At 48.9% G+C, this 127,148-nt stretch overlaps 2 protein-coding genes across 3 annotated transcripts; one reads left to right on the forward strand and one right to left on the reverse strand.

Moving 5' to 3' along the window:
* Nucleotides 1–2,687: 2,687 nt before the first annotated feature.
* mxd3 (MAX dimerization protein 3) lies at nucleotides 2,688–105,437 on the forward strand. The gene is made up of 6 exons (XM_014213391.2): nucleotides 2,688–2,916; nucleotides 8,411–8,516; nucleotides 93,853–93,882; nucleotides 96,320–96,434; nucleotides 98,880–99,126; nucleotides 99,993–105,437. Exons 1-6 carry the CDS (start codon nucleotides 2,847–2,849, stop codon nucleotides 100,109–100,111), a joined length of 687 nt encoding a protein of 228 aa, XP_014068866.1. The 5' UTR covers nucleotides 2,688–2,846; the 3' UTR covers nucleotides 100,112–105,437.
* An 88-nt stretch (nucleotides 105,438–105,525) lies between these two features.
* Nucleotides 105,526–111,818, reverse strand: prelid1a (PRELI domain containing 1a). Of its 2 annotated transcripts, XM_014213388.2 has the most exons (7): nucleotides 111,661–111,818; nucleotides 111,040–111,184; nucleotides 110,057–110,282; nucleotides 109,733–109,846; nucleotides 108,949–109,027; nucleotides 108,710–108,856; nucleotides 105,526–108,606 (listed from the first exon to the last, which is right to left on the reverse strand). In XM_014213388.2, exons 2-7 carry the CDS (start codon nucleotides 111,129–111,131, stop codon nucleotides 108,482–108,484), a joined length of 783 nt encoding a protein of 260 aa, XP_014068863.1. In that variant the 5' UTR covers nucleotides 111,132–111,184; nucleotides 111,661–111,818; the 3' UTR covers nucleotides 105,526–108,481. The 2 variants fall into 2 exon arrangements, with proteins under 2 accessions (XP_014068863.1, XP_014068865.1); XM_014213390.2 differs by lacking the exon at nucleotides 108,710–108,856.
* Nucleotides 111,819–127,148: the final 15,330 nt, after the last annotated feature.

Genomic DNA, 127,148 nt, shown 5'->3' on the forward strand with positions numbered 1-127,148 from the left:
CCTGGGCCCTATGTTCCCTGGGCCCTATGTTTCCTGGGCCCTATGTTCCCTGGGCCCTATGTTCCCTGGGCCTTATGTTCCCTGGGCCCTATGTTCCCTGGGAACATAGGGCTGAGGGAACATAGGTTAAGGGAACATAGGGCCCAGGGAACATAGAGCTGAGGGAACATAGGGTGGAGGGAAGATATTGCTGAGGGAACAGGGCTAAGGGAAGATAGGGCTGAGGGGAATATTTCAAGTTCCTTGGTGTCCACATCACCAACGAACTATCATGGTCCAAACATACCAAGACTGTCGTGAAGAGGGCACTTCAAAACCTTTTCCCACTCAGGAGACTGAAAAAATTTGGCATGGGTCCTCAGATCCTCAAAATGTTCTACAGCTGCACCATCGAGAGCATCCTGACCGGTTTCATCACCGCCTGGTATGGCAACTCCTCAGCATCCGACCATAAGGCGCTACAGAGGGTAGTTTGTACAGCCCAGTACATCACTGGGGCCAAGCTTCCTGCCATCCAGGACCTATATACTAGGCGGTGTCAGAGAAAGGCCCAAACAATTGTCAAAGACTCTAGTTACCCAAGTCATAGACTGTTCTCTCTGCTTCTGCACGGTAAGCGGTACCTGAGCGCCAAGTCTTGGACCAAAAGGCTCCTTAACTTCCCTGGGCTAGCGTCCCACTCTAGTCAACAGCCAGTGGAATCGTGTGGCGCGAAATAGAAATACCTCAAAAATGCTATAACTTCAATTTCTCAAACATATTACTATTTTACACCATTTTAAAGACAAGACTCTCGTTAATCTAACCACATTGTCCGATTTCAAAAAGGCTTTACAGCGAAAGCAAAACATTAGATTATGTCAGGAGAGTACCCTGCCAAAAATAATCACACAGCCATTTTCAAAGCAAGCATATATGTCACAAAAACCAAAACCACAGCTAAATGCAGCACTAACCTTTGATGATCTTCATCAGATGACACTCCTAGGACATTGTGTTATACAATACATGCATGTTTTGTTCAATCAAGTTCATATTTATATCAAAAAACAGCTTTTTACATTAGCATGTGTTGTTCAGAACTAGCATACCCACTGAAAACTTCCAGTGAATTTACTAAATTACTCATGATAAACGTTGACAAAATAGATAACAATTATTTTAAGAATTATAGATACAGAACTCCTTTATGCAATCGCGGTGTCAGATTTTAAAATAGCTTTTCGGCGAAAGCACATTTTGCAATATTCTGAGTACATAGCTCGACCATCACGGCTAGCTATTTTGACACCCACCAAGTTTGGGACTCACTAAACTCAGAATTACTATTAGAAAAATTGTATTACCTTTGCTGTTCTTCGTTAGAATGCACTCCCAGGACTTCTACTTCAACAACAAATGTTGTTTTGGTTCCAAATAATCCATAGTTATATTCAAATAGCTCAGTTTTGTTCGTGCGTTCAGGTCACTATCCGAAGGGTGACGCGCGAGCGCATTTCGTGACAAAAAAAATCAAAATATTCCATTACCGTACTTAGAAGCATGTCAAACGCTGTTTAAAATCAATTTTTATGCTATTTTTCTCGTAAAATAGCGATAATATTCCAACCGGGCAACGTTGTAGTCATTCAAAGGCTGAAAGAAAAAAATTGAGAATTCTCGTGAACCACATCTCAGTCTCACTGTCCCCAGGCTGACCACTCACAAACTCTCCTGCTGTTTTCTATCCAAATCTACTAATTATATGCATATTCTCGTTTCTGGGCAAGAGTACTAACCAGTTTAAATCGGTACGTTTTTTATCCAGCCGTGCAAATACTGCCCCCTAGCCCCAACATCGCTGTTTATTATCTATGTGTAGTCTCTTTACCAACTACCTTGACTAACCTGTACCCCCAGCACGTTGACTCTGTACCAGTATATATGTATATAGCCTCATTATTGTTATGTCATTCTCTTGTGTTACTTTTTGATTTGATTTTTTTTTAACTTTACCTTATTAAGTTAAGTAAATATTTTCTTAACTCTATTTCTTGAACTGCATTGTTGGTTAAGGGCTCGTATATACGAACATAGGGCTGAGGGAACATAAGCTGAGGGAACATAGGGTGGACCTAAAGGTTTTGCATTTGCAGAACATTTTGTAGCAAGCTATTGAATTCAGTATACAATGAAATACTTTGTATCGTCTTTGAAATAATGCACAGTTCTGTGTGTCCTTCGGACGGACCATGGAAGCCAGATAAGGGTTCCCCAACTGAAACGAGTTGAAGATCCCTGCCCAAGACTATTGTGGAATGATTATAAATATACAGACACAATTCTCTTATAACACCAAATCAGAAGAAGACAAAACGACTGACGGCATAAGACCTTCTCACTTTAAGTTGTTTTCAGTTTCAATAGCCATACATACTGGTAGGTACGTCTCATTATATATATATATATATATATATATATATATATATATATATATATAAAATAAAAATAAAACATTCAAACGGTCTTTTTTTTAGATGTCAATACAACATGTTTCGGATTTAAAAAATATATAATCGTTTAATTAAGGTCATATTTGGAGAAAATTAGTTGATCTGTTGTTCTGTTCTATTAATTCAAAGGCTGTTGATAATTCAAAGGTAAAATCGCGCGTTGTCTGGACCGAGGCGGCTGGAAAACAAGGGAGCGGTAGTCTGGGAGGTGGCGGACTGACGTCAATCACTTCGCCAAAGAAAGTGATTCCTCACCGAAGTGCAGAACGCGAAGCACATACTATAGTATAGCAGCACTCTGTCGTTGAGATACATTTTGATTGGTATATTTACCTATATTTCAACTATTTTACAATGGACGCGAACACTTGCAACATTCAAGTTCTTCTGCAAGCTGCTGAATTCTTGGAGAGAAGAGAACGAGGTAATTTCTGTTCTGTCTGTCAACTTCACTTGTCAACCAGCTGGGGTACAATAACGAAATGTACACAAATAGCGATTATCTATTGATTAACTGCGAGTATCTGACATACATTGTGCATGTTACGGTTAAGATCGTTACTATTCAGTAATAAGTCGATGCAATAAGCAGTTAAGGGAGTTTAGGTTTTATTCCTTGCTTCATATCTGACTCTGTGACCTAGATACGGGACTCATCATTGTACACAAAGGCGCCAAGTCTGGAGCGGTTTGAAAATAAAACCCTTAGCAGCGATAGAATTTATGAAGGACAATGAATGAACTAATAAAGAATTTGTAATTCCAGCTGTTGTTCTTTTGTAGCCAACTGGCACGAATAACCAAAATAGCCCTGTGATGTACTGTGATAAAATGACGTGATCGCGCCAAAAATCGGAAAAAGAAAAACGCAAGCATCATCTGTGTCTGACATTTGGATGGAAGAATAGAACAGACTAAACCCGGCTTTCTTTCTTCTGAACAATACTCAGCCGCCTAAAATTCATCTTTGTGTTTTGCAATCACAGCTATTTCCTGACTTTCTCTGTTTATTGAGTGTTGTTCAATATCCCATGTAGCAGTTAAATTCTGGGGACTTGCCGGTATATTTGTCATCTGAAACATCCTATAATTTGCAGTTCCTTCAGAAAGTATTCAATACCCCTTGACTTATTCCACATTTTGTTGTGTTACAGCCTTGAATTGTAAATGGGTAAAAACAATTATTTCACCCATCTACCCACAATAACCCATAATGAAAAAGTCAAAACATGTATAAATGTTAGCAAATTTATTGAAAATGAAATACAGAAACATGTAATTTACATAAGCATTCACACCACTGAGTCGATACTCTTGAGAATAACCTTTGGCAGCGATTACAGCTGTGAATCTTTCTGGCTAAGTCGCTAAAACAGACTGAATTACACCGGGACATTCCAGGGTCTCTATTGGCAGCATGTGCCTGCACAATTTTCTTTATGGACCTAATAATAAAGACGTAATTTAACTGTAAAAATGAATGACCTATTAATGTGGCATGAACACAACCAGTCATGATATTTTCATCTGATAGTCAAACAAATCACTTCCCAAAGCAGGCTACCTGTGCACTCCAAAATAAAGAGTTCACTGCATACACACTCGCACCATTTGATGAGTGGAAACAGACATCTGTTTACAAAACACCACAGTGTGACTAATGATATATACATTAATATATTGCCATTGATTAGGCCTACATTAATTGATTGCCATTGATTAGTCCTACATTAATTGATTACCATTGATTAGGCCTACATTAATATATTACCATTGATTAGGCCTACATTAATATATTGCCATTGATTAAGCCTACATTAATTGATTGCCATTGATTAGGCCTACATTAATTGATGCGTCACGCTGACAAATTGACCTTTTTTTTGTAGCCTGAAAAGTAGGGACACCTGAAATGGGGCTGAACCTGTCGAGAGGAAAAAAGGAACGGTCACCCTAACTCACATGGTACATTTACTATGAACTTCCAACAGGCCTAGTGGCAAACAGTGATGTAGTGGTAAAACAAATAGGTGGGTCATTCTGATTGCTGGTTGCAGTGAAAAAAAGCAACACTCCCTCTATTGCCAATGCATTTATCTGGAAAAGGTGGGGAAACTGTGTTTACATGGGCCTACCCTCCACTAGGACTACAGTACTGCTGGTAGTCTACCCTCCACTAGGACTACAGTACTGCTGGTAGTCTACCCTCCACTAGGACTACAGTACTGCTGGTAGTCTACCCTCCACTAGGACTACAGTACTGCTGGTAGTCTACCCTCCACTAGGACTACAGTACTGCTGGTACTCTAGTTTATTATTGGTGTCTAGCTGTAGACTAGTTGTCTAATGATATTGGTGTCTAGCTGTAGGCTAGTTGTCTAGTGATATTGGTGTCTAGTGATATTGGTGTCTAGCTGTAGACTAGTTGTCTAGTGATATTGGTGTCCAGCTGTAGGCTAGTTGTCTAGTGATATTGGTGTCTAGTGATATTGGTGTCTAGCTGTAGACTAGTTGTCTAGTGATATTGGTGTCCAGCTGTAAGCTAGTTGTCTAGTGATATTGGTGTCTAGCTGTAGACTAGTTGTCTAGTGATATTAGTGTCTAGCTGTAGACTAGTTGTCTAGTGATATTGGTGTCTAGCTGTAGACTAGGTGTCTAGTGATATTGGTGTCTAGTGATATTGGTGCTTAGTGTCTAGTGATATTGGTGTCTAGCTGTAGACTAGTTGTCTAGTGATATTGGTGTCTAGTGATATTGGTGTCCAGCTGTAGGCTAGTTGTCTAGTGATATTGGTGTCTAGCTGTAGACTAGTTGTCTAGTGATATTGGTGTCTAGTGATATTGGTGCTTAGTGTCTAGTGATATTGGTGTCTAGCTGTAGGCTAGTTGTCTAGTGATATTGGTGTCTTGTGATATTGGTGTCTAGCTGATGGCTAGTTGTCTAGTGATATTGGTGTCTAGTGATATTGGTGTCTAGCTGATGGCTAGTTGTCTAGTGATATTGGTATCTAGTGATATTGGTGCTTAGTGTCTGGTGATATTGGTGTCTTGCTGATGGCTAGTTGTCTAGTGATATTGGTATCTAGTGATATTGGTGCATAGTGTCTAGTGATATTGGTGTCTAGCTGTAGGCTAGTTGTCTAGTGATATTGGTGTCTAGTGATATTGGTGTCTTGCTTATGGCTAGTTGTCTAGTGATATTGGTGTCTTGTGATATTGGTGTCTAGCTGATGGCTAGTTGTCTAGTGATATTGGTGTCTAGTGATATTGGTGTCTAGCTGATGGCTAGTTGTCTAGTGATATTGGTGTCTAGCTGTAGTCTAGTTGTCTAGTGATATTGGTGTCTAGCTGTAGGCTAGTTGTCTAGTGATATTGGTGTCTAGCTGATGGCTAGTTGTCTAGTGATATTGGTGTCTAGCTGATGGCTAGTTGTCTAGTGATATTGGTGTCTAGCTGTAGGCTAGTTGTCTAGTGATATTGGTGTCTAGCTGTAGTCTAGTTGTCTAGTGATATTGGTGTCTAGCTGTAGGCTAGTTGTCTAGTGATATTGGTGTCTAGCTGTAGGCTAGTTGTCTAGTGATATTGGTGTCTAGTGATATTGGTGTCTAGCTGTAGGCTAGTTGTCTATTGATATTGGTGTCTAGCTTTAGGCTAGTTGGCTAGTGATATTAATGTCTAGTGATATTGGTGTCTAGTGATATTGGTGTCTAGCTGTAGACTAGTTGTCTAGTGATATTGGTGTCTAGCTGTAGACTAGTTGTCTAGTGATATTGGTGTCTAGCTGTAGGTTAGTTGTCTTGTGATATTGGTGTCTAGCTGTAGGTTAGTTGTCTTGTGATATTGGTGTCTAGCTGTAGGTTAGTTGTCTTGTGATATTGGTGTCTAGCTTTAGGCTAGTTGGCTAGTGATATTGGTGTCTAGTGATATTGGTGTCTAGCTGTAGACTAGTTGTCTAGTGATATTGGTGTCTAGCTGTCTAGTGATATTGGTGTCTAGCTGTAGGCTAGTTGTCTAGTGATATTGGTGTCTAGCTGTTGGCTAGTTGTCTAGTGATATTGGTCTCTATCTGTAGGCTAGTTGTCTAGTGATATTGGTCTCTATCTGTAGGCTAGTTGTCTAGTGATATTGGTGTCTGGTGATGTTGGTGTCTAGTGATGTTGGTGTTTAGCTGTAGGCTAGTTGTCTAGTGATATTGTTGACCATCAGCTGATCCAGGAAATAAAACAAATACTGATAGAAAATAAAAAAGTGAAATAAGTGAACTACTTCTTGTGTCCACGGATTTCACGGAGAACACCAGTACCCACGGTGCACCTGTAAAAACAATGAGCGCTCTAAACAGCTGACTGACAAAAGCAGACAGTGATACATCAATGTATAAATCTAATGCATTGGAATAAAGGCTTTTACTTTTTTTTTTTTATCAAGGACGCATGGCAAACAAATGGAGAAAATGAGGAAGTACACAGGGATATCTATGCTTTTATAGGAGCTCAGCTTAGGCCGAAACTTCAACACTACTGAGTGCAGTACCATTCGTCAACAAGGAGATGGTTTGTGCAGCCACATAGAAATACATGGTTTAAACCAAGACACAGAGGTGTTACTTTCATTTGGAAGCTTTTATTTTCATATTTACCACTGCATTTTAAATAATAGGAGAATGGTTAAATATCATTATTTAGAGACCATCCCCAAAGTTCAGGCCTGGCTCCCCCGTCATTTGCACCCTGCTCTAAGAGCTTTCGACACCTCGATTGAGCAACATTTGCCCATTTTATTATTTTTCTAAATTCTTCAAGCTCTGTCAAGTTGGTTGTTGATCATTGCTAGACAGCCATTTTCAGGTCTTGTCGTAGATTTTCTAGTAGGTTCAAGTCAAAACTGTAACTCGGCCACTCAGGAACATTCACAGTCTTCGGTGTAGATTTAGCCTTGTGTTGTAGGTTATTGTCCTGCTGAAAGGTGTCTGATGGAAAGCAGACCGAAGCAGGTTTTCCTCTAGGATTCTGCCTGTGTTTTGCTCCATTCCATTTACTTTTGATACTTAAGTATATTTAAAAACAAATACTTTAAGACTTCTGCTCGAGTAGTATTTTACTAGGTGACTTTACCTTTTTTGGGGATGTATTGATACACCATCCAAAGTGTAATGAATAACTTAACCATGCTCAAAGCCAAAGGGTCTGTGTTTTTAATATATTTTTACCCATCTACCAATAGGTGCCCTTCTTTGCAAGGCATTGGAAAACCTCCCTGGTCTTTGTGGTTGAATCTGTGTTTGAAATTCACTGCTCAACTGAGGGACCTTACAGATAATGTGTGGGGTACAGAGATGAGGTAGTTATTCAAAAATCATGTTAAACACTATTATTGCACACAGAGTGAGTCCATGCAACTTATTATGTGACTTGTTAAGCACATTTGTACTCCTGAACTTGTTTAGGCTTGCCATAAAAAAATAGGCTGAATACTTATTGACTAAAGACATTTCAGATTTTCATTTTTATTTTTTTTGTAAACATTTCTAAAAACATAAATCCACTTTGACATTATGGTGTATTGTGTGTAGGCCAGTGACACAAACATCTACATTTAAACCTTTTTAAATTCAGCCTGTAACACAACACGATGTGCAAAAGTCTAGGGTGTGAATTATTTCTGAAGGCTCTGTGAGTGTCAATTAAAACTAGTCCTTTCGTTCTTTTCTGTCCAGAGGCAGAACCTCGCTATGCATCAGTCAAACGCCTAAAGTTGAACTTTGTGTTTACAATCACATTGATTTGTTAATTTTGCCTGTCATTGATTTCCCAAGGCAATAGTCTATGAAAACGTAGGTTTAGTTGCAACCCAAAGGAAGGACTTTATGTCACGACGTCCCATTGAAACGATTCTCTCTCCTCTCCTCTCTCTCTACAGAGGCAGAGCATGGCTATGCATCAGTGTTGCCCTTCTACAGTCCAGGGGACTCTAATAAGAAGAGTAAGCAGAAGAACAAGAAGCTGCAGGCTGCCGGTAGTAACAGGTGATTATATAACTCTGAACCTACTAGTCTGTCTGACAGCTAGCTAGGGACGGGATTTTGGCTTTCTGAACCTACTAGTCTGTTTGTCTGACAGCTAGCTAGGGACGGGGTGTGGCTCTCTGAACATACTAGTCTGTCTGACAGCTAGCTAGGGACGGGATGTGGCTCTCTGAACCTACTAGTCTGTCTGACAGCGAGCTAGGGACGGGGTGTGGCTCTCTGAACCTACTAGTCTGTCTGATAGCTAGCTAGGGACGGGGTGTGGCTCTCTGAACCTACTAGTCTGTCTGACAGCTAGCTAGGGACGGGGTGTTGCTATCTGAACCTACTAGTCTGTCTGACAGCTAGCTAGGGACTGGGTGTGGCTCTCTGAACCTACTAGTCTGTTTGTCTGACAGCTAGCTAGGGACGGGGTGTGACTCTCTGAACCTACTAGTCTGTCTGACAGCTAGCTAGGGACTGGGTGTGGCTCTCTGAACCTACTAGTTTGTCTGACAGCTAGCTATGGACGGGGTGTGGATCTCTGAACCTACTAGTCTGTTTGTCTGACAGCTAGCTAGGGTCGGGATGTTGCTCTCTGAACCTACTAGTCTGTCTGACAGCTAGTTGGGGATGGGGTGTGGGTCTCTGAACCTACTAGTCTGTCTGACAGCAAGCTAGGGACGGGGTGTGACTCTCTGAACCTACTAGTCTGTCTGACAGCTAGCTAGGGACGGGATGTGGCTCTCTGAACCTACTAGTCTCTCTGACAGCTAGCTAGGGATGGGATGTGGCTCTCTGAACCTACTAGTCTGTCTGACAGCTAGCTAGGGACGGGGTGGGGCTCTCTGAACCTACTAGTCTGTCTGACAGCTAGCTAGGGACGGGGTGTAGCTCTCTGAACCTACTAGTCTGTCTGACAGCTAGCTAGGGACGGGGTGTGGCTCTCTGAACCTACTAGTCTGTTTGTCTGACAGCTAGCTAGGGACGGGGTGTGGCTCTCTGAACCTACTAGTCTTTCTGACAGCTAGCTAGGGACGGGGTGTGGCTCTCTGAACCTACTAGTCTGTCTGACAGCTAGCTAGAGACTGGGTGTGGCTCTGAACCTACTAGTCTGTCTGATAGCTAGCTAGGGACGGGGTGTGGCTCTCTGAACCTACTAGTCTGTTTGTCTGACAGCTAGCTAGGGACAGGGTGTGGCTCTCTGAACCTACTAGTCTATCTGACAGCTAGCTAGGGACGGGGTGTGGCTCTCTGAACCTACTAGTCTGTCTGACAGCTAGTTAGGGACGGGATGTGGCTCTCTGAACCTAACTAGTCTGTCTGATAGCTAGCTAGGGACGGGGTGTAGCTCTCTGAAACTACTAGTCTGTCTGACAGCTAGCTAGGGACGGGGTGAGGCTCTCTGAACCTGCTAGTTTTTCTGACAGCTAGCTAGGGACGGGGTGTTGATCTCTGAACCTACTAGTCTGTTTGTCTGACAGCTAGCTAGGGACGGGATGTTGCTCTCTGAACCTACTAGTCTATCTGACAGCTAGCTAGGGACGGGGTGTGGCTCTCTGAACCTACTAGTCTGTTTGTCTGACAGCTAGCTAGGGACGGGGTGTGGATCTCTGAACCTACTAGTCTGTCTGACAGCTAGCTAGGGATGGGGTGTGGCTTTCTGAAAGTAGTCTGTTTGTCTGACAGCTAGCTAGGGATGGGGTGTGGCTTTCTGAAACTAGTCTGTTTGTCTGACCGCTAGCTAGGGACTGGGTGTGGCTCTCTGAACCTACTAGTCTGTCTGACCGCTAGCTAGGGACGGGATGTGGCTCTCTGAACCTACTAGTCTGTCTGACAGCTAGTTGGGGACGGGGTGTGGCTCTCTGAACATACTAGTCTGTCTGACATCTAGCTAGGGACAGGGTGTGGCTCTCTGAACCTACTAGTCTGTCTGACAGCTAGCTAGGGACGGGGTGTGTCTCTCTGAACTTACTAGTCTGTCTGATAGCTAGCTAGGGACGGGGTGTGGCTCTCTTAACCTACTAGTCTGTCTGACAGCTAGCTAGGGACGGGGTGTTGCTCTCTGAACCTACTAGTTTGTCTGACAGCTAGCTAGGGACGGGATGTGGCTCTCTGAACCTACTAGTCTGTCTGACAGCTAGCTAGGGATGGGATGTGGCTCTCTGAACCTACTAGTCTGTCTGACAGCTAGCTAGGGACGGGGTGTGGCTCTCTGAACCTACTAGTCTGTTGTTTGACAGCTAGCTAGGGACGGGGTGTTGCTCTCTGAACCTACTAGTTTGTCTGACAGCTAGCTAGGGACGGGATGTGGCTCTCTGAACCTACTAGTCTGTCTGACAGCTAGCTAGGGATGGGATGTGGCTCTCTGAACCTACTAGTCTGTCTGACAGCTAGCTAGGGGTGGGATGTGGCTCTCTGAACCTACTAGTCTGTCTGACAGCTAGCTAGGGACGGGGTGTGGCTCTCTGAACCTACTAGTCTGTCTGACAGCTAGCTAGGGACGGGGTGTGGCTCTCTGAACCTACTAGTCTGTTGTTTGACAGCTAGCTAGGGACGGGGTGTGGCTCTCTGAACCTACTAGTCTGTCTGACAGCTAGCTAGGGACGGGGTGTGGCTCTCTGAACCTACTAGTCTGTCTGACAGCTAGCTAGGGATGGGATGTGGCTCTCTGAACCTACTAGTCTGTCTGACAGCTAGCTGGGGACGGGGTGTGGCTCTCTGAACCTACTAGTCTGTCTGACAGCTAGGTAGGGACTGGGTGTGGTTCTCTGAACCTACTAGTCTCTAGGTCTGACAGCTAGCTTGGGACGGGGTGTGGCTCTCTGAACCTACTAGTCTCTAGGTCTGACAGCTAGCTAAGGACGGGGTGTGGCTCTCTGAACCTACTAGTCTGTCTGACAGCTAGCTAGGGACGGGGTGTGGCTCTCTGATCCTACTAGTCTGTTTGTCTGACAGCTAGCTAGGGACAGGGTGTGGCTCTCTGAACCTACTAGTCTGTTTGTCTGACAGCTTGCAATGGACGGGGTGTGACTCTCTGAACCTACTAGTCTTTCTGACAGCTAGCTAGGGACGGGGTGTGGCTCTCTGAACCTACTAGTCTGTCTGACAGCTAGCAAGGGACGGGATGTGGCTCTCTGAACCTACTAGTCTGTCTGACAGCTAGCTAGGGACTGGCTGTGGCCCTCTGAACCTACTAGTTTGTCTGACAGCTAGCTAGGGACGGGGTGTGGATCTCTGAACCTACTAGTCTGTTTGTCTGACAGCTAGCTAGGGACGGGACGTTGCTCTCTGAACCTACTAGTCTGTTTGTCTGACATCTAGCTAGGGACGGGGTGAGGCTCTCTGAACCTACTAGTCTGTCTGACAGCTAGCTAGGGATGGGATGAGGTTCTCTGAACCTACTAGTCTGTCTGACAGCTAGCTAGGGACTGGGGGTGGCTCTCTGAACATGCTAGTTTGTCTGACAGCTAGCTAGGTACGGGATGTGGATCTCTGAACCTACTAGTCTGTTTGTCTGACAGCTAGCTAGGGACGGGATGTTGCTCTCTGAACCTACTAGTCTGTCTGACAGCTAGCTAGGGACGGGGTGTGGCTCTCTGAACCTACTAGTCTGTTTGTCTGACAGCTAGCTAGGGAGGGGGTGTGGATCTCTGAACCTACTAGTCTGTCTGACAGCTAGCTAGGGAAGGGGTGTGGCTCTCTGAAACTAGTCTATTTGTCTGACAGCTAGCTAGGGACGGGGTGTTGCTCTCTGAACCTATTAGTCTGTCTGACCGCTAGCTAGGGAGGGGGTGTGGATCTCTGAACCTACTAGTCTGTCTGACAGCTAGCTAGGGAAGGGGTGTGGCTCTCTGAAACTAGTCTATTTGTCTGACAGCTAGCTAGGGACGGGGTGTTGCTCTCTGAACCTACTAGTCTGTCTGACAGCTAGCTAGGGACGGGGTGTGGCTCTCTGAACATACTAGTCTGTCTGACAGCTAGCTAGCGACGGGGTGTGGATCTCTGAACCTACTAGTCTGTTGTCTGACAGCTAGCTAGGTGTGGCTCTCTGAACATACTAGTCTGTCTGACATCTAGCTAGGGACAGGGTGTGGCTCTCTGAACCTACTAGTCTGTCTGATAGCTAGCTAGGGACGGGGTGTGGCTCTCTTAACCTACTAGTCTGTCTGACAGCTAGCTAGGGACTGGGTGTGGCTCTCTGAACCTACTAGTCTGTTGTTTGACAGCTAGCTAGGGACGGGGTGTGGCTCTCTGAACCTACTAGTCTGTCTGACAGCTAGCTAGGGACGGGGTGTGACTCTCTGAACCTACTTATCTGTCTGACAGCTAGCTAGGGACGGGGTGTGGCTCTCTGAACCTACTAGTCTGTTTGTCTGATAGCTAGCTAGGGACGGGATGTTGCTCTCTGAACCTACTAGTCTGTCTGACAGCTAGCTAGGGACTGGGTGTGGCTCTCTGAACCTACTAGTCTGTCTGATAGCTAGCTAGGGATGGGGTGTGGCTCTCTGAACCTACTAGTCTCTCTGACAGCTAGCTAGGGACGGGATGTGGCTCTCTGAACCTAACTAGTCTGTCTGATAGCTAGCTCGGGACGGGGTGTTGCTCTCTGAACCTACTAGTCTGTCTGACAGCTAGCTAGGGATGGGGTGTTGCTATCTGAACCTACTAGTCTGTCTGACAGCTAGCTAGGGACGGGGTGTGTCTCTCTGAACTTACTAGTCTGTCTGACAGCTAGCTAGGGATGGGGTGTAGCTCTCTGAACCTACTAGTCTGTTGTGTGACAGCTAGCTAGGGACGGGGTGTGGCTCTCTGAACCTACTAGTCTGTTTGACAGCTAGCTAGGGACGGGGTGTGGCTCTCTGAACCTACTAGTCTGTCTGACAGGTCGCTTGGGACGGGGTGTGGCTCTCTGAACCTACTAGTCTGTCTGACAGCTAGCTAGGGACGGGGTGTGGCTCTGTGAACCTATTAGTCTGTTTGTCTGACAGCTAGCTAGGGATGGGGTGTGACTCTCTGAACCTACTAGTCTGTCTGACAGCTAGCTAGGGACGGGGTGTGGCTCTCTGATCCTACTAGTCTGTTTGTCTGACAGCTAGCTAGGGACGGGGTGTGGATCTCTTAACCTACTAGTCTGTCTGACAGCTAGTTGGGGACGGGGTGTGGCTCTCTGAACCTACTAGTCTGTCTGACAGCTAGCTAGGGACGGGGTGTAGCTCTCTGAAACTACTAGTCTGTCTGACAGCTAGCTAGGGACGGGGTGTGGCTCTCTGAACCTACTAGTCTGTCTGACAGCTCGCTTGGGACGGGGTGTAGCCCTCTGAACCTACTAGTCTGTCTGACAGCTAGCTAGGGACTGGGTGTGGCTCTCTGAACCTACTAGTCTCTCTGACAGCTAGCTAGGGACGGGATGTGGCTCTCTGAACCTACTAGTCTCTCTGACAGCTAGCTAGGGACGGGATGTGGCTCTCTGAACCTAACTAGTCTGTCTGATAGCTAGCTCGGGACAGGGTGTGGCTCTGAACCTACTAGTCTGTCTGACAGCTAGCTAGGGATGGGGTGTTGCTATCTGAACCTACTAGTCTGTCTGACAGCTAGCTAGGGACGGGGTGTGTCTCTCTGAACTTACTCGTCTGTCTGATAGCTAGCTAGGGACGGGGTGTGGCTCTCTTAACCTACTAGTCTGTCTGACAGCTAGCTAGGGATGGGGTGTAGCTCTCTGAACCTACTAGTCTGTTGTGTGACAGCTAGCTAGGGACGGGGTGTCTCTCTGAACCTACTAGTCTGTTTGACAGCTAGCTAGGGACGGGGTGTGGCTCTCTGAACCTACTAGTCTGTCTGACAGGTCGCTTGGGACGGGGTGTGGCTCTCTGAACCTACTAGTCTGTCTGACAGCTAGCTAGGGACGGGGTGTGGCTCTGTGAACCTATTAGTCTGTTTGTCTGACAGCTAGCTAGGGATGGGGTGTGACTCTCTGAACCTACTAGTCTGTCTGACAGCTAGCTAGGGACGGGGTGTGGCTCTCTGATCCTACTAGTCTGTTTGTCTGACAGCTAGCTAGGGACGGGGTGTGGATCTCTTAACCTACTAGTCTGTCTGACAGCTAGTTGGGGACGGGGTGTGGCTCTCTGAACCTACTAGTCTGTCTGACAGCTAGCTAGGGACGGGGTGTAGCTCTCTGAAACTACTAGTCTGTCTGACAGCTAGCTAGGGACGGGGTGTGGCTCTCTGAACCTACTAGTCTGTCTGACAGCTCGCTTGGGACGGGGTGTAGCCCTCTGAACCTACTAGTCTGTCTGACAGCTAGCTAGGGACTGGGTGTGGCTCTCTGAACCTACTAGTCTGTCTGATAGCTAGCTAGGGATGGGGTGTGGCTCTCTGAACCTACTAGTCTCTCTGACAGCTAGCTAGGGACGGGATGTGGCTCTCTGAACCTAACTAGTCTGTCTGATAGCTAGCTCGGGACAGGGTGTGGCTCTGAACCTACTAGTCTGTCTGACAGCTAGCTAGGGATGGGGTGTTGCTATCTGAACCTACTAGTCTGTCTGACAGCTAGCTAGGGACGGGGTGTGTCTCTCTGAACTTACTCGTCTGTCTGATAGCTAGCTAGGGACGGGGTGTGGCTCTCTTAACCTACTAGTCTGTCTGACAGCTAGCTAGGGATGGGGTGTAGCTCTCTGAACCTACTAGTCTGTTGTGTGACAGCTAGCTAGGGACGGGGTGTCTCTCTGAACCTACTAGTCTGTTTGACAGCTAGCTAGGGACGGGGTGTGGCTCTCTGAACCTACTAGTCTGTCTGACAGGTCGCTTGGGACGGGGTGTGGCTCTCTGAACCTACTAGTCTGTCTGACAGCTAGCTAGGGACGGGGTGTGGCTCTGTGAACCTATTAGTCTGTTTGTCTGACAGCTAGCTAGGGATGGGGTGTGACTCTCTGAACCTACTAGTCTGTCTGACAGCTAGCTAGGGACAGGGTGTGGCTCTCTGAACCTACTAGTCTGTCTGATAGCTAGCTAGGGACGGGGTGTGGCTCTCTTAACCTACTAGTCTGTCTGATAGCTAGCTAGGGACAGGGTGTGGCTCTCTGAACCTACTAGTCTGTCTGACAGCTAGCTAGGGATGGGATTCTGGCTCTCTGAACCTACTAGTCTGTTTGTCTGACAGCTAGCTAGGGACAGGGTGTGGCTCTCTGAACCTACTAGTCTATCTGACAGCTAGCTAGGGATGGGATGTGGCTCTCTGAACCTACTAGTCTGTCTGACAGCTAGCTAGGGACGGGGTGTGGCTCTCTGAACCTACTAGTCTGTCTGACAGCTAGTTAGGGACGGGATGTGGCTCTCTGAACCTAACTAGTCTGTCTGATAGCTAGCTAGGGACGGGGTGTAGCTCTCTGAAACTACTAGTCTGTCTGACAGCTAGCTAGGGACGGGGTGAGGCTCTCTGAACCTGCTAGTTTTTCTGACAGCTAGCTAGGGACGGGGTGTTGATCTCTGAACCTACTAGTCTGTTTGTCTGACAGCTAGCTAGGGACGGGATGTTGCTCTCTGAACCTACTAGTCTATCTGACAGCTAGCTAGGGACGGGGTGTGGCTCTCTGAACCTACTAGTCTGTTTGTCTGACAGCTAGCTAGGGACGGGGTGTGGATCTCTGAACCTACTAGTCTGTCTGACAGCTAGCTAGGGATGGGGTGTGGCTTTCTGAAAGTAGTCTGTTTGTCTGACAGCTAGCTAGGGATGGGGTGTGGCTTTCTGAAACTAGTCTGTTTGTCTGACCGCTAGCTAGGGACTGGGTGTGGCTCTCTGAACCTACTAGTCTGTCTGACCGCTAGCTAGGGACGGGATGTGGCTCTCTGAACCTACTAGTCTGTCTGACAGCTAGTTGGGGACGGGGTGTGGCTCTCTGAACATACTAGTCTGTCTGACATCTAGCTAGGGACAGGGTGTGGCTCTCTGAACCTACTAGTCTGTCTGACAGCTAGCTAGGGACGGGGTGTGTCTCTCTGAACTTACTAGTCTGTCTGATAGCTAGCTAGGGACGGGGTGTGGCTCTCTTAACCTACTAGTCTGTCTGACAGCTAGCTAGGGACTGGGTGTGGCTCTCTGAACCTACTAGTCTGTTGTTTGACAGCTAGCTAGGGACGGGGTGTTGCTCTCTGAACCTACTAGTCTGTCTGACAGCTAGCTAGGGTCGGGGTGTGACTCTCTGAACCTACTAGTTTGTCTGACAGCTAGCTAGGGACGGGATGTGGCTCTCTGAACCTACTAGTCTGTCTGACAGCTAGCTAGGGATGGGATGTGGCTCTCTGAACCTACTAGTCTGTCTGACAGCTAGCTAGGGACGGGGTGTGGCTCTCTGAACCTACTAGTCTGTCTGACAGCTAGCTAGGGACGGGGTGTGGCTCTCTGAACCTACTAGTCTGTTGTTTGACAGCTAGCTAGGGACGGGGTGTGGCTCTCTGAACCTACTAGTCTGTCTGACAGCTAGCTAGGGACGGGATGTGCTATCTCAACCTACTAGTCTCTCTGACAGCTAGCTAGGGATGGTATGTGGCTCTCTGAACCTACTAGTCTGTCTGACAGCTAGCTAGGGATGGGATGTGGCTCTCTGAACCTACTAGTCTTTCTGACAGCTAGCTAGGGACGGGGTGTGGCTCTCTGAACCTACTAGTCTGTCTGACAGCTAGCTAGGGATGGGATGTGGCTCTCTGAACCTACTAGTCTGTCTGACAGCTAGCTGGGGACGGGGTGTGGCTCTCTGAACCTACTAGTCTGTCTGACAGCTAGGTAGGGACTGGGTGTGGTTCTCTGAACCTACTAGTCTCTAGGTCTGACAGCTAGCTTGGGACGGGGTGTGGCTCTCTGAACCTACTAGTCTGTCTGACAGCTAGCTAGGGATGGGGTGTTGCTATCTGAACCTACTAGTCTGTCTGACAGCTAGCTAGGGACGGGGTGTGTCTCTCTGAACTTACTAGTCTGTCTGACAGCTAGCTAGGGATGGGGTGTAGCTCTCTGAACCTACTAGTCTGTTGTGTGACAGCTAGCTAGGGACGGGGTGTGGCTCTCTGAACCTACTAGTCTGTTTGACAGCTAGCTAGGGATGGGGTGTGGCTCTCTGAACCTACTAGTCTGTCTGACAGGTCGCTTGGGACGGGGTGTGGCTCTCTGAACCTACTAGTCTGTCTGACAGCTAGCTAGGGACGGGGTGTGGCTCTGTGAACCTATTAGTCTGTTTGTCTGACAGCTAGCTAGGGATGGGGTGTGACTCTCTGAACCTACTAGTCTGTCTGACAGCTAGCTAGGGACGGGGTGTGGCTCTCTGATCCTACTAGTCTGTTTGTCTGACAGCTAGCTAGGGACGGGGTGTGGATCTCTTAACCTACTAGTCTGTCTGACAGCTAGTTGGGGACGGGGTGTGGCTCTCTGAACCTACTAGTCTGTCTGACAGCTAGCTAGGGACGGGGTGTAGCTCTCTGAAACTACTAGTCTGTCTGACAGCTAGCTAGGGACGGGGTGTGGCTCTCTGAACCTACTAGTCTGTCTGACAGCTCGCTTGGGACGGGGTGTAGCCCTCTGAACCTACTAGTCTGTCTGACAGCTAGCTAGGGACTGGGTGTGGCTCTCTGAACCTACTAGTCTCTCTGACAGCTAGCTAGGGACGGGATGTGGCTCTCTGAACCTACTAGTCTCTCTGACAGCTAGCTAGGGACGGGATGTGGCTCTCTGAACCTAACTAGTCTGTCTGATAGCTAGCTCGGGACAGGGTGTGGCTCTGAACCTACTAGTCTGTCTGACAGCTAGCTAGGGATGGGGTGTTGCTATCTGAACCTACTAGTCTGTCTGACAGCTAGCTAGGGACGGGGTGTGTCTCTCTGAACTTACTCGTCTGTCTGATAGCTAGCTAGGGACGGGGTGTGGCTCTCTTAACCTACTAGTCTGTCTGACAGCTAGCTAGGGATGGGGTGTAGCTCTCTGAACCTACTAGTCTGTTGTGTGACAGCTAGCTAGGGACGGGGTGTCTCTCTGAACCTACTAGTCTGTTTGACAGCTAGCTAGGGACGGGGTGTGGCTCTCTGAACCTACTAGTCTGTCTGACAGGTCGCTTGGGACGGGGTGTGGCTCTCTGAACCTACTAGTCTGTCTGACAGCTAGCTAGGGACGGGGTGTGGCTCTGTGAACCTATTAGTCTGTTTGTCTGACAGCTAGCTAGGGATGGGGTGTGACTCTCTGAACCTACTAGTCTGTCTGACAGCTAGCTAGGGACGGGGTGTGGCTCTCTGATCCTACTAGTCTGTTTGTCTGACAGCTAGCTAGGGACGGGGTGTGGATCTCTTAACCTACTAGTCTGTCTGACAGCTAGTTGGGGACGGGGTGTGGCTCTCTGAACCTACTAGTCTGTCTGACAGCTAGCTAGGGACGGGGTGTAGCTCTCTGAAACTACTAGTCTGTCTGACAGCTAGCTAGGGACGGGGTGTGGCTCTCTGAACCTACTAGTCTGTCTGACAGCTCGCTTGGGACGGGGTGTAGCCCTCTGAACCTACTAGTCTGTCTGACAGCTAGCTAGGGACTGGGTGTGGCTCTCTGAACCTACTAGTCTGTCTGATAGCTAGCTAGGGATGGGGTGTGGCTCTCTGAACCTACTAGTCTCTCTGACAGCTAGCTAGGGACGGGATGTGGCTCTCTGAACCTAACTAGTCTGTCTGATAGCTAGCTCGGGACAGGGTGTGGCTCTGAACCTACTAGTCTGTCTGACAGCTAGCTAGGGATGGGGTGTTGCTATCTGAACCTACTAGTCTGTCTGACAGCTAGCTAGGGACGGGGTGTGTCTCTCTGAACTTACTCGTCTGTCTGATAGCTAGCTAGGGACGGGGTGTGGCTCTCTTAACCTACTAGTCTGTCTGACAGCTAGCTAGGGATGGGGTGTAGCTCTCTGAACCTACTAGTCTGTTGTGTGACAGCTAGCTAGGGACGGGGTGTCTCTCTGAACCTACTAGTCTGTTTGACAGCTAGCTAGGGACGGGGTGTGGCTCTCTGAACCTACTAGTCTGTCTGACAGGTCGCTTGGGACGGGGTGTGGCTCTCTGAACCTACTAGTCTGTCTGACAGCTAGCTAGGGACGGGGTGTGGCTCTGTGAACCTATTAGTCTGTTTGTCTGACAGCTAGCTAGGGATGGGGTGTGACTCTCTGAACCTACTAGTCTGTCTGACAGCTAGCTAGGGACAGGGTGTGGCTCTCTGAACCTACTAGTCTGTCTGATAGCTAGCTAGGGACGGGGTGTGGCTCTCTTAACCTACTAGTCTGTCTGACAGCTAGCTAGGGACGGGATGTGGCTCTCTGAACCTACTAGTCTGTCTGATAGCTAGCTAGGGACAGGGTGTGGCTCTCTGAACCTACTAGTCTGTCTGACAGCTAGCTAGGGATGGGATTCTGGCTCTCTGAACCTACTAGTCTGTTTGTCTGACAGCTAGCTAGGGACAGGGTGTGGCTCTCTGAACCTACTAGTCTATCTGACAGCTAGCTAGGGATGGGATGTGGCTCTCTGAACCTACTAGTCTGTCTGACAGCTAGCTAGGGACGGGGTGTGGCTCTCTGAACCTACTAGTCTGTCTGACAGCTAGTTAGGGACGGGATGTGGCTCTCTGAACCTAACTAGTCTGTCTGATAGCTAGCTAGGGACGGGGTGTAGCTCTCTGAAACTACTAGTCTGTCTGACAGCTAGCTAGGGACGGGGTGAGGCTCTCTGAACCTGCTAGTTTTTCTGACAGCTAGCTAGGGACGGGGTGTTGATCTCTGAACCTACTAGTCTGTTTGTCTGACAGCTAGCTAGGGACGGGATGTTGCTCTCTGAACCTACTAGTCTATCTGACAGCTAGCTAGGGACGGGGTGTGGCTCTCTGAACCTACTAGTCTGTTTGTCTGACAGCTAGCTAGGGACGGGGTGTGGATCTCTGAACCTACTAGTCTGTCTGACAGCTAGCTAGGGATGGGGTGTGGCTTTCTGAAAGTAGTCTGTTTGTCTGACAGCTAGCTAGGGATGGGGTGTGGCTTTCTGAAACTAGTCTGTTTGTCTGACCGCTAGCTAGGGACTGGGTGTGGCTCTCTGAACCTACTAGTCTGTCTGACCGCTAGCTAGGGACGGGATGTGGCTCTCTGAACCTACTAGTCTGTCTGACAGCTAGTTGGGGACGGGGTGTGGCTCTCTGAACATACTAGTCTGTCTGACATCTAGCTAGGGACAGGGTGTGGCTCTCTGAACCTACTAGTCTGTCTGACAGCTAGCTAGGGACGGGGTGTGTCTCTCTGAACTTACTAGTCTGTCTGATAGCTAGCTAGGGACGGGGTGTGGCTCTCTTAACCTACTAGTCTGTCTGACAGCTAGCTAGGGACTGGGTGTGGCTCTCTGAACCTACTAGTCTGTTGTTTGACAGCTAGCTAGGGACGGGGTGTTGCTCTCTGAACCTACTAGTCTGTCTGACAGCTAGCTAGGGTCGGGGTGTGACTCTCTGAACCTACTAGTTTGTCTGACAGCTAGCTAGGGACGGGATGTGGCTCTCTGAACCTACTAGTCTGTCTGACAGCTAGCTAGGGATGGGATGTGGCTCTCTGAACCTACTAGTCTGTCTGACAGCTAGCTAGGGACGGGGTGTGGCTCTCTGAACCTACTAGTCTGTCTGACAGCTAGCTAGGGACGGGGTGTGGCTCTCTGAACCTACTAGTCTGTTGTTTGACAGCTAGCTAGGGACGGGGTGTGGCTCTCTGAACCTACTAGTCTGTCTGACAGCTAGCTAGGGACGGGATGTGCTATCTCAACCTACTAGTCTCTCTGACAGCTAGCTAGGGATGGTATGTGGCTCTCTGAACCTACTAGTCTGTCTGACAGCTAGCTAGGGATGGGATGTGGCTCTCTGAACCTACTAGTCTTTCTGACAGCTAGCTAGGGACGGGGTGTGGCTCTCTGAACCTACTAGTCTGTCTGACAGCTAGCTAGGGATGGGATGTGGCTCTCTGAACCTACTAGTCTGTCTGACAGCTAGCTGGGGACGGGGTGTGGCTCTCTGAACCTACTAGTCTGTCTGACAGCTAGGTAGGGACTGGGTGTGGTTCTCTGAACCTACTAGTCTCTAGGTCTGACAGCTAGCTTGGGACGGGGTGTGGCTCTCTGAACCTACTAGTCTCTAGGTCTGACAGCTAGCTAAGGACGGGGTGTGGCTCTCTGAACCTACTAGTCTTTCTGACATTTTTACATTTTTTTTTTTTTTTTACTCTGTCTCCCCGCCGTAGGCAAGCAGCTAGGTAGGGACTGGGTGTGGTTCTCTGAACCTACTAGTCTCTAGGTCTGACAGCTAGCTTGGGACGGGGTGTGGCTCTCTGAACCTACTAGTCTGTCTGACAGCTAGCTAGGGACGGGGTGTGGCTCTCTGAACCTACTAGTCTGTCTGACAGCTAGCAAGGGACGGGATGTGGCTCTCTGAACCTACTAGTCTGTCTGACAGTTAGCTAGGGACTGGGTGTGGCCCTCTGAACCTACTAGTTTGTCTGACAGCTAGCTAGGGACGGGGTGTGGATCTCTGAACCTACTAGTCTGTTTGTCTGACAGCTAGCTAGGGACGGGACGTTGCTCTCTGAACCTACTAGTCTGTTTGTCTGACATCTAGCTAGGGACGGGGTGAGGCTCTCTGAACCTACTAGTCTGTCTGACAGCTAGCTAGGGATGGGATGAGGTTCTCTGAACCTACTAGTCTGTCTGACAGCTAGCTAGGGACTGGGGTGGCTCTCTGAACATGCTAGTTTGTCTGACAGCTAGCTAGGGACGGGGTGTGGATCTCTGAACCTACTAGTCTGTTTGTCTGACAGCTAGCTAGGGACGGGATGTTGCTCTCTGAACCTACTAGTCTGTCTGACAGCTAGCTAGGGACGGGGTGTGGCTCTCTGAACCTACTAGTCTGTTTGTCTGACAGCTAGCTAGGGAGGGGTGTGGATCTCTGAACCTACTAGTCTGTCTGACAGCTAGCTAGGGAAGGGGTGTGGCTCTCTGAAACTAGTCTATTTGTCTGACAGCTAGCTAGGGACGGGGTGTTGCTCTCTGAACCTATTAGTCTGTCTGACCGCTAGCTAGGGACGGGGTGTTGCTCTCTGAACCTACTAGTCTGTCTGACAGCTAGCTAGGGACGGGGTGTGTCTCTCTGAACTTACTAGTCTGTCTGACAGCTAGCTAGGGATGGGGTGTAGCTCTCTGAACCTACTAGTCTGTTGTGTGACAGCTAGCTAGGGACGGGGTGTGGCTCTCTGAACCTACTAGTCTGTTTGACAGCTAGCTAGGGACGGGGTGTGGCTCTCTGAACCTACTAGTCTGTCTGACAGGTCGCTTGGGACGGGGTGTGGCTCTCTGAACCTACTAGTCTGTCTGACAGCTAGCTAGGGACGGGGTGTGGCTCTGTGAACCTATTAGTCTGTTTGTCTGACAGCTAGCTAGGGATGGGGTGTGACTCTCTGAACCTACTAGTCTGTCTGACAGCTAGCTAGGGACGGGGTGTGGCTCTCTGATCCTACTAGTCTGTTTGTCTGACAGCTAGCTAGGGACGGGGTGTGGATCTCTTAACCTACTAGTCTGTCTGACAGCTAGTTGGGGACGGGGTGTGGCTCTCTGAACCTACTAGTCTGTCTGACAGCTAGCTAGGGACGGGGTGTAGCTCTCTGAAACTACTAGTCTGTCTGACAGCTAGCTAGGGACGGGGTGTGGCTCTCTGAACCTACTAGTCTGTCTGACAGCTCGCTTGGGACGGGGTGTAGCCCTCTGAACCTACTAGTCTGTCTGACAGCTAGCTAGGGACTGGGTGTGGCTCTCTGAACCTACTAGTCTGTCTGATAGCTAGCTAGGGATGGGGTGTGGCTCTCTGAACCTACTAGTCTCTCTGACAGCTAGCTAGGGACGGGATGTGGCTCTCTGAACCTAACTAGTCTGTCTGATAGCTAGCTCGGGACGGGGTGTGGCTCTGAATCTACTAGTCTGTCTGACAGCTAGCTAGGGATGGGGTGTTGCTATCTGAACCTACTAGTCTGTCTGACAGCTAGCTAGGGACGGGGTGTGTCTCTCTGAACTTACTCGTCTGTCTGATAGCTAGCTAGGGACGGGGTGTGGCTCTCTTAACCTACTAGTCTGTCTGACAGCTAGCTAGGGATGGGGTGTAGCTCTCTGAACCTACTAGTCTGTTGTGTGACAGCTAGCTAGGGACGGGGTGTCTCTCTGAACCTACTAGTCTGTTTGACAGCTAGCTAGGGACGGGGTGTGGCTCTCTGAACCTACTAGTCTGTCTGACAGGTCGCTTGGGACGGGGTGTGGCTCTCTGAACCTACTAGTCTGTCTGACAGCTAGCTAGGGACGGGGTGTGGCTCTGTGAACCTATTAGTCTGTTTGTCTGACAGCTAGCTAGGGATGGGGTGTGACTCTCTGAACCTACTAGTCTGTCTGACAGCTAGCTAGGGACAGGGTGTGGCTCTCTGAACCTACTAGTCTGTCTGATAGCTAGCTAGGGACGGGGTGTGGCTCTCTTAACCTACTAGTCTGTCTGACAGCTAGCTAGGGACGGGGTGTGGTTCTCTGAACCTACTAGTCTGTCTGATAGCTAGCTAGGGACGGGGTGTGGCTCTCTTAACCTACTAGTCTGTCTGACAGCTAGCTAGGGACGGGATGTGGCTCTCTGAACCTACTAGTCTGTCTGATAGCTAGCTAGGGACAGGGTATGGCTCTCTGAACCTACTAGTCTGTTTGTCTGACAGCTAGCTAGGGACAGGGTGTGGCTCTCTGAACCTACTAGTCTATCTGACAGCTAGCTAGGGACTGAGTGTGGCTCTCTGAACCTACTAGTCTGTCTGACAGCTAGCTAGGGATGGGATGTGGCTCTCTGAACCTACTAGTCTGTCTGACAGCTAGCTAGGGACGGGGTGTGGCTCTCTGAACCTACTAGTCTGTCTGACAGCTAGCTAGGGATGGGGTGTGACTCTCTGAACCTACTAGTCTGTCTGACAGCTAGCTAGGGACAGGGTGTGGCTCTCTGAACCTACTAGTCTGTCTGATAGCTAGCTAGGGACGGGATGTTGCTCTCTGAACCTACTAGTCTATCTGACAGCTAGCTAGGGACGGGTGTGGCTCTCTGAACCTACTAGTCTGTTTGTCTGACAGCTAGCTAGGGACGGGGTGTGGATCTCTGAACCTACTAGTCTGTCTGACAGCTAGCTAGGGATGGGGTGTGGCTTTCTGAAAGTAGTCTGTTTGTCTGACAGCTAGCTAGGGATGGGGTGTGGCTTTCTGAAACTAGTCTGTTTGTCTGACCGCTAGCTAGGGACTGGGTGTGGCTCTCTGAACCTACTAGTCTGTCTGACCGCTAGCTAGGGACGGGATGTGGCTCTCTGAACCTACTAGTCTGTCTGACAGCTAGTTGGGGACGGGGTGTGGCTCTCTGAACATACTAGTCTGTCTGACATCTAGCTAGGGACAGGGTGTGGCTCTCTGAACCTACTAGTCTGTCTGACAGCTAGCTAGGGACGGGGTGTGTCTCTCTGAACTTACTAGTCTGTCTGATAGCTAGCTAGGGACGGGGTGTGGCTCTCTTAACCTACTAGTCTGTCTGACAGCTAGCTAGGGACTGGGTGTGGCTCTCTGAACCTACTAGTCTGTTGTTTGACAGCTAGCTAGGGACGGGGTGTTGCTCTCTGAACCTACTAGTCTGTCTGACAGCTAGCTAGGGTCGGGGTGTGGCTCTCTGAACCTACTAGTTTGTCTGACAGCTAGCTAGGGACGGGATGTGGCTCTCTGAACCTACTAGTCTGTCTGACAGCTAGCTAGGGATGGGATGTGGCTCTCTGAACCTACTAGTCTGTCTGACAGCTAGCTAGGGACGGGGTGTGGCTCTCTGAACCTACTAGTCTGTCTGACAGCTAGCTAGGGACGGGGTGTGGCTCTCTGAACCTACTAGTCTGTTGTTTGACAGCTAGCTAGGGACGGGGTGTGGCTCTCTGAACCTACTAGTCTGTCTGACAGCTAGCTAGGGACGGGATGTGCTATCTCAACCTACTAGTCTCTCTGACAGCTAGCTAGGGATGGTATGTGGCTCTCTGAACCTACTAGTCTGTCTGACAGCTAGCTAGGGATGGGATGTGGCTCTCTGAACCTACTAGTCTTTCTGACAGCTAGCTAGGGACGGGGTGTGGCTCTCTGAACCTACTAGTCTTTCTGACAGCTAGCTAGGGATGGGATGTGGCTCTCTGAACCTACTAGTCTTTCTGACAGCTAGCTGGGGACGGGGTGTGGCTCTCTGAACCTACTAGTCTGTCTGACAGCTAGGTAGGGACTGGGTGTGGTTCTCTGAACCTACTAGTCTCTAGGTCTGACAGCTAGCTTGGGACGGGGTGTGGCTCTCTGAACCTACTAGTCTCTAGGTCTGACAGCTAGCTAAGGACGGGGTGTGGCTCTCTGAACCTACTAGTCTTTCTGACAGCTAGCTAGGGACGGGGTGTGGCTCTCTGAACCTACTAGTCTGTCTGACAGCTAGCTAGGGACGGGGTGTGGCTCTCTGAACCTACTAGTCTGTCTGACAGCTAGCAAGGGACGGGATGTGGCTCTCTGAACCTACTAGTCTGTCTGACAGCTAGCTAGGGACTGGGTGTGGCCCTCTGAACCTACTAGTTTGTCTGACAGCTAGCTAGGGACGGGGTGTGGATCTCTGAACCTACTAGTCTGTTTGTCTGACAGCTAGCTAGGGACGGGACGTTGCTCTCTGAACCTACTAGTCTGTTTGTCTGACATCTAGCTAGGGACGGGGTGAGGCTCTCTGAACCTACTAGTCTGTCTGACAGCTAGCTAGGGATGGGATGAGGTTCTCTGAACCTACTAGTCTGTCTGACAGCTAGCTAGGGACTGGGGGTGGCTCTCTGAACATGCTAGTTTGTCTGACAGCTAGCTAGGTACGGGATGTGGATCTCTGAACCTACTAGTCTGTTTGTCTGACAGCTAGCTAGGGACGGGATGTTGCTCTCTGAACCTACTAGTCTGTCTGACAGCTAGCTAGGGACGGGGTGTGGCTCTCTGAACCTACTAGTCTGTTTGTCTGACAGCTAGCTAGGGGGGGGGGTGTGGATCTCTGAACCTACTAGTCTGTCTGACAGCTAGCTAGGGAAGGGGTGTGGCTCTCTGAAACTAGTCTATTTGTCTGACAGCTAGCTAGGGACGGGGTGTTGCTCTCTGAACCTATTAGTCTGTCTGACCGCTAGCTAGGGACGGGGTGTTGCTCTCTGAACCTACTAGTCTGTCTGACAGCTAGCTAGGGACGGGGTGTGTCTCTCTGAACTTACTAGTCTGTCTGACAGCTAGCTAGCGACGGGGTGTGGCTCTCTGAACCTACTAGTCTGTTGTCTGACAGCTAGCTAGGTGTGGCTCTCTGAACCTACTAGTCTGTCTGACAGCTAGCTAGGGACAGGGTGTGGCTCTCTGAACCTACTAGTCTGTCTGATAGCTAGCTAGGGACGGGGTGTGGCTCTCTTAACCTACTAGTCTGTCTGACAGCTAGCTAGGGACTGGGTGTGGCTCTCTGAACCTACTAGTCTGTTTGCTTTGACAGCTAGCTAGGGACGGGGTGTGACTCTCTGAACCTACTAGTCTGTCTGACAGCTAGCTAGGGACGGGGTGTGACTCTCTGATCCTACTAATCTGTTCTGACAGCTAGCTAGGGACGGGGTGTGGCTCTCTTGAACCTACTAGTCTGTTTGTCTGACAGCTAGCTAGGGACGGGGTGTTGCTCTCTGAACCTACTAGTCTGTCTGACAGCTAGCTAGGGACTGGGTGTGGCTCTCTGAACCTACTAGTCTGTCTGACAGCTAGCTAGGGACGGGGTGTGGCTCTCTGAACCTACTAGTCTGTCTGACAGCTAGCTCGGGACGGGGTGTTGCTCTCTGAACCTACTAGTCTGTCTGACAGCTAGCTAGGGACGGGGTGTTGCTCTCTGAACCTACTAGTCTGTCTGACAGCTAGCTAGGGACGGGGTGTGTCTCTCTGAACCTACTCGTCTGTCTGATAGCTAGCTAGGGATGGGGTGTTGCTATCTGAACCTACTAGTCTGTCTGACAGCTAGCTAGGGACGGGGTGTGTCTCTCTGAACTTACTCGTCTGTCTGATAGCTAGCTAGGGACGGGTGTGGCTCTCTTAACCTACTAGTCTGTCTGACAGCTAGCTAGGGATGGGGTGTAGCTCTCTGAACCTACTAGTCTGTTGTGTGACAGCTAGCTAGGGACGGGTGTGGCTCTCTGAACCTACTAGTCTGTTTGACAGCTAGCTAGGGACGGGGTGTGGCTCTCTGAACCTACTAGTCTGTCTGACAGGTCGCTTGGGACGGGGTGTGGCTCTCTGAACCTACTAGTCTGTCTGACAGCTAGCTAGGGACGGGGTGTGGCTCTGTGAACCTATTAGTCTGTTTGTCTGACAGCTAGCTAGGGATGGGGTGTGACTCTCTGAACCTACTAGTCTGTCTGACAGCTAGCTAGGGACGGGGTGTGGCTCTCTGATCCTACTAGTCTGTTTGTCTGACAGCTAGCTAGGGACGGGGTGTGGCTCTCTTAACCTACTAGTCTGTCTGACAGCTAGCTGGGGACGGGGTGTGGCTCTCTGAACCTACTAGTCTGTCTGACAGCTAGCTAGGGACGGGGTGTGGCTCTCTTAACCTACTAGTCTGTCTGACAGCTAGCTAGGGACGGGATGTGGCTCTCTGAACCTACTAGTCTGTCTGATAGCTAGCTAGGGACAGGGTATGGCTCTCTGAACCTACTAGTCTGTTTGTCTGACAGCTAGCTAGGGACAGGGTGTGGCTCTCTGAACCTACTAGTCTATCTGACAGCTAGCTAGGGACTGAGTGTGGCTCTCTGAACCTACTAGTCTGTCTGACAGCTAGCTAGGGATGGGATGTGGCTCTCTGAACCTACTAGTCTGTCTGACAGCTAGCTAGGGACGGGGTGTGGCTCTCTGAACCTACTAGTCTGTCTGACAGCTAGCTAGGGATGGGGTGTGACTCTCTGAACCTACTAGTCTGTCTGATAGCTAGCTAGGGACGGGGTGTGGCTCTCTGAACCTACTAGTCTGTCTGACAGCTAGCTAGGGACGGGGTGTGGTTCTCTGAACCTACTAGTCTGTCTGATAGCTAGCTAGGGACGGGGTGTAGCTCTCTGAAACTACTAGTCTGTCTGACAGCTAGCTAGGGACGGGGTGAGGCTCTCTGAACCTGCTAGTTTTCTGACAGCTAGCTAGGGACGGGGTGTTGATCTCTGAACCTACTAGTCTGTTTGTCTGACAGCTAGCTAGGGACGGGGTGTAGCTCTCTGAACCTACTAGTCTGTCTGACAGCTAGCTAGGGACGGGGTGTGGCTCTCTGAACCTACTAGTCTGTCTGACAGCTCGCTTGGGACGGGGTGTGGATCTCTGAACCTACTAGTCTGTCTGACAGCTAGCTAGGGATGGGGTGTGGCTTTCTGAAAGTAGTCTGTTTGTCTGACAGCTAGCTAGGGATGGGGTGTGGCTTTCTGAAACTAGTCTGTTTGTCTGACCGCTAGCTAGGGACTGGGTGTGGCTCTCTGAACCTACTAGTCTGTCTGACCGCTAGCTAGGGACGGGATGTGGCTCTCTGAACCTACTAGTCTGTCTGACAGCTAGTTGGGGACGGGGTGTGGCTCTCTGAACATACTAGTCTGTCTGACATCTAGCTAGGGACAGGGTGTGGCTCTCTGAACCTACTAGTCTGTCTGACAGCTAGCTAGGGACGGGGTGTGTCTCTCTGAACTTACTAGTCTGTCTGATAGCTAGCTAGGGACGGGGTGTGGCTCTCTTAACCTACTAGTCTGTCTGACAGCTAGCTAGGGACTGGGTGTGGCTCTCTGAACCTACTAGTCTGTTGTTTGACAGCTAGCTAGGGACGGGGTGTTGCTCTCTGAACCTACTAGTCTGTCTGACAGCTAGCTAGGGTCGGGGTGTGGCTCTCTGAACCTACTAGTTTTTCTGACAGCTAGCTAGGGACGGGATGTGGCTCTCTGAACCTACTAGTCTGTCTGACAGCTAGCTAGGGATGGGATGTGGCTCTCTGAACCTACTAGTCTGTCTGACAGCTAGCTAGGGGTGGGATGTGGCTCTCTGAACCTACTAGTCTGTCTGACAGCTAGCTAGGGACGGGGTGTGGCTCTCTGAACCTACTAGTCTGTCTGACAGCTAGCTAGGGACGGGGTGTGGCTCTCTGAACCTACTAGTCTGTTGTTTGACAGCTAGCTAGGGACGGGGTGTGGCTCTCTGAACCTACTAGTCTGTCTGACAGCTAGCTAGGGACGGGATGTGCTATCTCAACCTACTAGTCTCTCTGACAGCTAGCTAGGGATGGTATGTGGCTCTCTGAACCTACTAGTCTGTCTGACAGCTAGCTAGGGATGGGATGTGGCTCTCTGAACCTACTAGTCTTTCTGACAGCTAGCTAGGGACGGGGTGTGGCTCTCTGAACCTACTAGTCTTTCTGACAGCTAGCTAGGGATGGGATGTGGCTCTCTGAACCTACTAGTCTTTCTGACAGCTAGCTGGGGACGGGGTGTGGCTCTCTGAACCTACTAGTCTGTCTGACAGCTAGGTAGGGACTGGGTGTGGTTCTCTGAACCTACTAGTCTCTAGGTCTGACAGCTAGCTTGGGACGGGGTGTGGCTCTCTGAACCTACTAGTCTCTAGGTCTGACAGCTAGCTAAGGACGGGGTGTGGCTCTCTGAACCTACTAGTCTTTCTGACAGCTAGCTAGGGACGGGGTGTGGCTCTCTGAACCTACTAGTCTGTCTGACAGCTAGCTAGGGACGGGGTGTGGCTCTCTGAACCTACTAGTCTGTCTGACAGCTAGCAAGGGACGGGATGTGGCTCTCTGAACCTACTAGTCTGTCTGACAGCTAGCTAGGGACTGGGTGTGGCCCTCTGAACCTACTAGTTTGTCTGACAGCTAGCTAGGGACGGGGTGTGGATCTCTGAACCTACTAGTCTGTTTGTCTGACAGCTAGCTAGGGACGGGACGTTGCTCTCTGAACCTACTAGTCTGTTTGTCTGACATCTAGCTAGGGACGGGGTGAGGCTCTCTGAACCTACTAGTCTGTCTGACAGCTAGCTAGGGATGGGATGAGGTTCTCTGAACCTACTAGTCTGTCTGACAGCTAGCTAGGGACTGGGGGTGGCTCTCTGAACATGCTAGTTTGTCTGACAGCTAGCTAGGTACGGGATGTGGATCTCTGAACCTACTAGTCTGTTTGTCTGACAGCTAGCTAGGGACGGGATGTTGCTCTCTGAACCTACTAGTCTGTCTGACAGCTAGCTAGGGACGGGGTGTGGCTCTCTGAACCTACTAGTCTGTTTGTCTGACAGCTAGCTAGGGAGGGGGTGTGGATCTCTGAACCTACTAGTCTGTCTGACAGCTAGCTAGGGAAGGGGTGTGGCTCTCTGAAACTAGTCTATTTGTCTGACAGCTAGCTAGGGACGGGGTGTTGCTCTCTTAACCTATTAGTCTGTCTGACCGCTAGCTAGGGACGGGGTGTTGCTCTCTGAACCTACTAGTCTGTCTGACAGCTAGCTAGGGACGGGGTGTGGCTCTCTGAACATACTAGTCTGTCTGACAGCTAGCTAGCGACGGGGTGTGGATCTCTGAACCTACTAGTCTGTTGTCTGACAGCTAGCTAGGTGTGGCTCTCTGAACATACTAGTCTGTCTGACATCTAGCTAGGGACAGGGTGTGGCTCTCTGAACCTACTAGTCTGTCTGATAGCTAGCTAGGGACGGGGTGTGGCTCTCTTAACCTACTAGTCTGTCTGACAGCTAGCTAGGGACTGGGTGTGGCTCTCTGAACCTACTAGTCTGTTGTTTGACAGCTAGCTAGGGACGGGGTGTGGCTCTCTGAACCTACTAGTCTGTCTGACAGCTAGCTAGGGACGGGGTGTGACTCTCTGAACCTACTAATCTGTCTGACAGCTAGCTAGGGACGGGGTGTGGCTCTCTGAACCTACTAGTCTGTTTGTCTGATAGCTAGCTAGGGACGGGATGTTGCTCTCTGAACCTACTAGTCTGTCTGACAGCTAGCTAGGGACTGGGTGTGGCTCTCTGAACCTACTAGTCTGTCTGATAGCTAGCTAGGGATGGGGTGTGGCTCTCTGAACCTACTAGTCTGTCTGATAGCTAGCTCGGGACGGGGTGTTGCTCTCTGAACCTACTAGTCTGTCTGACAGCTAGCTAGGGATGGGGTGTTGCTATCTGAACCTACTAGTCTGTCTGACAGCTAGCTAGGGACGGGGTGTGTCTCTCTGAACTTACTCGTCTGTCTGATAGCTAGCTAGGGACGGGTGTGGCTCTCTTAACCTACTAGTCTGTCTGACAGCTAGCTAGGGATGGGGTGTAGCTCTCTGAACCTACTAGTCTGTTGTGTGACAGCTAGCTAGGGACGGGGTGTGGCTCTCTGAACCTACTAGTCTGTTTGACAGCTAGCTAGGGACGGGGTGTGGCTCTCTGAACCTACTAGTCTGTCTGACAGGTCGCTTGGGACGGGGTGTGGCTCTCTGAACCTACTAGTCTGTCTGACAGCTAGCTAGGGACGGGGTGTGGCTCTGTGAACCTATTAGTCTGTTTGTCTGACAGCTAGCTAGGGATGGGGTGTGACTCTCTGAACCTACTAGTCTGTCTGACAGCTAGCTAGGGACGGGGTGTGGCTCTCTGATCCTACTAGTCTGTTTGTCTGACAGCTAGCTAGGGACGGGGTGTGGATCTCTTAACCTACTAGTCTGTCTGACAGCTAGTTGGGGACGGGGTGTGGCTCTCTGAACCTACTAGTCTGTCTGACAGCTAGCTAGGGACGGGGTGTAGCTCTCTGAAACTACTAGTCTGTCTGACAGCTAGCTAGGGACGGGGTGTGGCTCTCTGAACCTACTAGTCTGTCTGACAGCTCGCTTGGGACGGGGTGTAGCCCTCTGAACCTACTAGTCTGTCTGATAGCTAGCTAGGGATGGGGTGTGGCTCTCTGAACCTACTAGTCTCTCTGACAGCTAGCTAGGGACGGGATGTTGCTCTCTGAACCTAACTAGTCTGTCTGATAGCTAGCTCGGGACGGGGTGTGGCTCTGAACCTACTAGTCTGTCTGACAGCTAGCTAGGGATGGGGTGTTGCTATCTGAACCTACTAGTCTGTCTGACAGCTAGCTAGGGACGGGGTGTGTCTCTCTGAACTTACTCGTCTGTCTGATAGCTAGCTAGGGACGGGGTGTGGCTCTCTTAACCTACTAGTCTGTCTGACAGCTAGCTAGGGACGGGGTGTGGCTCTCTGAACCTACTAGTCTGTTGTGTGACAGCTAGCTAGGGACGGGGTGTCTCTCTGAACCTACTAGTCTGTTTGACAGCTAGCTAGGGACGGGGTGTGGCTCTCTGAACCTACTAGTCTGTCTGACAGGTCGCTTGGGACGGGGTGTGGCTCTCTGAACCTACTAGTCTGTCTGACAGCTAGCTAGGGACGGGGTGTGGCTCTGTGAACCTATTAGTCTGTTTGTCTGACAGCTAGCTAGGGATGGGGTGTGACTCTCTGAACCTACTAGTCTGTCTGACAGCTAGCTAGGGACGGGGTGTGGCTCTCTGATCCTACTAGTCTGTTTGTCTGACAGCTAGCTAGGGACGGGGTGTGGATCTCTTAACCTACTAGTCTGTCTGACAGCTAGTTGGGGACGGGGTGTGGCTCTCTGAACCTACTAGTCTGTCTGACAGCTAGCTAGGGACGGGGTGTAGCTCTCTGAAACTACTAGTCTGTCTGACAGCTAGCTAGGGACGGGGTGTGGCTCTCTGAACCTACTAGTCTGTCTGACAGCTCGCTTGGGACGGGGTGTGGCCCTCTGAACCTACTAGTCTGTCTGACAGCTAGCTAGGGACAGGGTGTGGCTCTCTGAACCTACTAGTTTGTCTGACAGCTAGCTAGGGACGGGGTGTAGATCTCTGAACCTACTAGTCTGTTTGTCTGACCGCTAGCTAGGGACGGGATGTTGCTCTCTGAACCTACTAGTCTGTCTGACAACTAGCTACGGACGGGGTGTGGATCTCTGAACCTACTAGTTTGTCTGACAGCTAGCTAGGGACGGGGTGTGGCTCTGTGAACCTATTAGTCTGTTTGTCTGACAGCTAGCTAGGGACGGGGTGTGGCTCTCTGAACCTACTAGTCTGTCTGACAGCTAGGTAGGGACGGGATGTGACTGTCTGAACCTACTAGTCTGTTTGTCTGACAACTAGCTAGGGACGGGATGTTGCTCTCTGAACCTACTAGTCTGTCTGACAGCTAGCTAGGGACTGGGTGTGGCTCTCTGAACCTACTAGTCTGTCTGATAGCTAGCTAGGGATGGGGTGTGGCTCTCTGAACCTACTAGTCTGTCTGACAGCTAGCTAGGGACGGGATGTGGCTCTCTGAACCTAACTAGTCTGTCTGATAGCTAGCTAGGGACGGGGTGTGGCTCTCTGAACCTACTAGTCTGTCTGACAGCTAGCTAGGGATGGGGTGTTGCTATCTGAACCTACTAGGCTGTCTGACAGCTAGCTAGGGACGGGGTGTGTCTCTCTGAACTTACTCGTCTGTCTGATAGCTTGCTAGGGACGGGGTATGGCTCTCTTAACCTGCTAGTCTGTCTGACAGCTAGCTAGGGACGGGGTGTAGCTCTCTGAACCTACTAGTCTGTTGTTTGACAGCTAGCTAGGGACGGGGAGTGGCTCTCTGAACCTACTAGTCTGTTTGACAGCTAGCTAGGGACGGCGTGTGGCTCTCTGAACCTACTAGTCTGTCTGACAGCTAGCTAGGGACGGGGTGTGGCTCTCTGATCCTACCAGTCTGTTTGTCTGACAGCTAGCTATGGACGGGGTGTGGATCTCTTAACCTACTAGTCTGTCTGACAGCTAGTTGGGGACGGGGTGTGGCTCTCTGAACCTACTAGTCTGTCTGACAGCTAGCTAGGGACGGGGTGTAGCTCTCTGAAACTACTAGTCTGTCTGACAGCTAGCTAGGGACGGGGTGTGGCTCTCTGAACCTACTAGTCTGTCTGACAGCTCGCTTGGGACGGGGTGTGGCTCTCTGAACCTACTAGTCTGTCTGACAGCTAGCTAGGGACAGGGTGTGGCTCTCTGAACCTACTAGTTTGTCTGACAGCTAGCTAGGGACGGGGTGTGGATCTATAAACCTACTAGTCTGTTTGTCTGACCGCTAGCTAGGGACGGGATGTTGCTCTCTGAACCTACTAGTCTGTCTGACAACTAGCTACGGACGGGGTGTGGATCTCTGAACCTACTAGTTTGTCTGACAGCTAGCTAGGGACGGGGTGTGGCTCTGTGAACCTATTAGTCTGTTTGTCTGACAGCTAGCTAGGGACGGGGTTTGGCTCTCTGAACCTACTAGTCTGTCTGACAGCTAGGTAGGGACGGGATGTTGCTCTCTGAACCTACTAGTCTGTTTGTCTGACAGCTAGCTAGGGACGGGATGTGGCTCTCTGAACCTAACTAGTCTGTCTGATAGCTAGCTAGGGACGGGGTGTGGCTCTCTGAACCTACTAGTCTCTAGGTCTGACAGCTAGCTAGGGACGGGGTGTAGCTCTCTGAACCTACTAGTCTGTCTGACAGCTAGCTAGGGACGGGGTGTGTCTCTCTGAACTTACTCGTCTCTCTGATAGCTAGCTAGGGACGGGGTGTGGCTCTCTTAACCTGCTAGTCTGTCTGACAGCTAGCTAGGGACGGGGTGTGGCTCTCTGAACCTACTAGTCTGTCTGATAGCTAGCTAGGGATGGGGTGTGGCTCTCTGAACCTACTAGTCTGTCTGACAGCTAGCTAGGGACGGGATGTGGCTCTCTGAACCTAACTAGTCTGTCTGATAGCTAGCTAGGGACGGGGTGTGGCTCTCTGAACCTACTAGTCTCTAGGTCTGACAGCTAGCTAGGGACGGGGTGTGGCTCTCTGAACCTACTAGTCTGTCTGACAGCTAGCTAGGGACGGGGTGTGTCTCTCTGAACTTACTCGTCTCTCTGATAGCTAGCTAGGGACGGGGTGTGGCTCTCTTAACCTGCTAGTCTGTCTGACAGCTAGCTAGGGACGGGGTGTAGCTCTCTGAACCTACTAATCTGTTGTTTGACAGCTAGCTAGGGACGGGGTGTGGCTCTCTGAACCTACTAGTCTGTTTGACAGCTAGCTAGGGACGGGGTGTGGCTCTCTGAACCTACTAGTCTTACTGACAGCTAGCTAGGGACGGGGTGTGGCTCTCTGAACCTACTAGTTTGTCTGACAGCTAGCTAGGGACGGGGTGTGGATCTCTGAACCTACTAGTCTGTTTGTCTGACCGCTAGCTAGGGACGGGATGTTGCTCTCTGAACCTACTAGTCTGTCTGACAACTAGCTACGGACGGGGTGTGGATCTCTGAACCTACTAGTTTGTCTGACAGCTAGCTAGGGACGGGGTGTGGCTCTGTGAACCTATTAGTCTGTTTGTCTGACAGCTAGCTAGGGACGGGGTGTGGATCTCTGAACCTACTAGTCTGTTTGTCTGTCAGCTAGCTACGGACGGGGTGTGACTCACTGAACCTACTAGTCTGTCTGACAGCTAGCTAGGGATGGGATGTGGCTCTCTGAACCTACTAGTCTGTCTGACAGCTAGCTGGGGACGGGTGTGGCTCTCTGAACCTACTAGTCTGTCTGACAGCTAGGTAGGGACTGGGTGTGGTTCTCTGAACCTACTAGTCTGTCTGACAGCTAGCTAGGGACGGGGTGTGGCTCTGTGAACCTACTAGTCTGTTTGTCTGACAGCTAGCTAGGGCCGGGGTGTGGCTCTCTGAACCTACTAGTCTGTCTGACAGCTAGCTAGGGATGGGGTGTGGCTCTCTGATCCTACTAGTCTGTTTGTCTGACAGCTAGCTAGGGACAGGGTGTGGCTCTCTGAACCTACTAGTTTGTCTGACAGCTAGCTAGAGACGGGGTGTGGATCTCTGAACCTACTAGTCTGTTTGTCTGACCGCTAGCTAGGGACGGGATGTTGCTCTCTGAACCTACTAGTCTGTCTGACAACTAGCTACGGACGGGGTGTGGATCTCTGAACCTACTAGTTTGTCTGACAGCTAGCTAGGGACGGGGTATGGCTCTGTGAACCTATTAGTCTGTTTGTCTGACAGCTAGCTAGGAACGGGATGTGGCTCTCTGAACCTACTAGTCTGTCTGACAGCTCGCTTGGGTCGGGTGTGTCTCTCTGAACCTACTAGTCTGTCTGACAGCTAGCTAGGGACGGGGTGTGGATCTCTGAACCTACTAGTCTGTTTGTCTGACAGCTAGCTAGGAACGGGATGTGGCTCTCTGAACCTACTAGTCTGTTTGTCTGACAGCTAGCTAGGGTCGGGGTGTGGATCTCTGAACCTACTAGTCTGTTTGTCTGTCAGCTAGATAGATAGGGAAGGGGTGTGACTCTGAACCTACTAGTCTGTCTGACAGCTAGCTAGGGATGGGATGTGGCTCTCTGAACCTACTAGTCTGTCTGACAGCTAGCTGGGGATGGGTGTGGCTCTCTGAACCTACTAGTCTGTCTGACAGCTAGTTGGGGACGGGGTGTAGCTCTCTGAACCTACTAGTCTGTCTGACAGCTAGCGAGGGACGGGGTGTGGCTCTCTGAACCTACTAGTCTGTCTGACAGCTTGCGTCTTACATCTAGACGTTCCGCTAGCGGAACACCTGCTCCAATATCCAATGATAGGCGTGGTGCGAATTACAAATTCCTCAAAAATACAAAAACTTCAATTTTTCAAACATATGACTATTTCACAGCATTTTAAAGACAAGACTCTTCTTTATCTAACCACACTGTTTCTGATTTCAAAAAGGCTTTACAGCGAAAGCAAAACATTAGATTATGTCAGCAGAGTACCAAGCCAGAAATAATCAGACACCCATTTTTCAAGCTAGCATATAATGTCACAAAAACCCAGAAGACAGCTAAATGCAGCACTAACCTTTGATGATCTTCATCAGATGACACACCTAGGACATTATGTTATACAATACATGCATGTTTTGTTCAATCAAGTTCATATTTATATCAAAAAACAGCTTTTTACATTAGCATGTGACGTTCAGAACTAGCATACTTCCGGGGAATTTGCTAACAATTTACTAAATTACTCACGATAAACGTTCACAAAAAGCATAACAATTATTTTAAGAATTCTAGATACAGAACTCCTCTATGCACTCGATATGTCCGATTTTAAAATAGCTTTTTGGTGAAAGCACATTTTGCAATATTCTAAGTACATAGCCCAGCCATCACGGGCTAGCTATTTAGACACCCGGCAAGTTTAGCACTCACCAATAACAGATTTACTATTATAAAAGTTTGATTACCTTTTGTTGTCTTCGTCAGAATGCACTCCCAGGACTGCTACTTCAATAACAAATGTTGGTTTGGTCCAAAATAATCCATCGTTATATCCGAATAGCGGCGTTTTGTTCGCGCGTCCCAGACACTATCCGAAATGGTAAATCAGGGTCGCTCGCATGGCGCAATTCGTGACAAAAAAAATCTAAATATTCCATTACCGTACTTCGAAGCATGTCAACCGTTGTTTAAAATCCATTTTTATGCCATTTTTCTCATAAAAAAAGCGATAATATTCCGACCGGGAAGGTCCATTTAGCTAAACAGAGGAAACAAAACAAAGCTTTCGGTCGACGTGGGCACGAGCCTGAGTCTCACAGTACTGTAACCAGCCACTACCCAAACGCGCTACTTTTTTCAGCCAGAGCCTGCAAAGCCACGATTCAGCATTTTGCCGCCTTCTGAGAGCCTATGGCAGCCGTAGGAAGTGTCACGGGACAGCTAAGATCCTCACTCTTCAATAAACAGAGACAAGAAGAACGACACCTTGTCAGACAGGCCACTTCCTGCATGAAATCTCCCCAGGTTTTTGCCTGCCATATGAGTTCTGTTATACTCACAGACACCATTCAAACAGTTTTAGAAACTTTAGGGTGTTTTCTATCCAAAGCCAATAATTATATGCATATTCTAGTTACTGGGCAGGAGTAGTAACCAGATTAAATCAGGTACGTTTTTTATCCAGCCGTGAAAATACTGCCCCCTAGCCATAACAGGCTAGCTAGCGACGGGGTGTGGATCTCTGAACCTACTAGTCTGTTGTCTGACAGCTCGCTTGGGACGGGGTGTGGCTCTCTGAACCTACTAGTCTGTCTGACAGCTAGCTAGGGATGGGGTGTGGCTCTCTGAACCTACTAGTCTGTCTGACAGCTAGGTAGGGACGGGATGTGGCTCTCTGAACCTACTAGTCTGTTTGTCTGACAACTAGCTAGGGACGGGATGTTGCTCTCTGAACCTACTAGTCTGTCTGACAGCTAGCTAGGGACTGGGTGTGGCTCTCCGAACCTACTAGTCTGTCTGATAGCTAGCTAGGGATGGGGTGTGGCTCTCTGAACCTACTAGTCTGTCTGACAGCTAGCTAGGGACGGGATGTGGCTCTCTGAACCTAACTAGTCTGTCTGATAGCTAGCTAGGGACGGGGTGTGGCTCTCTGAACCTACTAGTCTCTAGGTCTGACAGCTAGCTAGGGACGGGGTGTGGCTCTCTGAACCTACTAGTCTGTCTGACAGCTAGCTAGGGACGGGGTGTGTCTCTCTGAACTTACTCGTCTGTCTGATAGCTAGCTAGGGACGGGGTGTGGCTCTCTTAACCTGCTAGTCTGTCTGACAGCTAGCTAGGGACGGGGTGTAGCTCTCTGAACCTACTAATCTGTTGTTTGACAGCTAGCTAGGGACGGGATGTGGCTCTCTGAACCTACTAGTCTGTCTGACAGCTAGCTAGGGACGGGGTGTGGCTCTCTGAACCTACTAGTCTGTCTGACAGCTAGCTAGGGACGGGGTGTGGCTCTCTGAACCTACTAGTCTGTTTGTCTGACAGCTAGCTAGGGACAGGGTGTGGCTCTCTGAACCTACTAGTTTGTCTGACAGCTAGCTAGGGACGGGGTGTTGATCTCTGAACCTACTAGTCTGTTTGTCTGACCGCTAGCTAGGGACGGGATGTTGCTCTCTGAACCTACTAGTCTGTCTGACAACTAGCTACGGACGGGGTGTGGATCTCTGAACCTACTAGTTTGTCTGACAGCTAGCTAGGGACGGGGTGTGGCTCTGTGAACCTATTAGTCTGTTTGTCTGACAGCTAGCTAGGAACGGGATGTGGCTCTCTGAACCTACTAGTCTGTTTGTCTGACAGCTAGCTAGGGACGGGGTGTGGATCTCTGAACCTACTAGTCTGTTTGTCTGTCAGCTAGCTAGGGACGGGGTGTGACTCTCTGAACCTACTAGTCTGTCTGACAGATAGCTAGGGATGGGATGTGGCTCTCTGAACCTACTAGTCTGTCTGACAGCTAGCTGGGGACGGGTGTGGCTCTCTGAACCTACTAGTCTGTCTGACAGCTAGGTAGGGACTGGGTGTGGTTCTCTGAACCTACTAGTCTGTCTGACAGCTAGCTAGGGACGGGGTGTGGCTCTGTGAACCTACTAGTTTGTCTGACAGCTAGCTAGGGCCGGGGTGTGGCTCTCTGAACCTACTAGTCTGTCTGACAGCTAGCTAGGGACGGGGTGTGGCTCTCTGAACCTACTAGTCTGTCTGACAGCTAGCTAGGGACGGGGTGTGGCTCTCTGAACCTACTAGTCTGTTTGTCTGACAGCTAGCTAGGGACGGGGTGTGCCTCTCTGAACCTACTAGTCTGTCTGACAGGTAGCTAGGGACTGAGTGTGGCTCTCTGAACCTAACTAGTCTGTCTGACAGCTAGCTTGGGATGGGGTGTGGCTCTCTGAAACTACTAGTCTGTCTGACTGCTAGTTGGGGACGGGGTGTAGCTCTCTGAACGTACTAGTCTGTCTGACAGCTAGCTAGGGACGTGGTGTGGCTCTCTGAACCTACTATTCTGTTTGTCTGACAGCTAGCTAGGGACGTGGTGTGGCTCTCTGAACCTACTAGTCTGTCTGACAGCTAAGTAGGGACGGGGTGTGGCTCTCTGAACCTACTAGTCTGTTTGTCTGACAGCTAGCTAGGGACGGGATGTGGCTCTCTGAACCTACTAGTCTGCCTGACAGCTAGTTGGGGACGGGGTGTGGCTCTCTGAACCTACTAGTCTGTCTGACAGCTAGCTAGGGACGGGGTGTGGCTCTCTGAACTTACTAATCTGTCTGATAGATAGCTAGGGACGGGGTGTAGCTCTCTGAACCTACTAGTCTGTTGTTTGACAGCTAGCTAGGGACGTGGTGTGGCTCTCTGAACCTACTAGTCTGTCTGACAGCTAGCTAGGGACGGGGTATGGCTCTCTGAACCTACTAGTATTTTTGTCTGACAGCTAGCTAGGGACGGGGTGTGGCTCTCTGAACCTACTAGTCTGTCTGACAGCTAGCTAGGGACGGGGTGTGGCTCTCTGAACCTACTAGTCTGTCTGACAGCTAGCTATGGACGGGGTGTGGCTCTCTGAACCTACTAGTCTGTTTGTCTGACAGCTAGCTAGGGACGGGGTGTGGCTCTCTGAACCTACTAGTCTGTCTGACAGGTAGCTAGGGACTGAGTGTGGCTCTCTGAACCTAACTAGTCTGTCTGACAGCTAGCTAGGGATGGGGTGTGACTCTCTGAAACTACTAGTCTGTCTGACTGCTAGTTGGGGACGGGGTGTAGCTCTCTGAACCTACTAGTCTGTCTGACAGCTAGCTAGGGACGGGGTGTGGCTCTCTTAACCTACTAGTCTGTCTGACATCTAGCTAGGGACAGGGTGTGGCTCTCTGAACCTACTAGTCTGTCTGACAGCTAGCTAGGGACGGGGTGTGTCTCTCTGAACTTACTAGTCTGTCTGATAGCTAGCTAGGGACGGGGTGTGGCTCTCTTAACCTACTAGTCTGTCTGACAGCTAGCTAGGGACGGGGTGTGACTCTCTGAACCTACTAGTCTGTTGTTTGACAGCTAGCTAGGGACGGGGTGTGGCTCTCTTAACCTACTAGTCTGTTTGTCTGACAGCTAGCTAGGGACGGGGTGTGGATCTCTGAACCTACTAGTCTGTCTGACAGCTAGCTAGGGATGGGGTGTGGCTCTCTGAAACTAGTCGGTTTGTCTGACAGCTAGCTAGGGACGGGGTGTGGCTCTCTGAACCTACTTGTCTGTCTGACCGCTAGCTAGGGATGGGATGTGGCTCTCTGAACCTACTAGTCTGTCTGATAGCTAGCTAGGGATGGGGTGTGGCTCTCTGAACATACTAGTCTGTCTGACAGCTAGCTAGGGACGGGATGTGGCTCTCTGAACCTAACTAGTCTGTCTGATAGCTAGCTAGGGACGGGGTGTGGCACTCTGAACCTACTAGTCTCTAGGTCTGACAGCTAGCTAGGTACGGGGTGTGGCTCTCTGAACCTACTAGTCTGTCTGACAGCTAGCTAGGGACGGGGTGTGTCTCTCTGAACTTACTCGTCTGTCTGATAGCTAGCTAGGGACGGGGTGGGCTCTCTTAACCTGCTAGTCTGTCTGACAGCTAGCTAGGGACGGGGTGTGGCTCTCTGAACCTACTAATCTGTTGTTTGACAGCTAGCTAGGGACGGGGTGTGGCTCTCTGAACCTACTAGTCTGTTTGACAGCTAGCTAGGGACGGGGTGTGGCTCTCTGAACCTACTAGTCTGTCTGACAGCTAGCTAGGGACGGGGTGTGGCTCTCTGAACCTACTAGTCTGTCTGACAGCTAGCTAGGGACGGGGTGTGGCTCTCTGATCCTACTAGTCTGTTTGTCTGACAGCTAGCTAGGGACAGGGTGTGGCTCTCTGAACCTACTAGTTTGTCTGCCAGCTAGCTAGGGACGGGGTGTGGATCTCTGAACCTACTAGTCTGTTTGTCTGACCGCTAGCTAGGGACGGGATGTTGCTCTCTGAACCTACTAGTCTGTTTGTCTGTCAGCTAGCTAGGGACAGGGTGTGACTCTCTGAACCTACTAGTCTGTCTGACAGCTAGCTAGGGACTGGGTGTGGCTCTCTGAACCTACTAGTCTGTCTGATAGCTAGCTAGGGACGGGGTGTCGCTCTCTGAACCTACTAGTCTGTCTGACAGCTAGCTAGGGACGGGGTGTAGCTCTCTGAAACTACTAGTCTGTCTGACAGCTAGCTATGGACGGGGTGTGGCTCTCTGAACCTACTAGTCTGTCTGACAGGTAGCTTGGGACGGGGTGTGGCTCTGTGAACCTATTAGTCTGTTGTTTGACAGCTAGCTAGGGACGGGGTGTGGCTCTCTGAACCTACTAGTCTGTTTGACAGCTAGCTAGGGACGGGGTGTGGCTCTCTGAACCTACTTGTCTGTCTGACCGCTAGCTAGGGATGGGATGTGGCTCTCTGAACCTACTATTCTGTCTGATAGCTAGCTAGGGATGGGGTGTGGCTCTCTGAACCTACTAGTCTGTCTGACAGCTAGCTAGGGACGGGGTGTGGCTCTCTGAACCTACTTGTCTGTCTGACCGCTAGCTAGGGATGGGATGTGGCTCTCTGAACCTACTAGTCTGTCTGATAGCTAGCTAGGGATGGGGTGTGGCTCTCTGAACCTACTAGTCTGTCTGACAGCTAGCTAGGGATGGGGTGTCGCTCTCTGAACCTACTAGTCTGTCTGACAGCTAGCTAGGGACGGGGTGTAGCTCTCTGAAACTACTAGTCTGTCTGACAGCTAGCTATGGACGGGGTGTGGCTCTCTGAACCTACTAGTCTGTCTGACAGGTAGCTTGGGACGGGGTGTGGCTCTGTGAACCTATTAGTCTGTTGTTTGACAGCTAGCTAGGGACGGGGTGTGGCTCTCTGAACCTACTAGTCTGTTTGACAGCTAGCTAGGGACGGGGTGTGGCTCTCTGAACCTACTTGTCTGTCTGACCGCTAGCTAGGGATGGGATGTGGCTCTCTGAACCTACTAGTCTGTCTGATAGCTAGCTAGGGATGGGGTGTGGCTCTCTGAACCTACTAGTCTGTCTGACAGCTAGCTAGGGACGGGGTGTGGCTCTCTGAACCTACTTGTCTGTCTGACCGCTAGCTAGGGATGGGATGTGGCTCTCTGAACCTACTAGTCTGTCTGATAGCTAGCTAGGGATGGGGTGTGGCTCTCTGAACATACTAGTCTGTCTGACAGCTAGCTAGGGACGGGATGTGGCTCTCTGAACCTAACTAGTCTGTCTGATAGCTAGCTAGGGACGGGGTGTGGCACTCTGAACCTACTAGTCTCTAGGTCTGACAGCTAGCTAGGTACGGGGTGTGGCTCTCTGAACCTACTAGTCTGTCTGACAGCTAGCTAGGGACGGGGTGTGTCTCTCTGAACTTACTCGTCTGTCTGATAGCTAGCTAGGGACGGGGTGGGCTCTCTTAACCTACTAGTCTGTCTGACAGCTAGCTAGGGACGGGGTGTGGCTCTCTGAACCTACTAATCTGTTGTTTGACAGCTAGCTAGGGACGGGGTGTGGCTCTCTGAACCTACTAGTCTGTTTGACAGCTAGCTAGGGACGGGGTGTGGCTCTCTGAACCTACTAGTCTGTCTGACAGCTAGCTAGGGACGGGGTGTGGCTCTCTGAACCTACTAGTCTGTCTGACAGCTAGCTAGGGACGGGGTGTGGCTCTCTGATCCTACTAGTCTGTTTGTCTGACAGCTAGCTAGGGACAGGGTGTGGCTCTCTGAACCTACTAGTTTGTCTGCCAGCTAGCTAGGGACGGGGTGTGGATCTCTGAACCTACTAGTCTGTTTGTCTGACCGCTAGCTAGGGACGGGATGTTGCTCTCTGAACCTACTAGTCTGTTTGTCTGTCAGCTAGCTAGGGACAGGGTGTGACTCTCTGAACCTACTAGTCTGTCTGACAGCTAGCTAGGGACTGGGTATGGCTCTCTGAACCTACTAGTCTGTCTGACAGCTAGCTAGGGACGGGGTGTAGCTCTCTGAAACTACTAGTCTGTCTGACAGCTAGCTAGGGACGGGGTGTGGCTCTCTGAACCTACTAGTCTGTCTGACAGGTAGCTTTGGACGGGGTGTGGCTCTGTGAACCTATTAGTCTGTTGTTTGACAGCTAGCTAGGGACGGGGTGTGGCTCTCTGAACCTACTAGTCTGTTTGACAGCTAGCTAGGGACGGCGTGTGGCTCTCTGAACCTACTAGTCTGTCTGACAGCTAGCTAGGGACGGGGTGTGGCTCTCTGATCCTACTAGTCTGTTTGTCTGACAGCTAGCTAGGGACGGGGTGTAGATCTCTTAACCTACTAGTCTGTCTGACAGCTAGTTGGGGACGGGGTGTGGCTCTCTGAACCTACTAGTCTGTCTGACAGCTAGCTAGGGACGGGGTGTAGCTCTCTGAAACTACTAGTCTGTCTGACAGCTAGCTAGGGACAGGGTGTGGCTCTCTGAACCTACTAGTCTGTCTGACAGGTAGCTTGGGACGGGATGTGGCTCTCTGAACCTACTAGTCTGTCTGACAGCTAGCTAGGGACAGGGTGTGGCTCTCTGAACCTACTAGTTTGTCTGACACCTAGCTAGGGACGGGGTGTGGATCTCTGAACCTACTAGTCTGTTTGTCTGACCGCTAGCTAGGGACGGGATGTTGCTCTCTGAACCTACTAGTCTGTCTGACAACTAGCTACGGACGGGGTGTGGATCTCTGAACCTACTAGTTTGTCTGACAGCTAGCTAGGGACGGGGTGTCTCTCTGTGAACCTATTAGTCTGTTTGTCTGACAGCTAGCTAGGGATGGGGTGTGACTCTCTGAACCTACTAGTCTGTCTGACAGCTAGCTAGGGACGGGGTGTGGATCTCTGAACCTACTAGTCTGTTGTCTGACAGCTCGCTTGGGACGGGGTGTGGCTCTCTGAACCTACTAGTCTGTCTGACAACTAGCTACGGACGGGGTGTGGATCTCTGAACCTACTAGTTTGTCTGACAGCTAGCTAGGGACGGGGTGTGGCTCTGTGAACCTATTAGTCTGTTTGTCTGACAGCTAGCTAGGAACGGGATGTCGCTCTCTGAACCTACTAGTCTGTTTGTCTGACAGCTAGCTAGGGACGGGGTGTGGATCTCTGAACCTACTAGTCTGTTTGTCTGTCAGCTAGCTAGGGACGGGGTGTGACTCTCTGAACCTACTAGTCTGTCTGACAGCTAGCGAGGGACGGGGTGTGGCTCTCTGAACCTACTAGTCTGTCTGACAGCTTGCGTCTTACATCTAGACGTTCCGCTAGCGGAACACCTGCTCCAATATCCAATGATAGGCGTGGTGCGAATTACAAATTCCTCAAAAATACAAAAACTTCAATTTTTCAAACATATGACTATTTCACAGCATTTTAAAGACAAGACTCTCCTTTATCTAAGCACACTGTTTCTGATTTCAAAAAGGCTTTACAGCGAAAGCAAAACATTAGATTATGTCAGCAGAGTACCAAGCCAGAAATAATCAGACACCCATTTTTCAAGCTAGCATATAATGTCACAAAAACCCAGAAGACAGCTAAATGCAGCACTAACCTTTGATGATCTTCATCAGATGACACACCTAGGACATTATGTTATACAATACATGCATGTTTTGTTCAATCAAGTTCATATTTATATCAAAAAACAGCTTTTTACATTAGCATGTGACGTTCAGAACTAGCATACTTCCGGGGAATTTGCTAACAATTTACTAAATTACTCACGATAAACGTTCACAAAAAGCATAACAATTATTTTAAGAATTCTAGATACAGAACTCCTCTATGCACTCGATATGTCCGAATTTAAAATAGCTTTTTGGTGAAAGCACATTTTGCAATATTCTAAGTACATAGCCCAGCCATCACGGGCTAGCTATTTAGACACCCGGCAAGTTTAGCACTCACCAATAACAGATTTACTATTATAAAAGTTTGATTACCTTTTGTTGTCTTCGTCAGAATGCACTCCCAGGACTGCTACTTCAATAACAAATGTTGGTTTGGTCCAAAATAATCCATCGTTATATCCGAATAGCGGCGTTTTGTTCGTGCGTCCCAGACACTATGCGAAATGGTAAATCAGGGTCGCTCGCATGGCGCAATTCGTGACAAAAAAAATCTAAATATTCCATTACCGTACTTCGAAGCATGTCAACCGTTGTTTAAAATCCATTTTTATGCCATTTTTCTCATAAAAAAGCGATAATATTCCGACCGGGAAGGTCCATTTAGCTAAACAGAGGAAACAAAACAAAGCTTTCGGTCGACGTGGGCACGAGCCTGAGTCTCACAGTACTGTAACCAGCCACTACCCAAACGCGCTACTTTTTTCAGCCAGAGCCTGCAAAGCCACGATTCAGCATTTTGCCGCCTTCTGAGAGCCTATGGCAGCCGTAGGAAGTGTCACGGGACAGCTAAGATCCTCACTCTTCAATAAACAGAGACAAGAAGAACGACACCTTGTCAGACAGGCCACTTCCTGCATGAAATCTCCCCAGGTTTTTGCCTGCCATATGAGTTCTGTTATACTCACAGACACCATTCAAACAGTTTTAGAAACTTTAGGGTGTTTTCTATCCAAAGCCAATAATTATATGCATATTCTAGTTACTGGGCAGGAGTAGTAACCAGATTAAATCAGGTACGTTTTTTATCCAGCCGTGAAAATACTGCCCCCTAGCCATAACAGGCTAGCTAGCGACGGGGTGTGGATCTCTGAACCTACTAGTCTGTTGTCTGACAGCTCGCTTGGGACGGGGTGTGGCTCTCTGAACCTACTAGTCTGTCTGACAGCTAGCTAGGGATGGGGTGTGGCTCTCTGAACCTACTAGTCTGTCTGACAGCTAGGTAGGGACGGGATGTGGCTCTCTGAACCTACTAGTCTGTTTGTCTGACAACTAGCTAGGGACGGGATGTTGCTCTCTGAACCTACTAGTCTGTCTGACAGCTAGCTAGGGACTGGGTGTGGCTCTCTGAACCTACTAGTCTGTCTGATAGCTAGCTAGGGATGGGGTGTGGCTCTCTGAACCTACTAGTCTGTCTGACAGCTAGCTAGGGACGGGATGTGGCTCTCTGAACCTAACTAGTCTGTCTGATAGCTAGCTAGGGACGGGGTGTGGCTCTCTGAACCTACTAGTCTCTAGGTCTGACAGCTAGCTAGGGACGGGGTGTGGCTCTCTGAACCTACTAGTCTGTCTGACAGCTAGCTAGGGACGGGGTGTGTCTCTCTGAACTTACTCGTCTGTCTGATAGCTAGCTAGGGACAGGGTGTGGCTCTCTTAACCTGCTAGTCTGTCTGACAGCTAGCTAGGGACGGGGTGTAGCTCTCTGAACCTACTAATCTGTTGTTTGACAGCTAGCTAGGGACGGGGTGTGGCTCTCTGAACCTACCAGTCTGTCTGACAGCTAGCTAGGGACGGGGTGTGGCTCTCTGAACCTACTTGTCTGTCTGACAGCTAGCTAGGGACGGGGTGTGGCTCTCTGATCCTACTAGTCTGTTTGTCTGACAGCTAGCTAGGGACAGGGTGTGGCTCTCTGAACCTACTAGTTTGTCTGACAGCTAGCTAGGGACGGGGTGTGGATCTCTGAACCTACTAGTCTGTTTGTCTGACCGCTAGCTAGGGACGGGATGTTGCTCTCTGAACCTACTAGTCTGTCTGACAACTAGCTACGGACGGGGTGTGGATCTCTGAACCTACTAGTTTGTCTGACAGCTAGCTAGGGACGGGGTGTGGCTCTGTGAACCTATTAGTCTGTTTGTCTGACAGCTAGCTAGGAACGGGATGTGGCTCTCTGAACCTACTAGTCTGTTTGTCTGACAGCTAGCTAGGGACGGGGTGTGGATCTCTGAACCTACTAGTCTGTTTGTCTGTCAGCTAGCTAGGGACGGGGTGTGACTCTCTGAACCTACTAGTCTGTCTGACAGATAGCTAGGGATGGGATGTGGCTCTCTGAACCTACTAGTCTGTCTGACAGCTAGCTGGGGACGGGTGTGGCTCTCTGAACCTACTAGTCTGTCTGACAGCTAGGTAGGGACTGGGTGTGGTTCTCTGAACCTACTAGTCTGTCTGACAGCTAGCTAGGGACGGGGTGTGGCTCTGTGAACCTACTAGTTTGTCTGACAGCTAGCTAGGGCCGGGGTGTGGCTCTCTGAACCTACTAGTCTGTCTGACAGCTAGCTAGGGACGGGGTGTGGCTCTCTGAACCTACTAGTCTGTCTGACAGCTAGCTAGGGACGGGGTGTGGCTCTCTGAACCTACTAGTCTGTTTGTCTGACAGCTAGCTAGGGACGGGGTGTGCCTCTCTGAACCTACTAGTCTGTCTGACAGGTAGCTAGGGACTGAGTGTGGCTCTCTGAACCTAACTAGTCTGTCTGACAGCTAGCTAGGGATGGGGTGTGGCTCTCTGAAACTACTAGTCTGTCTGACTGCTAGTTGGGGACGGGGTGTAGCTCTCTGAACGTACTAGTCTGTCTGACAGCTAGCTAGGGACGGTGTGTGGCTCTCTGAACATACTAGTCTGTCTGACAGCTCGCTTGGGACGGGGTGTGGCTCTCTGAACCTAATAGTCTGTCTGACAGCTAGCTAGGGACGTGGTGTGGCTCTCTGAACCTACTATTCTGTTTGTCTGACAGCTAGCTAGGGACGTGGTGTGGCTCTCTGAACCTACTAGTCTCTCTGACAGCTAAGTAGGGACGGGGTGTGGCTCTCTGAACCTACTAGTCTGTTTGTCTGACAGCTAGCTAGGGACGGGATGTGGCTCTCTGAACCTACTAGTCTGCCTGACAGCTAGTTGGGGACGGGGTGTGGCTCTCTGAACCTACTAGTCTGTCTGACAGCTAGCTAGGGACGGGGTGTGGCTCTCTGAACTTACTAATCTGTCTGATAGATAGCTAGGGACGGGGTGTGGCTCTCTGAACCTACTAGTCTGTTGTTTGACAGCTAGCTAGGGACGTGGTGTGGCTCTCTGAACCTACTAGTCTGTCTGACAGCTAGCTAGGGACGGGGTATGGCTCTCTGAACCTACTAGTATTTTTGTCTGACAGCTAGCTAGGGACGGGGTGTGGCTCTCTGAACCTACTAGTCTGTCTGACAGCTAGCTAGGGACGGGGTGTGGCTCTCTGAACCTACTAGTCTGTTTGTCTGACAGCTAGCTAGGGACGGGGTGTGGCTCTCTGAACCTACTAGTCTGTCTGACAGGTAGCTAGGGACTGAGTGTGGCTCTCTGAACCTAACTAGTCTGTCTGACAGCTAGCTAGGGATGGGGTGTGGCTCTCTGAAACTACTAGTCTGTCTGACTGCTAGTTGGGGACGGGGTGTAGCTCTCTGAACCTACTAGTCTGTCTGACAGCTAGCTAGGGACGGGGTGTGGCTCTCTTAACCTACTAGTCTGTCTGACATCTAGCTAGGGACAGGGTGTGGCTCTCTGAACCTACTAGTCTGTCTGACAGCTAGCTAGGGACGGGGTGTGTCTCTCTGAACTTACTAGTCTGTCTGATAGCTAGCTAGGGACGGGGTGTGGCTCTCTTAACCTACTAGTCTGTCTGACAGCTAGCTAGGGACGGGGCGTGGCTCTCTGAACCTACTAGTCTGTTGTTTGACAGCTAGCTAGGGACGGGGTGTGGCTCTCTTAACCTACTAGTCTGTTTGTCTGACAGCTAGCTAGGGACGGGGTGTGGATCTCTGAACCTACTAGTCTGTCTGATAGCTAGCTAGGGATGGGGTGTGGCTCTCTGAACATACTAGTCTGTTTGTCTGACAGCTAGCTAGGGACAGGGTGTGGCTCTCTGAACCTACTAGTTTGTCTGCCAGCTAGCTAGGGACGGGGTGTGGATCTCTGAACCTACTAGTCTGTTTGTCTGACCGCTAGCTAGGGACGGGATGTTGCTCTCTGAACCTACTAGTCTGTCTGACATCTAGCTACGGACGGGGTGTGGCTCTCTGAACCTACTAGTTTGTCTGACAGCTAGCTAGGGACGGGGTGTGGCTCTGTGAACCTATTAGTCTGTTTGTCTGACAGCTAGCTAGGAACGGGATGTGGCTCTCTGAACCTACTAGTCTGTATGTCTGACAGCTAGCTAGGGACGGGGTGTGGATCTCTGAACCTACTAGTCTGTTTGTCTGTCAGCTAGCTAGGGACGGGGTGTGACTCTCTGAACCTACTAGTCTGTCTGACAGATAGCTAGGGATGGGATGTGGCTCTCTGAACCTACTAGTCTGTCTGACAGCTAGCTGGGGACGGGTGTGGCTCTCTGAACCTACTAGTCTGTCTGACAGCTAGGTAGGGACTGGGTGTGGTTCTCTGAACCTACTAGTCTGTCTGACAGCTAGCTAGGGACGGGGTGTGGCTCTGTGAACCTACTAGTTTGTCTGACAGCTAGCTAGGGCCGGGGTGTGGCTCTCTGAACCTACTAGTCTGTCTGACAGCTAGCTAGGGACGGGGTGTGGCTCTCTGAACCTACTAGTCTGTCTGACAGCTAGCTAGGGACTGGGTGTGGCTCTCTGAACCTACTAGTCTGTTTGTCTGACAGCTAGCTAGGGACGGGGTGTGCCTCTCTGAACCTACTAGTCTGTCTGACAGGTAGCTAGGGACTGAGTGTGGCTCTCTGAACCTAACTAGTCTGTCTGACAGCTAGCTAGGGATGGGGTGTGGCTCTCTGAAACTACTAGTCTGTCTGACTGCTAGTTGGGGACGGGGTGTAGCTCTCTGAACGTACTAGTCTGTCTGACAGCTAGCTAGGGACGGTGTGTGGCTCTCTGAACATACTAGTCTGTCTGACAGCTCGCTTGGGACGGGGTGTGGCTCTCTGAACCTAATAGTCTGTCTGACAGCTAGCTAGGGACGTGGTGTGGCTCTCTGAACCTACTATTCTGTTTGTCTGACAGCTAGCACGTTGTCTCAGCATCGGGGTTGTCTCCTTTGTCTGACAGCGGGACGGGATGTGGCTCTCTGAACCTACTAGTCTGCCTGACAGCTAGTTGGGGACGGGGTGTGGCTCTCTGAACCTACTAGTCTGTCTGACAGCTAGCTAGGGACGGGGTGTGGCTCTCTGAACTTACTAATCTGTCTGATAGATAGCTAGGGACGGGGTGTGGCTCTCTGAACCTACTAGTCTGTTGTTTGACAGCTAGCTAGGGACGTGGTGTGGCTCTCTGAACCTACTAGTCTGTCTGACAGCTAGCTAGGGACGGGGTATGGCTCTCTGAACCTACTAGTATTTTTGTCTGACAGCTAGCTAGGGACGGGGTGTGGCTCTCTGAACCTACTAGTCTGTCTGACAGCTAGCTAGGGACGGGGTGTGGCTCTCTGAACCTACTAGTCTGTCTGACAGCTAGCTAGGGACGGGGTGTGGCTCTCTGAACCTACTAGTCTGTCTGACAGCTAGCTAGGGACGGGGTGTGGCTCTCTGAACCTACTAGTCTGTTTGTCTGACAGCTAGCTAGGGACTGAGTGTGGCTCTCTGAACCTAACTAGTCTGTCTGACAGCTAGCTAGGGATGGGGTGTGGCTCTCTGAAACTACTAGTCTGTCTGACTGCTAGTTGGGGACGGGGTGTAGCTCTCTGAACCTACTAGTCTGTCTGACAGCTAGCTAGGGACGGGGTGTGGCTCTCTTAACCTACTAGTCTGTCTGACATCTAGCTAGGGACAGGGTGTGGCTCTCTGAACCTACTAGTCTGTCTGACAGCTAGCTAGGGACGGGGTGTGTCTCTCTGAACTTACTAGTCTGTCTGATAGCTAGCTAGGGACGGGGTGTGGCTCTCTTAACCTACTAGTCTGTCTGACAGCTAGCTAGGGACGGGGTGTGGCTCTCTGAACCTACTAGTCTGTTGTTTGACAGCTAGCTAGGGACGGGGTGTGGCTCTCTTAACCTACTAGTCTGTTTGTCTGACAGCTAGCTAGGGACGGGGTGTGGATCTCTGAACCTACTAGTCTGTCTGATAGCTAGCTAGGGATGGGGTGTGGCTCTCTGAACCTACTAGTTTGTCTGCCAGCTAGCTAGGGACGGGGTGTGGATCTCTGAACCTACTAGTCTGTTTGTCTGACCGCTAGCTAGGGACGGGATGTTGCTCTCTGAACCTACTAGTCTGTCTGACAACTAGCTACGGACGGGGTGTGGATCTCTGAACCTACTAGTTTGTCTGACAGCTAGCTAGGGACGGGGTGTGGCTCTGTGAACCTATTAGTCTGTTTGTCTGACAGCTAGCTAGGAACGGGATGTGGCTCTCTGAACCTACTAGTCTGTTTGTCTGACAGCTAGCTAGGGACGGGGTGTGACTCTCTGAACCTACTAGTCTGTCTGACAGCTAGCTGGGGACGGGTGTGGCTCTCTGAACCTACTAGTCTGTCTGACAGCTAGGTAGGGACTGGGTGTGGTTCTCTGAACCTACTAGTCTGTCTGACAGCTAGCTAGGGACGGGGTGTGGCTCTGTGAACCTACTAGTTTGTCTGACAGCTAGCTAGGGCCGGGGTGTGGCTCTCTGAACCTACTAGTCTGTCTGACAGCTAGCTAGGGACGGGGTGTGGCTCTCTGAACCTACTAGTCTGTTTGTCTGACAGCTAGCTAGGGACGGGGTGTGGCTCTCTGAACCTACTAGTCTGTCTGACAGGTAGCTAGGGACTGAGTGTGGCTCTCTGAACCTAACTAGTCTGTCTGACAGCTAGCTAGGGATGGGGTGTGGCTCTCTGAAACTACTAGTCTGTCTGACTGCTAGTTGGGGACGGGGTGTAGCTCTCTGAACCTACTAGTCTGTCTGACAGCTAGCTAGGGACGGGGTGTGGCTCTCTTAACCTACTAGTCTGTCTGACATCTAGCTAGGGACAGGGTGTGGCTCTCTGAACCTACTAGTCTGTCTGACAGCTAGCTAGGGACGGGGTGTGTCTCTCTGAACTTACTAGTCTGTCTGATAGCTAGCTAGGGACGGGGTGTGGCTCTCTTAACCTACTAGTCTGTCTGACAGCTAGCTAGGGACGGGGTGTGGCTCTCTGAACCTACTAGTCTGTTGTTTGACAGCTAGCTAGGGACGGGGTGTGGCTCTCTTAACCTACTAGTCTGTTTGTCTGACAGCTAGCTAGGGACGGGGTGTGGATCTCTGAACCTACTAGTCTGTCTGATAGCTAGCTAGGGATGGGGTGTGGCTCTCTGAACATACTAGTCTGTTTGTCTGACAGCTAGCTAGGGACAGGGTGTGGCTCTCTGAACCTACTAGTTTGTCTGCCAGCTAGCTAGGGACGGGGTGTGGATCTCTGAACCTACTAGTCTGTTTGTCTGACCGCTAGCTAGGGACGGGATGTTGCTCTCTGAACCTACTAGTCTGTCTGACAACTAGCTACGGACGGGGTGTGGATCTCTGAACCTACTAGTTTGTCTGACAGCTAGCTAGGGACGGGGTGTGGCTCTGTGAACCTATTAGTCTGTTTGTCTGACAGCTAGCTAGGAACGGGATGTGGCTCTCTGAACCTACTAGTCTGTTTGTCTGACAGCTAGCTAGGGACGGGGTGTGACTCTCTGAACCTACTAGTCTGTCTGACAGCTAGCTAGGGATGGGATGTGGCTCTCTGAACCTACTAGTCTGTCTGACAGCTAGCTGGGGACGGGTGTGGCTCTCTGAACCTACTAGTCTGTCTGACAGCTAGGTAGGGACTGGGTGTGGTTCTCTGAACCTACTAGTCTGTCTGACAGCTAGCTAGGGACGGGGTGTGGCTCTGTGAACCTACTAGTTTGTCTGACAGCTAGCTAGGGCCGGGGTGTGGCTCTCTGAACCTACTAGTCTGTCTGACAGCTAGCTAGGGACGGGGTGTGGCTCTCTGAACCTACTAGTCTGTTTGTCTGACAGCTAGCTAGGGACGGGGTGTGGCTCTCTGAACCTACTAGTCTGTCTGACAGGTAGCTAGGGACTGAGTGTGGCTCTCTGAACCTAACTAGTCTGTCTGACAGCTAGCTAGGGATGGGGTGTGGCTCTCTGAAACTACTAGTCTGTCTGACTGCTAGTTGGGGACGGGGTGTAGCTCTCTGAACCTACTAGTCTGTCTGACAGCTAGCTAGGGACGGGGTGTGGCTCTCTTAACCTACTAGTCTGTCTGACATCTAGCTAGGGACAGGGTGTGGCTCTCTGAACCTACTAGTCTGTCTGACAGCTAGCTAGGGACGGGGTGTGTCTCTCTGAACTTACTAGTCTGTCTGATAGCTAGCTAGGGACGGGGTGTGGCTCTCTTAACCTACTAGTCTGTCTGACAGCTAGCTAGGGACGGGGTGTGGCTCTCTGAACCTACTAGTCTGTTGTTTGACAGCTAGCTAGGGACGGGGTGTGGCTCTCTTAACCTACTCGTCTGTTTGTCTGACAGCTAGCTAGGGACGGGGTGTAGATCTCTGAACCTACTAGTCTGTCTGACAGCTAGCTAGGGATGGGGTGTGGCTCTCTGAAACTAGTCGGTTTGTCTGACAGCTAGCTAGGGACGGGGTGTGGCTCTCTGAACCTACTTGTCTGTCTGACCGCTAGCTAGGGATGGGATGTGGCTCTCTGAACCTACTAGTCTGTCTGATAGCTAGCTAGGGATGGGGTGTGGCTCTCTGAACATACTAGTCTGTCTGACAGCTAGCTAGGGACGGGATGTGGCTCTCTGAACCTAACTAGTCTGTCTGATAGCTAGCTAGGGACGGGGTGTGGCACTCTGAACCTACTAGTCTCTAGGTCTGACAGCTAGCTAGGTACGGGGTGTGGCTCTCTGAACCTACTAGTCTGTCTGACAGCTAGCTAGGGACGGGGTGTGTCTCTCTGAACTTACTCGTCTGTCTGATAGCTAGCTAGGGACGGGGTGTGGCTCTCTTAACCTGCTAGTCTGTCTGACAGCTAGCTAGGGACGGGGTGTAGCTCTCTGAACCTACTAATCTGTTGTTTGACAGCTAGCTAGGGACGGGGTGTAGCTCTCTGAACCTACTAGTCTGTTTGACAGCTAGCTAGGGACGGTGTGTGGCTCTCTGAACCTACTAGTCTGTCTGACAGCTAGCTAGGGACGGGGTGTGGCTCTCTGATCCTACTAGTCTGTTTGTCTGACAGCTAGCTAGGGACAGGGTGTGGCTCTCTGAACCTACTAGTTTGTCTGACAGCTAGCTAGGGACGGGGTGTGGATCTCTGAACGTACTAGTCTGTTTGTCTGACCGCTAGCTAGGGACGGGATGTTGCTCTCTGAACCTACTAGTCTGTCTGACAACTAGCTACGGACGGGGTGTGGATCTCTGAACCTACTCGTTTGTCTGACAGCTAGCTAGGGACGGGGTGTGGCTCTGTGAACCTATTAGTCTGTTTGTCTGACAGCTAGCTAGGAACGGGATGTGGCTCTCTGAACCTACTAGTCTGTTTGTCTGACAGCTAGCTAGGGACGGGGTAAGGATCTCTGAACCTACTAGTCTGTTTGTCTGTCAGCTAGCTAGGGACAGGGTGTGACTCTCTGAACCTACTAGTCTGTCTGACAGCTAGCTAGGGACTGGGTGTGGCTCTCTGAACCTACTAGTCTGTCTGATAGCTAGCTAGGGATGGGGTGTGGCTCTCTGAACCTACTAGTCTGTCTGACAGCTAGCTAGGGACGGGATGTGGCTCTCTGAACCTAACTAGTCTGTCTGATAGCTAGCTAGGGACGGGGTGTGGCTCTCTGAACCTACTAGTCTGTCTGACAGCTAGCTAGGGACGGGGTGTGGCTCTCTGAACCTACTAGTCTGTTTGTCTGACAGCTAGCTAGGGACGGGGTGTGGCTCTCTGAACCTACTAGTCTGTCTGACAGGTAGCTAGGGACTGAGTGTGGCTCTCTGAACCTAACTAGTCTGTCTGACAGCTAGCTAGGGATGGGGTGTGGCTCTCTGAAACTACTAGTCTGTCTGACTGCTAGTTGGGGACGGGGTGTAGCTCTCTGAACCTACTAGTCTGTCTGACAGCTAGCTAGGGACGGGGTGTGGCTCTCTTAACCTACTAGTCTGTCTGACATCTAGCTAGGGACAGGGTGTGGCTCTCTGAACCTACTAGTCTGTCTGACAGCTAGCTAGGGACGGGGTGTGTCTCTCTGAACTTACTAGTCTGTCTGATAGCTAGCTAGGGACGGGGTGTGGCTCTCTTAACCTACTAGTCTGTCTGACAGCTAGCTAGGGACGGGGTGTGGCTCTCTGAACCTACTAGTCTGTTGTTTGACAGCTAGCTAGGGACGGGGTGTGGCTCTCTTAACCTACTAGTCTGTTTGTCTGACAGCTAGCTAGGGACGGGGTGTGGATCTCTGAACCTACTAGTCTGTCTGATAGCTAGCTAGGGATGGGGTGTGGCTCTCTGAACATACTAGTCTGTTTGTCTGACAGCTAGCTAGGGACAGGGTGTGGCTCTCTGAACCTACTAGTTTGTCTGCCAGCTAGCTAGGGACGGGGTATGGATCTCTGAACCTACTAGTCTGTTTGTCTGACCGCTACATAGGGACGGGATGTTGCTCTCTGAACCTACTAGTCTGTCTGACAACTAGCTACGGACGGGGTGTGGATCTCTGAACCTACTAGTTTGTCTGACAGCTAGCTAGGGACGGGGTGTGGCTCTGTGAACCTATTAGTCTGTTTGTCTGACAGCTAGCTAGGAACGGGATGTGGCTCTCTGAACCTACTAGTCTGTTTGTCTGACAGCTAGCTAGGGACGGGGTGTGGATCTCTGAACCTACTAGTCTGTTTGTCTGTCAGCTAGCTAGGGACGGGGTGTGACTCTCTGAACCTACTAGTCTCTCTGACAGCTAGCTAAGGATGGGATGTGGCTCTCTGAACCTACTAGTCTGTCTGACAGCTAGCTGGGGACGGGTGTGGCTCTCTGAACCTACTAGTCTGTCTGACAGCTAGGTAGGGACTGGGTGTGGTTCTCTGAACCTACTAGTCTGTCTGACAGCTAGCTAGGGACGGGGTGTGGCTCTGTGAACCTACTAGTTTGTCTGACAGCTAGCTAGGGCCGGGGTGTGGCTCTCTGAACCTACTAGTCTGTCTGACAGCTAGCTAGGGACGGGGTGTGGCTCTCTGAACCTACTAGTCTGTTTGTCTGACAGCTAGCTAGGGACGGGGTGTGGCTCTCTGAACCTACTAGTCTGTCTGACAGGTAGCTAGGGACTGAGTGTGGCTCTCTGAACCTAACTAGTCTGTCTGACAGCTAGCTAGGGATGGGGTGTGGCTCTCTGAAACTACTAGTCTGTCTGACTGCTAGTTGGGGACGGGGTGTAGCTCTCTGAACCTACTAGTCTGTCTGACAGCTAGCTAGGGACGGGGTGTGGCTCTCTTAACCTACTAGTCTGTCTGACATCTAGCTAGGGACAGGGTGTGGCTCTCTGAACCTACTAGTCTGTCTGACAGCTAGCTAGGGACGGGGTGTGTCTCTCTGAACTTACTAGTCTGTCTGATAGCTAGCTAGGGACGGGGTGTGGCTCTCTTAACCTACTAGTCTGTCTGACAGCTAGCTAGGGACGGGGTGTGGCTCTCTGAACCTACTAGTCTGTCTGACAGCTAGCTAGGGATGGGGTGTGGCTCTCTGAAACTAGTCGGTTTGTCTGACAGCTAGCTAGGGACGGGGTGTAGCTCTCTGAACCTACTTGTCTGTCTGACCGCTAGCTAGGGATGGGATGTGGCTCTCTGAACCTACTAGTCTGTCTGATAGCTAGCTAGGGATGGGGTGTGGCTCTCTGAACATACTAGTCTGTCTGACAGCTAGCTAGGGACGGGATGTGGCTCTCTGAACCTAACTAGTCTGTCTGATAGCTAGCTAGGGATGGGGTGTGGCACTCTGAACCTACTAGTCTGTCTGACAGCTAGCTAGGGACGGGATGTGGCTCTCTGAACCTAACTAGTCTGTCTGATAGCTAGCTAGGGATGGGGTGTGGCACTCTGAACCTACTAGTCTGTCTGACAGCTAGCTAGGTACGGGGTGTGGCTCTCTGAACCTACTAGTCTGTCTGACAGCTAGCTAGGGACGGGGTGTGTCTCTCTGAACTTACTCGTCTGTCTGATAGCTAGCTAGGGACGGGGTGTGGCTCTCTTAACCTGCTAGTCTGTCTGACAGCTAGCTAGGGACGGGGTGTGGCTCTCTGAACGTACTAGTCTGTTTGTCTGACCGCTAGCTAGGGACGGGATGTTGCTCTCTGAACCTACTAGTCTGTCTGACAACTAGCTACGGACGGGGTGTGGATCTCTGAACCTACTCGTTTGTCTGACAGCTAGCTAGGGACGGGGTGTGGCTCTGTGAACCTATTAGTCTGTTTGTCTGACAGCTAGCTAGGAACGGGATGTGGCTCTCTGAACCTACTAGTCTGTTTGTCTGACAGCTAGCTAGGGACGGGGTGTGGATCTCTGAACCTACTAGTCTGTTTGTCTGTCAGCTAGCTAGGGACAGGGTGTGACTCTCTGAACCTACTAGTCTGTCTGACAGCTAGCTAGGGACTGGGTGTGGCTCTCTGAACCTACTAGTCTGTCTGATAGCTAGCTAGGGATGGGGTGTCGCTCTCTGAACCTACTAGTCTGTCTGACAGCTAGCTAGGGACGGGGTGTAGCTCTCTGAAACTACTAGTCTGTCTGACAGCTAGCTAGGGACGGGGTGTGGCTCTCTGAACCTACTAGTCTGTCTGACAGGTAGCTTGGGACGGGGTGTGGCTCTGTGAACCTATTAGTCTGTTGTTTGACAGCTAGCTAGGGACGGGGTGTGGCTCTCTGAACCTACTAGTCTGTTTGTCTGACAGCTAGCTAGGGACGGGGTGTGGATCTCTTAACCTACTAGTCTGTCTGACAGCTAGTTGGGGACGGGGTGTGGCTCTCTGAACCTACTAGTCTGTCTGACAGCTAGCTAGGGACAGGGTGTTGCTCTCTGAACCTACTAGTCTGTCTGACAGGTAGCTTGGGACGGGGTGTGGCTCTCTGAACCTACTAGTCTGTCTGACAGCTAGCTAGGGACAGGGTGTGGCTCTCTGAACCTACTAGTTTGTCTGACAGCTAGCTAGGGACGGGGTGTGGATCTCTGAACCTACTAGTCTGTTTGTCTGACCGCTAGCTAGGGACGGGATGTTGCTCTCTGAACCTACTAGTCTGTCTGACAACTAGCTACGGACGGGGTGTGGATCTCTGAACCTACTAGTTTGTCTGACAGCTAGCTAGGGACGGGGTGTCTCTCTGTGAACCTATTAGTCTGTTTGTCTGACAGCTAGCTAGGGATGGGGTGTGACTCTCTGAACCTACTAGTCTGTCTGACAGCTAGCTAGGGACGGGGTGTGGATCTCTGAACCTACTAGTCTGTTGTCTGACAGCTCGCTTGGGACGGGGTGTGGCTCTCTGAACCTACTAGTCTGTCTGACAACTAGCTACGGACGGGGTGTGGATCTCTGAACCTACTAGTTTGTCTGACAGCTAGCTAGGGACGGGGTGTGGCTCTGTGAAACTATTAGTCTGTTTGTCTGACAGCTAGCTAGGAACGGGATGTGGCTCTCTGAACCTACTAGTCTGTTTGTCTGACAGCTAGCTAGGGACGGGGTGTGGATCTCTGAACCTACTAGTCTGTTTGTCTGTCAGCTAGCTAGGGACGGGGTGTGACTCTCTGAACCTACTAGTCTGTCTGACAGCTAGCGAGGGACGTGGTGTGGCTCTCTGAACCTACTAGTCTGTCTGACAGCTTGCGTCTTACATCTAGACGTTCCGCTAGCGGAACACCTGCTCCAATATCCAATGATAGGCGTGGTGCGAATTACAAATTCCTCAAAAATACAAAAACTTCAATTTTTCAAACATATGACTATTTCACAGCATTTTAAAGACAAGACTCTCCTTTATCTAAGCACACTGTTTCTGATTTCAAAAAGGCTTTACAGCGAAAGCAAAACATTAGATTATGTCAGCAGAGTACCAAGCCAGAAATAATCAGACACCCATTTTTCAAGCTAGCATATAATGTCACAAAAACCCAGAAGACAGCTAAATGCAGCACTAACCTTTGATGATCTTCATCAGATGACACACCTAGGACATTATGTTATACAATACATGCATGTTTTGTTCAATCAAGTTCATATTTATATCAAAAAACAGCTTTTTACATTAGCATGTGACGTTCAGAACTAGCATACTTCCGGGAATTTGCTAACAATTTACTAAATTACTCACGATAAACGTTCACAAAAAGCATAACAATTATTTTAAGAATTCTAGATACAGAACTCCTCTATGCACTCGATATGTCCGAATTTAAAATAGCTTTTTGGTGAAAGCACATTTTGCAATATTCTAAGTACATAGCCCAGCCATCACGGGCTAGCTATTTAGACACCCGGCAAGTTTAGCACTCACCAATAACAGATTTACTATTATAAAAGTTTGATTACCTTTTGTTGTCTTCGTCAGAATGCACTCCCAGGACTGCTACTTCAATAACAAATGTTGGTTTGGTCCAAAATAATCCATCGTTATATCCGAATAGCGCCGTTTTGTTCGTGCGTCCCAGACACTATCCGAAATGGTAAATCAGGGTCGCGCGCATGGCGCAATTCGTGACAAAAAAAATCTAAATATTCCATTACCGTACTTCGAAGCATGTCAACCGTTGTTTAAAATCCATTTTTATGCCATTTTTCTCATAAAAAAAGCGATAATATTCCGACCGGGAAGGTCCATTTAGCTAAACAGAGGAAACAAAACAAAGCTTTCGGTCGACGTGGGCACGAGCCTGAGTCTCACAGTACTGTAACCAGCCACTACCCAAACGCGCTACTTTTTTCAGCCAGAGCCTGCAAAGCCACGATTCAGCATTTTGCCGCCTTCTGAGAGCCTATGGCAGCCGTAGGAAGTGTCACGGGACAGCTAAGATCCTCACTCTTCAATAAACAGAGACAAGAAGAACGACACCTTGTCAGACAGGCCACTTCCTGCATGAAATCTCCCCAGGTTTTTGCCTGCCATATGAGTTCTGTTATACTCACAGACACCATTCAAACAGTTTTAGAAACTTTAGGGTGTTTTCTATCCAAAGCCAATAATTATATGCATATTCTAGTTACTGGGCAGGAGTAGTAACCAGATTAAATCAGGTACGTTTTTTATCCAGCCGTGAAAATACTGCCCCCTAGCCATAACAGGCTAGCTAGCGACGGGGTGTGGATCTCTGAACCTACTAGTCTGTTGTCTGACAGCTCGCTTGGGACGGGGTGTGGCTCTCTGAACCTACTAGTCTGTCTGACAGCTAGCTAGGGATGGGGTGTGGCTCTCTGAACCTACTAGTCTGTCTGACAGCTAGGTAGGGACGGGATGTGGCTCTCTGAACCTACTAGTCTGTTTGTCTGACAACTAGCTAGGGACGGGATGTTGCTCTCTGAACCTACTAGTCTGTCTGACAGCTAGCTAGGGACTGGGTGTGGCTCTCTGAACCTACTAGTCTGTCTGATAGCTAGCTAGGGATGGGGTGTGGCTCTCTGAACCTACTAGTCTGTCTGACAGCTAGCTAGGGACGGGATGTGGCTCTCTGAACCTAACTAGTCTGTCTGATAGCTAGCTAGGGACGGGGTGTGGCTCTCTGAACCTACTAGGCTGTCTGACAGCTAGCTAGGGACGGGGTGTGTCTCTCTGAACTTACTCGTCTGTCTGATAGCTTGCTAGGGACGGGGTGTGGCTCTCTTAACCTGCTAGTCTGTCTGACAGCTAGCTAGGGACGGGGTGTAGCTCTCTGAACCTACTAGTCTGTTGTTTGACAGCTAGCTAGGGACGGGGTGTAGCTCTCTGAACCTACTAGTCTGTTTGACAGCTAGCTAGGGACGGCGTGTGGCTCTCTGAACCTACTAGTCTGTTTGTCTGACCGCTAGCTAGGGACGGGATGTTGCTCTCTGAACCTACTAGTCTGTCTGACAACTAGCTACGGACGGGGTGTGGATCTCTGAACCTACTAGTTTGTCTGACAGCTAGCTAGGGACGGGGTGTCTCTCTGAACCTACTAGTCTGTCTGACAGCTAGCTAGGGATGGGGTGTGACTCTCTGAACCTACTAGTCTGTCTGACAGCTAGCTAGGGACGGGGTGTGGCTCTCTGAACCTACTAGTCTGTCTGACAGCTAGGTAGGGACGGGATGTGGCTCTCTGAACCTACTAGTCTGTTTGTCTGACAGCTAGCTAGGGACGGGATGTTGCTCTCTGAACCTACTAGTCTGTCTGACAGCTAGCTAGGGCCGGGGTGTGGCTCTCTGAACCTACTAGTCTGTCTGACAGCTAGCTAGGGACGGGGTGTGGCTCTCTGATCCTACTAGTCTGTTTGTCTGACAGCTAGCTAGAGACAGGGTGTGGCTCTCTGAACCTACTAGTTTGTCTGACAGCTAGCTAGGGACGGGGTGTAGATCTCTGAACCTACTAGTCTGTTTGTCTGACCGCTAGCTAGGGACGGGATGTTGCTCTCTGAACCTACTAGTCTGTCTGACAACTAGCTACGGACGGGGTGTGGATCTCTGAACCTACTAGTTTGTCTGACAGCTAGCTAGGGACGGGGTATGGCTCTGTGAACCTATTAGTCTGTTTGTCTGACAGCTAGCTAGGAACGGGATGTGGCTCTCTGAACCTACTAGTCTGTCTGACAGCTCGCTTGGGTCGGGGTGTGTCTCTCTGAACCTACTAGTCTGTCTGACAGCTAGCTAGGGACGGGGTGTGGATCTCTGAACCTACTAGTCTGTTTGTCTGACAGCTAGCTAGGAAGGGGATGTGGCTCTCTGAACCTACTAGTCTGTTTGTCTGACAGCTAGCTAGGGACGGGGTGTGGATCTCTGAACCTACTAGTCTGTTTGTCTGTCAGCTAGCTAGGGACGGGGTGTAACTCTCTGAACCTACTAGTCTGTCTGACAGCTAGCTAGGGATGGGATGTGGCTCTCTGAACCTACTAGTCTGTCTGACAGCTAGCTGGAGATGGGTGTGGCTCTCTGAACCTACTAGTCTGTCTGACAGCTAGGTAGGGACGGGGTGTGGCTCTGTGAACCTACTAGTCTGTTTGTCTGACAGCTAGCTAAGGCCGGGGTGTAGCTCTCTGAACCTACTAGTCTGTCTGACAGCTAGCTAGGGACGGGGTGTGGATCTCTGAACCTACTGGTCTGTTGTCTGACAGCTAGCTAGGGACGGGGTGTGGCTCTCTGAACCTACTAGTCTGTCTGACAGCTAGTTTGGGACGGGGTGTAGCTCTCTGAACCTACTAGTCTGTCTGACAGCTAGCGAGGGACGGGGTGTGGCTCTCTGAACCTACTAGTCTGTCTGACAGCTTGCCTCTTACATCTAGACGTTCCGCTAGCGGAACACCTGCTCCAATATCCAATGATAGGCGTGGTGCGAATTACAAATTCCTCAAAAATACAAAAACTTCAATTTTTCAAACATATGACTATTTCACAGCATTTTAAAGACAAGACTCTCCTTTATCTAACCACACTGTCCGATTTCAAAAAGGCTTTACAGCGAAAGCAAAACATTAGATTATGTCAGCAGAGTACCAAGCCAGAAATAATCAGACACCCATTTTTCAAGCTAGCATATAATGTCACAAAAACCCAGAAGACAGCTAAATGCAGCACTAACCTTTGATGATCTTCATCAGATGACACACCTAGGACATTATGTTATACAATACATGCATGTTTTGTTCAATCAAGTTCATATTTATATCAAAAAACAGCTTTTTACATTAGCATGTGACGTTCAGAACTAGCATACTTCCGGGGAATTTGCTAACAATTTACTAAATTACTCACGATAAACGTTCACAAAAAGCATAACAATTATTTTAAGAATTATAGATACAGAACTCCTCTATGCACTCGATATGTCCGATTTTAAAATAGCTTTTTGGTGAAAGCACATTTTGCAATATTCTAAGTACATAGCCCAGCCATCACGGGCTAGCTATTTAGACACCCGGCAAGTTTAGCACTCACCAATAACAGATTTACTATTATAAAAGTTTGATTACCTTTTGTTGTCTTCGTCAGAATGCACTCCCAGGACTGCTACTTCAATAACAAATGTTGGTTTGGTCCAAAATAATCCATCGTTATATCCGAATAGCGCCGTTTTGTTCGTGCGTCCCAGACACTATCCGAAATGGTAAATCAGGGTCGCGCGCATGGCGCAATTCGTGACAAAAAAAATCTAAATATTCCATTACCGTACTTCGAAGCATGTCAACCGTTGTTTAAAATCCATTTTTATGCCATTTTTCTCATAAAAAAAGCGATAATATTCCGACCGGGAAGGTCCATTTAGCTAAACAGAGGAAACAAAACAAAGCTTTCGGTCGACGTGGGCACGAGCCTGAGTCTCACAGTACTGTAACCAGCCACTACCCAAACGCGCTACTTTTTTTCAGCCAGAGCCTGCAAAGCCACGATTCAGCATTTTGCCGCCTTCTGAGAGCCTATGGCAGCCGTAGGAAGTGTCACGGGACAGCTAAGATCCTCACTCTTCAATAAACAGAGACAAGAAGAACGACACCTTGTCAGACAGGCCACTTCCTGCATGAAATCTCCCCAGGTTTTTGCCTGCCATATGAGTTCTGTTATACTCACAGACACCATTCAAACAGTTTTAGAAACTTTAGGGTGTTTTCTATCCAAAGCCAATAATTATATGCATATTCTAGTTACTGGGCAGGAGTAGTAACCAGATTAAATCAGGTACGTTTTTTATCCAGCCGTGAAAATACTGCCCCCCTAGCCATAACAGGCTAGCTAGCGACGGGGTGTGGATCTCTGAACCTACTAGTCTGTTGTCTGACAGCTCGCTTGGGACGGGGTGTGGCTCTCTGAACCTACTAGTCTGTCTGACAGCTAGCTAGGGATGGGGTGTGGCTCTCTGAACCTACTAGTCTGTCTGACAGCTAGGTAGGGACGGGATGTGGCTCTCTGAACCTACTAGTCTGTTTGTCTGACAACTAGCTAGGGACGGGATGTTGCTCTCTGAACCTACTAGTCTGTCTGACAGCTAGCTAGGGACTGGGTGTGGCTCTCTGAACCTACTAGTCTGTCTGATAGCTAGCTAGGGATGGGGTGTGGCTCTCTGAACCTACTAGTCTGTCTGACAGCTAGCTAGGGACGGGATGTGGCTCTCTGAACCTAACTAGTCTGTCTGATAGCTAGCTAGGGACGGGGTGTGGCTCTCTGAACCTACTAGGCTGTCTGACAGCTAGCTAGGGACGGGGTGTGTCTCTCTGAACTTACTCGTCTGTCTGATAGCTTGCTAGGGACGGGGTGTGGCTCTCTTAACCTGCTAGTCTGTCTGACAGCTAGCTAGGGACGGGGTGTAGCTCTCTGAACCTACTAGTCTGTTGTTTGACAGCTAGCTAGGGATGGGGTGTGACTCTCTGAACCTACTAGTCTGTCTGACAGCTAGCTAGGGACGGGGTGTGGCTCTCTGAACCTACTAGTCTGTCTGACAGCTAGGTAGGGACGGGATGTGGCTCTCTGAACCTACTAGTCTGTTTGTCTGACAGCTAGCTAGGGACGGGATGTTGCTCTCTGAACCTACTAGTCTGTCTGACAGCTAGCTAGGGACTGGGTGTGGCTCTCTGAACCTACTAGTCTGTCTGATAGCTAGCTAGGGATGGGGTGTGGCTCTCTGAACCTACTAGTCTGTCTGACAGCTAGCTAGGGACGGGATGTGGCTCTCTGAACCTAACTAGTCTGTCTGATAGCTAGCTAGGGACGGGGTGTGGCTCTCTGAACCTACTAGTCTCTAGGTCTGACAGCTAGCTAGGGACGGGGTGTGGCTCTCTGAACCTACTAGTCTGTCTGACAGCTAGCTAGGGACGGGGTGTGTCTCTCTGAACTTACTCGTCTGTCTGATAGCTAGCTAGGGACGGGGTGTGGCTCTCTTAACCTGCTAGTCTGTCTGACAGCTAGCTAGGGACGGGGTGTAGCTCTCTGAACCTACTAATCTGTTGTTTGACAGCTAGCTAGGGACGGGGTGTTGCTCTCTGAACCTACTAGTCTGTTTGACAGCTAGCTAGGGACGGGGTGTGGCTGTCTGAACCTACTAGTCTGTCTGACAGCTAGCTAGGGACGGGGTGTGGCTCTCTGATCCTACTAGTCTGTTTGTCTGACAGCTAGCTAGGGACAGGGTGTGGCTCTCTGAACCTACTAGTTTGTCTGACAGCTAGCTAGGGACGGGGTGTGGATCTCTGAACCTACTAGTCTGTCTGACAACTAGCTACGGACGGGGTGTGGATCTCTGAACCTACTAGTTTGTCTGACAGCTAGCTAGGGACGGGGTGTGGCTCTGTGAACCTATTAGTCTTTTTGTCTGACAGCTAGCTAGGAACGGGATGTGGCTCTCTGAACCTACTAGTCTGCCTGACAGCTAGTTGGGGACGGGGTGTGGCTCTCTGAACCTACTAGTCTGTCTGACAGCTAGCTAGGTACGGTGTGTGGCTCTCTGAAACTACTAGTCTGTCTGACAGCTAGCTAGGGACGGGGTGTGGCTCTCTGAACTTACTAATCTGTCTGATAGATAGCTAGGGACGGGGTGTGGCTCTCTGAACCTACTAGTCTGTTGTTTGACAGCTAGCTAGGGACGTGGTGTGGCTCTCTGAACCTACTAGTCTGTCTGACAGCTAGCTAGGGACGGGGTATGGCTCTCTGAACCTACTAGTCTTTTTGTCTGACAGCTAGCTAGGGACGGGGTGTAGCTCTCTGAACCTACTAGTCTGTCTGACAGCTAGCTAGGGACGGGGTGTGGCTCTCTGAACCTACTAGTCTGTCTGACAGCTAGCTAGGGACGGGGTGTGGCTCTCTGAACCTACTAGTCTGTTTGTCTGACAGCTAGCTAGGGACGGGGTGTAGCTCTCTGAAACTACTAGTCTGTCTGACAGCTAGCTAGGGACAGGGTGTGGCTCTCTGAACCTACTAGTTTGTCTGACAGCTAGCTAGGGACGGGGTGTGGATCTCTGAACCTACTAGTCTGTTTGTCTGACCGCTAGCGAGGGACGGGATGTTGCTCTCTGAACCTACTAGTCTGTCTGACAACTAGCTACGGACGGGGTGTGGATCTCTGAACCTACTAGTTTGTCTGACAGCTAGCTAGGGACGGGGTGTCGCTCTGTGAACCTATTAGTCTGTTTGTCTGACAGCTAGCTAGGGATGGGGTGCGACTCTCTGAACCTACTAGTCTGTCTGACAGCTAGCTAGGGACGGGGTGTGGCTCTCTGAACCTACTAGTCTGTTTGACAGCTAGCTAGGGACGGGATGTGGCTCTCTGAACCTACTAGTCTGTCTGACAGGTAGCTAGGGACTGAGTGTGGCTCTCTGAACCTAACTAGTCTGTCTGACAGCTAGCTAGGGATGGGGTGTGGCTCTCTGAAACTACTAGTCTGTCTGACTGCTAGTTGGGGACGGGGTGTAGCTCTCTGAACCTACTAGTCTGTCTGACAGCTAGCTAGGGACGGGGTGTGGCTCTCTGAACATACTAGTCTGTCTGACAGCTCGCTTGGGACGGGGTGTGGCTCTCTGAACCTACTAGTCTGTCTGACAGCTAGCTAGGGACGGGGTGTGGCTCTCTGAAACTACTAGTCTGTCTGACAGCTATCTAGGGACGTGGTGTGGCTCTCTGAACCTACTATTCTGTTTGTCTGACAGCTAGCTAGGGACGTGGTGTGGATCTCTGAACCTACTAGTCTGTCTGACAGCTAAGTAGGGACGGGGTGTGGCTCTCTGAACCTACTAGTCTGTTTGTCTGACAGCTAGCTAGGGACGGGATGTGGCTCTCTGAACCTACTAGTCTGTCTGACAACTAGCTACGGACGGGGTGTGGATCTCTGAACCTACTAGTTTGTCTGACAGCTAGCTAGGGACGGGGTGTGGCTCTCTGAACCTACTAGTCTGTATGACAGCTAGCTAGGGACGGGATGTGGCTCTCTGAACCTACTAGTCTGTTTGTCTGACAGCTAGCTAGGGACGGGGTGTGGCTCTCTGAACCTACTAGTCTGTCTGACAGGTAGCTAGGGACTTAGTGTGGCTCTCTGAACCTAACTAGTCTGTCTGACAGCTAGCTAGGGATGGGGTGTGGCTCTCTGAAACTACTAGTCTGTCTGACTGCTAGTTGGGGACGGGGTGTAGCTCTCTGAACCTACTAGTCTGTCTGACAGCTAGCTAGGGACGGGGTGTGGCTCTCTGAACATACTAGTCTGTCTGACAGCTCGCTTGGGACGGGGTGTGGCTCTCTGAACCTACTAGTCTGTCTGACAGCTAGCTAGGGACGGGGTGTGGATCTCTGAACCTACTAGTCTGTCTGACAGCTAAGTAGGGACGGGGTGTGGCTCTCTGAACCTACTAGTCTGTTTGTCTGACAGCTAGCTAGGGACGGGATGTGGCTCTCTGAACCTACTAGTCTGTCTGACAACTAGCTACGGACGGGATGTGGATCTCTGAACCTACTAGTTTGTCTGACAGCTAGCTAGGGACGGGGTGTGGCTCTCTGAACCTACTAGTCTGTTTATCTGACAGCTAGCTAGGGACGGGATGTTGCTCTCTGAACCTACTAGTCTGTCTGACAGCTAGCTAGGGACTGGGTGTGGCTCTCTGAACCTACTAGTCTGTCTGATAGCTAGCTAGGGATGGGGTGTGGCTCTCTGAACCTACTAGTCTGTATGACAGCTAGCTAGGGACGGGATGTGGCTCTCTGAACCTACTAGTCTGTTTGTCTGACAGCTAGCTAGGGACGGGGTGTGGCTCTCTGAACCTACTAGTCTGTCTGACAGGTAGCTAGGGACTTAGTGTGGCTCTCTGAACCTAACTAGTCTGTCTGACAGCTAGCTAGGGATGGGGTGTGGCTCTCTGAAACTACTAGTCTGTCTGACTGCTAGTTGGGGACGGGGTGTAGCTCTCTGAACCTACTAGTCTGTCTGACAGCTAGCTAGGGACGGGGTGTGGCTCTCTGAACATACTAGTCTGTCTGACAGCTCGCTTGGGACGGGGTGTGGCTCTCTGAACCTACTAGTCTGTCTGACAGCTAGCTAGGGACGGGGTGTGGCTCTCTGAAACTACTAGTCTGTCTGACAGCTAGCTAGGGACGTGGTGTGGCTGTCTGAACCTACTATTCTCTTTGTCTGACAGCTAGCTAGGGACGTGGTGTGGATCTCTGAACCTACTAGTCTGTCTGACAGCTAAGTAGGGACGGGGTGTGGCTCTCTGAACCTACTAGTCTGTTTGTCTGACAGCTAGCTAGGGACGGGATGTGGCTCTCTGAACCTACTAGTCTGCCTGACAGCTAGTTGGGGACGGGGTGTGGCTCTCTGAACCTACTAGTCTGTCTGACAGCTAGCTAGGTACGGTGTGTGGATCTCTTAACCTACTAGTCTGTCTGACAGCTAGTTGGGGACGGGGTGTGGCTCTCTGAACCTACTAGTCTGTCTGACAGCTAGCTAGGGACGGGGTGTAGCTCTCTGAAACTACTAGTCTGTCTGACAGCTAGCTAGGGACGGGGTGTGGCTCTCTGAACCTACTAGTCTGTCTGACAGGTAGCTTGGGACGGGGTGTGGCTCTCTGAACCTACTAGTCTGTCTGACAGCTAGCTAGGGACAGGGTGTGGCTCTCTGAACCTACTAGTTTGTCTGACAGCTAGCTAGGGACGGGGTGTGGATCTCTGAACCTACTAGTCTGTTTGTCTGACCGCTAGCTAGGGACGGGATGTTGCTCTCTGAACCTACTAGTCTGTCTGACAACTAGCTACGGACGGGGTGTGGATCTCTGAACCTACTAGTCTGTTTGTCTGACCGCTAGCTAGGGACGGGATGTTGCTCTCTGAACCTACTAGTCTGTTGTTTGACAGCTAGCTAGGGACGGGGTGTAGCTCTCTGAACCTACTAGTCTGTCTGACAGCTAGCTAGGGACGGGGTGTGGCTCTCTGAACCTACTAGTCTGTCTGACAGCTAGCTAGGGACGGGGTGTGGCTCTCTGAACCTACTAGTCTGTTTGTCTGACAGCTAGCTAGGGACGGGGTGTAGCTCTCTGAAACTACTAGTCTGTCTGACAGCTAGCTAGGGACGGGGTGTGGCTCTCTGAACCTACTAGTCTGTCTGACAGGTAGCTAGGGACTTAGTGTGGCTCTCTGAACCTAACTAGTCTGTCTGACAGCTAGCTAGGGATGGGGTGTGGCTCTCTGAAACTACTAGTCTGTCTGACTGCTAGTTGGGGACGGGGTGTAGCTCTCTGAACCTACTAGTCTGTCTGACAGCTAGCTAGGGACGGGGTGTGGCTCTCTGAACATACTAGTCTGTCTGACAGCTCGCTTGGGACGGGGTGTGGCTCTCTGAACCTACTAGTCTGTCTGACAGCTAGCTAGGGACGGGGTGTGGCTCTCTGAAACTACTAGTCTGTCTGACAGCTAGCTAGGGACGTGGTGTGGCTGTCTGAACCTACTATTCTCTTTGTCTGACAGCTAGCTAGGGACGTGGTGTGGATCTCTGAACCTACTAGTCTGTCTGACAGCTAAGTAGGGACGGGGTGTGGCTCTCTGAACCTACTAGTCTGTTTGTCTGACAGCTAGCTAGGGACGGGATGTGGCTCTCTGAACCTACTAGTCTGCCTGACAGCTAGTTGGGGACGGGGTGTGGCTCTCTGAACCTACTAGTCTGTCTGACAGCTAGCTAGGTACGGTGTGTGGATCTCTTAACCTACTAGTCTGTCTGACAGCTAGTTGGGGACGGGGTGTGGCTCTCTGAACCTACTAGTCTGTCTGACAGCTAGCTAGGGACGGGGTGTAGCTCTCTGAAACTACTAGTCTGTCTGACAGCTAGCTAGGGACGGGGTGTGGCTCTCTGAACCTACTAGTCTGTCTGACAGGTAGCTTGGGACGGGGTGTGGCTCTCTGAACCTACTAGTCTGTCTGACAGCTAGCTAGGGACAGGGTGTGGCTCTCTGAACCTACTAGTTTGTCTGACAGCTAGCTAGGGACGGGGTGTGGATCTCTGAACCTACTAGTCTGTTTGTCTGACCGCTAGCTAGGGACGGGATGTTGCTCTCTGAACCTACTAGTCTGTCTGACAACTAGCTACGGACGGGGTGTGGATCTCTGAACCTACTAGTCTGTTTGTCTGACCGCTAGCTAGGGACGGGATGTTGCTCTCTGAACCTACTAGTCTGTTGTTTGACAGCTAGCTAGGGACGGGGTGTAGCTCTCTGAACCTACTAGTCTGTCTGACAGCTAGCTAGGGACGGGGTGTGGCTCTCTGAACCTACTAGTCTGTCTGACAGCTAGCTAGGGACGGGGTGTGGCTCTCTGAACCTACTAGTCTGTTTGTCTGACAGCTAGCTAGGGACGGGGTGTAGCTCTCTGAAACTACTAGTCTGTCTGACAGCTAGCTAGGGACAGGGTGTGGCTCTCTGAACCTACTAGTTTGTCTGACAGCTAGCTAGGGACGGGGTGTGGATCTCTGAACCTACTAGTCTGTTTGTCTGACCGCTAGCGAGGGACGGGATGTTGCTCTCTGAACCTACTAGTCTGTCTGACAACTAGCTACGGACGGGGTGTGGATCTCTGAACCTACTAGTTTGTCTGACAGCTAGGTAGGGACGGGGTGTCGCTCTGTGAACCTATTAGTCTGTTTGTCTGACAGCTAGCTAGGGATGGGGTGTGACTCTCTGAACCTACTAGTCTGTCTGACAGCTAGCTAGGGACGGGGTGTGGCTCTCTGAACCTACTAGTCTGTTTGACAGCTAGCTAGGGACGGGATGTGGCTCTCTGAACCTACTAGTCTGTCTGACAGGTAGCTAGGGACTGAGTGTGGCTCTCTGAACCTAACTAGTCTGTCTGACAGCTAGCTAGGGATGGGGTGTGGCTCTCTGAAACTACTAGTCTGTCTTACTGCTAGTTTGGGACGGGGTGTAGCTCTCTGAACCTACTAGTCTGTCTGACAGCTAGCTAGGGACGGGTGTGGCTCTCTGAACATACTAGTCTGTCTGACAGCTCGCTTGGGACGGGGTGTGGCTCTCTGAACCTACTAGTCTGTCTGACAGCTAGCTAGGGACGGGGTGTGGCTCTCTGAAACTACTAGTCTGTCTGACAGCTAGCTAGGGACGTGGTGTGGCTCTCTGAACCTACTATTCTGTTTGTCTGACAGCTAGCTAGGGACGTGGTGTGGATCTCTGAACCTACTAGTCTGTCTGACAGCTAAGTAGGGACGGGGTGTGGCTCTCTGAACCTACTAGTCTGTTTGTCTGACAGCTAGCTAGGGACGGGATGTGGCTCTTTGAACCTACTAGTCTGTCTGACAACTAGCTACGGACGGGGTGTGGATCTCTGAACCTACTAGTTTGTCTGACAGCTAGCTAGGGACGGGGTGTGGCTCTCTGAACCTACTAGTCTGTTTGTCTGACAGCTAGCTAGGGACGGGATGTTGCTCTCTGAACCTACTAGTCTGTCTGACAGCTAGCTAGGGACTGGGTGTGGCTCTCTGAACCTACTAGTCTGTCTGATAGCTAGCTAGGGATGGGGTGTGGCTCTCTGAACCTACTAGTCTGTATGACAGCTAGCTAGGGACGGGATGTAGCTCTCTGAACCTACTAGTCTGTTTGTCTGACAGCTAGCTAGGGACGGGGTGTGGCTCTCTGAACCTACTAGTCTGTCTGACAGGTAGCTAGGGACTTAGTGTGGCTCTCTGAACCTAACTAGTCTGTCTGACAGCTAGCTAGGGATGGGGTGTGGCTCTCTGAAACTACTAGTCTGTCTGACTGCTAGTTGGGGACGGGGTGTAGCTCTCTGAACCTACTAGTCTGTCTGACAGCTAGCTAGGGACGGGGTGTCGCTCTCTGAACATACTAGTCTGTCTGACAGCTCGCTTGGGACGGGGTGTGGCTCTCTGAACCTACTAGTCTGTCTGACAGCTAGCTAGGGACGGGGTGTGGATCTCTGAACCTACTAGTCTGTCTGACAGCTAAGTAGGGACGGGGTGTGGCTCTCTGAACCTACTAGTCTGTTTGTCTGACAGCTAGCTAGGGACGGGATGTGGCTCTCTGAACCTACTAGTCTGTCTGACAACTAGCTACGGACGGGGTGTGGATCTCTGAACCTACTAGTTTGTCTGACAGCTAGCTAGGGACGGGGTGTGGCTCTCTGAACCTACTAGTCTGTTTATCTGACAGCTAGCTAGGGACGGGATGTTGCTCTCTGAACCTACTAGTCTGTCTGACAGCTAGCTAGGGACTGGGTGTGGCTCTCTGAACCTACTAGTCTGTCTGATAGCTAGCTAGGGATGGGGTGTGGCTCTCTGAACCTACTAGTCTGTATGACAGCTAGCTAGGGACGGGATGTGGCTCTCTGAACCTACTAGTCTGTTTGTCTGACAGCTAGCTAGGGACGGGGTGTGGCTCTCTGAACCTACTAGTCTGTCTGACAGGTAGCTAGGGACTTAGTGTGGCTCTCTGAACCTAACTAGTCTGTCTGACAGCTAGCTAGGGATGGGGTGTGGCTCTCTGAAACTACTAGTCTGTCTGACTGCTAGTTGGGGACGGGGTGTAGCTCTCTGAACCTACTAGTCTGTCTGACAGCTAGCTAGGGACGGGGTGTGGCTCTCTGAACATACTAGTCTGTCTGACAGCTCGCTTGGGACGGGGTGTGGCTCTCTGAACCTACTAGTCTGTCTGACAGCTAGCTAGGGACGGGGTGTGGCTCTCTGAAACTACTAGTCTGTCTGACAGCTAGCTAGGGACGTGGTGTGGCTGTCTGAACCTACTATTCTCTTTGTCTGACAGCTAGCTAGGGACGTGGTGTGGATCTCTGAACCTACTAGTCTGTCTGACAGCTAAGTAGGGACGGGGTGTGGCTCTCTGAACCTACTAGTCTGTTTGTCTGACAGCTAGCTAGGGACGGGATGTGGCTCTCTGAACCTACTAGTCTGCCTGACAGCTAGTTGGGGACGGGGTGTGGCTCTCTGAACCTACTAGTCTGTCTGACAGCTAGCTAGGTACGGTGTGTGGATCTCTTAACCTACTAGTCTGTCTGACAGCTAGTTGGGGACGGGGTGTGGCTCTCTGAACCTACTAGTCTGTCTGACAGCTAGCTAGGGACGGGGTGTAGCTCTCTGAAACTACTAGTCTGTCTGACAGCTAGCTAGGGACGGGGTGTGGCTCTCTGAACCTACTAGTCTGTCTGACAGGTAGCTTGGGACGGGGTGTGGCTCTCTGAACCTACTAGTCTGTCTGACAGCTAGCTAGGGACAGGGTGTGGCTCTCTGAACCTACTAGTTTGTCTGACAGCTAGCTAGGGACGGGGTGTGGATCTCTGAACCTACTAGTCTGTTTGTCTGACCGCTAGCTAGGGACGGGATGTTGCTCTCTGAACCTACTAGTCTGTCTGACAACTAGCTACGGACGGGGTGTGGATCTCTGAACCTACTAGTCTGTTTGTCTGACCGCTAGCTAGGGACGGGATGTTGCTCTCTGAACCTACTAGTCTGTTGTTTGACAGCTAGCTAGGGACGGGGTGTAGCTCTCTGAACCTACTAGTCTGTCTGACAGCTAGCTAGGGACGGGGTGTGGCTCTCTGAACCTACTAGTCTGTCTGACAGCTAGCTAGGGACGGGGTGTGGCTCTCTGAACCTACTAGTCTGTTTGTCTGACAGCTAGCTAGGGACGGGGTGTAGCTCTCTGAAACTACTAGTCTGTCTGACAGCTAGCTAGGGACGGGGTGTGGCTCTCTGAACCTACTAGTCTGTCTGACAGGTAGCTAGGGACTTAGTGTGGCTCTCTGAACCTAACTAGTCTGTCTGACAGCTAGCTAGGGATGGGGTGTGGCTCTCTGAAACTACTAGTCTGTCTGACTGCTAGTTGGGGACGGGGTGTAGCTCTCTGAACCTACTAGTCTGTCTGACAGCTAGCTAGGGACGGGGTGTGGCTCTCTGAACATACTAGTCTGTCTGACAGCTCGCTTGGGACGGGGTGTGGCTCTCTGAACCTACTAGTCTGTCTGACAGCTAGCTAGGGACGGGGTGTGGCTCTCTGAAACTACTAGTCTGTCTGACAGCTAGCTAGGGACGTGGTGTGGCTGTCTGAACCTACTATTCTCTTTGTCTGACAGCTAGCTAGGGACGTGGTGTGGATCTCTGAACCTACTAGTCTGTCTGACAGCTAAGTAGGGACGGGGTGTGGCTCTCTGAACCTACTAGTCTGTTTGTCTGACAGCTAGCTAGGGACGGGATGTGGCTCTCTGAACCTACTAGTCTGCCTGACAGCTAGTTGGGGACGGGGTGTGGCTCTCTGAACCTACTAGTCTGTCTGACAGCTAGCTAGGTACGGTGTGTGGATCTCTTAACCTACTAGTCTGTCTGACAGCTAGTTGGGGACGGGGTGTGGCTCTCTGAACCTACTAGTCTGTCTGACAGCTAGCTAGGGACGGGGTGTAGCTCTCTGAAACTACTAGTCTGTCTGACAGCTAGCTAGGGACGGGGTGTGGCTCTCTGAACCTACTAGTCTGTCTGACAGGTAGCTTGGGACGGGGTGTGGCTCTCTGAACCTACTAGTCTGTCTGACAGCTAGCTAGGGACAGGGTGTGGCTCTCTGAACCTACTAGTTTGTCTGACAGCTAGCTAGGGACGGGGTGTGGATCTCTGAACCTACTAGTCTGTTTGTCTGACCGCTAGCTAGGGACGGGATGTTGCTCTCTGAACCTACTAGTCTGTCTGACAACTAGCTACGGACGGGGTGTGGATCTCTGAACCTACTAGTCTGTTTGTCTGACCGCTAGCTAGGGACGGGATGTTGCTCTCTGAACCTACTAGTCTGTTGTTTGACAGCTAGCTAGGGACGGGGTGTAGCTCTCTGAACCTACTAGTCTGTCTGACAGCTAGCTAGGGACGGGGTGTGGCTCTCTGAACCTACTAGTCTGTCTGACAGCTAGCTAGGGACGGGGTGTGGCTCTCTGAACCTACTAGTCTGTTTGTCTGACAGCTAGCTAGGGACGGGGTGTAGCTCTCTGAAACTACTAGTCTGTCTGACAGCTAGCTAGGGACAGGGTGTGGCTCTCTGAACCTACTAGTTTGTCTGACAGCTAGCTAGGGACGGGGTGTGGATCTCTGAACCTACTAGTCTGTTTGTCTGACCGCTAGCGAGGGACGGGATGTTGCTCTCTGAACCTACTAGTCTGTCTGACAACTAGCTACGGACGGGGTGTGGATCTCTGAACCTACTAGTTTGTCTGACAGCTAGGTAGGGACGGGGTGTCGCTCTGTGAACCTATTAGTCTGTTTGTCTGACAGCTAGCTAGGGATGGGGTGTGACTCTCTGAACCTACTAGTCTGTCTGACAGCTAGCTAGGGACGGGGTGTGGCTCTCTGAACCTACTAGTCTGTTTGACAGCTAGCTAGGGACGGGATGTGGCTCTCTGAACCTACTAGTCTGTCTGACAGGTAGCTAGGGACTGAGTGTGGCTCTCTGAACCTAACTAGTCTGTCTGACAGCTAGCTAGGGATGGGGTGTGGCTCTCTGAAACTACTAGTCTGTCTTACTGCTAGTTTGGGACGGGGTGTAGCTCTCTGAACCTACTAGTCTGTCTGACAGCTAGCTAGGGACGGGGTGTGGCTCTCTGAACATACTAGTCTGTCTGACAGCTCGCTTGGGACGGGGTGTGGCTCTCTGAACCTACTAGTCTGTCTGACAGCTAGCTAGGGACGGGGTGTGGCTCTCTGAAACTACTAGTCTGTCTGACAGCTAGCTAGGGACGTGGTGTGGCTCTCTGAACCTACTATTCTGTTTGTCTGACAGCTAGCTAGGGACGTGGTGTGGATCTCTGAACCTACTAGTCTGTCTGACAGCTAAGTAGGGACGGGGTGTGGCTCTCTGAACCTACTAGTCTGTTTGTCTGACAGCTAGCTAGGGACGGGATGTGGCTCTTTGAACCTACTAGTCTGTCTGACAACTAGCTACGGACGGGGTGTGGATCTCTGAACCTACTAGTTTGTCTGACAGCTAGCTAGGGACGGGGTGTGGCTCTCTGAACCTACTAGTCTGTTTGTCTGACAGCTAGCTAGGGACGGGATGTTGCTCTCTGAACCTACTAGTCTGTCTGACAGCTAGCTAGGGACTGGGTGTGGCTCTCTGAACCTACTAGTCTGTCTGATAGCTAGCTAGGGATGGGGTGTGGCTCTCTGAACCTACTAGTCTGTATGACAGCTAGCTAGGGACGGGATGTAGCTCTCTGAACCTACTAGTCTGTTTGTCTGACAGCTAGCTAGGGACGGGGTGTGGCTCTCTGAACCTACTAGTCTGTCTGACAGGTAGCTAGGGACTTAGTGAGGTTCAGAGAGCCAAACTAGTCTGTCTGACAGCTAGCTAGGGATGGGGTGTGGCTCTCTGAAACTACTAGTCTGTCTGACTGCTAGTTGGGGACGGGGTGTAGCTCTCTGAACCTACTAGTCTGTCTGACAGCTAGCTAGGGACGGGGTGTCGCTCTCTGAACATACTAGTCTGTCTGACCGCTCGCTTGGGACGGGGTGTGGCTCTCTGAACCTACTAGTCTGTCTGACAGCTAGCTAGGGACGGGGTGTGGCTCTCTGAAACTACTAGTCTGTCTGACAGCTAGCTAGGGACGTGGTGTGGCTCTCTGAACCTACTATTCTCTTTGTCTGACAGCTAGCTAGGGACGTGGTGTGGCTCTCTGAACCTACTATTCTCTTTGTCTGACAGCTAGCTAGGGACGTGGTGTGGATCTCTGAACCTACTAGTCTGTCTGACAGCTAAGTAGGGACGGGGTGTGGCTCTCTGAACCTACTAGTCTGTTTGTCTGACAGCTAGCTAGGGACGTGATGTGGCTCTCTGAACCTACTAGTCTGCCTGACAGCTAGTTGGGGACGGGGTGTGGCTCTCTGAACCTACTAGTCTGTCTGACAGCTAGCTAGGTACGGTGTGTGGATCTCTTAACCTACTAGTCTGTCTGACAGCTAGTTGGGGACGGGGTGTCGCTCTCTGAACCTACTAGTCTGTCTGACAGCTAGCTAGGGACGGGGTGTAGCTCTCTGAAACTACTAGTCTGTCTGACAGCTAGCTAGGGACGGGGTGTGGCTCTCTGAACCTACTAGTCTGTCTGACAGGTAGCTTGGGACGGGGTGTGGCTCTCTGAACCTACTAGTCTGTCTGACAGCTAGCTAGGGACAGGGTGTGGCTCTCTGAACCTACTAGTTTGTCTGACAGCTAGCTAGGGACGGGGTGTGGATCTCTGAACCTACTAGTCTGTTTGTCTGACCGCTAGCTAGGGACGGGATGTTGCTCTCTGAACCTACTAGTCTGTCTGACAACTAGCTACGGACGGGGTGTGGATCTCTGAACCTACTAGTCTGTTTGTCTGTCAGCTAGCTAGGGACGGGGTGTGACTCTCTGAACCTACTAGTCTGTCTGACAGCTAGCTAGGGATGGGATGTGGCTCTCTGAACCTACTAGTCTGTCTGACAGCTAGCTGGGGACGGGTGTGGCTCTCTGAACCTACTAGTCTGTCTGACAGCTAGGTAGGGACTGGGTGTGGTTCTCTGAACCTACTAGTCTGTCTGACAGCTATCTAGGGACGGGGTGTGGCTCTGTGAACCTACTAGTTTGTCTGACAGCTAGCTAGGGCCGGGGTGTGGCTCTCTGAACCTACTAGTCTGTCTGACAGCTAGCTAGGGACGGGGTGTGGCTCTCTGAACCTACTAGTCTGTCTGACAGCTAGCTAGGGACGGGGTGTGGCTCTCTGAACCTACTAGTCTGTTTGTCTGACAGCTAGGTAGGGACGGGGTGTGGCTCTCTGAACCTACTTGTCTGTCTGACAGGTAGCTAGGGACTGAGTGTGGCTCTCTGAACCTAACTAGTCTGTCTGACAGCTAGCTAGGGATGGGGTGTGGCTCTCTGAAACTACTAGTCTGTCTGACAACTAGCTACGGACAGGGTGTGGATCTCTGAACCTACTAGTTTGTCTGACAGCTAGCTAGGGACTGGGTGTCGCTCTGTGAACCTATTAGTCTGTTTGTCTGACAGCTAGCTAGGGATGGGGTGTGACTCTCTGAACCTACTAGTCTGTCTGACAGCTAGCTAGGGACGGGGTATGGCTCTCTGAACCTACTAGTCTGTCTGACAGCTAGGTAGGGACGGGATGTGGCTCTCTGAACCTACTAGTCTGTTTGTCTGACAGCTAGCTAGGGACGGGATGTTGCTCTCTGAACCTACTAGTCTGTCTGACAGCTAGCTAGGGACTGGGTGTGGCTCTCTGAACCTACTAGTCTGTCTGATAGCTAGCTAGGGATGGGGTGTGGCTCTCTGAACCTACTAGTCTGTCTGACAGCTAGCTAGGGACGGGATGTGGCTCTCTGAACCTAACTAGTCTGTCTGATAGCTAGCTAGGGACGGGGTGTGGCTCTCTGAACCTACTAGTCTCTAGGTCTGACAGCTAGCTAGGGACGGGGTGTGGCTCTCTGAACCTACTAGTCTGTCTGACAGCTAGCTAGGGACGGGGTGTGTCTCTCTGAACTTACTCGTCTGTCTGATAGCTAGCTAGGGACGGGGTGTGGCTCTCTTAACCTGCTAGTCTGTCTGACAGCTAGCTAGGGACGGGGTGTAGCTCTCTGAACCTACTAATCTGTTGTTTGATAGCTAGCTAGGGACGGGGTGTGGCTCTCTGAACCTACTAGTCTGTTTGACAGCTAGCTAGGGACGGGGTGTGGCTCTCTGAACCTACTAGTCTGTCTGACAGCTAGCTAGGGACGGGGTGTGGCTCTCTGATCCTACTAGTCTGTTCTGACAGCTAGCTAGGGACGGGTGTGGCTCTCTGAACCTACTAGTTTGTCTGACAGCTAGCTAGGGACGGGGTGTGGCTCTCTGAACCTACTAGTCTGTTTGTCTGACAGCTAGCTAGGAACGGGATGTGGCTCTCTGAACCTACTAGTCTGTTTCTGACAGCTAGCTAGGGACGGGGTGTGGTCTCTGAACCTACTAGTCTTTGTCTGACAGCTAGCTAGGGACGGGGTGTGGCTCTCTGATCCTATTAGTCTGTTTGTCTGACAGCTAGCTAGGAACGGGATGTGGCTCTCTGAACCTACTAGTCTGTTTATCTGACAGCTAGCTAGGGACGGGGTGTGGCTCTGAACCTACTAGTCTTTTTGTCTGACAGTTAGCTAGGGACGGGGTGTGGCTCTCTGATCCTACTAGTCTGTCTGACAGCTGGCTAGGGACGGGGTGTGGCTCTCTCAACCTACTAGTCTGTCTGACAGCTAGCTAGGGACGGGGTGTGGCTCTCTGAAACTACTAATCTGTCTGACAGCTAGCTAGGGACGGGGTGTGGATCTCTGAAACTACTAATCTGTCTGACAGCTAGCTAGGGACGGGGTGTGGATCTCTGAACCTACTAGTCTGTTGTCTGACAGCTAGCTAGGGACGGGGTGTGGCTCTCTTAACCTACTAGTCTGTCTGACAGCTAGCTAGGGACGGGGTGTGGCTCTCTGAACCTACTAGTCTGTTGTTTGACAGCTAGCTAGGGACGGGGTGTGGCTCTCTGAACCTACTAGTCTGTCTGACAGCTAGCTAGGGACGGGGTGTGACTCTCTGAACCTACTAGTCTGTCTGACAGCTAGCTAGGGACGGGGTGTGGCTCTCTGAACCTACTAGTCTGTCTGACAGCTAGCTAGGAATGGGATGTGGCTCTCTGAACCTACTTGTCTGTCTGACCGCTAGCTAGGGACGGGATGTAGCTCTCTGAACCTACTAGTCTGTCTGACAGCTAGCTAGGGATGGGGTGTGGCTCTCTGAAACTACTAGTCTGTCTGACTGCTAGTTGGGGACGGGGTGTAGCTCTCTGAACCTACTAGTTTGTCTGACAGCTAGCTAGGGACGGGGTGTGGCTCTCTTAACCTACTAGTCTGTCTGACAGCTAGCTAGGGACGGGGTGTGGCTCTCTAAACCTACTAGTCTGTTGTTTGACAGCTAGCTAGGGACGGGGTGTGGCTCTCTGAACCTACTAGTTTGTCTGACAGCTAGCTAGGGACGGGGTGTGACTCTCTGAACCTACTAGTCTGTCTGACAGCTAGCTAGGGACGGGGTGTTGCTCTCTGAACCTACTAGTCTGTTTGTCTGACAGCTAGCTAGGGACGGGGTGTAGATCTCTGAACCTACTAGTCTGTCTGACAGCTAGCTAGGGATGAGTTGTGGCTCTCTGAAACTAGTCTGTTTGTCTGACAGCTAGCTAGGGACGGGGTGTGGCTCTCTGAACCTACTTGTCTGTCTGACCGCTTGCTAGGGACGGGATGTGGCTCTCTGAACCTACTAGTCTGTCTGACAGCTCGCTTGGGACGGGGTGTGGCTCTCTGAACATACTAGTCTGTCTGACAGTTAGCTAGGGACAGGGTGTGGCTCTCTGAACCTACTAGTCTGTTTGTCTGACAGCTAGCTAGGGACGAGGTGTGACTCTCTGAACCTATAAGTCTCTCTGACAGCTAGCTAGGGACGGGGTGTGGCTCTCTGAACATACTAGTCTGTCTGACAGCCAGCTAGGGACAGGGTGTGGCTCTCTGAACCTACTAGTCTGTTTGTCTGACAGCTAGCTAGGGACGGGGTGTGGCTCTCTGAACCTACTAGTCTGTCTGACAGCTAGCTAGGGACGTGGTGTGGCTCTCTGAACCAACTATTCTGTTTGTCTGACAGCTAGCTAGGGATGTGGTGTGGCTCTCTGAACCTACTAGTCTGTCTGACAGCTAGCTAGGGACGGGGTGTGGCTCTCTGAACTTACTAATCTGTCTGATAGATAGCTAGGGACGGGGTGTGGCTCTCTGAACCTACTAGTCTGTCTGACAGCTAGGTAGGGACTGGGTGTGGTTCTCTGAACCTACTAGTCTGTCTGACAGCTATCTAGGGACGGGGTGTGGCTCTGTGAACCTACTAGTTTGTCTGACAGCTAGCTAGGGCCGGGGTGTGGCTCTCTGAACCTACTAGTCTGTCTGACAGCTAGCTAGGGACGGGGTGTGGCTCTCTGAACCTACTAGTCTGTCTGACAGCTAGCTAGGGACGGGGTGTGGCTCTCTGAACCTACTAGTCTGTTTGTCTGACAGCTAGCTAGGGACGGGGTGTGGCTCTCTGAACCTACTTGTCTGTCTGACAGGTAGCTAGGGACTGAGTGTGGCTCTCTGAACCTAACTAGTCTGTCTGACAGCTAGCTAGGGATGGGGTGTGGCTCTCTGAAACTACTAGTCTGTCTGACAACTAGCTACGGACAGGGTGTGGATCTCTGAACCTACTAGTTTGTCTGACAGCTAGCTAGGGACTGGGTGTCGCTCTGTGAACCTATTAGTCTGTTTGTCTGACAGCTAGCTAGGGATGGGGTGTGACTCTCTGAACCTACTAGTCTGTCTGACAGCTAGCTAGGGACGGGGTATGGCTCTCTGAACCTACTAGTCTGTCTGACAGCTAGGTAGGGACGGGATGTGGCTCTCTGAACCTACTAGTCTGTTTGTCTGACAGCTAGCTAGGGACGGGATGTTGCTCTCTGAACCTACTAGTCTGTCTGACAGCTAGCTAGGGACTGGGTGTGGCTCTCTGAACCTACTAGTCTGTCTGATAGCTAGCTAGGGATGGGGTGTGGCTCTCTGAACCTACTAGTCTGTCTGACAGCTAGCTAGGGACGGGATGTGGCTCTCTGAACCTAACTAGTCTGTCTGATAGCTAGCTAGGGACGGGGTGTGGCTCTCTGAACCTACTAGTCTCTAGGTCTGACAGCTAGCTAGGGACAGGGTGTGGCTATCTGAACCTACTAGTTTGTCTGACAGCTAGCTAGGGACGGGGTGTGGATCTCTGAACCTACTAGTTTGTTTGTCTGACCGCTAGCTAGGGACGGGATGTTGCTCTCTGAACCTACTAGTCTGTCTGACAACTAGCTACGGACGGGGTGTGGATCTCTGAACCTACTAGTTTGTCTGACAGCTAGCTAGGGACGGGGTGTGGCTCTGTGAACCTATTAGTCTGTTTGTCTGACAGCTAGCTAGGAACGGGATGTGGCTCTCTGAACCTACTAGTCTGTTTATCTGACAGCTAGCTAGGGACGGGGTGTGGCTCTGAACCTACTAGTCTTTTTGTCTGACAGCTAGCTAGGGACGGGGTGTGGCTCTCTGATCCTACTAGTCTGTCTGACAGCTGGCTAGGGACGGGGTGTGGCTCTCTCAACCTACTAGTCTGTCTGACAGCTAGCTAGGGACGGGGTGTGGCTCTCTGAAACTACTAATCTGTCTGACAGCTAGCTAGGGACGGGGTGTGGATCTCTGAAACTACTAATCTGTCTGACAGCTAGCTAGGGACGGGGTGTGGATCTCTGAACCTACTAGTCTGTTGTCTGACAGCTAGCTAGGGACGGGGTGTGGCTCTCTTAACCTACTAGTCTGTCTGACAGCTAGCTAGGGACGGGGTGTGGCTCTCTGAACCTACTAGTCTGTTGTTTGACAGCTAGCTAGGGACGGGGTGTGGCTCTCTGAACCTACTAGTCTGTCTGACAGCTAGCTAGGGACGGGGTGTGACTCTCTGAACCTACTAGTCTGTCTGACAGCTAGCTAGGGACGGGGTGTGGCTCTCTGAACCTACTAGTCTGTCTGACAGCTAGCTAGGGATGGGGTGTGGCTCTCTGAAACTACTAGTCTGTCTGACTGCTAGTTGGGGACGGGGTGTAGCTCTCTGAACCTACTAGTTTGTCTGACAGCTAGCTAGGGACGGGGTGTGGCTCTCTTAACCTACTAGTCTGTCTGACAGCTAGCTAGGGACGGGGTGTGGCTCTCTAAACCTACTAGTCTGTTGTTTGACAGCTAGCTAGGGACGGGGTGTGGCTCTCTGAACCTACTAGTTTGTCTGACAGCTAGCTAGGGACGGGGTGTGACTCTCTGAACCTACTAGTCTGTCTGACAGCTAGCTAGGGACGGGGTGTGGCTCTCTGAACCTACTAGTTTGTCTGACAGCTAGCTAGGGACGGGGTGTTGCTCTCTGAACCTACTAGTCTGTTTGTCTGACAGCTAGCTAGGGACGGGGTGTAGATCTCTGAACCTACTAGTCTGTCTGACAGCTAGCTAGGGATGAGTTGTGGCTCTCTGAAACTAGTCTGTTTGTCTGACAGCTAGCTAGGGACGGGGTGTGGCTCTCTGAACCTACTTGTCTGTCTGACCGCTTGCTAGGGACGGGATGTGGCTCTCTGAACCTACTAGTCTGTCTGACAGCTCGCTTGGGACGGGGTGTGGCTCTCTGAACATACTAGTCTGTCTGACAGTTAGCTAGGGACAGGGTGTGGCTCTCTGAACCTACTAGTCTGTTTGTCTGACAGCTAGCTAGGGACGAGGTGTGACTCTCTGAACCTATAAGTCTCTCTGACAGCTAGCTAGGGACAGGGTGTGGCTCTCTGAACCTACTAGTCTGTCTGACAGCTAGCTAGGGACTGGGTGTCGCTCTGTGAACCTATTAGTCTGTTTGTCTGACAGCTAGCTAGGGATGGGGTGTGACTCTCTGAACCTACTAGTCTGTCTGACAGCTAGCTAGGGACGGGGTGTGGCTCTCTTAACCTACTAGTCTGTTTGTCTGACAGCTAGCTAGGGACGGGGTGTGGCTCTCTGAACCTACTAGTCTGTCTGACAGCTAGCTAGGGACGTGGTGTGGCTCTCTGAACCAACTATTCTGTTTGTCTGACAGCTAGCTAGGGATGTGGTGTGGCTCTCTGAACCTACTAGTCTGTCTGACAGCTAGCTAGGGACGGGGTGTGGCTCTCTGAACTTACTAATCTGTCTGATAGATAGCTAGGGACGGGGTGTGGCTCTCTGAACCTACTAGTCTGTCTGACAGCTAGGTAGGGACTGGGTGTGGTTCTCTGAACCTACTAGTCTGTCTGACAGCTATCTAGGGACGGGGTGTGGCTCTGTGAACCTACTAGTTTGTCTGACAGCTAGCTAGGGCCGGGTGTGGCTCTCTGAACCTACTAGTCTGTCTGACAGCTAGCTAGGGACGGGGTGTGGCTCTCTGAACCTACTAGTCTGTCTGACAGCTAGCTAGGGACGGGGTGTGGCTCTCTGAACCTACTAGTCTGTTTGTCTGACAGCTAGCTAGGGACGGGGTGTGGCTCTCTGAACCTACTTGTCTGTCTGACAGGTAGCTAGGGACTGAGTGTGGCTCTCTGAACCTAACTAGTCTGTCTGACAGCTAGCTAGGGATGGGGTGTGGCTCTCTGAAACTACTAGTCTGTCTGACAACTAGCTACGGACAGGGTGTGGATCTCTGAACCTACTAGTTTGTCTGACAGCTAGCTAGGGACTGGGTGTCGCTCTGTGAACCTATTAGTCTGTTTGTCTGACAGCTAGCTAGGGATGGGGTGTGACTCTCTGAACCTACTAGTCTGTCTGACAGCTAGCTAGGGACGGGGTATGGCTCTCTGAACCTACTAGTCTGTCTGACAGCTAGGTAGGGACGGGATGTGGCTCTCTGAACCTACTAGTCTGTCTGACAGCTAGCTAGGGACTGGGTGTGGCTCTCTGAACCTACTAGTCTGTCTGATAGCTAGCTAGGGATGGGGTGTGGCTCTCTGAACCTACTAGTCTGTCTGACAGCTAGCTAGGGACGGGATGTGGCTCTCTGAACCTAACTAGTCTGTCTGATAGCTAGCTAGGGACGGGGAATGGCTCTCTGAACCTACTAGTCTCTAGGTCTGACAGCTAGCTAGGGACGGGGTGTGGCTCTCTGAACCTACTAGTCTGTCTGACAGCTAGCTAGGGACGGGGTGTGTCTCTCTGAACTTACTCGTCTGTCTGATAGCTAGCTAGGGACGGGGTGTGGCTCTCTTAACCTGCTAGTCTGTCTGACAGCTAGCTAGGGACGGGGTGTAGCTCTCTGAACCTACTAATCTGTTGTTTGATAGCTAGCTAGGGACGGGGTGTGGCTCTCTGAACCTACTAGTCTGTTTGACAGCTAGCTAGGGACGGGGTGTGGCTCTCTGAACCTACTAGTCTGTCTGACAGCTAGCTAGGGACGGGGTGTGGCTCTCTGATCCTACTAGTCTGTTTGTCTGACAGCTAGCTAGGGACAGGGTGTGGCTATCTGAACCTACTAGTTTGTCTGACAGCTAGCTAGGGACGGGGTGTGGATCTCTGAACCTACTAGTCTGTTTGTCTGACCGCTAGCTAGGGACGGGATGTTGCTCTCTGAACCTACTAGTCTGTCTGACAACTAGCTACGGACGGGGTGTGGATCTCTGAACCTACTAGTTTGTCTGACAGCTAGCTAGGGACGGGGTGTGGCTCTGTGAACCTATTAGTCTGTTTGTCTGACAGCTAGCTAGGAACGGGATGTGGCTCTCTGAACCTACTAGTCTGTTTATCTGACAGCTAGCTAGGGACGGGGTGTGGCTCTGAACCTACTAGTCTTTTTGTCTGACAGCTAGCTAGGGACGGGGTGTGGCTCTCTGATCCTACTAGTCTGTCTGACAGCTGGCTAGGGACGGGGTGTGACTCTCTCAACCTACTAGTCTGTCTGACAGCTAGCTAGGGACGGGGTGTGGCTCTCTGAAACTACTAATCTGTCTGACAGCTAGCTAGGGACGGGGTGTGGATCTCTGAAACTACTAATCTGTCTGACAGCTAGCTAGGGACGGGGTGTGGCTCTCTGAACCTACTAGTCTGTTGTTTGACAGCTAGCTAGGGACGGGGTGTGGCTCTCTGAACCTACTAGTCTGTCTGACAGCTAGCTAGGGACGGGGTGTGACTCTCTGAACCTACTAGTCTGTCTGACAGCTAGCTAGGGACGGGGTGTGGCTCTCTGAACCTACTAGTCTGTCTGACAGCTAGCTAGGGATGGGGTGTGGCTCTCTGAAACTACTAGTCTGTCTGACTGCTAGTTGGGGACGGGGTGTAGCTCTCTGAACCTACTAGTTTGTCTGACAGCTAGCTAGGGACGGGGTGTGGCTCTCTTAACCTACTAGTCTGTCTGACAGCTAGCTAGGGACGGGGTGTGGCTCTCTAAACCTACTAGTCTGTTGTTTGACAGCTAGCTAGGGACGGGGTGTGGCTCTCTGAACCTACTAGTTTGTCTGACAGCTAGCTAGGGACGGGGTGTGACTCTCTGAACCTACTAGTCTGTCTGACAGCTAGCTAGGGACGGGGTGTGGCTCTCTGAACCTACTAGTTTGTCTGACAGCTAGCTAGGGACGGGGTGTTGCTCTCTGAACCTACTAGTCTGTTTGTCTGACAGCTAGCTAGGGACGGGGTGTAGATCTCTGAACCTACTAGTCTGTCTGACAGCTAGCTAGGGATGAGTTGTGGCTCTCTGAAACTAGTCTGTTTGTCTGACAGCTAGCTAGGGACGGGGTGTGGCTCTCTGAACCTACTTGTCTGTCTGACCGCTTGCTAGGGACGGGATGTGGCTCTCTGAACCTACTAGTCTGTCTGACAGCTCGCTTGGGACGGGGTGTGGCTCTCTGAACATACTAGTCTGTCTGACAGTTAGCTAGGGACAGGGTGTGGCTCTCTGAACCTACTAGTCTGTTTGTCTGACAGCTAGCTAGGGACGAGGTGTGACTCTCTGAACCTATAAGTCTCTCTGACAGCTAGCTAGGGACAGGGTGTGGCTCTCTGAACCTACTAGTCTGTCTGACAGCTAGCTAGGGACTGGGTGTCGCTCTGTGAACCTATTAGTCTGTTTGTCTGACAGCTAGCTAGGGATGGGGTGTGACTCTCTGAACCTACTAGTCTGTCTGACAGCTAGCTAGGGACGGGGTGTGGCTCTCTTAACCTACTAGTCTGTTTGTCTGACAGCTAGCTAGGGACGGGGTGTGGCTCTCTGAACCTACTAGTCTGTCTGACAGCTAGCTAGGGACGTGGTGTGGCTCTCTGAACCAACTATTCTGTTTGTCTGACAGCTAGCTAGGGATGTGGTGTGGCTCTCTGAACCTACTAGTCTGTCTGACAGCTAGCTAGGGACGGGGTGTGGCTCTCTGAACTTACTAATCTGTCTGATAGATAGCTAGGGACGGGGTGTGGCTCTCTGAACCTACTAGTCTGTCTGACAGCTAGGTAGGGACTGGGTGTGGTTCTCTGAACCTACTAGTCTGTCTGACAGCTATCTAGGGACGGGGTGTGGCTCTGTGAACCTACTAGTTTGTCTGACAGCTAGCTAGGGCCGGGTGTGGCTCTCTGAACCTACTAGTCTGTCTGACAGCTAGCTAGGGACGGGGTGTGGCTCTCTGAACCTACTAGTCTGTCTGACAGCTAGCTAGGGACGGGGTGTGGCTCTCTGAACCTACTAGTCTGTTTGTCTGACAGCTAGCTAGGGACGGGGTGTGGCTCTCTGAACCTACTTGTCTGTCTGACAGGTAGCTAGGGACTGAGTGTGGCTCTCTGAACCTAACTAGTCTGTCTGACAGCTAGCTAGGGATGGGGTGTGGCTCTCTGAAACTACTAGTCTGTCTGACAACTAGCTACGGACAGGGTGTGGATCTCTGAACCTACTAGTTTGTCTGACAGCTAGCTAGGGACTGGGTGTCGCTCTGTGAACCTATTAGTCTGTTTGTCTGACAGCTAGCTAGGGATGGGGTGTGACTCTCTGAACCTACTAGTCTGTCTGACAGCTAGCTAGGGACGGGGTATGGCTCTCTGAACCTACTAGTCTGTCTGACAGCTAGGTAGGGACGGGATGTGGCTCTCTGAACCTACTAGTCTGTCTGACAGCTAGCTAGGGACTGGGTGTGGCTCTCTGAACCTACTAGTCTGTCTGATAGCTAGCTAGGGATGGGGTGTGGCTCTCTGAACCTACTAGTCTGTCTGACAGCTAGCTAGGGACGGGATGTGGCTCTCTGAACCTAACTAGTCTGTCTGATAGCTAGCTAGGGACGGGGAATGGCTCTCTGAACCTACTAGTCTCTAGGTCTGACAGCTAGCTAGGGACGGGGTGTGGCTCTCTGAACCTACTAGTCTGTCTGACAGCTAGCTAGGGACGGGGTGTGTCTCTCTGAACTTACTCGTCTGTCTGATAGCTAGCTAGGGACGGGGTGTGGCTCTCTTAACCTGCTAGTCTGTCTGACAGCTAGCTAGGGACGGGGTGTAGCTCTCTGAACCTACTAATCTGTTGTTTGATAGCTAGCTAGGGACGGGGTGTGGCTCTCTGAACCTACTAGTCTGTTTGACAGCTAGCTAGGGACGGGGTGTGGCTCTCTGAACCTACTAGTCTGTCTGACAGCTAGCTAGGGACGGGGTGTGGCTCTCTGATCCTACTAGTCTGTTTGTCTGACAGCTAGCTAGGGACAGGGTGTGGCTATCTGAACCTACTAGTTTGTCTGACAGCTAGCTAGGGACGGGGTGTGGATCTCTGAACCTACTAGTCTGTTTGTCTGACCGCTAGCTAGGGACGGGATGTTGCTCTCTGAACCTACTAGTCTGTCTGACAACTAGCTACGGACGGGGTGTGGATCTCTGAACCTACTAGTTTGTCTGACAGCTAGCTAGGGACGGGGTGTGGCTCTGTGAACCTATTAGTCTGTTTGTCTGACAGCTAGCTAGGAACGGGATGTGGCTCTCTGAACCTACTAGTCTGTTTATCTGACAGCTAGCTAGGGACGGGGTGTGGCTCTGAACCTACTAGTCTTTTTGTCTGACAGCTAGCTAGGGACGGGGTGTGGCTCTCTGATCCTACTAGTCTGTCTGACAGCTGGCTAGGGACGGGGTGTGACTCTCTCAACCTACTAGTCTGTCTGACAGCTAGCTAGGGACGGGGTGTGGCTCTCTGAAACTACTAATCTGTCTGACAGCTAGCTAGGGACGGGGTGTGGATCTCTGAAACTACTAATCTGTCTGACAGCTAGCTAGGGACGGGGTGTGGATCTCTGAACCTACTAGTCTGTTGTCTGACAGCTAGCTAGGGACGGGGTGTGGCTCTCTTAACCTACTAGTCTGTCTGACAGCTAGCTAGGGACGGGGTGTGGATCTCTGAACCTACTAGTCTGTTGTTTGACAGCTAGCTAGGGACGGGGTGTGGCTCTCTGAACCTACTAGTCTGTCTGACAGCTAGCTAGGGACGGGGTGTGACTCTCTGAACCTACTAGTCTGTCTGACAGCTAGCTAGGGACGGGGTGTGGCTCTCTGAACCTACTAGTCTGTCTGACAGCTAGCTAGGAATGGGATGTGGCTCTCTGAACCTACTTGTCTGTCTGACTGCTAGTTGGGGACGGGGTGTAGCTCTCTGAACCTACTAGTTTGTCTGACAGCTAGCTAGGGACGGGGTGTGGCTCTCTTAACCTACTAGTCTGTCTGACAGCTAGCTAGGGACGGGGTGTGGCTCTCTAAACCTACTAGTCTGTTGTTTGACAGCTAGCTAGGGACGGGGTGTGGCTCTCTGAACCTACTAGTTTGTCTGACAGCTAGCTAGGGACGGGGTGTGACTCTCTGAACCTACTAGTCTGTCTGACAGCTAGCTAGGGACGGGGTGTGGCTCTCTGAACCTACTAGTTTGTCTGACAGCTAGCTAGGGACGGGGTGTTGCTCTCTGAACCTACTAGTCTGTTTGTCTGACAGCTAGCTAGGGACGGGGTGTAGATCTCTGAACCTACTAGTCTGTCTGACAGCTAGCTAGGGATGAGTTGTGGCTCTCTGAAACTAGTCTGTTTGTCTGACAGCTAGCTAGGGACGGGGTGTGGCTCTCTGAACCTACTTGTCTGTCTGACCGCTTGCTAGGGACGGGATGTGGCTCTCTGAACCTACTAGTCTGTCTGACAGCTCGCTTGGGACGGGGTGTGGCTCTCTGAACATACTAGTCTGTCTGACAGTTAGCTAGGGACAGGGTGTGGCTCTCTGAACCTACTAGTCTGTTTGTCTGACAGCTAGCTAGGGACGAGGTGTGACTCTCTGAACCTATAAGTCTCTCTGACAGCTAGCTAGGGACGGGGTGTGGCTCTCTGAACATACTAGTCTGTCTGACAGCTAGCTAGGGACAGGGTGTGGCTCTCTGAACCTACTAGTCTGTTTGTCTGACAGCTAGCTAGGGACGGGGTGTGGCTCTCTGAACCTACTAGTCTGTCTGACAGCTAGCTAGGGACGTGGTGTGGCTCTCTGAACCAACTATTCTGTTTGTCTGACAGCTAGCTAGGGATGTGGTGTGGCTCTCTGAACCTACTAGTCTGTCTGACAGCTAGCTAGGGACGGGGTGTGGCTCTCTGAACTTACTAATCTGTCTGATAGATAGCTAGGGACGGGGTGTGGCTCTCTGAACCTACTAGTCTGTCTGACAGCTAGCTAGGGACGGGGTGTGACTCTCTGAACCTACTAGTCTGTCTGACAGCTAGCTAGGGACGGGGTGTGGCTCTCTGAACATACTAGTCTGTCTGACAGCTAGCTAGGGACGGGGTGTGGCTCTCTGAACCTAGTAGTCTGTTTGTCTGACAGCTAGCAAGGGACTTGGTGTGGCTCTCTGAACCTACTAGTCTGTCTGATAGCTAGCTAGGGACGGGGTGTGGCTCTCTGAACCTACTAGTTTGTCTGACAGCTAGCTAGGGACGGGGTATGGCTCTTTGAACCTACTAGTCTGTTTGTCTGACAGCTAGCTAGGGACGGGGTGTGGATCTCTGAACCTACTAGTCTGTCTGACAGCTAGCTAGGGATGGGATGTGGCTCTCTGAACCTACTAGTTTGTCTGACAGCTAGCTAGGGACGGGGTGTGGCTCTCTGAACCTACTAGTCTGTTTGTCTGACAGCTAGCTAGGGACGGGGTGTTGCTCTCTGAACCTACTAGTCTTTCTGACAGCTAGCTAGGGACGGGGTTTGGCTCTCTGAACCTACTAGTTTGTCTGACAGCTAGCTAGGGAGGGGGTTTGGCTCTTTGAACCTACTAGTCTGTTTGTCTGACAGCTAGCTAGGGACGAGGTGTGGATCTCTGAACCTACTAGTCTGTCTGACAGCTAGCTAGGGATGGGATGTGGCTCTCTGAACCTACTAGTTTGTCTGACAGCTAGCTAGGGACGGGGTGTGGCTCTCTGAACCTACTAGTCTGTTTGTCTGACAGCTAGCTAGGGACGGGGTGTAGATCTCTGAACCTACTAGTCTGTCTGACAGCTAGCTAGGGACGGGGTGTGGCTCTCTGAACCTACTAGTCTGTCTGACAGCTAGCTAGGGACGGGATGTGGCTCTCTGAACCTACTAGTCTGTCTGACAGCTAGTTGGGGACGGGCTGTGGCTCTCTGAACCTACTAGTCTGTCTGACAGCTACCTAGGGACGGGGTGTAGCTCTCTGAAACTACTAGTCTGTCTGACAGCTAGCTAGGGACGGGGTGTGGATTTCTGAACCTATTAGTCTGTTGTCTGACAGCTAGCTAGGGATGGGGTGTGGCTCTCTGAACCTACTAGTCTGTCTGACAGGTAGCTTGGGACGGGGTTTGGCTCTCTGAACCTACTAGTCTGTCTGACAGCTAGCTAGGGGCGGGGTGTGGCTCTCTGAACCTACTAGTCTGTTTGTCTGACAGCTAGCTAGGGACGGGGTGTTGCTCTCTGAACCTACTAGTCTTTCTGACAGCTAGCTAGGGACGGGGTTTGGCTCTCTGAACCTACTAGTTTGTCTTACAGCTAGCTAGGGAGGGGGTTTGGCTCTTTGAACCTACTAGTCTGTTTGTCTGACAGCTAGCTAGGGACGAGGTGTGGATCTCTGAACCTACTAGTCTGTCTGACAGCTAGCTAGGGATGGGATGTGGCTCTCTGAACCTACTAGTTTGTCTGACAGCTAGCTAGGGACGGGGTGTGGCTCTCTGAACCTACTAGTCTGTTTGTCTGACAGCTAGCTAGGGACGGGGTGTAAATCTCTGAACCTACTAGTCTGTCTGACAGCTAGCTAGGGACGGGGTGTGGCTCTCTGAACCTACTAGTCTGTCTGACAGCTAGCTAGGGACGGGATGTGGCTCTCTGAACCTACTAGTCTGTCTGACAGCTAGTTGGGGACGGGCTGTGGCTCTCTGAACCTACTAGTCTGTCTGACAGCTACCTAGGGACGGGGTGTAGCTCTCTGAAACTACTAGTCTGTCTGACAGCTAGCTAGGGACGGGGTGTGGATCTCTGAACCTATTAGTCTGTTGTCTGACAGCTAGCTAGGGATGGGGTGTGGCTCTCTGAACATACTAGTCTGTCTGACAGGTAGCTTGGGACGGGGTTTGGCTCTCTGAACCTACTAGTCTGTCTGACAGCTAGCTAGGGGCGGGGTATGGCTGTTGTCATAATTTGGTTGCACTGAAGAATGTGTGCTGACTAGTCTACTTTTTATTGTTAAAATTATATATTATGAATATGTAATAATGACTTTATGCTTTATAAACTCAGTAATAATGAATTGTGCTTTCTACGTTCACAGGACAGTCCATAATGAGTTGGAGAAGCACAGGTAAAATAACAATTTTATCAGTCCTGTGACCTTCTACCTTTTACAACCACTGTGTAGATTTCCATTAGTACATGTCTAATTATAATAGTAACAACACAGGCATACAACTAAAGATGTCTTAAAAGTGCCACTGAACACAGCAGATTGACAAGCGGGTTTTTCTGTTGTTCATTAGAAAAACCAAATTTCAGTGCTTGGAGGTGTGTTTCCTGACATATTCTGCGTTTGGTTAATGATGATTGTCCCTCATCAGACACTGTAGACGCGGAAGCCTAATTCACTTCCTCAAAATCCCCAGAATTAATCTAAGACAACTCAAGAAATCTGTAGTTAATTTTGACGTTTTATTCCAAGGATGTTTTATTTAGGCAATTTTACATCTAACTAAGTTGTTTGGTGCAGTATTTCTCAAGTAAAAAAAAAAGTGCAATGCTTTGTCTTATGTAAACAAAGTCGGAGGTGCTGGGCAGGTCTGTCTCACTGTCTGTGCTATTGGATAGAGAGCAATCCCAGCAACTGTTTATTTATTTCTATTTATTTAACCTTTATTTAACTATTCAAGTCCGCTAAGAACATATTGTTATTTACAATGACGGCCTACCAAAAGGCTTCCTGTGGGAACAGGGATTAAAAATTAAAACAATATATAAATATAGGACAAAACACACATCACGACGAGACAACACTACATAAAGAGAGACCTAAGACAACAACATAGCAAGGCAGCAACACATGATAACACAGCATGGTAGAAACACAACATGACAACAACATGGTAGCAGCACAACATGACAACAACATGGTAGAAGCACAACATGACAACAACATGGTAGCAGCACAACATGGTAGCAGCACAAAAAAACATGGTACAAACATTATTGGGCACAGACAACAGCACAAAGGGCAAGAAGGTAGAGACAACAATACATCATGCAAAGCAGCCACAACTGTCAGTAAGAGTGTCCATGATTGAGTCTTTGAATGAAGAGATGGAGATAAAACGGTCCAGTTTGAGTGTTTGTTGCAGCTCGTTCCAGTCGCTAGCTGCAGCGAACTGAATAGAGGTTCACCCCGTTAGTGTCAAATCAAAACCCAACCTTCACTTACTTGTTGTGACGCACATATGTTCCAAACTTAGTTTTAGATGAGAATGACTTTATTTAAATGTATTTAGTTATTATTTTTTTTACCCCTTTTTTTCTCCCCGATTTCGTGGTATCTAATTGGTAGTTACAGTCTTGTCTCATCGCTGCAACTCTTGTACGGACTCAGGAGAGGCGAAGGTCGAGAGCCGTGCGTCCTCCAAAACACAACCCAACCAAGCTGCACTGCTTCTTGACACAGTGCCCCCACTTAACCCGGAAGCCAGCCACACCAATGTGTCGGAGGAAACACCGTACACCTGGCAACCGTGTCAGCGTGCACTGCGCCCGGCCCGCCACAGGAGTCGCTAGAGCGCGATGGGACAAGGACCTCCCAGCTGGCCAAACCCTCCCCTAACTCGGACGACGCTAGACCAATTGTGCTCCACGCCATAAATCTCCCGGTCGTGGCCGGCTGTGACAGAGCCTGGACTCAAACCCAGAATCTCTAGTGGCACAGCTAGCACTGCGCCACTCGAGAGGCAGATAATGACTTTATGACCAAAATTATCCTATTTACATTTTGTAGTCAATTTTGACACAATAACTGTCTGTGACTCATATCGATGCCACACACTGTTTTCAAAGGGATTCGATGCTTTTTAAAGACAGCCACTCCTTAATATCTTATTTCATTTAATCTTTAAGTGCAACTGGGCTTGAGTTCTATTAAATATTAAAGGGCAGGAGTCCATCTCCTGTTTCTGTAGAGTGAACCAGAACGGCCCGTAAGGCAGGAGTCCATCTCCTGTTTTCTGTAGTGTGAAGCAGAACGGCCCATAGGGCAGGAGTCCATCTCCTGTTTTCTGTAGTGGGAACCAGAACGGCCCATAGGGCAGGAGTCTATCTCCTGTTTCTGTACAGTGAACCAGAACAGCCCATAGGGCAGGAGTCCATCTCCTGTTGTCTGTAGTGTGAACCAGAACGGCCCATAGGGCAGGAGTCCATCTCCTGTTTCTGTAGAGTGAACCAGAACGGCCCATAGGGCAGCAGTCCATCTCCTGTTTCTGTAGAGTGAACCAGAACGGCCCATAGGGCAGGAGTCCATCTCCTGTTTCTGTAGAGTGAACCAGAACGGCCCATAGGGCAGGAGTCCATCTCCTGTTTCTGTACAGTGATGCAGCTTAATGTACAGTACACCCCCTGGACAGAGCACTAGCCTATGGCAGGGTCTAGTTTATGAATAGTTATATTATTGTAACAGACGTGCTCAGTTGAGATATTGTTTAATTGTGTTGTTGTAACATTGTTTCATTGTGTTGTTGTAACATTGTTTCATTGTGTTGTTGTAACAGACGTGCTCAGTTGAGGCACCACCTGGAACAGTTGAAGCAGCAGGTTCCTCAGTTGTCTGACTCCATGAGAAACACCACCCTGAACCTGCTGAGACGGGCTCAGAAACACATCAAGGTGAGATGAACACACAGCTAAACCCTAAACCCTACCCTAAACCCTAACCACTACCCAAAACCCTACCCTAACCACTACCCTAAACCCTACCCACTACCCTAAACCCTAACCACTACCCAAAACCCTACCCTAACCACTACCCTAAACCCTACCCTACCCTACCCTAACCACTACCCTAAACCCTACCCCCTACCCTACCCGAACCACTACCCTAAACCCTACTCGAACCCTAAACACTACCCTTAAAGGGATACTTAGGGATTTTGACGATGAGGCCCTTTATCTACTGACCCAGAGTCAGATGAACTCATGGATACCATTTTCACGTCCAGTATGAAGAAAGTTGGAGGTAGTTTCACAGGGCCAATGCTAACTAGTGTTAGCGCAATGACTGGAAGTCTATGGCTATCTGCTAGCATGCTCTCTCTCTCTCTCTCTCTCTCTGTATAACTGTACTCATGTCTCTCTCTCTCTGTGTGTGTATAACTGTACTCATCTCTCTCTGTATTAGAGGTCGACCGATTCTGATTTTTCAATGCCGATACCGATTATTGTAGGACCAAAAAAGCCGATAACGATTAATCGGCAGTTTTTTATTTGTATTTTTACAAACATTTTTTGTAATAATGACAATTACAACAATACTGAATGAACACTTATTTTAACTTAATATAATACATCAATAAAATCAATTTAGCCTCAAATAAATAATGAAACATGTTCAATTTGGTTTAAATAATGCAAAAACAAAGTGTTGGAGAAGAAAGTAAAAGTGCAATATGTGCCATGTAAGAAAGCTAACGTTTAAGTGCCTTGCTCAGAACATGAGAGCATATGAAAGCTGGTGGTTCCTTTTAACATGAGTCTTCAATGTTCCCAGGTAAGAAGTTTTAGGTTGTAGTTATTATAGGAATTATAGGACTATTTCTCTCTATACGATTTGTATTTCATATACCTTTGACTATTGGATGTTCTTATAGGCACATTAGTATTGCCAGTGTAACAGTATAGCTTCCGTCCCTCTCCTCGCTCCTACCTGGGCTTGAACCAGGAACACATTGACGACAGCCACCCTCGAAGCAGCGTTACCCATGCAGAGCAAGGGGAACAACTACTCCAAGTCTCAGAGCGAGTGATGTTTGAAACGCTATTAGCGCGCACCCGCTAACTAGCTAGCCATTTCACATCGGTTACACCAGCCTAATCTCGGGAGTTGATAGGCTTGAAGTCATAAACAGCGTAATGCTTGAAGCACAGCGAAGAGCTGCTGGCAAAACGCACTAAAGTGCTGTTTGAATGAATGCTTACGAGCCTGCTGCTGCCTACCATCGCTCAGTCAGACTGCTCTATCAAATCATAGACTTAATTGTAACATAATAACACACAGAAATACGAGCCTTAGGTCATTAATATGGTCCAATCCGGAAACTATCATCTCAAAAACAAAACGTTTTTCCTTTCAGTGAAATACGGAACCTGTCCGTATTTTATCTAACTGGTGGCATCCCTAAGTCTAAATATTCCTGTTACATTGCACAACCTTCAATGTCATGTCATAATTACGTAAAATTCTGGCAAATTAGTTCGCAACGAGCCAGGCGGCCCAAACTGCTGCATATACCCTGACTCTGTTGCAAGAGAAGTGTCACATTTTCCCTAGTTAAAAGAAATTCATGTTAGCAGGCAATATTAACTAAATATGCAGGATTAAAAATATATACTTGTGTATTGATTTTAAGAAAGGCATTGATGTTTATGGTTGGAGCAACGTGTACCTAAGCGATTATATGCAACGCAGGACAGGCTAGATAAACTAGTAATATCATCAACCATGTGTAGTTAACTAGTGATTATGATTGATTGATTGTTTTTTATAAGATAAGTTTAATGCTAGCTATCAACTTACCTTGGCTTCTTACTGCATTCGCGTAACAGGCAGGCTCCTCGTGGAGTGCAATGTAAAGCAGGTGGTTAGAGCGTTGGACTAGTTAACCGTAAGGTTGCAAGATTGAATCCCTGAGCTGACAAGGTAAAAATCTGTCGTTCTGCCCCTGAACAAGGCAGTTAACCCACCGTTCCCCGGTAGGCCGTCATTGAAAATAAGAATGTTTTCTTAACTGACTTGCCTAGTTAAATAAAGGTCTAAAAAAAAAAAAAAAAAGGCCAAATCGGCGTCCAAAAATACCGATTTCTGATTGTTATGAAAACCTGAAATCGGCCCTAATTAATTGGCCATTCCAATTAATCGGTCGACATCTACTCTGTATAACTGTCCTCATCTCTCTCTCTCTGTATAACTGTCCTCATCTCTCTCTCTCTCTCTCTCGCTCTCTCTCTCTGTATAACTGTCCTCATCTCTCTCTCTCTCTCTCTCTGTATAACTGTCCTCATCTCTCTCTCTCTCTGTATAACTGTCCTCATCTCTCTCTCCTTCGCCCCCATCAGAAGCTACAGGAGCAGGATGAACGTGCGGAGCAGTTAAAGGGTCATCTGCGTTGGGAGCAGAGAGAGCTGAGGGTGAGGCTGGAGCAGCTACAGGGACATGGAGGCCTGGGGGGTCTGACTGGTCTGGGCCCTGGGGGTCTGACTGGTCAGGGTCTGGGAGGAACAGGAGTGGTCTCAGAGAGGATGAGGAACGACAGTCTGGGATCAGCAGCCATGTCCTCTTCAGAGAGATCTGACTCTGACAGAGGTGAGTCTCAGTCGTCACAGCTGCATGTTTAGTAACCAATCACAGCTGTCTTACCCATGTTTAGTATCTCTCTCAAAACAGAACCTGGGGATATCCATTTGTTAGGGAGAACATCTTCAGCTTTTGTTGACGGAAGTGTTTTCACACTGAGATGGTCTCTGTCCCAGGTCTCCTCCGTGTTCAGTGTTGTCCTCTCAGGGATATGAGATGGTCTCGGCCCCAGCTCTCCTCCGTGTTCAGTGTTGTCCTCTCAGGGATATGAGATGGTCTCTGTCCCAGCTCTTCTCCGTGTTCAGTGTTGTCCTCTCAGGGATATGAGATGGTCTCTGTCCCAGCTCTTCTCCGTGTTCAGTGTTGACCTCTCAGGGATATGAGATGGTCTCTGTCCCAGCTCTCCTCTGTGTTCAGTGTTGTCCTCTCAGGGATACGAGATGGTCTCTGCCCCAGCTCTCTTCCGTGTTCAGTGTTGTACTCTCAGGGATATGAGATGGTCTCGGCCCCAGCTCTCCTCCGTGTTCAGTGCTGTCCTCTCAGGGATGTGAGATGGTCTCGGTCCCAGCTCTCCTCCGTGTTCAGTGTTCATCTCCATTTTCAAGTGTTAGGGATATAGGTCTACAACTTCAGGTTTTGTCGACCGAAGTGTCCAGAGGTGTTCATGTTTAAAGTTTTTCAGCTTAGTGTTTCATATCAGAGAAATACGGTGTCTTAAGTAAAACTAAAACACACATTGATTTTACCAGAAGATTTTTAGGAGAAATTTGAGTCTGCGATTGAACAGATTTTCTTTTTCCCCCAGTCATTTTTGACAGATTATAGATTGTCTTTGATAACCTGAGATGTGTTTTGTTGTTTTTTTGTCGTTGCAGAAGACGTAGAGGTTGATGTGGAGAGTATAGTGTTTGAGTGTCTGGACTCTGATGGACTGGGGACGGTCCATGGCATGGATCACTGTTACTCCAGCAGCCCTGCCTGGGCCGGGCTATGACCTACCTGCCACTGTATACTACACACACCCTTCTGGAGGGACACACCGGCGTCTTATGTCAGCTAGTGCCACGATTCCCACCTGCACTGTCGGCTTTTAAGGGACGAGCGTCGCGTTGGAGTGACGCCACCTGACGTAAGACAATGGGGGGACACACAGGAGGAAAAACATTCCAAATAGGACAAAGGACAAAACAATAAGGAAAGAAGAAGATGAGGAACAACCTCAACAACATTACAATACAGGGACAGGACAGCTGGAACAACCTCAACATTACTGTACAGGAACAGGACAGCTGGAACAACCTCAACAACATTACTGTACAGGAACAGGACAGCTGGAACAACCTCAACAACATTATTGTACAGGAACAGGACAGCTGGAACAACCTCAACAACATTATTGTACAGGAACAGGACAGCTGGAACAACCTCAACAACATTATTGTACAGGAACAGGACAGCTGGAACAACCTCAACAACATTACTGTACAGGAACAGGACAGCTGGAACAACCTCAACATTAAAATACAGGAACAGGCCAGCTGGAACAACCTCAACAACATTACAATACAGGAACAGGACAGCTGGAACAACCTCAACAACATTACAATACAGGAACAGGACAGCTGGAACAACCTCAACATTACAATACAGGAACAGGACAGCTGGAACAACCTCAACATTACAATACAGGAACAGGACAGCTGGAACAACCTCAACAACATTACAATACAGGAACAGGACAGCTGGAACAACCTCAACAACATTACAGTACAGGAACAGGACAGCTGGAACAACCTCAACTACATTACAGTACAGGAACAGGACAGCTGGAACAACCTCAACTACATTACAGTACAGGAACAGGACAGCTGGAACAACCTCAACAACATTACAGTACAGGAACAGGACAGCTGGAACAACCTCAACAACATTACTTTACAGGAACAGGACAGCTGGAACAACCTCAACAACATTACTGTACAGGAACAGGACAGCTGGAACAACCTCAACAACATTACTGTACAGGAACAGGACAGCTGGAACAACCTCAACAACATTACTGTACAGGAACAGGACAGCTGGAACAACCTCAACAACATTACTGTACAGGAACAGGACAGCTGGAACAACCTCAACAACATTACTGTACAGGATCGGGACAGCTGGAACAACCTCAACAACATTACTGTACAGGATCGGGACAGCTGGAACAACTTCAACAACATTACTGTACAGGAACGGGACAGCTGGAACAACCTCAACAACATTACTGTACAGGAACAGGACAGCTGGAACAACGTCAACATTACTGTACAGGAACAGGACAGCTGGAACAACCTCAACATTACTGTACAGGAACAGGACAGCTGGAACAACCTCAATAACATTACTGTACAGGAACAGGACAGCTGGACTACACACAACAACCAGGGAAAAGTGATCACTTTTTTAAAAAAGTTTTATTTTATCTAACTTCTCATTCAGCTCTGACTTACTGTGAGCTGAATCTGTTTTTAAAATATATATTTAGCTCAAATCTCTGAGCAGGTTTTTATCTTTGTCTGACCTCTTAAACAGCCTCCACTCAAGGACAGTCCAACCATAATTCGGTGGATGCTTATACTTGTCCTATTTAACACATGTACCTGTGTGTATTATCAGCATGTGTGAATTGGAAATGTGTTTTGTTTCCATGTCCCAACTCCCCCCCCTGAGACACCTTCAGAGTCACAGCCTGGGTCAGCCATTATCATTAGGGTTAAGTGCCTTGCTCAAGGGCACATCGGCAGATTTCTTTGCTTGGAGATTCAAACTAGCAACCTTTCGGTTACTGGCCCAACGCTCTAACCACTCGGCTAGCTGCCGCCGTATGAATGGCGGTAGGAACCATTGAGCTTCATTATACTTTCTCACCACAGTATCACTGACTTCAAATAGAAACAACAGGGTAGTATTCATTAGAAAACATACTGAAACAATAAGAAAAGCTCTGTTTTGTTTTCCGTTGCAAAAAGTTTTGCGACCGTGTGCTCTTAATGAATACGACCCGTTTAATGAAGGCAATTCGAACCGAGCGTCATGGATTGAATAGGTGCTCAAGGTGCTGTGCTCACTGTCCACAAGCGTTATGAAAACACCAGACATGGCCCAATAATGTAGTGCACTACTTTAGACAGGGCCCAATAATGTAGTGCACTACTTTAGACAGGGCCCTATAATGTAGTGCACTACTTTAGACAGGGCCCAATAATGTAGTGCACGATATAGGGCAGGGTTTCCCAACTGGTGGCCGGCCAGTAGGGGATTGTATTTATTTATTGTTGTACATCAGACTATAAAAACACCATCAAATCAATTTGATTTAATCTACTAATTATCTGTAATTATGTTCCGCCCCAGTCTACGAATTATTTGTAATTATGTTCTGGCCCCAGTCTACGAAATATCTGTAATTATGTTCTGGCCCCAGTCTACGAATTATCTGTAATTATGTTCCGGCCCCAGTCTACGAATGATCTGTAATTATGTTCCGGCCCCAGTCTACTAATTATCTGTAATAATGTTCCGGGCCCCAGTCTACTAATTATCTGTAATTATGTTCCGACCCCCAGTCTACTAATTATCTGTAATTATGTTCCGGCCCCCAGTCTACTAATTATCTGTAATTATGTTCCAGCCCCCAGTCTACTAATTATCTGTAATTATGTTCCGGTCCCCAGTCTACTAATTATCTGTAATTATGTTCCGGCCCCCAGTCTACTAATTATCTGTAATTATGTTCTGGCCCCCAGTCTACTAATTATCTGTAATTATGTTCCGGCCCCCAGTCTACTAAATATCTGTAATTATGTTCCGGGCCCCTGACCATCCGCTCAACGTAGGGAACAGGGAACCCTTAGGGACCCGTACCAGTTCACCAAACGGTGCTACAATCTTTTGCTCTAAGGTCTTCTTTACAATATCTCTATATTGGAAAACACTGCCTTTAACTCTCCAGCCTTTCGCTCCAGCCAACAAGCTTCAGGAATATTATAACGTATTGTCACCTTGTACAGCATTTATTAAGTCTGTAGTCTGTCTGTCTGTTCTGTTATTGTGACTAAGTCTGTCCTTTTATTTTATTTTATTTATATTTGTTATTTTGTTTTGTTGCACAAAACTATCCACATAGCACTTCTTCTTTGCATCCTAAAAAGCACAATAATTCCCTTTTCTAGTGCACTACTGTTGACCAGGTTCCATAAGGCTTCGGTTAAAGTAGTGCACTAAATACGACAGGGGTTCTCAAACTTTCATCAGGGACCCCCTCTCATAATCAGAACTGGAGTGAGATAAAAAAACATAGTTCAAGTAATTACACTAGGACTAGGGCAGTGCATGGCTTCCCTCCATATGGAGCCTCCGACCACATTTTCAGATCCAGCATAAATTGTCCCTTATGAACATGCATTGTATTACAATCTCAAAGATTATTCCACGGATCCCTTGGACAAAATGTGTTTATTCTGTTGTAAGTAATATTCATAAAAATATAAAAAAACATGTATCTTTGAGAACCCCTGGTCTGGCTGTTGACCCCCTTGCAGTACAGACCCCACTTTGAGAACCCCTGATATAGGGTGCTATTTGGGGATGTACCCTTTATATCTTGTAAAGGTTGTGGGTAATATCACTCTGAGCAATGCTTCTACTGAACTGGGGTGAGTTTCTCCAGAAAACAAAGATAATCTTTTAGCCTTTAGATCATTGTTTATCCATTGGACTTGAGATTATATTTTATGTTTTTAGGAAATGCACCCCTGAAATTTCCCGGACATAAATTAAGATTACTGTAGTCCTGGACACAAAAAAAACTAATTTTCCTTTGAGCTTGCTTTTTAATCCACGGGCTGAGGCAGGGATTCAATCCGGTCACGGGTTATAGGCATTGCGGGTTATAGGCATTGCCGTTTTTAAAGGTAATGTTCCCCGCATCTCGTGGAGAACCCATTCACAGTAAACGCTACATATGGCAGCTCAATAGGAAATTACCTTTACACCCGCGATGCCTATAACCCGTGATAGGATTTAATCCGCTCTAAATCGTGTGTCCAGGAAACCACCATCTTTTAATTACCTAGCCATATTGTAACAAGACTGTTTGTTCTTCATGAGTTTAACAGTTGAATTAGTTTCATGTTTCTGATGTGGACATTATGGAACTCATAGGAAATGCAGGTGTCTTTGCTAAGTGTCCATACGGGTGCTATAATGGTGCATATTTTGCAAACATTTGATTTACAATTGCTCGTATGAACTTGAAGTCATTCTGTCTGGATTTCAAGTCATTGAATATGTATTACTCATATCTTGACTATACCTGCAATAGATGCCACCATGTTAGGAAAATAGTACATGTTTGGGTAAAAAGCATTATTTTGATATGTAATACAGTACTTGCAATTTACATTAATGCAACTGTAGCCTTGGATGCCAGGCTTAGCCAATGAGACAAGATTTGGAAGGATGGGGCTCTGCGAGACTGATGCAGCTGTCTTACAAGTACCAGTCTACTAAAACTAAACTCACTGTGGATTTCATCCTCTGAGGTGACTGCCTGCCTGGAAGTTACCCACTGAGGTGACTGACTTTCAGAATGCTACCCAGAGGTGACTGACTGCCTGGAAGTTACCCTCTGAGGTGCGCTGACTGACTGCCTGCCTGTTACCCACTGAGGTGCGCTGACTGACTGCCTTCAGGATGTTACCCATTGAGGTGCGCTGACTGACTGCTTGCCTGTTACCTACTGAGGTGACTGACTGCCTGGATGTTACCCACTGAGGTGCGCTGACTGCCTGCCTGCCTGTTACCCACTGAGGTGCGCTGACTGCCTGCCTGGATGTTACCCACTGAGGTGACTGACTGACTGACTGCCTTCAGGATGTTACCCACTGAGGTGCGCTGACTGACTGCCTTCAGGATGTTACCCACTGAGGTGCGCTGACTGACTGCCTTCAGGATGTTACCCACTGAGGTGCGCTGACTGACTGCCTTCAGGATGTTACCCACTGAGGTGCGCTGACTGACTGCCTTCAGGATGTTACCCACTGAGGTGCGCTGACTGACTGCCTTCAGGATGTTACCTACTGAGGTGCGCTGACTGACTGCCTTCAGGATGTTAATACCCCAACAAGATGCCTTATGACCTTGTCATTGCAACAAGAAAATGTCTGTATATCTGTATGCACTTATAAGTCTTCCTCTGTCCCAGTACAATTACGTAGCATTTGTATACTAGGGTATGTATGCCTTTTGTATGAATAAATATTTGTAATATTTAATACTAATCACTTCCTTGTTATTCAAAGGCAGTATGAGATTATTTGAGGAAGACAATGAAAAAAAAAAAAAATAATAATTACAAAATGATCCAGAAACAGAAAGTATTTATTGGTATTCATCAATAAGTTGATACTGTTGCTCAAACATAGCACATTCATAATTTGTATTCATTCATTTTCTTTAAAAGAGATTCTCAGGTACTTGTGTACTTTTTATAGCCAGTAGTTCTGAATGTAGAGCTCATGAGCTGAAAGTGGTGTACTACGTCATACACGTGCAACTTTACTAGCTGTCACTCAAATGGAGAGGGGCTGGCCCATGTAGGGGAAAAGGGTTTCAAACGAGGGATTTCATGGCTAATTGAGGTAAAAATAGTAATTCTGCTCATAGATTATCTCATGTTTATAAACTGGGTGGTCAGAGGCCTTGAATGCTGATTGGCTGACAGCCATGGTATATCAGACCATATACCACAGATATGAAAAAAAAACATACATTTTTACTTCTCTAATTACATTGGTAACCAGTTTATAATAGCAATAAGGCATCTCGGGGGTGGGGGGGGGGGTTGTGATATATGACCAATATACCACGGCTAAGGGCTGTGTTCAGGCATATACGACATCCCCTCACGCCTTATTACTTTAACTAACTACACATTGACACATCCAGCCCAAAGGGGGAGGTTTAAAAAAAATAATACATAGTTGCCGTCAAAGTTCCGGAGCATATCTTTAAGTGTAATTATACAATTTGTTTTTGAAAATTTGGCTCATTTTCTGAAGCTAATTTCTTCAAGCATACATACAGACATTGATATCCACAGCAATCCTGTCTTTTCACAATGTCAAGAGAGCGCCAAGTAGCAGCCCTCTCTCTAGCCCAGGCTGATCACTTTCAAGTAACGACTGCAAAATAACGTGGACCCTCTCATCACACTAGTAAAAACTTCAATTTGAAGCAATGAATTATCATTCTGAATCCAAAAGTATAGAAATGTAGCGCCATAACTGAAATCAATTAACCTGTAGTGAAGATTCAGTGAGATTTCTTTGAGATGGCTTTTTGAGTAGTCTAGTTAGAAGAAAACAAAGATGATTTTGAAAAAGATAAATATTTACGAATCGTAAGCCTAAATCTAAAGTAACTGAAGATATGTAGTCAGTCTCATTAACAATGTGAGAAACAAAACTATATAAAAGTAAAGGAATTATGACAGGAGAAATACTTCCCGTTACGGAAAAGACAGAAGTGCACAAGAGGTTAAAGGGTCCATAAGTCTGTGGTTAAAAGTAGTATACTATATAGGGAATAGGGTGCCATTTGGGACTCAACCACTGAGTTGGGAGGGAATGGTGGTTAGGCCTACAGCTCTAGGATCAGCTTCCCCTCTACCAATCCTAACCTTAGCCATTATTGTGAAAATGCTAAAAACTGACAATATCAGCGTCTAGGGACAGCTTCACGCAACTTCGTGGAACTCCCTCATCCCCTACGGCTATGACAGTACTCAGTAGGTCACAAAAAAACAACTCGAGACACACAGTCATTTCTGGAGACACGAACCAGTCTCTTGTACTAGCTCCCAATAAAAAGGACAAGACCGACCAACACCAACGTCGGCCGTGCACGGTAGACCACCTGCCGGGTGGAACTGGTGTTGTCCTGTCCCTAATGCTGCCGCATACCTCCAACAATAACAATCTAGTTACTCAAGTTTACATTCTGTGACGTACAGTAACCACTTCTATAGCGTTTAGATCACGGGTTCCATTTCTCATCTCCTTTCGCTTTCTGCTACTAATATGTAACCTTCCATTTCTGCAGGTTTGTCTCATTGAGATCAGCATCTACACAATAACTGATAAGACCATGACAGGTGGAGGGAGTAGAATGGAAACCAGCCCAACCCTTTCACCTCCCTGTTCAGAGTACTGTACTGAAGGAAAGGAGACAAGGAAAGGAAGCTAGTGAGGACTATTGAGACCCAGCCCAGACACTTGTGGTAGAAGACAAGAGTCTAAAAGGTGCTGCATGGTCAATCCGATGTCTGCAGAGGCAGTACGGCGGTTCCACTGTGTTGCGGCAGTACAGCGGTTCCACTGTGTTGCGGCAGTACAGCGGTTCCACTGTGTTGCGGCAGTACAGCGGTTTACGGTAATGCAGCCTCTTCAGAAGTCAGAGCAAACATACTTTTTGGGTTTCCCGGAGCTGTTGTGAAGGAAGTTGTCGAGGAAGTGAGTTTGTGTTTATACAGGACCTACCGTCAACCAATCATGTCAATGCGGAGCTATACAGAGCCCTCCACATTGTTACAACATTTGAGAGGTGCACAGCGAAGCAGTACGGAGCTTGATTTGGCCTCTGCATGCCTCTCCGGAGCCTCCATTGCATCACACCCTACATATGGTCTCCACCACTTTATCAGATCCAGCATAAATTGGCTTTAACTGTAATGGTTCATCGTCTAGATCACTTTCACACCTAGAGTCACAAAATTCCCAAGGTTTTCCAGAAATCTTGGTTGGAGGATTCCGGATTTCCTTCTTACGGTAATCTTTCAATTTCTGGAAAACCTGGTAATTTTAGTTAACAGAATGTAATCTAACCATTAGGGGGCTCAATAAGATCTGATCTGTAATTTTAGTTAACAGAATTTTGCATCCCTAACCACAGATCTAGGATCAGATTCCCCTCCCTCAATCTAACCATTAGGGGGCTCAATAAGATCTGATCCCAGGTCTGGTTAAGGACAACCAGACCTGGGTTCAAATACTATTCAACGTTTTTTTTTTAATACTTTTTGCTATTGCTTGAGCCTTCCCGGAGTGGTTCCATTGTGCCAGCCAGGCATGCTGAATCGATCCCAGATAAAGTATTTGAAATAATTTTCAAATAGTCTTTGAATAAAGGCAGGACTGACAGGGGCCAATGTCTACTTCCTCCCACTGGCACCTCGCATTCTGGGTTTAAGTTTCTATGATCAGCTTCCCCTCCGCCAATCCTAAACATATCAGCATCTAGGGGCAACTACACTGGCAGCTCAGACATACTGTTGTTTCTTGTGAGCCTGTGAGGCAAGGTCTTTAGCTTTCTCTTTAGCTGCCAGAGCTGTCACCCTGGCCCTCTCCGTAGCATGCTCAGCCAGGGTCCTGGAGGGGGTCTCACCTGAAAGGGGGGTGGGGGGGAGAGAGAAAAAACATGGTGGTTAGAGAAGGGAGAGGGGAGAGAGGAAACATGGTGCCATTGGTTTAGACCTGGGACACCGTACCGTTTCTACCGCTCCGCCGCGACACCGTACCGTTTCTACCACTCCGCCGCTCCACAGTACCGTTTCTACCGCTCCGCCTCTCCACAGCACCGTTTCTACCGCTCCACAGTACCGTTTCTACCGCTTCGCCGCTCCACAGTACCGTTTCTACCACGACACAGTACCGTTAATAATAAGGAACTGAACTGATCGCCCCACCTTATTTTACAGCGTAATAAAACAACTGGCCTCCATCTTACCTTGCATTTTGGCCAGGACGTATTCAAACCCCTTCATGGTCTTTGCAACACTGGTCTTGAACCGGGCAAGGCCGAACTCCTGTAAAGTGAAGTCAGAAATGAATGAAAATTATCATTAACAGGAATCTGTTTATACACAGAAGAACATGTCAGTCATACCATCAGTCACACCATCACTCCCCATCAGTCACACCATCACAAGGCTCAGTAAACCCAACTGGGCAGTTTAATAGCCGACACAACTGAGGGTTTATCAAAGTCTGATACCAGACAGTAAATCATTCAACAACTTCTACACAGGCTGAAAAGGCAAACTGCCAGCTTGTGGGTTCCTTTATGAGTCTTTCTGTAACACATAGATGGCTCCATAGCTCCATCCTATAGATGGCTCCATCCTATAGATGGCCCCATCCTATAGATGGCCCCATCCTATAGATGGCCCCATCCTATAGATGGCCCCATCCTATAGATGGCCCCATATCCCCATCCTATAGATGGCTCCATATCCCCATCCTATAGATGGCTCCATATCCCCATCCTATAGATGGCTCCATATCCCCATCCTATAGATGGCTAGATAGATGGCAGTGGAAAGATTGTCAAGTCAGGTGCTTTCTAGGGACCCCACCCTTCCAGTACCACTTCCATCTGGTGGTGTGGATATGGTTTCCACTGGCCTGGAACACACACACACACACACACACACACACACACACACACACACACACACACACACACACACACACACACACACACACACACACACACACACACACACACACACCTGTATAGCTCTGGAGAGCCCGTAAAGGTTGGACGAGATCCAGGCCTCTCTGTTAATCTCCGTCCAGCTGGTGTTGTCAGGGTTAATTCTGTACTCACAACGCTCCTCCACAGACTGACAGGGGAATCAAAACAAAGCCAGACCATATTATGATAGTATATACAGCCAATGGAGTCTATAATGAAGACTTGCGTTGGCTCCCTTAGCTCAGCGGGCTAACACAGTCACAGACCAACAGGAGACCCACATCTCAAATCCAGGTCGGTCACACATACCATGGCTAAATACGGTCACGGGTTCGAAGTCCCAGTCGGTCACACGTACCATCATGCGTGCGTGGCTGATGTTCCAAGTCAGCGTTGTCATGGTTCTGTTCTGGGGGTCCACGATGGAATCCTCGATGATGTAGGCGTGCCTGGCCATGGTAACCGGCAGGTACTTCTCCATCCAGCGAGGCGCGCGGTTAGTTTTGGTCAGCAGTCGCCTAGAGACCAGACAGTTACCGGGAGTTACCTCCCTAAAGATGATGTCCTCCGTTAGGACATGGTTACTGAGGGGAGAGAGGAGATGGGAGTTCATTTATACTGTGGGGAGAGATGGGAGTTCATTTATACTGTGGGGAGAGATGGGAGTTCATTTATACTGTGGGGAGAGATGGGAGTTCATTTATACTGTGGGGAGAGATGGGAGTTCATTTATACTGTGGGGAGAGATGGGAGTTCATTTATACTGTGGGGAGAGATGGGAGTTCATTTATACTGTGGGGAGAGATGGGAGTTCATTTATACTGTGGGGAGAGATGGGAGTTCATTTATACTGTGGGGAGAGATGGGAGTTCATTTATACTGTGGGGAGAGATGGGAGTTCATTGTACTATTGTATCACAGTTAGAGACATGCTGGGGAGAGAGGAGATGGGAGTTCATTGTAATATTGTATTACAGTTAGAGACATGCTGGGGAGAGAGGAGATGGGAGTTCATTGTAATATTGTATTACAGTTAGAGAGACATGCTGGGGAGAGAGGAAATGGGATGGGTGAATTAGGTTGGATTCCGAGAGACTTTCCAGGGACACTGAAAGATTACAGGTCGCAACGATGTCTATACGTCTCTATGCTACAACGTTGCGATGTCTATACATCTCTATGCTACAACGTTGCGATGTCCATACATCTCTATGCTACAACGTTGCGATGTCCATACATCTCTCTTCCTTACCTGTAGGGGTTGGGGGGTAATCTTTCTTACCTGTAGGGGTTGGGGGGTAATCTTTCTTACCTGTAGGGGTTGGGGGTCATCTGTCTTACCTGTAGGGGTTGGGGTATCGCTCCCAAAAAGCAATGCAGACTTGGTCCCAGGAACTTTTCAGATGATCTACGCAGGCAAAGTACTTCCCCATCGTTCCCCAAAAATGATGACTTCATATGTAACTGGTTACACTTTGGCAAATACCTGTTAGAAGAACAGGACACGTAAATAAACTCAAATTAGCTGGTACGTTATCAATTGCATGCACATTCGCCCAATCAATCGTGAAATTAGAAGGCTGCACTAAAAAAACGAAACTCCTAGATAAACATAGAAAGTGGAATAGTGTGCTTTTAAAATGACAGCTGTCAATCAAATGTAGTGAAATTAAAATCAGTAACGTGCGCACTAGTCATTGCTAACGTTAACGAAGCTAACGTTTTACCTGTTCATAATATAGATATATTTAGGTCCATATATACCGCTCGACATGCAACTTGTTTCTGCTAAAGACATCGTTAGTGACAGTTAACGGAATATAAACTGAAATGGTCACGTCTGGCTAGAATGCTAAGCTAACGAGTTAGCTTAGCATAAGCGTGGGAGTCAACGCCATGAATTAATTAAACTACATAACTTGACCGATTTTCATGAAGAAAAAATAAATACAAAACAATTACCTCGTTGGCAACACCATTTACATCGGAGATAAATGCATTTTCTACTACTTTTAGAAGAATGTAGCATGCAGCTACATGACAGAGTGACTTGGGCTGAAGGGAAGGTCAAGAACAACGCCATATACGGTAGAACAGAGAGGAAGAGGCGCGGCGAGAGGTTAACTGGTTCCGAAAACATGGTGTTCTCCAGCAGGCGGCGCTGTTTCGGAGGGAGGACGGTGGTGCAAGCGAAGAAGAAGAAGCTTGAATCTGATGGCGGTGGAAATAAGGATGACTGGATTTTTGTCATAAAGGATGGAAAAATAAGTACAATTATTTTGGGGGAAGGAATCGTTTTAGTGTCGGTATTACACCATTGTATCTGGTTGGAGCTCGTTTTCTGGGAGTATTGGAGCTGTTCTTTTTTGTTGTTTTTTGATTTTGCTGGTTCCGTGGAGAGGATTCAAAAGGGTATAAAAACCCATTGGGTAAAGTAGTTAAATACGAGGGCGCTTGTATTGGTTACCTGTGTTTCTGCTGACCAGACGGGACGTTTGTTGGCCTCGCTTGATTTAATTATTATCCTGTCGTTGTTTGAGCTACGGAGCAGGACCCCTGTCAAAATAGTAATTTTGTCAGATGTTAACATTTGAATGCAAAACGTTCGTAGGATGAATGGTGTGGTTAATGGAAGGAAGGATAATAATTATTCTGAGTCCCTCCAGAACTGAGTACAGCTGGGATATGTGTAGGCTACTACCCTGCCAGAGCTTTTGAATCCAGGCCAATGCAGTGTAACATGTTAAATGTTTTGTCATGTAGTGTCTGCAGACAGAAGGTACGGAGCCAGAAAGCTGCCAAAAAGGTTGAACGTATCGTTAGGATCGTATAAGAAAAGCCTTGCTCATCTGTGAACGTACAAACACCATGTTACGATTACAGACTAACATTTTAGGCTTGAACAAATCTTGAGTTGCAATTCTGACATTCAATAATACCTTTCAGAGTTTTGGCAGTTTCATCTCACCCACAAAAATAAAAGGTACTCCAAACTGCCTGTGAGGCGTGCTACGCGAACATACATGCCAGAGTAATATATATACACTACTCCAAAAAATAAAGGGAACACTTAAACAACACAATGTAACTCCAAGTCAATCACACTTCTGTTAAATCAAACTGTCCACTTAGGAAGCAACACTGATTGACAATACATTTCACATGCTGTTGTGCAAATAGACAACAGGTGGAAATTATAGGCAATTAGCAAGAGACCCCCAATAAAGGAGTGGTTCTGCAGGTGGGGACCACAGACCACTTCTCAGTTCCTATGCTTCCTGGCTGATGTTTTGGTCACTTTTGAATGCTGGCGGTGCTTTCCCTCTAGTGGTAGCATGAGACGGAGTCTACAACCCACACAAGTGGCTCAGGTAGTGCAGCTCATCCAGGATGGCACATCAATGCGAGCTGTGGCAAGAAGGTTTGCTGTGTCTGTCAGCGTAGTGTCCAGAGCATGGAGGCGCTACCAGGAGACAGGCCAGTACATCAGGAGACGTGGAGGAGGCCGTAGGAGGGCAACAACCCAGCAGCAGGACCGCTACCTCCGCCTTTGTGCAAGGAGGAGCAGGAGGAGCACTGCCAGAGCCCTGCAAAATGACCTCCAGCAGGCCACAAATGTGCATGTGTCTGCTCAAACGGTCAGAAACAGACTCCATGAGGGTGGTATGAGGGCCCGACGTCCACAGGTGGGGGTTGTGCTTACAGCCCAACACCGTGCAGTATGTTTGGCATTTGCCAGAGAACACCAAGATTGGCAAATTCGCCACTGGCGCCCTGTGCTCTTCACAGATGAAAGCAGGTTCACACTGAGCACGTGACAGACGTGACAGAGTCTGGAGACGCCGTGGAGAACGTTCTGCTGCCTGCAACATCCTCCAGCATGACCGGTTTGGCGGTGGGTCAGTCATGGTGTGGGGTGGCTACCAGGAATAATGAACTGTAACCAGTCATATCTACCAGGAATAATGAACCGTAACCAGTAGTATCTACCAGGAATAATGAATCATAACCAGTAGTATCTACCAGGAATAATGAATCATAACCAGTAGTATCTACCAGGAATAATGAACCGTAACCAGTAGTATCTACCAGGAATAATGAACCGTAACCAGTAGTATCTACCAGGAATAATGAACCGTAACCAGTAGTATCTACCAGGAATAATGAACCGTAACCAGTAGTATCTACCAGGAATAATGAACCGTAACCAGTAGTATCTACCAGGCATAATGAATCATAACCAGTAGTATCTACCAGGAATAATGAATCATAATAATAATAATAATAGTAGATGTTTGGTGAATCTATGAATTATGTACAGTGGGGGGGGAAAAGTATTTGATCCCCTGCTGATTTTGTACTTTGCCCACTGACAAAGAAATGATCAGTCTATACTTTTAATGGTAGGTTTATTTGAACAGTGAGAGACAGAATAACGAAAATAAATCCAGAAAAACGCATGTCAAAAATGTTATAAATTGATTTGCATTTTAATGAGGGAAATAAGTATTTGACCCCCTCTCAATCAGAAAGATTTCTGGCTCCCAGGTGTCTTTTATACAGGTAACGAGCTGAGATTAGGAGCACACTCTTAAAGGGAGTGCTCCTAATCTCAGTTTGTTACCTGTATAAAAGACACCTGTCCACAGAAGCAATCAATCAGATTCCAAACTCTCCACCATGGCCAAGACCAAAGAGCTCTCCAAGGATGTCAGGGACAAGATTGTAGACCTACACAAGGCTGGAATGGGCTACATTCCACCGCCATGCAGCTTGGTGAGAAGGTGACAACATTTGGTGCGATTATTCGCAAATGGAAGAAACACAAAAGAACTGTCAATATCCCTTGGACTGGGGCTCCATGCAAGATCTCACCTCGTGGAGTTGCAATGATCATGAGAATGGTGAGGAATCAGCCCAGAACAACACGGGAGGATCTTGTCAATGCCATCAAATCTTGGGTGAGAACCTCCTTCCCTCAGCCAGGGCATTGAAAATGAGTCGTGGATGGGTATTCCAGCATGACAATTACCCAAAACAACACGGCCAAGGCAACAAAGGAGTGGCTCAAGAAGAAGCACATTAAGGTCCTGGAGTGGCCTAGCCAGTCTCCAGACCTTAATCCCATAGAAAATCTGTGGAGGGAGTTGAAGGTTTGAGTTGCCAAACGTCAGCCTCGAAACCTTAATGGTTTGGAGAAGATCTGCAAAGAGGAGTGGGACAAAATCCCTCCTGAGATGTGTGCAAACCTGGTGGCCAACTACAATAAATGTCTGACCTCTGTGATTGCCAACAAGGGTTTTGCCACCAAGTACTAAGTCATGTTTTGCAGAGGGGTCAAATACTTATTTCCCTCATTAAAATGCTAATCATTTTATAACATTTTTGACATGCGTTTTTCAGGATTTTTTTTGTTATTCTGTCTCTCACTGTTCAAATAAACCTACCATTAAAATTATAGACTGATCATTTCTTTGCCACTCAAAATATTTTTGTATAGAATATTTTGACATTTTATTTCATCACTCAAAATCTTGCTAAAGCATATTCTGTTGGAGTGGTTAAAAGCCTGACATAAAGTTATTCCCACATTTTACAGTAACTCTGTTGCAGTGGTATTAGGTAGTCTCAGTATAGGCTATTCCCTATGTATACCCATTATACCCTGTTGTATACTCTGATGTTTACCCATTATACCCTGATTTATACCCTGATGTATACCCATTATACCCTGTTGTATACCCTGATGTATACCCTGATGTATACACATTATACTCGGATGTATACACATTATACCCTGATGTATACCCACTATACCCTGATATATACCCATTATACCCTGATGTATACCCATTATACCCTGATGTATACCCTGATATATACCCATTATACCCTGATGTATACCTTGATGTATACCCTGATGTATACCCATTATACCCTTATGTATACCCATTATACCCTGATGTATACCCATTATACCCTGATGTATACCTATTATACCCTGATGTATACCCATTATATCCTGTTGTATACCCTGATGTATACCCTGACATATACCCTGATATATACCCATTAAAACCTGATGTATACCCATTATACCCTTATGTATACCCTGCTGTATACCCATTATACCCTCATGTATACCCATTATACCCTGATGTATACCCACTATACCCTGATGTATACCCATTATACCCTGATGTATACCCTGATGTATACCCATTATACCCTGATGTATACCCATTATTCCCTGATGTATACGCTGATGTATACCCATTATACCCTGATATATACCCATTATACCCCGATGTATACCCATTATACCCTGATGTATACCTATTATACCCTGATGTATACCCATTATACCCTGTTGTATACCCTGATGTATACCCATTATACCCTGATGTATACCCAGATGTATCCCCATTATACCCTGTCATATACCCTGTTGTATACCCTGATGTATACCCATTATACCCTGATGTATACACATTATACTCTGATGTATACACATTATACCCTGATGTATCCCCTGATGTATACCCACTATACCCTGATATATACCCATTATACCCTGATTTATACCCTGATGTATACCCATTATACCCTCATGTATACCCATTATACCCTCATGTATACCCATTATACCCTGATGTATACCCATTATACCCTGATGTATACCCATTATACCCTGATGTATACCTATTATACCCTGATGTATACCAATTATACCCTGTTGAATACCCTGTTGTATACCCTGATGCCTACCCATTATACCCTGATGTATACCCACTATACCCTGGTGTATACCCATTATACCCTGATGTATACCCATTATACCCTGATGTATACCCATTATACCCTGATGTATGCCCATTATACCCTGATGTATACCCATTATACTACTGATGTATACCCTGATATATACCCATTATACCCTGATGTATACCCATTATACCCTGATGTATACCCATTATACCCTGATTGTATACCCATTATACCCTGATGTATACCCTGATGTATACCCATTATACCCTGATGTATACCCATTATACCCTGTTGTATACCCTGATGTATACCCATTATACCCTGATGTATACCCATTATACTACTGATGTATACCATTATACCCTGATGTATACCCTGATGTATACCCATTATACCCTTATGTATACCCATTATACCCTGATGTATACCTATTATATCCTGATGTATACCTATTATATCCTGTTGTGTACCCTGATGTATACCCATTATACCCTGATGTATACCCATTATACCCTGTTGTATACCCTGTTGTATACCCATTATACCCTGATGTATACCCATTATACCCTGATGTATACCCTGATGTATACCCATTATATATTGTTGTGTACCCTGATGTATACCCTGTTGTATACCCATTATACCCTGTTGTATACCCTGATGTATACCCATTATACCCTTATGTATACCCATTATACCCTGATGTATACCCATTATACCCTGATGTATACCCATTATACCCTGATGTATACCTATTATATCCTGATGTATACCTATTATATCCTGTTGTGTACCCTGATGTATACCCATTATACCCTGATGTATACCCATTATACCCTGTTGTATACCCTGATGTATACCCATTATACCCTAATGTAGGACTATATGCCTACTAGCCAAATGAAGTGCAGAGCGCGCATGATGCATGCAACTCATCATTCCAACATATTTGAGCATTTAATTCATCATTCATTCAGTCAGTCAATATGTCATCCAGTTGCAATAGGAACTAAATCAAAAGAGAATAGAACAGTCTTATTCATTTGTTTATTGAAATCCATGTGTTTATTCAAAATTATCTAAATTCTCCAAAGTTCTTTAGCCTATCACTTTAAATAATTGAATGTTTAATTTAGGCCTATCCAAATAAAATAAAAATAGGGCTTTCTTGTAGACATTGTAATTTAGGCTATCATTTTGTGTTTTATAACTGTGTTTATGTCACGTCCTGACCATAGAGAGCTCTTATTTTCTATGGTAGAGTAGGTCAGGGCGTGACTGGGGGGTTTTATCTAGTTTCTTTTTTCTATGTTGTGTTCTAGTTTCTTTTTTCTATGTTGGGGTTTTTGTATGATTCCCAATTCGAGGCAGCTGGTCATCGTTGTCTTCAATTGGGGATCATATTTAAGTAGTTGTTTTTCCCACCTGTGTTTTGTGGGAGATTATTTTGAGTTAGTGCATGTTGCACCTCTGTCGTCACGGTTTGTGTTTTGTTTATTGTTTGTCTTGCAAAGTTTCACATTAAAATAAAAGATGTGGAACGATATCCACACTGCGCTTTGGTCTCCTTCCTACGATGAACGTGACAGTTTAATACAGGGCTCATCTTTACGACGAGCGTGACAGAACTACCCACCACCAATGGACCAAGCAGCGGAGGAAGGAGCAGCAGAGGGATTTGGAGTCGTGGAAATGGGAGGAAATTTTGGACGGGGCAGGACCATGGCACCAGGCTGGGGAATACCGACGCCCTAAGGAGGAGCTGGAGGCAGCCAAGGCGGAGCGGTGCCGTTACGAGGCATTATACGCGCCGATTGGCAAGTACGGGAGGCAGCCCCAATAAAAAAATTTTTGGGGGGGGCACACGGGGAGTGTGGCTAGGTCAGGCAATAGACCTGAGCCAACTCCCCGTGCTTATTATGGGAAGCAGCGGATCAGAAGAGCGCCGGTCAATGCAGAAGTGTGCACGATCTCGCCCATGCGCACGCACAGTCCGGTGCGAGCGATTCCAGCCCCTCGCAAGTGCCGTGCTAGAGTGGGCATCCAGCCAGGTAAGAGTATGCCTGCTCAGTACATCTGGCCACCAGTACGTCTCCTAGGCCCAGGCTACCCTACGCCTGCTCTACGCACGGCAGCCATCAGGCCTCTGCACAGCCCAGTTCGCCCTGTGCCAGCACTCCGCCCGTGCAGGGCTACTGTTACCACCCAGCCAGGATGGGTTGTGCAGGCTGTGCGCTCCAGATCTCCAGTACTTGTTCATGGCCCAGTGTATCCAGTTCCTGCTCCTCGCACTAGCCCTGAGGTGCGTGTCTCTAGTCTGGCTCCTCCAAAGCCAGCACCACGCACCAGGCCTTCAGTGCGTCAGCCCAGTCCAGTTCGTCCTGTTCCTGCTCCTCGCACTGGCCTTGAGGTGCAGTGCGCAGTCCCGGTCCAGAGCTTCCGACGGCAGTACCCCGTCCAGAGCTTCTGACGACAGTTCCCCATCCAGAGCTTCCGGCGATAGTGCCCCGTCTAGAGCTTCCGGCAACAGTTCCCTGTCCTGTGCTTCCGGCGATGTCCTACAGTCCGGAGCCTGCAGAGACGGCCCACAGTCCGGAGCCTGCAGAGACGGCCCACAGTCCGGAACCGGCGCAGCCAGAGTCGCCCTACAGTCCGGAACCGGCGCAGCCAGAATCGCCCTACAGTCCGGAACCGGCGCAGCCAGAATCGCCCTCCAGTCCGGAACCGGCGCAGCCAGAGTCGCCCTCCAGTCCGGCGCAGCCAGAATCGCCCTCCAGTCCGGCGCAGCCAGAATCGCCCTCCAGTCCGGAGCTCCCAGAGTCGCCCTCCAGTCCGGAGCTCCCAGTCGCCCTCCAGTCCGGAGCTCCCAGAGTCGCCCTCCAGTGATGCGCATCAGCCCGATGTCTCCAGCGGGGGTGGACAGGTTAGGTTGGGACTAAGGCCGGAGCCTGAGCCACCTCCATAGTAGGTGGGTTGGGGAGGGGGGGGTGTAGCACAAGAACCGTTGGTGACGGTGGCCACCCTCCCTTCCCTCCCTTTAGTTTGGGATTATTTTTGTTTTGGGGTATACTTTTGTGTTTTTTGTTTGAGTTGCATCCGGGGTCTGCACCTTTGGGGGGGGTGCTCTGTCACGTCCTGACCAGTTTGGTCAGGACGTGGAAGGGGGTGTTTGTTTAATGTGTTTTGGGGTTTGTTGGGCAATGTTCTATGTTAGTCTATTTCTATGCCTGTGTCTAGTTTATCTATTTCTATGCTTAGTTTATTGGTTTGACCTTCAATTGGAGGCAGCTGTTTCTCGTTGCCTCTAATTGAAGGTTCTATTTAGTAGGGGTGTTTTTTCATGGGTTTTTGTGGGTAGTTGTTCCGTAAGTGTAGCTGTGTGCCTCACAGGACTGTTTTCGCGTCGTTGTTTTGATTAAGTGTTTGTTTTGGTTTTTCTTCATAATAAAGAAGATGAACATACACATTCCCGCTGCGCCTTGGTCCCATCTTTACGACGAGCGTGACACTCACAGGACTCTAAATATAGCCTCGAAATACATTTTAAACAAAGTAGTTGAAGAAGCACATGCATTGGCTAATAGGGAATACAGTACTGGCAGTAAGAAGAGGCTATAGATAGTCTTGACCATTTGGGACCTCTTGGCTATTTCGATCAAGACAATCAATATTTTGTTTTGTCTCATTTATTGGTATGGATATATCCTCTGTGTGATGGGATTGTGCAATGCAAATGGCTATAACATGCCTACATACAGAGTGGAATTCACTATTACAACAGTCAAAATGCCTAATATAAGGCCTATAGTCCGTACTTCCAAATACTGGAGAAAGTGTTATCCATTAGGTCACATGATCACGACAGTAGCCCCAGTAGCCCCATGAAAATAAATAGTGTAATTATATGGCCATTTAAATGACACACAGCAGCATGGCCGATTTAGAGAGGGGAATAAGCCTAGCCTAAATCATATTTTCTATTTTGCAGTTCAGGTGGGTTATTCTAGACCAAGGCTCCTCTGTGTCTTTATTAAAAAACAAAAGATCTGTAACTGAGTAAAAGCAGACTTGAACATGTAAATGTTCATTCATAGTCGTAACACATTCCTAGTCATACCTTTTACAGAGCTAATTTAACGGTTACGTTTCATGTTTCACGCATGGTTTTTCTTACGATCCTAACGATACGTACGTTCAACCTTTTGGCAGCTATCTGGCTCCATAGGAAGGAGCCGAGATGTGGGGAATATCACTTTGATGGAGACTGTATAGCAGAAGAGAATTACAAAGTTATAAAGTGTTGGAACTGTGGAGGAGAACATGAGGTGACATTCTTGGAATGTCCAAAATAGGATGAAAAAGATGGAGGTGACCAACATCAGGGCAGTTCAGTGTGTCTCCTGTTATCTAAGCAGAGCCAGTAGAAAGGGTAGAAAGAGCAGAAGACCTGATGGTGGTTAATAACGGGAGCTATACAGCAACGTGCATCCAGACCTGCGTGTCTCCAGCATGAAGGATTCAGACATGCTTCAAGTGAAGAAAGTGGACTTTGTCGCTTTTATTGCAATGGTGATAAACGGTACTGTGCAAGTTGGTAAAGACCATCTTAAAGTAGGTTTTCTAACAAACATTCACCATTAAATCTCTTGTTCGCAAAAACGTTTGCATTGATTGTCATAGAAACATCAAAACAAGTGGTAATTATTGTAATAAATAATTTGTATAAAAAGTTTTTCAGTTGTATTCCATCAGTTGGCATGGTTACAAAGAAACATAAATTGGCATGGTTACAAAGATAGATCAGTTGGCAGGTTTACAAAGATACAGCAGTTGGCATGGTTACAAAGATACAGCCTTTGGCATGGTCACAAAGATACAGCAGTTGGCATGGTTACAAAGATACAGCAGTTGGCAGGGTTACAAAGATACAGCAGTTGCTAGGGTTACAAAGATACACCAGTTGGCATGGTTACAAAGATACATCAGTTGGCATAGTTACAAAGATACAGCAGTTGGTAATTATCACAAAAAGACCTAATAACGGAGAATAACCAGATCATAGTTATTAGACTCATGGCAAACATATGAGTTAACAGTTGCAATGTTATCATGCATTAAAAATGTTTAATTGCCCTTTGTTATAGGGCAGGAATACGATCCTTGTTGTAGGGCAGGAATACGACCCTTGTTGTAGGGCAGGAATACGACCCTTGTTACAGGGCAGGCATACGACCCTTGTTGTAGGGCAGGAATACGACCCTTGTTACAGGGCAGGCATACGACCCTTGTTATAGGGCAGGAATACGACCCTTGTTACAGGGCAGGAATACGACCCTTGTTATAGGGCAGGAATACGACCCTTGTTATAGGGCAGGAATACGACCCTTGATTTGAAAAGATAGAGTCCATGCAGGCGCCCTTTCAAAAATCGATTTGGCACAATAATAACATCCCCATCAAAATCTGTCTGTTCTAGCTAGAGATATCAGTTGTAGCGACATCAGTTTTTTTTTTAAATCAGTTGATGTCGGCCTTCCGCATCTGCGGTGAAAGGTGGCAGACCTATGGAGGTGTGACAACAGGAGACATTACGAAATGTGGTCCTCTCACGAAAACGTCTGTACGCCTCATGGTTGACCCCTCTATGGAACGATGAGACTCTCACAAACACGACAGATATAGATCTACCATATAGATAGAGAGGACAGACACTTCAAAACAAACGTCCTTTTGAATTATTCTTTGGACTATCCGTTTTTCCATGTATTTATCTGTTATTCAATGTGTTTCTATGAGAAACTATCAGTAAGTTTCATGAAATACATTTTTAAATATACTTTTTATATATATATATACCTACAGGGGTCCTAAAATTCTAAATCTAAATGCTAAATGACCAACTTAAAATAATTAGCTTAGTAGAAACCCAGCCCTGGGCCCAACTCTAGGGGCCCTGGGCCAAACTCTAGGGGCCCTGGGCCCAACTCTAGGGGCCCTGGGCCCAACTCTAAGGGGTTATAGGGAAGTAATACAACCCTTTGAAAAGATAAAAAAATGTCTCCTCTTCCATAGTCCACAGAGAGAAATGTACTATTTGGTTTACAGCATCAGAACCTCAAAGTAACAGATTCATATAGTAGTTTAACATCTTCCAAGAACATCTATTTATGTATATACTGTAGTATGTAACAGAAACAACATCTATATATATATATATATATATAAGCTAAAAAAAGTCCCACAAATCCTCCATTATGAAGTGGATCCCAGGCCACAGGCGAGTAGCCACATACCGGGCCATGACAGACGGACAGGGGAGACTTCGCCTCATACAGGTGTGGATGAAACAATGACATACCCAGTACTTACAGTGTCTGTATGTCGCTGAGCTGAGGGTTTGCATTTGGACTATCATTTAGGCACTGGGTTTCTCCGTTGCATGATTTCATGTTTCAAGCAGCACATCAGAATCATTAGTACAGCAAGCATCATTCACAGTCTTCACATCAACCAAACCAACCAAATCACATTATAGACACATCCTGGTCTACAGATACATCCTGGTCTACAGATACATACTGGTCTACAGACACATACTGGTCTACAGATACATCCTGGTCTACAGACACATCCTGGTCTACAGATACATCCTGGTCTACAGACACATCCTGATCTACAGACACATCCTGGTCTATAGATACATCCTGGTGTCATGACGTTGGCCTCTTTGAGTACAGGGAGGACAGTTGACCCCCTCCCCCCTTGCACCATCCCCCAACCTACCTTCCCCCACCCAGGCCCTGTGTGAAAGGGTTGTAAAAACTCTAAGAGGAGAATCTCTTGCCACATGGCCCATAGAGAGACACAGGAAATTCTTCCAACTCACAGAATTGGGGAGCCAAGCGACCTTTGTGTTCTGGAGAAGGTATGGAAGATTGGTGAAGAATCCAGCTACGAATTGGTCCGCTTGGTACAATTCTGTGATACTCAGAAGAGACAATATAGCCATATTACCATAAAACGGTTTATACAATAGCCTGAGCCTTGAGACTTGCATCCACATGGTTGTATAGAATGTATTAATAAGGATAAAGCTATTTGTAATACATTGAGATGCTATGTACTGATGTTAATGTGATAGAATTATATTTCTGTACCAAGCTTAACTCAGTCATCGGCACGCCCCCAGGGACACAGACAGGACCAGGTGTCATGTGACATGTTCACTATAAAACCATAGCCTGATCTACTTTCTTCAGACCCGGCCTCCACTCCATTGCGAGTTGGCCAATAGGTTTGACCATCCAAGTACTCTACTGAAAGTGAACTACGTGGTTAACTTTTAGACTATTGATACCGACAGAATAAGAACAAGTCTTTGATATTAATTATTAGTCTGCAGCTAAGTAAATTATATCATTGAACGCGAAGACCAACGAAACATCCATTCTATCACGACATTAATGAATGTCGCTTTGAAAGATCCATTCTAACCGAGAGAGAGAGAGAACTCTCCAACCGAACGACGCTTCAACAAGGATCCCGACGACACACTGAGCGTAAATATATATTGATTGCAATTGTTCCCGAATGAGTGAGCGTTCAATTGTCAATTGTTAATATTAATGAACTCTGTGTACCTCCTCAGCTGAACATTTTATGACCCATTGTTCTACAAGACACCAGCCATGCCTGTTTTAGACCACTAGGGCACATTACTCTACCAATTCTTTGTGATGATAATTACTGTTTGTATACTTTCTGTGAATTAATTAGTTTAGTAAATAAATGATTTTAAGACAATTGATGTATGGATGACTCTTAGTAAAGACTGGGTTCGTGCAGATACAACAATTTATGACGTTTGGAATGAGACTGGACGCGAGGTAAAATACACCATTTAAACCAGAAGATAATCGGCCAATACTATAATAGAATATAATATATAATGTTATAATATAGGAAAGTTATATTAGGAAAATTATAACTTTGTAATCTGAATATTTTCCTTGGTGCCCCGATCTCCTAGTTAATTACAATTAAACGATTAATCAGTTTAATCGTGTGATAATAATTACAGGGAGTTAATTGATAAACATGTCTTCAGTTTAATGGTACCCCAAAGACACGACACTGGTCTACAGACACATCCTGGTCTACAGACACATCCTGGTCTATAGATACATCCTGGTCTACAGATACATCCTGGTCTATAGATACATCCTGGTCTACAGATACATCCTGGTCTATAGACACATCCTGGTCTACAGATACAACTACAATGTCCCTCCCTCTACTACTACTGACCAACCAGCAGTAATATACACAACTACAATGTCCCTCCCTCTACTACTACTGACCAACCAGCAGTAATATACACAACTACAATGTCCCTCCCTCTACTACTACTGACCAACCAGCAGTAATATACACATCTACAATGTCCCTCCCTCTACTACTACTGACCAACCAGCAGTAATATACACAACTACAATGTCCCTCCCTCTACTTACTTTACACACCCTCCCACATGTCAAGATATGAGTCCAGTTGTGTTGGGCAGGGAAGAGGTGTAGGAGCTTGTCTCTCGGCAACTGCTTGAAGAAGGCTGAGAGGGGGCGGCAGGAATTGGGGATCTGGAACCCAAGATGACTGCCTTTGATTGGCTGACCCTACGGTGTGATAAGGCACCTGGCAACCTGGTCCCTAGCAACCAATCGGTTTGGTCAGGGCCAAAGGTGGGAATGGCCAGTTATACATTTTGACTCAGAGAGAGAAGGCTGTGAGATGGTGTGTAAAGAGTCACCAGGCAGGTCGTTCTGTAACACCAGTTGTGAAGCCCAGCCTTGTATGGCAGTGATGGCTTGCGTCAGTTCCATTGAGGGTCTGGGGTTTGAATCATTTGAATTTAGTTTGATGTTTCTGTGACGGACCATGAAAAATGCATTGAGGATAAGAGATTAAAATGCATTTTTATATGATTTGATTATTTCTATCAAATTAACGATTGACTTTTTATGCAAAGCAAAGGTTGTAAAAGTAGGCCAGACCTTTTTAGAATAATTAGCAGTTGTTTTGATATTATTGCGAACAAGAGATTTAACGGCGAATGCCTGTTGAATGTCTGATATAAAACCTACTTTACCTCGATAAAAAAGTCAAGAAAGATTGACATGATTGTTTCTGGGACTAAAATACATTTTTTTATGTTACAGCCTTATTCTAAAATTGATTAAATTGTTTTTTCCCCCTCATCAATCTATACACAATACCCATAATGACAAAGCAAAAACATATTGACCAGCAGGTGGCAGTGTATGACCTGTTAACATCTGTTATCCTCATGTTGACCAGCAGGTGACAGTGTATGACCTGTTAACGTCTGTTATCCTCATGTTGACCAGCAGGTGGCAGTGTACGACCATCTAAAAAGCCACTGAGTTGTAAATCCAAACGTAGAGCAATCTCTGTTTATTTGGGGTTTATACCTAATAAGGAAATATATTTAATTTCACAGACTATGAGAAAATGTCACTATTACCCCAGCAATGGTTTTGTTTTTAAAGGTACTATAGCAAGCATTTTTATTGGAGGAGAATAGATGAGACTTGACCTACGGTACCTGGGTGTGTACAGATCAATCATTCAAGGTGTTTTGGAAGATCCAGCTCTCAGAGTTCAGTGACCTAGCTCTCTTACCTGTCTAATTAAAGATATGATATGACTGTGCAATAAAGTTATGAGTCAGGATCATCCTCCCAACCATAGTAAATATCTCCTATTGGATGTAGTAGCTACCTCAGTTCAGAATAATACATATGTACCACTTCCTTGTTTGCTGTGTCAAGCTGTGTGGAATGTTGACTAGAAAACTGTTTGTTTTTTTAATCTTCACTTTATTGTTTAAGTACTTGGTAGACTTGACGTGACTAGCAACATTCAAGAGGACATTTATATCTGACCACCACACCACCGTCTCCTTATCTGTGACAGATGTCCTACACATCAGAAATGGACTGGCGTACTTATAACTTCCTTTTCCCAGATCTGTGCTGTCATGTAGATATTTCCCAGCTCTGTGCTGTCGTGTAGCTATTTCCCAGCTCTGTGCTGTCATGTAGATATTTCCCAGCTCTGTGCTGTCATGTAGATATTTCCCAGCTCTGTGCTGTCATGTAGATATTTCCCAGCTCTGTGCTGATATGTAGATATTTCCCAGATCTGTGCTGTCATGTAGATATTTCCCAGCTCTGTGCTGTCATGTAGATATTTCCCAGCTCTGTGCTGATATGTAGATATTTCCCAGATCTGTGCTGTCATGTAGATATTTCCCAGCTCTGTGCTGTCATGTAGATATTTCCCAGCTCTGTGCTGTCATGTAGATATTCCCCAGCTCTGTGCTGTCATGTAGACATTTCCCAGATCTGTGCTGTCATGTAGATATTTCCCAGCTCTGTGCTATCATGTAGATATTTCCCAGCTCTGTGCTGTCATGTAGATATTCCCCAGCTCTGTGCTGTCATGTAGATATTTCCCAGATCTGTGCTGTCATGTAGATATTTCCCAGCTCTGTGCTATCATGTAGATATTTCCCAGCTCTGTGCTGTCATGTAGATATTTCCCAGCTCTGTGCTGTCATGTAGATATTTCCCAGCTCTGTGCTGATATGTAGATATTTCCCA

The sequence above is a fragment of the Salmo salar genome, chromosome ssa09 (genome assembly GCF_905237065.1).
Source record: "Salmo salar chromosome ssa09, Ssal_v3.1, whole genome shotgun sequence".
Taxonomy (NCBI): Eukaryota; Metazoa; Chordata; class Actinopteri; order Salmoniformes; family Salmonidae; genus Salmo; species Salmo salar.

Bases quoted from the DNA above. Each gene is read 5' to 3' on its own strand.
- mxd3 (XM_014213391.2), top strand. From the start codon at position 2,847: ATGGACGCGAACACTTGCAACATTCAAGTTCTTCTGCAAGCTGCTGAA. The intron at 2,917-8,410 runs GTAATTTCTGTT...CTCTCTCTACAG, and splicing joins CTTGGAGAGAAGAGAACGAG to AGGCAGAGCATGGCTATGCA. The intron at 96,435-98,879 runs GTGAGATGAACA...CGCCCCCATCAG, and splicing joins GGGCTCAGAAACACATCAAG to AAGCTACAGGAGCAGGATGA.
- prelid1a (XM_014213388.2), bottom strand. From the start codon at position 111,131: ATGGGGAAGTACTTTGCCTGCGTAGATCATCTGAAAAGTTCCTGGGAC. The intron at 110,283-111,039 runs GTAAGACAGATG...CTCTCCCCTCAG, and splicing joins CGATACCCCAACCCCTACAG to TAACCATGTCCTAACGGAGG. The intron at 108,607-108,709 runs GTACGGTGTCCC...CCCCCCTTTCAG, and splicing joins GCGGCGGAGCGGTAGAAACG to GTGAGACCCCCTCCAGGACC.